Raw genomic sequence first — 144,179 nt, 5'->3', positions numbered from 1 at the left:
TTTTGGAGAATGTTGTTGGTGCCGTTTTTAAACTCTTCTACCAAGAAATTTGTTTTGCATGCAGACGAATAAAACCTGAGGTTTTGTTATCCAATGCCCCCGTAGGTTTATGGTTGCCTTCAATTTAGACTTGTATATACGTATACTGTGTTGTTATTTATCAATAAAATAACACGAAAACCCGAGCAGATAATTTTTTAGGTCAGCTGCAGACGATAAAAGGTTTCTTTCATCATATGTTCTTTCTCCTGAGTGTATAAAATATCTTTGATATGTTTTAAGAAATTTTTCGTTTCTCATTTTTGGTTATTCCATCTTGTCCTACACCACAAGGCTGAACAATGATGACTTCTACACTATAGACACCTGGGGGAGGCTACAACAGTAAATAATTCGCTAAAGGGGAACAACCTTATTCGGGAATACTTGATTGGTATAGGTCATTCATGATTCTTCGGTAGGCAAAGCTATTTGAGCCTGAAGTAGTTTATATTCAAATATAAACAACGAGAATGATATAAATGTAATGATCGCTGACAGGATTGTTACACCAAACGACCATCCAATAGAGTAACTTCCGGTTAAATCGATGCCTAACTGTTGATATGTTAAGATGCCATAGTGATCCTTTTGCAAATCTGCAACATAGTCTTTACCTTTAACAGCAACTACAATCAATGTCATCATACTAAAACAACCTGTAATAGAATTTACCTAATATACTACTATCAACGTCATCCGAGTAAAACCACCTATAATAGAAGGTACTAAATTTACTACGATCAACGTCATCCGAGTAAAACCAACTATAATAGAAGGTACTAAATATACTATAATCAACGTCATCAAAGTAAACAACCTGTAATAGTAGGTACTAAATATACTACAATCAACGTCATCAGAGTAAAACCATCTGTAGAAGGAGGAACTAAATGTACTTCAATAAACGTCATCGAAGTAAAACAACCTGTAATAGAATATACTAAATATACTACGATCAACGTCATCCGAGTAAAACCACCTATAATAGAATGTACTATATATACTTCAATCAACATCATCAGAGTAAAACAACCTGTAATAGAATGTACTAAATATACTTCAATCAACGTCGCCAGAGTAAAACAACCTGTAATAGTATGTACTAAATATACTACAATCAACGTCATCAAAGTAAAACAACCTGTAATAGAATGTACTAAATATACTTCAATCAACGTCGCCAGAGTAAAACAACCTGTTATAGAATGTACTAAATATACTACGATCAACGTCATCCGAGTAAAACCACCTATAATAGAATGTACTAAATATACTTCAATCAACGTCGCCAGAGTAAAAAAACCTGTAATAGTATGTACTAAATATACTACAATCAACGTCATCAAAGTAAAACAACCTGTAATAGAATGTACTAAATATACTTCAATCAACGTCGCCAGAGTAAAACAACCTGTAATAGAATATACTAAATATACTACGATCAACGTCATCAGAGTAAAACCACCTATAATAGAATGTACTAAATATACTTCAATCAACGTCGCCAGAGTAAAACAACCTATAATAGTATGTACTAAATATACTACAATCAACGTCATCAAAGTAAAACAACCTGTAATAGAATGTACTAAATATACTTCAATCAACGTCGCCAGAGTAAAACAACCTGTTATAGAATGTACTAAATATACTACAATCAACGTCATCAGAGTAAAACAACATGTAATACACGAACTAAATATACTACAATCAACGTCATCAGAGTAAAACCACCTGTAATACACGAACTAAATATATACTACAATCAACGTCATCAAAGTAAAACCATCTATAATAGAACTACAATCAAAGTCTTCAGACTTATAAATCTGTAATAGAAGGAACTAAAAAAACAATCAACCTCATCTGAGTAAAACAACCTGTAATAAAACGTACAAAATGTATTGATAATACAGATTTGATTTTAATTTAGCGTAAAACTATTTATATTCATTGCAACAAGCTAATATTGTGTTCCCTCCTTTGTGGAAGTTATTTAAAAAGATATTTTCAATGGTAGATGGTTTAAACATAGTAAAACAACCACTTAAGATACCTAAAAACGAACACCGATTATCCATACTTCTAGACGATTTACATTCTTCTTTTTCAATTTTGATTGGTTATTTGTTAAATGTACACTAGAACACACCCGCGAAATCGCGGGCATTCAGAGCGCAGTTTAAAGTATGTAAAGTGTTGTTGGAAGAATTTTATAAAATTTTGAATGACTGGAGAATTTCAGCAAAAGTATCATAAGTCATAGGTTATTGGGAAAAGGATTTTTTTTTTATCGCTCCTCCTTTATTTTCGAAATTCCCAATTTTTGGTTTTCTATCAATTTCAATATGAACATACATTTAGTATTTAGTATGTTATGAACATTTAAGTAAGGAGCCTGTAATTCAGTAGTTGTCGTTTGTTTATGTGTTACATATTTGTTTTTCGTTCATTTTTTGTACATAAATAAGGCCGCTAGTTTTCTGGTTTGAATTGTTTTGCATTGTCAGTTCGGGGCCTTTTAAAGCTGAGTACGGTATGTGCTTTGCTCGTTGTTGAAGGTCGTATGGTGACCTATAGTTGTTAATTTTTGTGTCATATTGGTCTCTTGTGGAGAGTTGTCTCAACATGGCAATCATACCACATCTTCTTTTTTTTTTTTTTGTAATCAATGAATTTTGTTAACAATGGTAAAAGATTTAATGACTGGAGAATTTCAGAAAAGGTATCAAAAGTTCACATGAATATTTTTAGCGCTTATCTGTAAATTATGAACATTCATTACAGTAACTATATAAATATAGTGTATTTACTTTCAATTCTAAGTTTACTAATCGATTCATGGTGGTCATTGATATAGTATACAGACTCTCTCTATTTAATAAACTCTGTGACCGCCTTAGATAGTAAATTCTAAGTTTACTAATCGATCCATGGTGGTCATTGATATAGTATACAGACTCTCTCTATTTAAGAAACTCTGTGACCGCCGTAGATAGTAAACTTGAAAATGATAGCAGATTGAAAATACACTTTATTCTTTGTATATGTATGTTCAAAGTATACAGAAAAACGCAAACCGGAAGTCTAATCTGACTTAAAATTTCGTCCAATGACGGGACAATATCCGGATGCCTTTTTTCTCGTTTTTCTCCCAAAATAACTCAATCTGAATAATCATATGAATGGATGACAAATGCGACTATGCACTGTACCTATAGGACACAGAGGCGTGTTGATTAATTTATTGTGGAAAGAAGAGAAGCGACACACAAAATGAGGTCTTCTCGTTTAATAGTATAGATACCTGCAGAAAATGTAACAAGAGATGAAACCAGTGATATGTTCTTAGGATTCCAATAGTCTCCAAAGCCAACATTCCTTAAAACCAATATTATTACTGTTACCATGACGACAAACTCCACAATGTAAAACAGTAACGTGATTATCGCCAAAGCTTGTACTGCAGGAATAAACTCTGAAATACATTGAAGCATAGTGAATTATCTAATAAGCTAAGTAAGAATCAAATCATTGTTATACTACATGTACTGCATAGATAAAATTTGTACTTATATTCATCAGCATTTGAAGGTAAATTGAAAATAACTTTGTATTAAAAATATCTAAGTTGTGTTTGGGATATGTAAATTATAAGAAAAATACTATCAAAATTAATATTAAGAGATATGCATTGAAACCGACAGTGTATAATTGTCGTTTGTCTGAGATGCATTGTTGGATTAACATTCACATACATGGTACACTCAAGCCAATGTATTTGAAAGCCATGGAGCCATAAATACGTATAAATGTTTAGATCTATTTGAAACAAACACATCTATAAAGATCAGCAAAATTCATTTAAGGTCAACTTTGTTTGAGAGAGTTAGAAACTTAGTCTTAAATTATTTATCAATAAGAAATTTTAGAAAAAATAGTTGTTAGTCATGTAAGTTCCGAAGCGGAACTGACAACGGAGAGGATGATACCCTCGGGAACTAAGTCCACCAAGATTTGTGATGACCTAGTGCTAGCAATACATATTTAAAAAAAAACATTCATCAAAACTTGCTTAAATGCCATTATTGTAAAATTATTTTTTTTCTATTTTCACACCATCGATTCACATTATAGAGTCATCATTAACCCGCCGGTAAAGTTTAAAAAACAAAAGTTTTTATTCGAGAAATTGATTAAAAATTCCAAGTTTTCAATTACATACTTTGTTAGACTGGGGTAAATTTGGTTGCCTTATTTGTAAGAGTTCTACTGATACCAGATTACAACAACGGGTGCCTATAATAATTACATCCACTTCATTTTAGCTGTGGTGGCTGGTTATCGTATTGGCTATCATACTTGAAGCATATATACGTTAATGAATGTGATGTCAAACCTGGCTGTGATTTATATTGATTGCAGGTCCAACCAACGTCTTGGACATAATAACAAGCACTCCAAAGCCCGCCTTGCATTCCCTGGTCGACATGAAGCCAGTTCGGTGTGGCCAATCCAATCAGAAAGCAGAGAAAACCAGACAGGTAAACCGCTAAGGCAACCCTGGCAGCTATACAGTTACGGTTGAATGGAATACTATCAATTGCCATCTGATAATAAAAGAACACATTATGATCAACATGTTTTATAATACTTTCATGCATTCAAATGTGCAAGTGTATGTGCGTTTTAAACATCACGTTGTATATTGTGAATATACTTATAATACAGCTTTTTTAGCGATTTTTTAATACTTTATTTCTGGCATTGAAAAGATCGTATCAAAGCAGATTTAATTCTAAATACAAAAATACAGGCTTTTTTTCTATTTTCTAATACAATACACAAAGAACTGTCTGTCTTCTCGAATTGCAACAAGGTGGTTCGCTACATTTATCTTATCATGAAACATAACATGACGTCAATACTACAAAAGGGTTACATTGATACTTAGTACAACACATTACCGTCGTTTCGCTCTGATGTTACTATAGATTTATATTTGGAAAAAAAATGCAAAATATTTACAACTTTATTTAGGAACCATGCAATTTCATGAAAGAGGATATAATTAGTTTAAAGATTTAATACGTACCGTATAAACTTCTTGGTTAATTAACCTTCCTTGTGAATTTTCATGATTAAATAGGCTATCTGATAAAGAATAAAGAAGGAAATAGATAAATTAATAATGTTATGAAATCTAAACCAAAGTCATTGTTCCACTAAACAAAGACAAAATAAGGAGACAACACAATTAAACGGTCTTAATAACTTTGAAAAGTTCAGCAAGTAAAACCTTTTTTTAGTTTACAAGATACATGTTTCAAGGAATAATTTCCAATATGCTTGTTATTGACAACCAACTTCGTGCCCAATGATGAACACAACGTGAAGGAAAATCAAAATAAGAACAGAAAAACCCAATCATTAAATTAACGTATATGTTCTTCGCAGAGTTTGACCGTTTAACAATTTAGTTAATACTTTAATTATAAGCTTTAGCAATTTTAAATTCTGTTTGAGAAACAGCCGTACCAAAATAAGACATTTCACTCGTATCAACATCTTCATATGAGTCATCTAATGGTAAAATACATTTTGTGAGCAAAGCTGCATGCTACCCGCCAAAAAATATAAAAGGAATAATATACAAATCAGACAATTGGACAATTTTTCTAGGTTTTTTTTTAAAGATCCAATCAAAGATGTTAGATAAAATTCGAATTATATATTAAATTTGATACTGATACCCAAAAGCCGATATTGTTTTAGTAAGCATTGAATGCTTTATGCTAAATTGCATTATCCTTTTCGATTACTGAGCTAGAGAACAAGGTTTTTTTCCCCAATACATACTCCTTAGTAGTAGAATTAACAGAGCATAACCACTGGTTATTGAGTGGATGATAGTCTATTATCCGTGGTACTAACCCAGTGATAGTAAACATACGATACTAAACCTGATCGATTGATTAGTGGCTGATTAACGCCTAACAGTAAATATGATATGCAAATTCAAGACAAAACAGTCTGTCTTAAGAGACATAGGAATAACAGGCGTTCATCAGTCTGTCCGCCAGGTCTAGTTAGTGCTCTCACATGTGAAATTCCAGAATTGTATGACATTTATATATAAAGGGTTTTGAAAAGCAATATATTGGACGAGCTCGAAAATATTTTTTGAAGGAGTAGTGCTCCTCGGGAATAAAATTACCGTCTACAATTGCATTATAAACTTTTTATCATTGTTATGAAAAGTATCTATAATACTAAAATTACGAGGTCCAATTTGTCAGCCGTCATCACGTAAAAACGACGAATCAAAGAATTCAACTTTATATACAACAAATATAGTACAAAGGTGTAGATTAAAAATTACACCACTCCAGGCCCTTTTGTTTTCCACGTAATTAATATTGCCAATAATTAGGGTCGAGTCCGATACCGATACCAATAGTATAATCACCTGTTAACTGGCCACCCGCTGATTGATACTTCGACACTTTTGTAGATAAGATTGAAACACCAGCAGGGGTCCAGTTTAAATCACCTGTTACCTATTACCTTATCTGTACGTTCCGCATCTGACAGGCGCACCACCAAACGGTGTATTCAGGATTAATATGCTATATACACGGTTCATAATCACAGGGTTGACACTACTTAATTGTCAAATTGCTACCTATTGTAGTATTTTAATCCGTAAGACTTTCTAAGATAACAATACGAATACTTAAAATCTGGAAAGTTTCGATTTGTTAGCGGGCATGACGTAAAACAGCGAATCAAAGAATTCAACTTTATTTATAACTAATATAGGACAATGCTGTTGATTAAAAAATACTCCATTCCAGGACCTTTTGTTTTCCAAATAATTAATATTACCAATAATTGATAAGTTCCAGTTCGACGGGTTCAAACAGAAAGATTTGAAAGCAGAGAAAATTGTGTATCTTATAATCGACATGACTTTATCAGATGACAGTACTAATACTAAAATAAGGCTTGCGCATAGTTATATACTTTAATTCAGTCACGGACCCGCGATATCACGGGTGTGTTCTAGTATCAATGATTAGTATCACCAATGCCTAGTAATGCCCAAGGCGCGTTCAGCGTTGATCATTTTTTTTAATGATTTATGTCCTTTTCCTATTAAAATTATATAGATCATTACAATGTGAGCACAATCAATTTCTGCCATATACTCTAAAAATTTTGCAACATGTTGAACGAACACTTTTATCCAGTACAACTTTACAGGATTATCTCAAAAGTTGGTCACAAACCTGACAGTTAGAAGTTGTAACATGTAATCGCTTTTCGGATCTGTTACCCAACTGCATGCCATTTTCAAATACTCATGTACTTTATTTGCGAGTTTGTACGTGCTTAGCAACGCATGCATTTTTGAAGGAATTAATGCCGTTGAATAGATAAAGCATGTGCATTGGCGGGGGACAATTAATATAATTATATTCATTAAGGTCCCCACTGTAAACTATAAAGGATCTTCTTTTAACATCAAGGATATTTTTGATTGGTCATGTGAAGATTTAAAATTAGGAAATTATGAAAATAATTATGAAACAAAACAGGAACAGTTAGTACTAAGAAAGGAACTATGAACATGATGTCACGTAACTCTTGTTAATACCTATCAGCAATATCAATTTGTCATGTAACTGGAATGATTTTCTAGCATGTTTTATTGTGGAATTTATTTAACAAGGCAAATACTGTTTATCAAAATCATAATGTTACATTGTGAATTTATTCCTATCTTACTGAATCGTGAATGATTACGTGAGTAAAGTAAAAGTTACAAGACATCTGTATTTCTTTTCCTCTTGTCACGTGATTACAATAACCTGTTGATTTACTGATGTAAACTATGTCTGTCAACATAACCTGATAATCAGGTGTGTTCAAGTGCTAACAGCATGAAATCGTATACAGGATGGAGGCGTCACTACAATCACGTTTTCATAAATTGAAGGATTGCATTACTGGAATCATTTACAATGCACGTACTTTTATTTGAAAATAAAGAAAATAGGAATATGTAAAAATCAAATGATTATGCATTTTATAAGGTTTTAATTTATATTGCGGGCTGACCAGGTACAGTAAACGACAAACAAAATATTTTCACCTGCATCTTCAGCAAAGGCCTTTTTTTAATGAACATCATCATGAAAGGGTTATTACGCTCTAAATAAAGAGTTAACTGCCAATTTAAGCCATGTTGACATATTTGTAGATCTTGTCCTTTTGGTATTTTTGCTAAATAAAGTTTCTTTAAGTATATGTCTATTATAGTTTTTAAAATGATAAGCAAAAATGGAAACAAATCGTCATTAAACATCAATAACTTCAGTCAAGAGTTGACTGATTTCGGCAATTTGGTATGTTTGTAGATCTTGAACTTATTTGTCTTGCAAAATTTCTTAATAGCTATTACACATTTTTCGGCCAGATGAGCTTATACTGTGAGGGCTATAAGTCAATAAGTTATCGACACAACGACCAAAAAGTCGATTGTTATCTAGAAGTAACTATGATACTCGGTGTTCAAAAATAAGAAATGTCTATATAGTATTAAGTATGGTAGTTAATAGTAAAAATGATCTTATACAGTAAAGGCCTATACACAGTTTCTCATAAAATTCAATAGATACGACGGTGAACAAAATAACTAAAAAAACATTATTTAAAGTATACATATTTCAGAAGAATTGGTGTTGTTTTTTGTTGGTTTTTTTGGCACTTGTAGCCGTTTTTTAGATTGTATAGCAAAAATGACTATTTACTGCGCAGAAACAGATTATTTGCATTTTTCGTTATTTAATTCTCTAGAAATTCCATGTAGTAAAAAGAAAAGTTATCTACTTGTGAAAAATACTTTTGTTGTATAATTTTACCATTCAGGTTTAATATTTATTATGTACATATACATATTCTTTTAAGTGATTATCGTCTCTCATAAATCTGTACAGATTGGCTTATGTATACAAAATGTATCTTTTATAAATGTATTGTGTAATTTTATACATAAGGTGAGACGTAAATAAAATATTGAATTGAATTGAATTGTGACCAAAACAACACTGATAATTTCGCGCATTCGTGAATTATTGTGTTGTTCGGTCACTCGTTCAATAATTACATGTATCAACTATTTTATTTATTTGCTTGTTTTGTACTTTTTTTTAATTTTTTTGTTGTTGTGAGGAGTGGATGGGGAGGAGCGGTGTAAATTATTATGCAAGTGAACCTTTCTTCTTTCAATTAAATTTTAGACGGATGGAAGATGATCATTACTACCTTCTACAGTTCGTTACTTGGGGTATAACTACAGTATGTTCTAAGATAATAATGATACACAGAAGTAATTGAAGCAGGTTTGTTAATGGTTATTGTGAACGTCTTATTGCTTTTTTATTTTAAACAAATAAAGTGGTGATTTCCTGACACATTACTCTTCAATACATTATAGAAGTGCACATGCTCATTTAATGTAATACTTAAGGCCGATAAATGGTTTGTCTCTAAATACAAAAATGCTTCACCTGGTTCTTTACGGCGGTGTTAGATTAAATAGCAGTAAAGTGATAAAGCTAAAGTAATGTCACAAACAGTCGTCCACTTCAGCAACAACAAATCAATACGAAGAGAAGAATAATTATAGAATGTATCAACAATGAAACTGTGGTCCTCATGCTTATAATGGACGTGTTTAGAAGAATTATCTGTATAAGATAAAGACATGCATTGATACAAACATTAAACGTCTAAAATGTACAAGCAATCACATGCACACATGCAACACAACACATAAATAATATACCTGGGTGTCTTTCTTTGATGGATTAATCAATGACTGATAATTTGTGTCTGTATTGATCTCACAAGAACGACAACTCCTGTATGTTAAAAAATCGCATTATATTTGTTATATTCTAGCAATCAGTGAGGGTTTTTAAACGCATTCCGATTCTGCACTGGTTTTAACGTGATAACTTAGACATAATTAAAATTATTGAATTTTAACTGAACCGTTTTAATCTTGACCTGCTCCTGTTCGCTACAAAAAGTCAGATAAATAGGATCTCAGGCTCAATTTTTCTTTTCAACGTTTTCATTCTTATGTTTGCCTTTTCTATGAATGAACAGCGGAGTTTTATCGGAAGTCCCGTAGCAATATCTCATTAATGCTTATTGCAATGATCAAAACGGATCATCTTTAGACCTTTTGCCAATTAATTTGAATATTTACACATATATCTCTCCATTTCGTTCGGATTAAGTATCTATTTTATATAAAAAGTGAAATTCTGTATAAAGAATCAAATTTAACTTGTATGTTTCAGGGTTGCCGTAAAAAAGATGAGTCAGCATCTTCAAAAATTTCTATTCAATGTGAATGAATATTATAAAAATTAGATATTTTGTCATTTGGTAATAACTTTAAAATATCTAAAAAAAAATAACATCGTTCTTTGCCGACGAAGCTAAAGGGAAAATGTATATCTACTTGACGACTTCGTCTTTCAAAAGACCCCTACTCTCTATATACTTTGCAGCAGTGTCTTAGAAAAAAAAGCAAAACGAAACCATGAAAATATTTGTAAATTTAAGAAACAAATAGAACATTAAGGTAATGAAAACTGTACTGAAATGCATCGTTATGAAAGATTTTTTTTTCAAATTCAACATTTGTATAATCTATCGTGAAATGAAGACCAACAGTTAAAATGTATTTAAAAATAAATCGCCGTCCAAATACCTTTTCTATTCCTAACATCACTAAAGAGACAATAATTGTCCAAATCCGGATATGGTGTACAATTTTTTGCACCTCATGTTTGCGGAATACCATCTTTTCCGAAAGTTTATTGTTTTCTGTTGGCATTAAACAAATAATTAAGATCCAATTTGTTAAATCTGGTGTCCGTTTAATTAGCAATCGCCATGGCAGTCAGCAGTGGTTAAAAACATCCGTTGTTTGACCTGCTAGTCAAATGCGTTTTGTAAAAACATATTTTCCCCATTTTTGGTCTTTTGAAAAATGTTGATTGTGCATGCACGCGTATAAAAAATGTGTTTTTTATCCAACAAAATCATAGGTTTTAACGTTGTTTTCAATTTAGTTTTAACGTTGTTTTCAATTTAGTTTTAACGTTGTTTTCAATTTAAACCTATTCAAAAATTTATATATAAAAGTGTTATTTTTCTTTTATTTGTACTATATTTTATTTTATGTTGTTATTTTATCGGTATTTTTAACGTTGCCATATAAGCGGGAGGTTTGGCTAGTCATTAAACTATAGGTTCAACCCACCGGTTTTTTACCCTTAAAATGTCCTGTACCAAGTCAGGAAAGTTGTAATCATTTGCCTGAAATATTGTTAACGAGTATATGTGGGAGACAAACTGACCTGTTAGTTAACAATACAATCACGGCGTACCTGGGTATTGTGTATCGGTATGCGCTTTATTTGGAGGTAAACAACATTGAATAGTTTAAGGGAACAAAAACTTGCTACCAATGATTAGTTTAATCAGATTACAAATCCATTGAAGCGAATTCGTAAAGCAATGAAACGTTTTTCACATTCATATAAATTATACATTTCCCAATTCATTAAGTATTCAAGAGCTTGTAGCTGCCTCTCAGACTTAATGAAATAAAACCTATGTCTGAGCCAAAATTTGATAAATCAGATAATGGAAAAGACAGACCTTGTTACTAAATATTTTGTATCAATAGTACATATAATAAATGATATGCCATTTTGTTTTTATCTGTTGTCAAATTGTTGACATAGTTATTTGTTTTTTAAGTGATTAATATTATAACACAATGTTGTCTGCTGCACCCAATTAATGGTATCTTTTACCTTTCATATTTGTTTGCTTTGCTCACACATTATTGCCAATGAAACTTCATGCGAGTGTCATACAAGTGAGAGGTTAAGTTAGCTATAACGGAGGTTTAATCTACCATTTCCTGCTTATGGAAAGACCTGTACATAGTCAGGAACATGATGACGACAGCTGTTTTCAATTCGTTTTGTTAGATTAAAAAAAAAAAAAGAAAAAGAGTATTTTTTCAACATAATCTGTAAGTAGCAGTTTAATGTTCTTTTACTATTTGGCTTTTAAACTATTTTGATCTGAGCGTCACTAACAAGTGTTATATAGACGAAACGCGCGTCTGGCGTATTACATTATAAGCCTGGTACCTTTGATAACTATTTAGCTTTCATTTCTTTATGAAAATTTCTGCTTTGATTTTTTCTTGGAGTTCGGTATGTTTGTTATTTTACTTTGTTCATCGATGACTTAATCATTCGAATAGTTATCGAAGGTACCAGGATTATAATTTGATACGCCAGACGCGCGTTCCGTCTACATAAGACTCATCAGTGACGCTCAGATCAAAATAGTTATAAAGCCAAACAAGTACAAAGTTGAAGAGCATTGAGGACCCATATTTCCAAAAAAGTAATCAGTAATTCTTGAATAAAAGGTTTAAAGGCAAACTAATACAAGACGATGAAGGGCATTGAGAACCAAAAAATCAGAAAGGTTATGCCAAATACAGAAAATGCTCTTTTGTGAGAACGGGAACTGATATACTATTAAGGAGCGATATGTTCAGAGAAACTTGCAAACTAAATCTTTGTATCTATGAGCAAGTATTAATTAGTAATTGGAAAAAGAGAGATCTTGCAGTAATTGACAACCATTTCAAAGCCAATAAAAATATGAGTAAGACTATAATAAACGATCCTTTTTTAATAGATGATTCACTTTGTTACATGATTTGGGATTAAGCATATGACACGCGTTACTTAATTCTACGGGAAACCACAATATACTTACCATAGGAGGTTCTAGCATTGCTAGATTGAAATGAAAAGTGATCATCTGTCCTTCTTCTTTTCATTCATGTATATTAAAACGTCTTTTACACTACCTATGTTTGTCGTGTAAAGTTACAGCGCAATGCGTATGAGCCTTTATAACAATCGTTTCAATCAAAAGGACAAGTTAATGATTATTAAAATAAATCGCTGTGAGGTCACGTTGTTTTCCTAGATGTTCCGTCTGATTAATACACACTTTGACTGCATCTCTATGTTAAAAATTCACGTTTTGAAAATTGAAATCGATCATTATCACTTATTTACACTGACTGGTTTAAACTTGTTTGTTTGTATTCAAAGATATAATATATTCTGTTTATATACCACAAATCGGTCAAATGAATATTTTATCAAATGATTCACATGTTCCCTCATAACAGAATGTCATGACTAACAGTGATTATCAGACAATTTCCTCCTTTGGGAAAAACAAAAGGACAAATACTGAATCTGAAACCCTCTGGAGATCCAATTGCCAAACCTTCAAATATGTAAATACAGATTAGATTTCCCAATTCATATATAAACTGATCATGTCTATTTCAACATTCCAGGTTTTCTTAACTAATATTTACGAGATGAATTATCATACTGATGGAACAAGTTCCTGTCTTTTTATTCCATCGACGTGAATGTTGGCACCTAAGGGTCACCGTATTGACTTCAGCCATGAGCTGAACCCATACTATAAATTAGGTTCCTGATTTTGGGACAGGCACACAAAGAATGGCACAGGATTGAAAATATATTTGAGAGGTTAACCCTCTCGATTTCATATGACAATAGTGTGCCAGCCTAATAAAAAAGCAGTTCTACTTATAAGCATATTTTGGAATTTCTTGTTAAAGCGAGTTCTGTCGACCTCTTTATCAATGCACCTATTTGCAATCCTTACTGTGGTAAGTTCTACTGACTGCTTTGTCTATATAAAATTTCTTATCATGGAGATTTATTCAGGTTTATCGTCGAAAACATATTTAAACAATGAAGATGTCTTCTTTTGAGTCGTAAAAACAAAACATACAAAATATTTAATTTTTATAATGGACAACACTAACTATGCAGTGCATTAACGGTACCAGCATGTTCGCATTTCGTCAATCAATGTGTCTTCGGTGATGCGCAAGGTGTAAATATGTTAAATTAAAAAAAAAGTACCAGTATACAGAAATTGGAGAGCTTATCAAGGAAAGGAATCAAGGTTTTGCAATAGAGAGTTACATTCTATATTTTTTGTGCCAGAACCGAAGTGCTTGTTACTGGGCTTGTGATATCCTCGAGGACTAAGGGTCTAGATCCAATGTTAGTAGTAACATTACCGGTACCAATTAAATTAAATAAAAAAGTTTGCTAGGAATTTTGAATGAACCACTTTACAATAAATGACAGGTCATATAACAGCTGACAACTAGGTTTTGTGAATGAAAAACAACTACAAAGTTAAAGTTAGCTAGCAACATTGCGTTTAATATATCAATATCCTATAAACCTTTACAGAAAAATGTACTTCCATGATATCTTAACATTACTGTTTATGCCTGTTACAAATTAAAACAAAGTTGATTGAAAAAGATATCTCAATCTTAAATGAATCTTTATATCTCAGCTTTTGATTTTGCCGTTTGATTAGGGACTCTCCGTTTTGAAGTTTCCTTGGAGTTCAATATTTTTGTGATTTTTTTTTTATTCATTATCGATATTTAAAGACGATATGTTCAATAAAGCAAGATTTTTACATGAAAGGAAATATCAATTTATAGTGGACTTGAGTTTTAAATAATGAGTTTGTAGCACTACTCCGTTTTATTTCATTTTTTCTATTACATGGATTCCGTATTTCGTGCCATCAAAATCACTGTTGAGAAAAAAATGTCAAAAAGTAAAACCAGACAAATATTAATTTAAACTAAATTTCAGTTGACTTAAGTGTAAAACACGGTAATTATTGTAGTATTATTGGCATGTAAAAACCATTATTACATCATATGTTCCTTTGGGTTAAAAAAAATCAGTTGTTATTCATATGATGTGCTACAACTTGTTGTGTTATGACAGATTATTTGAAGTATTTGGAATAAACAGTTTTCTTTTTATGATTTAACGTTTTTAATGAAATAAATGAATTGAAATTTATTTCTAGATTTTACAGGCAATAGTAGATTTACAAATGTGTTTCCTAATATAAATTAACAAATTATTTATGCATTTTAGTTAAGCAAATGAAACGTGTGCTAATTGAAATATATTTGAAAAGAAAACTGCAGATTTTCAATACCATTTGTTTTCTAAATAGCATTATATGGTAAATTCATTATCAGATTAGAAATATAGTGCACAACCTAATATCAAATATATAACCAAGAAAATCAAAACACAAAATAAAAAATACATTGTTGGTCGAAACTTGTATTTGAAATTATCAGTCCCCCTCTTAGTAGCAATACATCAACTTCACCTACACATGGGATATACATTTCCCAACTCAATTCGGTATTCAAGAGTTTGAAACTGATACCTAGACTTTACAAAACGTCACCAGGTCATGTGAAAGAAAGTCTCGTCCTTTTTTTATATAATTAAAACGTCATCGGAAGTTATCAAGACCTTGTTGATAAATATAATGTATCAACTTCCCAAATAAGACATGATGGTCTTGAAGTATAGATTTTAGGTACTGATGTTGTTAATCATCTTAATGACGTGTAATAATATTCTTTTATTTGTCTTTGCAAATTATTGACCTTTACTGTAAAGTCCAATTTTTGTAATATCCGTTTGGTGTGGCTCGGTTGTATGCATTTCGCCAATGTGGTGTTATGCTGTGGTCATATTTTGTACTTTTGTCTTTGATATTTGGCTATGTGTTTTGTCTATATGCCATTTTTTATATGTTTAAAATTGATAAAGATCATAACACAATGCTGTCTGTTGTATCCATATTTTTGACATATTTGCCTATTCGTCTGTTCGTTTCGTTATACACTGTTGTCAATATTTTTGAATTTTATACGACTGTCATACAAGTGAAAGGTTAAGTTGGCTATAAAAACAGGTTTAATATATAAAATAACAAAAATACCGAACTCCGAGGAGAATTCTAAACGGAACTTCCATAAGCAAATGGCAAAATCAAAAGACCAAAGACATCAAGCGAATGGATAAAAACTGTACTCTCACTTGTATGAAAGAGGAGCGAAAGATACCAGAGGGACAGTCAAACTCATAGATATAAAATAAAAACTGTCAACGTCATGGCTAAAAAAGAAAATTACAAACAGAAAAATGATAGTACGCAATACTAAACATAGAAAACTAAAGAATAAGCAACACGAACCCCACCAAAAACTGGGGGTGATCTCAGGTACTCCGGAAGGGTCAGCAGATCCTGCTCCACATCAGGCACCCGTGGTGTTGCTCATTTTATTACAAACCCGGTTAATAGTCTAATTCGGTAGGTCATATTCGTACAAGGGAAATTACGACATAAGGAACACATACGATATAATCTGTGAAACGGATGTTCCATAACGGTCAACCAACTTGTAATGGTGTCTGTAATTAGTTATCAAAGGTACCAGGATTATAATTTAGTACGCCAGACGCGCGTTTCGTCTACATAAGACTCATAAGTGACGCTCATATCAAAATATTTATAAAGTCAAATAGGTACAGAGTTGAAGAGCATTGATGATCCAAAATTCAAAAAAGTTGTGCCAAATACGGCTAACGTAATCTATGCCTGGAATAAGAAAATCCTTAGTTTTTCGAAAAATTCAAAGTTTTGTAAACAGGAAATTTATAAAAATGACCACATTATTGATATTCATGTCAACACCGAAGTGTTGACTACTGGGCTGGTGATACCCTCGAGACGAAGGGACGATTTTAACTTCACCATTTGGAATCCTTTGGTTCAATAGCTTTTTTGTGAGCAGCAACTCTCTATCAAGGAAATTATAATAGGAAAGACAGTCGCTTTTATAATCCACTATGTTCCATTTACGGAAATTGCTGTACCAAGTTAGGAATATGACAGTTTTTTTTAAATTAGTTTCATATGTTTTTGCTTTTGATTTTGCCATTTGATAAATGACTTTCCCATTTTGATTTTCCTTTGATTTTGGTGTTTCTGTTATTTTACTTTCTTCATTAATGTTAATCTTATTTACTAGTAATCAATAAATTGCCGTCTAGTTCACATAAGAGTTCGTTTCTCTGAGAACACACTTCTTCGCCAAAGCACAGTTATTAGTTAAAAATGGCTACAGATTTCAAATACAGGTACAAATGACGAAGGACTCTATCCACGTGCAATAGTATAATAACATTTGACTTATCCACCGTATGAATTGAGGCCTAACTTCATAGGTATCTTATGTAAAAAAGGACAAACAGGGCTAAGCTAATAAACTGTTGATACAAAACGATCTCTGAAAATAAAAACAACAATATGTTCGGTTGCTTGTTGACAACATATTTGTAACATTAGGTGGATGCTTTTTTAAGATACAGTCGAGTTACTTGACGGGACCTAACTGTTCGTCTTGCCGATTTGTTCATTTATTTGTATGATTTTGTCTAAGTATGACTAAGGTAAAATGCGTTAAGAATATGAAAACAAATTTTAAATAACGAAAAACTAACATGGCAACATTTCATGACAAAATAAGTATAATTGGTAAACTTTCTAAATTTTCTTTAATTTGCATCAACTTTTGAGTATAATTTGGACTTGGAAAGTATGGGCACATCATAACAAATAACTTTTTTTAATTTATTGTGTGAAAATGTATTAGAACACTTATCTAATACAAATGTGTTGTAATTTGGATGTAGCCGATATTCCAAAACACAGAAACCTGCATAACATTAGGATTTTTCTTCATTCTAACATTTTCTTGTGTTTTTATTGTACAAGCTTTTTTTTATCAAATCTAATAAAGAATTTGCATTGGGTCTTCATTAGACAAAAAACACTAAAATGAAGCACGTAATGCATTTACTGTCGGTACATAGTCCATAAAATTCTAGGAGTGTCATACACGTCTGTATAAAATATATAAATTACATTTTGTCTAGCTTTCTAATTTGCATTAAGGATCAGAATTACATTAAGTTTTCCCCAATCTCAACAAGAGTGCAAAATTGACTCTAGAAACCCTACAAAGTATCACATAAAACATACATTTAAACAGTAATGTATAAAGCATGTCAGATCATGCTAATACATCTTTTTCGTTGCCAATATTTCACAAAAAGCATGTATTCTAGTTACAAATCGACATGTGATAGGTTATCGCTTGTCTGATTTACATCAGAGGTCCTTGATTTTTGCTCAAAATAAAGATCCTCATTGTGCAACAAAATATAAATATTCTGACGTTTATAATTTGTTTCCCATCTTGTTGTTTTAGCCGTACTACGTGATTATTGAGATTATAGACTGTTTGCAATTTCTTCGTTCTTTTGAGATAGAGAAAATTACTTTTAATTTTACCAGAGTCCGTTGAAAATATTTTAAGCATGATCAAATGAAAAAAGGAACTCCTGCATATACATGAGTTTGTCCTTAATAATATTATCTGTTTATAAATATTATTATTTAAAATTTTGTAATTTGAATCTCAAATGTACGTGTTTACATAAATTTTGTCAGAGCCTAGCAAGAAATCAGAGCATTGCATTAAATAGATAAACTCCATAATTTTGAATGATTATCTAACAGCAAATTTCAATAACACAATGTCCATATTTTGGACTTGTTTCAAAATATTCATGCCAGTGCCGAATACCTGGCAAAATGGGCCCGTGATAACCTCGGAGACTTACAGTCTATCAACAGAGGTGCATGATTGTCTGAGTAAATGATTCAAGTTTTATTTTCGATTTTAACCATAAAGAATACAGTATTGGTGTGTTAAAAATTTTAAGAAGGAGTTACAAGTATGGAAAAGTATGAAGTCAAACATAAGGAATAAAACAAATGACGTTCATACGTGATAAAAAGTAAAATCACAAAAATAGTGAACTTCGAGGAAAATGATAACAACTGTCATATTCCTGATTTGGTACAGGTATTTTCAAATGTAGAAAATGGTAGATTAAACCTGGTTTATAGCGCTAAACCTCTCACTTTGTACGATTCTCATCAAATTCTGTTATATTTACAATGATGCATGAACTAAACAGACATATAATAAAATTGTCAAAATATGGGTACGGCAGTCATCATCGTGTTACAGTTCTGACGTCAGAAAATTTATACGTCACATATTTTTGTCGTTCAATGTTTATACAAACAATTTTAAAATTTCACATGGGCAATGTTAGCATACAGGGTTAAAAAATCAAAAGTATGTAAGAATTAATTTCAGAAATAGACCAGGATTTAAAATAGTCCAAAAGTTCTATAGAATTTATAAGAATCCACAAATTGTTCATTTCACTACGTGATTAAATAATTTTGACGTTTGTGGTTCCACGTATTTTCTAATTTATAATAGGAATATAACATATAATAGACCAATAACATACTGACAGGATCTTTTAAAATACAAAGTTACGTTATAAGAACCAACGAAACACAAAAAGTCGCATATAAAAAACACACCAGCAAAAATGAAAGATAATACAAACACATTGACGGGATGTATAAGTACCGAGCCACGTTAAATGGATATCACAGAAAACAATCCAACAGTAAAAGTTATATTAGTAATAGAACAAAGACAAATGAAAAAAAAATATAACACGTTGTTAAGATGATAAACAACATCAGTACGCAGAATCTATAAATCAAGACCATCATGTATTATTTGAAGTTAGTACGGAATATTTATCAACAAGGTCTTGGTACCTTCCGAAGAACTTTTTTTTAGAAAAAGGACGAGACGTTCTTTGACATACCCCTGGTTCATCAACTTTCTGCTCAGACACTGATGACGTTTTACCAAGTCTGAGTAGGAGCTGCAAGTTCTTGAATTTTGAATAAGTTGGGAAATGTATATCCCATATGAAGGTGAAGTTGGTATATTGCTACTAAGGTCGGGAAAATTTATAATTTCAAAATAAAAATAAAGATAAAATAAAGATAAAATAAAGATAAAGTTGGCCTAATGGGGGATGTAGTTGGGTAACTGTTTATTATCACAAGATACCACACTATGATATGTAAAATATATGTGCGTTTTGGAAATACATAACAAGTCCTAACCACAAGCAAAAGAAAGTTATGATATTGGTAACTATTATCAATTTGATTTAGTTAGTTAGTTCTATCAAAACCAACAGAAAAGGAGAAAGTTACTTATAAGGTTGAAATATTTATAAATACAACTTTTTAAATGTTATATCATATCATTATATATACCATAATCGATCAATAAAAGTGCTAGTACGCACTTAACAAGTCAGGAAATCTACAAATATTTAAAGAGTTGCAAAAGATACCAAAGCAGTATTTAAACTCGTAAGTCGAAAACGGACTGACATCGCTACATCAAAAACCGAAATATGACCAAACGTACACAAAACACAACAACTAAAGAACATGTAAAACGAATCTCAGCAAATACAATTGGTGATTTGATGTGCTTCATGTGGATTAGTAGATCATCATTTACATGTGGCTCCCGTCGTGTTGCTCATGAAAATACAAATGGGGATAAGTCTTATTCCGTAGATCATAGTTAAAGGAAGAGGACAGAATTGTTGTCACGACCATTGGAAAATATCCATATCTGTGAAAAAAATATTCCCTGACGATCAGGTTTTGTTTAATAATATGAACATGCCCTTTTTTATATTGGCTTATCTTTTTTTATTAAAGTTTCATATACCTCGATACAGTTGTTTTTGCCTCGTTAATTCCTTGCCGAAGAAATGATCTGCTAATTTGACGCATCGTTATCTGATGATTAATCTAACATACATACTACCATCTTCAAGGTAAGAAATACGATTCAATTTAGATTCATTCATTTATTTTATTATTTATATTTCATTATTAGTTTACCTTCTCTAATCTAATCAAAATCAAAGTTAATTACGAGTTTTACGAAGTTTTAAAAATCTTTATAACATAAACATTCATAAATAGATAACTATCCTCTTTCCCACTAATGAAATATGCACTATTCAACACTTTAATTCGTTTTTTATTGGAATATTAATCTGTCATTGAAACATTAAAGTTTGTATTCACATGGTCATCAAGCTTCAAATCCATCCCAGTTGTTTTAAAATCTTTCAAAGATCAAGCAAAATCGAAGAAAATCATGGAAGAACTACTTTATAGTAGACGAAGGCTTTCTAAGATCTAGGAATTTTAATGTTTCATTCAGACTATGTATAGCTAAAATCTGAATGTGACGATGTATATATTAGAAAAGGATAGCTTATATTTGAGTACGACAATGTACATATCAAGGATAGCTAAGATCTGAAAATGTTGAGGTTTTAATTCAAAACGATGTATAGCTCATATCTGAAGTGATGATATATTTATTGGACGATACTATATTAGACGAAAGATAGCTAGATCTGAGATTGTAAAGTAGGTATAAGACGAATGATAGCTAAGATCTTGGTGTGACGAAATTAGAATGGCGATGTATATAAAAGTTGAAGATAGCATAGAGCTGAATATGGCGATATTTATATCAGACGAATGATAGCTAAGTTCTTTGTTTGACGAAATTAGAAAGGCGATGTATGTAAGAGTTGAAGATAACATAGAACTGAATATGGCGATATTTACATCAGACGAAGGATAGCTCAGATCTGATATGACTTTTTTTTTTTATTTACGACGAATAAGAGCTAAAATATAAGTGTCCCGTTCAATAAATGACTTAGATTTGAATGTGACGATGAATTTATGGTGCGATGTATAGCCAAGATCTGGGTGTAACGATGTTTAAAACAGTTGAAGAATGGCTAAGATATGAGATGGAAATGTATATTACAAAACATCGGAAAGATCTGGGTTTGTTATTCTTTTTTTTTCCATTGTTTTCCTCATTTACACAATAAATTGAAACAGTTGTGCATAGTAGTCCTAAAATTTGCACGTATAATTATAGAAATGATAACGAAAAGGTATCATATGTTGTGTTAGGGTGTCAAAGCATTTGTTGACCATTGGTACGCTTCAGAATGTAATAAAATTTACAAACAAAAGTAAAATAAGTAGCTGAAAATGTGCGTGTTTGTATCTTATGACAGAAATCACATATCGATGTTGGAGGAAATTTGCATCCTTTTAACTTTTGAAAGTCCCAAATGGCCTAACATATAACCAATGGAAATGTGGCTATTTCATTCCATGGTGTTGTGTAAGCCTATCAAATTAATGCATTTTTGTATCACACTTCGATACAGGCACTAAAACTGAGTGAATGATGTGTTCTAGTTGAGAAAAGACAGAAGTAACTAAGTTTTCAATAGACAATTAGAACAAAAAGACGAACAGACAAACAGCAATAAGAAAACCTTAAACAGAAAACAATTATTAAGAAACAAGGACCCCACTTAAAAACTCAATTACTAAGGGTTAATTGTTCCCGCCCCATCCAGTCTAGTAACATGCGGTTAACTGATTGTCTTTGAATTGTTTTCGTTTCAAATACTTTCCCGGCATCCTATTCTCTGACAACATATTTCAATATTAAAGTCTTTGACCACAAGTCATAAAAATTATTGAAAAATCATAAAAGCTTTGTCTTAAACAAATCCAAGCATATGCAATAACACATATTAAACGACCTGCTTAAGAATAGGTACAAAAGTAGTAAAAATAGTCTACGTTTTAATAGATTTATGAGAACTGTGTAGACGATAAAATTTATCTGCGGTGCCATAAATTGTACATGTGTGGAAAGTTTAATCTTGATAACACTAAGAAGGCGTCAATAACTGTTAACTGCATTAGAAGGAGTTTTTGTCAAGTTGTCGTCCTCAAACATAATAACGAAAGAGACACAGAAACTCTATGTTTGCCATAAACATAAATGGCCAGTTGCCTTCTGTAATTGATAATCAGTGTAAGTCACGGCAAAAGTGTCGTTGTTTTGACAAAGCCGTTATGTACAGTAAGTTATTTTTGCATTTATTTGTATCTTGAAAATTATTTTGAATTTAAAATTTATTTACAGTAACCTATTTTCAATTTATATATTTGGAATATAAGGATCAGGACATATTGTATCAGTAAAACGATATGTATTTCACACAAACATACACACAAATGAAAAAGCAAACTCCACCTTATTAAGGCAGAAACATATGAATATTTTCTTTTTTACTTTTATATTGTATTTATTATTGATAACCTCATTTATACATACTTTTCGCTGTTACTTTTATATCAAATCTACAATTAATACGAATTTATTAATGTAGATGCAGGCTGCAATTAATGTTCTTGCTTACAAGCATACTGTTAGAAAACTGTTATAGATAAGGATGCAGTGGGTTTTATTTTTAACAAACTTAAATCTTATAATGTTCATTACCAGAAAGAAATTAATAAAAGTTCTGTATTCTGGCAATATATTTATTTCACCTAATAACATAAATGATGTGCATGGTCAGAAAATAAAAGTGTGTTTTCAATGGATACCATATGATTGAGTTTAACTTAATTCAAGCATAATATTGACCAAATTAAGATGATGAAGATATGTCTTGTCGGATTTTCTTCAACTGATCAAACTACATACCTTGAATTGTGTTTTTCATTTATTCTAATAAATGGGGAAAAAAGCAAAGAATAACATGAAACAGGAATATCATATTTACAATATACAAGTAAAAAGTCTACCTGATAATCTATCAAATGATAAGGTTATCACGTAAAGATGGCTTATTAGTTTGTTTTCTGCATTTTGAATTTGTTTTCACGTGTATTATTTGAATTGCAGCTTCGTTTAACAAACTTTAAAATCATTATCTTTTTGTTATCAAACATATGATTTCAATATCATATCCTATAATAGGGTGAGGCAGATTATATTCTGTCTGTTGATGAGGCTTTCAATGTAATGGATTGCTTTTTGCAACATGTTTATTGCGAAGTCACCTTTCAATTATCGTAATAAAAACCCGCGTAAATTTATTTGTAATACACCCTTTAAATCATATAAATACGTAAATAAAGGCAACAATAGTATACCACTGTTCGAAAGTCATCAATCGATTGAGAGAAAACAAAATCCAGGTTTTAAAATAATACTGAGGTAAACACATCAACTATAACAGGAAAACAACGGAACAACAGCAACACTGAAATGCAACAACAAAAAACGACAATGCAACACACCCAAAAACGAACTATAAGATAATAGCTGCCATTTTTCCGACTTGGTGCAGGACATTTTAATAAACAATAGTGGGATGTACCTGGTTTCGAGGCAAGCCAAACCTCTCGCTTTTATAGCATTATAAAATATAACACTAAAATGATAACATTCCGTGACAGGACTATAATACAAATAAATGTAAGAACATTACGGACAGAGAAAAACACAAATAAACATTACAATAGGACATTTCGACATGCTAACTGTTATCAAAGGTACCAGGCCTACAATCTAATGTACCATACGCGCGCTTCGTCTACATAAGACCCACACATAAAAACATACAAAAACAAGAAAATGTGTAATTGTAATGAACTGTGGACAATGAACTGAAATCTTACTTGTGTTAACAACCATACCTAACGTAATACTTTGAAGAAAATTTGGGCCTTTAATTTCATATATTGAAAGCAGTTATTCCCCAATGGTTCAAACCTTTTAAGAATTGTTTGTCCCTTCATCACAACCTCGTAAGAGGTGGTTTTGGTTTAAGTTTCAAACATCTGGGGAAGTCTGGTTCATTCCGAACCAAAATCATGCAAAAACAAAATATTCTTTGTGGGTTGGGGAGAGAGATAAAATAGGAATGTACAAACACCCCACTATACACAATATACAAAAATACAATTCTTATGCGACAAGAAGTTTCTAAATTGTGTCTTGATTCTGATTTCGTGTAACTTAAAACACGAAGATTTCCCAAACACGGCTGGTCAAGCTATTGCGTGATTATAGCAACTGTTGTTATGTTTTTACTTCTCAACCGGTAGTATGTATAGAGCTCACGAGGAGATCCCATTTGAATGAAATAGGAAAAGAGTTCTTAAAAAGATACATGGAGACTTCGCAGTATGCATTACCTATATAGTACACATATCGAGGGTACATAATGTCGTTCTGAAATATAATTGGAGACGTCGCAGTAAACAATATCCAGGTAGTACTCAGCTTGGACGTACCTAATAAGCACGTGTGGTTTTTAAAAATACACGGAGACGTCGTAGTAAGCAATACCCATATAGTACTCAGATTGAATGAACCTAATACGCGCGTATCGTTGTCAAAGATACACGGAGATGTCGTAGAATACATTTTCTATATAATGCTCAGTTAGAGCGTATTGATGTTTTTGAATATAAACATTAACCAAATATTCCTCAGCTCGAATGTACCTAATAAGCAAGTGTTGTTTTTATAGATACATGACGACGTCGCAGTATGCATTATCTATATAGAACTCAGCTCGAGCGTACCTAACGAGCACGTGTCACTAGCGCAGGAATATGCACCAGGCATTTATCTACATACCATCTTTTAAAAAGTCATTGAAATTGGAATAAAAAATCACTGCAACTCAGTTTGCATTTTAATCACTATGTAGTGTTGACAAATTGTTTTTAAATGAATAACTTCAGAACACATTAAAATGAAAGCCGATCTAGCTCAGCGTTCATGCCATGTTACTGTTTAGTAGCTGAAGAAACTTAGAATAATAATTTCATTCAAGTAAAATAAAAGTAACACAAAGTGATAATCTAACAACACAAAAAGATTTTTAAATAAATAATTACACTCTGACGAAAATGTAAAGCAGAGAAATAATTGAATCATAGTTAAAATAAACAATCTGTCGCTGAAAGATAAAAGATTTTTATCACTAGGGTAGCACGTGGAATTATTACAAAAATACTAAGAACCTCCTATGATTTATATCGAAAATTATGATAAAAGTCAGAAAATTCTCAAGAAAGGAGGAACACACAACGGATATAATTTAAAATTTAAAATTTTATTATCTTTATCAACAGAAATATCAGAATGACGACATCAAGATTAGCAGAAAAATAAGTTATAATTCATCTTTATATCAAAAATCTATAACAGAATATTTCTCCACCTATTTTTTGCAGATAATAATTACGATTTACAAACAATATATATTTCTGTACTGTACAGAAGCCGTACTATTGGTGAACGGTCGATATGCTTTCACATACATTAGCTTATCAGAGAAATGATTGTCACACGATAAGCTAGAACAGTAGTGGAAACTGGATGTTAACGAGCTGTCAAGGGCGGTGATGTGACCTCACTGATGACATCGCTGTAGGGGTCGGCCTTGATGTAACAAAGCTGCTCTGTGTTTGCAAGTTTTACTACTTCTGGAAATCTTATCTAAACTCTGAATGCTACTTTCTGTCAATTCAATTTTGAGAAAAAAAGTAAACAGTACATACATGCTCTGTCAAGATAAGTGATAATGAATTCGATGTCTCGAAACAAACTTAAAAGTAGATATTAAATTCTAATGTGATCTTACCGGGAGTTCTAGGATTGACAGATTTATAATGAGGGAACAAGTATATATTATGTAACACATACTTAGAAACTTCAGAAGACTTGGCACCATGGACAACTACGAAGACTATGATTATTATAACTATACGTTCTATAATTACACTTATGATTATGAAGAGGCAATAAGCCACTTACCATTGGAGGAGTTTATACCTGTAGTTACCTTCTATGTTATAACTGGACTTGTTGGTCTAATTGGAAACCTGTTGGTTGTTTTCGCCATCGCTAACTTTCCTCGGATGAGAAGTATTACCAACTGGTTCCTTTTAAGTTTGGCTTGTGCTGATCTGTTACTTGTGCTAGTATGTGTACCTGTCAAGGTAAGTTTATTTTGTTGTTACAGAAATATAAATAAAGGTAAATGTGGTATTGACATGAATAAAACAATAAACAAATAACTTAAATTCACAGTAAAACAAATAACAAACAAACATAATAGCAAAATAACAAAAATAACATTTTAAAATCCGCAATCACTGAAACTTATCAGAATGTACACTTCAAATACGCGTCATTCTACAGTTGTTTTTCACAGCTGTATAGAATTTTGATAATCTGAGCATACAATTTAGTAGACACATAATGAGATTAACATATCTCAAGTCCTCGTGGTGTTGCTGCTAGACAATAATACTGCACTGTTCGAACATTTGTACCCTGGGTTGACAGGTGTTTTGCTTTTATTTATGACATGAAACGAACTACTTGTCTAGTTCTAAAGTTGTAAAGTCAAAAAAGAATTGCAAACTACTAAAAAATTATATGTCATATTAGTATTAACATCGTTTCAATATTTACGAAAGCTAAAGGTGTAGATCCGGTAAGGGCCGAATTTGGCCTCAAATTTCTAGTTCATCTGACAAAAGATTTTGGACACTTTTAACACATTTAAAAGTGTCTATTTTAGTCGATTCATTTAGTTTACGTGAAAGATTTTAACTGATTTTAACATTAAATAAGCTCAATTTCAAGCTTAAATTAGAAAAATCTATCAAATATGCCATACTATGTCACTTTTCAGATGGTTTTTGGTAAAAATGAAAGTGGCCGCATCCGTGTTCATCCTCAACCGTTATATATGTTATTTAATATCACCAAATACAACTTACATTTAAATATTAAAAATTAACACAAATGCGGCCACTTCCATTGAAGACGGAAACCGTCTATAATTTAACTGAAATGCTAATATTGTGAAGATTTTAGTAATTTAGCATGACTTAATGATGCTTGTACCCGATATATGGGCATTGTATTGTGTAAAACCGCCCATATTTAAGAAGAAAAAGTATTCTACTTTCCAATAAATAAATAACAGTTTACATTTAAACAATTTTGTAAATCTGCTATATTTTAGGACCAAAAAGGGATTTTACTGGACCTACTCCTTTATCTTGTTTTTTTTAATAGAATTGATCAGGGATAACGCGAAATAATCTATTTTTTTTTTTATTTTTTATAAAATTTAATGATAATTCATTTAAAAAAAAGATAAGTTACTTTTGTTGATACGATAAAGATTTTAAGAATGAAAAAAAACCTAACATAGACTCAATTCCTCAACTCAAAGTTTGTCGTAATCATTCATTTTTCTCGAAAATACTTCATGTAAGGGCCATTTTTGAAATGCCTTTAATTGTCCAAATAACGAAAGTATGCAGCTTTACTTTGTGTATTTTGAATATTTTTTAGTAACTTATAAACATATAAAAGTACTCAATACTGCAATTTAGAATGTTTTTTAACAAAACATTTTTGTTTAAATAAATAAGGCGAAATGAATACAAAGTACATTCTTTACAAAATAAACATTCGATCGGCAGCTTAAGGAAGTGTCGGTGTTACAAACGTTTTCAGAAATCATGTAAAATGAACATCCCCCTTCTCCCCCCAAAAATGTCTTAAACATCATTGTTAATCTGAAATACTTTTTAGTTTGATTAGATTTATATATAATGCTGAAAATAACTTTAAGTTAAGATTAAAACTATGCTTCGTTTCGTAGTTTTCAAGTGTCGGTACATTTTAACAAAGTCTCGAGTTTGACCATGTGGGTTAAAGAAGCACAAGTTTAAATTGGCTCTTACAGGGGAAATTGGCTCTAATGCCTTTTCATGACTAGAACTGATTAACAATTAATATAATAGATAGAAGGGATGAACGTTGTTAAATTCAGACTGCCACTAGAAATAAGGGTTAGGATAATAGATAGGAACTGAAACATTGCCTTACAACAAGCCACATATAACCACTAAGAGGATTATTGCAAGAGTTCATGAACATTTACAGAGCATGGCATTATACCTTCTTAATACGAGGCATCAGGTATCGGATTTAAACGTCCCTAAACGACCCGACATGATTGAATACTTTATATACATCCCGCATATCAAATAAAAAGGGACGCCTTACTTTAGTAACGGTTTTATTGCCAAATATGAGAAGTCCAGGGGTGACCATATCTTCAGTCAATTCTTACCATTATATGTTTTGGTGATATTTTGCTTGAGAAAAACGTTTAAAACCTATAGTAGCAACATTTGATATTTCTTTGCTACTAATAATCAAAATTACAATCTTTGATCTAATTATACCCCACGCAACGAAGTTGCGGAGGGTATAATGTTTTTGACCCGTCCGTCCGTCCGTCCGTCCGTCCGTCAGTCCGTCCGTCAGTCCTGTTTCTTGTCATCGCAACTCCTCTCAAACCACACAACAGAATTTCACGAAACCTTTTCAGATAATAAGGACATACTATGTAGTTGTGCATATCGACGGGAAATTGCGATTCAATTTTTATTCTAGGAGTTACGACCCTTTGAACTTATTTACTTTAATGTACTACTGCAACAGTTTGTCATCGCAACTCCTCTCAAACCACACAACAGAATTTCACGAAACCTTTTCAGATAATAAGGACATACTATGTAGTTGTGCATATCGACGGGAAATTGCGATTCAATTTTTTTTTCTAGGAGTTACGCCCCTTTGAACTTATTTACTTTAATGTATTACTGCAACAGTTTGTCATCGTAACTCCTCTCAAACCACACAACAGAATTTCACGAAACCTTTTCAGATAATAAGGACATACTATGTAGTTGTGCATATCGACGGGAAATTGCGATTCAATTTATTTTCTAGGAGTTACGCCCCTTTGAACTTATTTACTTTAATGTATTACTGCAACAGTTTGTCATCGCAACTCCTCTCAAACCACACAACAGAATTTCATGAAACTTTGTAGATAATAAGGACATACTATGTAGATGTGCATATCAACAGGAAATTACGGTTCAATTTTTTTTCTAGGAGTTATGCCCCTTTGAACTTATTTGCTTCAAAGTACTTCTGCAACAGTTTGTCATCTCAACTCCTCTGAAAACACACAACAGAATTTCATGAAATTTTGTAGATAATAAGGACATACTATGTATATTGACAGGAAATTATTATTCAATATTTTTTCTTATACAATTTTTTTTTCTTATACTTATTTAATTTCTCCAATGACAATGTGGGGACGTGGGGTATGTGAACGTGCTCACTAAGGTTCTTTAATTCGAAATGTTTCGTTAAGTACTTTTCAACATATCGAAATTATAGGGAAATCATAAAAGGTCTATGTTACTAGGTGTTGTGGTTTATAATTGTTTCTCGTTTTTGATATAGATTATATCGTTTGTATTCCCGTTTGAATGTTGTTTTAGTCATTTTTAGGGCCATTTAAAGCTTGCTGTTGTGACTTGGATGGAGAGTTGTCTCCTTGGCACTCATAACACATCTTCTTATATATAATTAGTGCATTGCTACATGTAGGAGAAACGCCAGAAAATGTATCAAATTAAAATTGTCGATGCTGTACTCATGCTGCGGAATTTTTAGTAATCTTGACAATTTTTTGACTGCATGTTTTAGATTTAAGTACAGACAGCGTCAAATCTGATTATATGAACATGAGTATAAATTGTTGAAAACTGCATTTTTGACAGAATTAACTGAGCAAGACACAGATAAAAATAAGCATAACTGATATTAGACATTAAAACCAAAACTATATCCATAGTAGAACACTGTATTGTCTGATTGTCTTATCTCAAAATCATTTTTTAAAACCCATGCAAAAGAATAAAACATGATTACGATAGTCGTAACGTATCTGCGTCCAAAACGAGAATGGATATAATTCGTGAATCTAAGGTAAAGGGTCAAGGTATAGTAAATGGTCTATGTCACAAAAACTAGTAAACTTTTGCATACATTTTTTAAACGTCAAACTATAACTTAAAATATCATAACAAAATATTACATTTATTACTTAATTTTTTTGTTAAATATGATTGAAATAAATTCTTTCAAACTAAATGTATATTTGTATAGAACGCATTAAAAATAGCGATTTTTTTTCTTAAATTTGTTATAAAAAACAAGTTAAAGTTTTTAAAAACTTGATATGGCGATGATACATACATTTTCGTGTTAATGATCAAAACTAATAGTAGGGTCATAGACTCCGTTTTTATACATAAACACGGTATAAATGAATCAAAGTGGTTATGTGGCTGAATAAAGGCAACAGTAGTATACAGCTGTTCGAAATTCATAAATTGACTGACAAAAAAACAAATCCGGGTTACAAACTAAAACTGAGTGAAACACATCAAATATAAGAGGAGAACTACGACACAACAGAACACAACATTAAAATGTAACACACACAGAAACAAACTATAATATAACAATACCCATTTTCCTGAATTGGTACAGGACAAAAAAATCGAAATAAGTGTAAAAGTGGTCACCTATTTTGAAAGAATTCGTTCAGTAATATTCCAGAAACTTAAAAATATAAATGGATGTGTACATGAGGAACCTCAGTGGGAGTAGGATCAGCCTACCCTGTCGAAAATGTTCTCTTCAATTCTGATTTTTTGCGGGGTTCATGCTGCTCTTTGTTTTCAGAATCTCTGTGTAGTGTTTCTGGACTGTTGTCAATTCATCTGTTGATCATGCTATCTGTTGTGGATTCTTCTAAGAATAAGAGTTTGTGTTGGCCTCTTGGAGTTATCTTTTCTTCTTATCAATTAATTCTTTATCTATCTTTTTATTTATTTATTTACCTTTTTATCTATTTGTATCTTTTTATTAGTTTATTAATTCATAAATATTGTTTTCATGAGCAATATTTTAGCTAAAGCGGTTTTAAAGATATCTGTTAAAGTGATAAAAAGCTTGAATATGATACGTCCCTCTTATTTCAAACAAAAATCTTTTCCGTACATATATTGACTAAATCAGTGAAACAAACACATACAAGTGGTCATGAAGCCTCTCTTACTCTAAATAACACAATAAAAGTTTGTTCGAGATATACAGACCATTTTATCTCATGAAAGGCGTGTTCATGACGTAAGTGAAAAACAACTTAGATAAAATAGAACTTTATCGTCTGCGTGGTTGTTTTTTCTTCCGTTTTTCTGTCTTACATTTTCAAAGCTTCAAAGTAAAACGCGTTATAAGTTTAAGTGTTTAATGAAACTATTTTGACATTGTATTGTCCTTTGAACCATCTAATACATAGAGTTTGAATTCTTTTACAAATCGTACGAATCAATATTAATGTAAGCTTAATGGGAAATGGCCAACTGAATGATCCCCTAAACGTTTTTACGAATGAGATGTTTTCAATAAAAAGTAAATGTGGTTACGGAAATTGATTAAGAAAATTAATTGTCAATTTAAAAAAAAATTTAGACATTTTGCATTCAATAGTATTGGTCATAAGAGTTGTGGGATGTTTTGATCAAAGAAGTTGATCAAGTTAAGTCGCAGCAGATACATAAATATAAATATAAATATACATATGTATATGTAAATTCTATAAAACATTCGATAGTGAAAAATTATTTCCAGTAAAGCTATAACTGTGCTGTTCGATCACTATCTCATTAAGGTCTTCCCCCTTTCCAAATTTGTACAACTAGAATTCAAAATCTTCTAAGTAAGTTTTCATATCTACTTATCCTTATTCTTTGTCATTTTCAAAGATTTTAAAAGTAAGGATATTAATGAAATAAACCTATTTGTCAAAAATGTAATGTAAACATGTAGCGACTGATCATGTTATATTTTTGGAATTAGATTACTTTTCAATATCTGATTTGTTTCTATATGTAACAGTTTGATCTTTAAGCGTTTGTCCAGAGAAAACCAGTTTTTCTTCTGTTATTTGAAGTTTTCATACACGGACGGCCAAGTTAAATGGTTTGTAAGTTTTGTTTAAAGGTTAGATAAGAGAATATACAAATCTGCTACATGTACTTTGTGTCACAATCACCTGATATTTTCGAAATGGATTGTAGCGAAAGTATTACACGACGTATTTCACAAGTTTAGGAAGAGTAGGTAACCCTGGAGTTGGTATATTGTTCATGTTGCTTAAAAAGTTATGATTTAAGTGTAAAAGAAAATTAATCGTAGAATGTCGCAACTTGAAATTCGTTATACAATTTCAGAAGAACTCTTTATTACTAGTAAAAGTTTTGTTATTTTGTTTTTCATCACAAATGTTTCGTCATTAGCAAAACTAGTATCTGCAACTAGCATTCCAAAATTTTTAAATTACGGTTAAAGCGTTATGACAAGCTGGCCATTGAAACGCATGTTGAAACTAAAAATGATTTTCTTTTTGTTCTAAAAAATAAAATAACACAAATACCAAACAACGAGGAAAATTCAAAACGGAAAGTCCGTAATCAAAAGCTTTAACACATCAGTCGAATGGATAACAACTGTCATATTCCTCACTTGGTACAGGTATTTTCTCATGTAGAAAATGGTTGATTAAACCCGGTTTTATAGCTAGCAAAACATGTTGAAGGGCTTCAGTTAAATTGAGAAGGAACAGAAGAAAGTACTTCAGCGATCATTTTGTTTCGGTGTTTTCATTACAAAAAGTAAAATCACTGAACTTAGAGGAAAATTAATTCGGAAAGTCCATAATCACATGGAAAAATCAAATAACAAAACGCATCAAAAACGAAAGGACAAGAATTGTCATATTCCTGACTTCCTGACAGGCATTTTTCTTTAAAAAATATCGAATCGTGAATTTCATCATGTTGCTGCCAAATGTGAACTAATTAATATGGTCCAGCATTTTTTTCTAATGGGAATATGACATTCTTTACGAGGTTGTATCTACAATTACGAACTGCTTGATAATATTACAAGAACAGTTGCACAAATCAACACACCATAATTAGTTTTGAAACTTTCAAGCTCAATTCACACCAATAGATGGCATGTATTCAGTTTTCTTTTCTAATAGGACAACAGAAAAAATATCTTCCATCCTTTATTTGGATGTGAAATCTAGGTAACGAAAATCGTTCCTTTTTTGCTTTATTTTAACTTAACTTATATTTTCGAATCCTGTTGGTATTTACTAATATATGTGTTTCGATAACTTATTAACATTGCCAATCGGGGTTCGTGTTTGTATAATCAATTAAATAGTTGTAGTAGTCAATCTTATTCTCGAGTTTTTAGACTTGTTAATAAACTATTGAGCTACAATGATGTTTTAGAGATAACATTTATCATCTGCCGTAAAACGAGTATCAGTCAATATTGATAAAATTCTCAAATCTTATTATGTATCATATGATTATCAGTGTTAGACTGAATTTAATGCCTGTAGATATATTCCAGATATCCCAGTCCGAAAAATTAATTTAACGTTTCGGGTTGTCTTTAATCCCCTTCGGAATCAAATATCATAATTAACAAAATATCTATACAAATAGATTAGGGACAAGAGCGGTAAGTATTATGTATCATTTAATCGTTAATACAGTGATTGATTGCCTTTAATGAATGAAAACAGAGAAAATTTCAAATAGGGTATGCTTAAGGTCTGATTTTTCTCTTCTAAATAAGATATGGCGATATTTATCAGATTGTTCTTCTCATCCAATCAGAATTTTCTAAGTTTAATTTCAGGTTGATTAGCTATTCAATATGTCATTCGCTTTCTACCACGATTTTCTTTGGTATACTTTTCAACAAAGGTGAAATCGGTCACATTGTACCCTCCCCTCTCACAATAATTATGTTAGTGCCACAAGATCTTAGACTCTTTCTATCATGAAATCATGTAAACCATTCAAATCTAAACTACCTCCATTTTGATAATGAATATTACAAGTTGAAAATTGAAAACAGTTTAGATGAGGTTATAATATTCTTCTCTGAATGATTTCTTTGACAAATATCAAAGATTTGAAAATAAGCAAAAAAATTACACATTTTTTATATGCATTTAATTCGCACAATATCAATAAATCTTTCAATCTTTACTTAGATTTTTAAAGTATCACAGTCAAAGGTGTGTACTTTTGGTTTTAACAATATTATCATCAAATTATTTGTCACATTTACTTCGATAATCTTGAATTATTGTATTTATACCAAACTGAATAAGGACATCGTTAAATAAAACCAAAATAAAGTTTAAAGTTTAAGCTAAGTTCTTGTATTAAACAAAATTATAACACTTTCACATATACCTCTTTGTACACTAAAAGTACTAAGCAAAGAAATATCTAATGAGACATCTAAAGAACGATTCCAACGTCTATAATAATTAACTTTATTTTTAGAAGAAAAAAAATTTATTCAGAAAATTTTTGATGTAATTTTGGTATGCATATTATCCTAAAAATACTTGTTCACTAACGCATAGTCGAAAATAATCTTCAGAAGTGTAATTTTATGAAGTAGTTAATTTGGTAATTTCGTATTTTCTGAAAGTAAAGCAAACGAACAGTCTTCTTCCTCTTTCCTTTCAATAAGGCTTTAATACTGAGAAAAACATGTTTCATACTACAAGTCATGATATCTTATGAACTGACCATTTATAATTTCTTGCACAACAATTTCATTGACAAAAAATGGAAGAGAAAGAAGTTATTCACATGTATTTCGGTCTGTTAGTTTTACTTTGTATGACAGATGAATATTCATTTGTTATTGAAAACTTTCGAAAATATCACAAATTAATATGTTCTGAGCTAATAGTCTTCTCGAATTCACCAATTAAACATCAATTTCTATCAAACTTTTTATAATGAATACTAATTGAGTGTTAAAAAAGATATAAGTACGTTAATTGACTTCATATTTCCTAATTTGCTAAAATGTTTACATACGTCTTTGCCTCGAATATACAGGAATACGACATTTATTTTCCCTTCTTGAAAGTTGATTGTGAATTTACCTTCGAGCTCGGTATATTTGTAAATACACTTTTTTATTCTAATTTGACATTCTAACTTAGTAGTAACCGACATCTGGCTTCGTTTCAAACCTAAAGCACAGGTGTCAACTATATGTTCTCAAATTTGGTATTTACAAGACCTTTGTTGATAAAATTTGATTTAGGCAACAGAAGTTTAGAGATTTTCAAATCTCATAAATCTGTATAGAGATTTTCAAATCTCATAAAACAGTTTAGAGATTTTCAAATCTCATAAATCAGTTTAGAGATTTTCAAATCTCATAAATCAGTTACGAGATTTTCAAATCTCATAAATCAGTTGAGAATATACAAATCAAGGTAACGAACTGAATTAGAGAATTGCACACAGTACCGAAGGAGAGTGGCCGGGCTCTTCTCCTGATATGCAACCGCCATCTGAATCCATACGCAATCAAAAGTTCATAATCTGGAATAAGACATAATCGGTAAGAATGCTAGTACAGTTCATCCGACTATTCTGGTATCCAAATATATAAAACCCGAAGACATGTCCTAGTGATTTGAGACACTTGCACATAATATCGACCAATCAATTTTTGATGTATACTGTAAACCTTATATGTAGTGTCGATTTCAGTCCTTACTCCTCATAACTCTGGAAATTTTTTTCGGAACTTTGGGTCCTAAATGCTCTTCAACTTCGTACTTTATTTGAACTTTTACTCATTTGATTCCATTGTTATTTATGAGTCTTTGTGGACGAAACACTCATTTGGAGTACAAAATATTTATCCCTGTTTCTATGATGAGTTTAAGGAGCAGTTTTTGTTGTGAAGTTCACACCTCTGTAAACGATGTCTTTAAAGTGTGTGTTATTAATCATGATATGTAAATGCTATACGATGGGCAGAGATTATGATTATGATAAGAAATAGGAAGCATACTTTTAAAAAATTGAAATATTCACTTTTGTCATAAATTATAGTTTGTTGTCGGACATTTGTGTCACTAAATTATATGAAAAAGTTAAAAATATGGCGCAGACCTTCTTTTTACTGTACTATCCTTACTCTCCAGTTTACTGTGGTATATGAGAGCATTCTCTGAAATGAGTGTTATTGAGTGACAGAAGATCATCAATATAACTGAAAGTAAGATTGCAGAATACTTTTTCTTTATCTCGATGGGGAGGTTCTGTAATTATTCTACTTAATAAGATAACAATAGCAAGTTGTTTAGTAGGGTGCACAATTAGTTCCCATTAGATTACCTACTGTCTGTTGAAATATCAATCATAAAAGTCAACAAATGTATTCTGTATTAGAGAGCCCGTCAGTATTTTCACAACCTTAAACAGGGAATTTGTATCTACGATTCTAATTTGTTTTAAAAGCACCTGAGACCAACCCCAGTTTTAAGTTGGGATCGTGTAGCCTAGTCCCCCACAGTTTTTAGTTGGGATCGTGTAGCCTAGTCTGTAGTTTTAGAAGCACCTGAGACAACCCCAGTTTTTAGTTGGGATCGTGTAGCCTAGTCTTTTGTTTTAGAAGCACCTGAGACAACCCCAGTTTTTAGTTGGGATCGTGTAGCCTAGTCTTTTGTTTTAGAAGCACCTGAGACAACCCCAGTTTTTAGTTGGGATCGTGTAGCCTAGTCTTTTGTTTTAGAAGCACCTGAGACAACCCCAGTTTTTAGTTGGGATCGTGTAGCCTAGTTTTTTGTTTTAGAAGCACCTGAGACAACCCCAGTTTTTAGTTGGGATCGTGTAGCCTAGTCTTTTGTTTTCTATGTTGTGTTTTGTGCACTGTTGTTTGTGTTTTGTTCGCGTTCTTTATTTAATCACGGCGTTGTCAATTTTTTTTTTCGACTTTTTTTTATATCACTTTAGGATAGTTCGCCTCTTTTTAATAGTTCTGGGCTTAATAAAACAAAGAATTTTCAGATTTCGGCATGCGTTGAAGTTACATAACTGTTTAAAGACAATTAATATTTCTATATAAAGGAATAAACAAAAATGTTTCAAGCCAATAATACGTCTATTGTGTATAAACTCATTATAGATACTAGGACTAAATTTTGTATATACGCCAGACGTGCGTTTCGTCTTCAAAAGACACATCAGTGGCGCTCGAATCCAAAAAAGTTTAAAAGGCCAAATAAAGTACGAAGTTGAAGAGCATTGAGGTCCAAAATTCCTAAAAGTTTTGCCAAATCCAGCTAAAGTAATCTATGTCTGAGATAAAAAAAAAAAAAAAAGCCTTAGTATTTCAAAAATTCTTAATTTTGTAAAGAGTTAATTTATAAATATAACCATATCAATGATAATTCATTTCAGCACAAAAAGTGCTGACTACTGGGCTGGTGATACCCTCGGGGAAATTAATCTCCACCAGCAGTGGCATCGACCCAGTGGTTGTAAATAAACTCATCATAGATACTTATAATTGTGTTATTCATAATATCAATTTACTCTCTTTAAATCCAGCTTACCTATAGAGTTTATGTTCTCAGAGGATACATTAAACGAATTTCAAATATATCAGTCACGCTCAAACCAAATCACATTAGATAATATGTAGTTTTCAGTTTAGAATCATGGTTATAATTGTACTTTCATAATTCGTAAATTTTGTATATGCTAATTTTCCTACGTATTCAAGAAAAGTATAGTGCCAAAACACGATTGATATAATAACACATACACACAATAAAAGATATGACAAACCCCACCAGATATTTTTTTTTTAAAGCATTTGAGATGTTTTTACTCATTTGAAATGATAATTTGATGATAACAATTACCTGTTTTAGAATTGAAGGTGTTGGTGCTTTAATATTATACATTTGATCTTTATCGAAACTGTACATTAACAGCTATTCGAATAGTCTGCAGCATTAACTTAAAATCAAAATATATTATTTTGTTATCCAAGTTTTAACAAAAATAATCTAACTACGAGTACTTTTAGGTGCTTTTTTGAGTAAACACTTTTAGGTGTTTCGTACCGATCTGTTGATCTATATTGATATATTGTTCTGTTACACCACTTGGAAAGGGGAAGATTGAGTCCTCACAAACATATTTAACTCAGCAATATTATATATACCGGGTAGGTGCTTTCCCAAAGTCAGGAGCTTGTAATTCAGTGGTATTCGTTTGTTGTAGTCTATTATATTTGTTTTTCGTTTATTATTTTCTTATGAATCCGGACTTACGTTTTAACATTTGAATTTTTGTCACAGTTTTTCATGTCGATACGTTTTAATCGCTGGTATTGTGTGGGTTTTGTTTACTGTTTTATGTTGAACAATGACCTATTGTTGCTCACATCCATGTATTTTGAATTTTTGTGTATTGTTGTCTAATGGGCAATCATACCAGATCTAGTTTTATATTCTTGTTATTTTGAATTAATCAATTTCAATTAACCGACACAAGAAGCTAATACTTTTGCTGTAAATAAAATACATTAAGAGCAAGTTTGACTATATAACATCCGTCAGTAGTATAATTGAAGGATAATAGTATCAGTAATACCCACGAAAACATTTTATCGTCAATGCATAGCATCACATATATGAGCTGTTATAACACAAATTGAAGGTACTTCTTTTGATATTAATTGTATATCAACAAAAGTATCCTGTTTTTAGACATACAAGATACCATTGTTAAATCAAAATAAAAAAAAGTAATAAAAACTGTAAATTCCGCTTGTTTTATACTGACAAGGTCTTGATAGAGATCGTTTTTTTTTGACAACTAAATTGTCACATTTTAATGGTATATAGTTGCAATTCCAAAATTTGGTAGTCACTATGTCTAATTGAGTGTCATGGTGTTCAGAAGATATGTTGTAACTTAACAATAAAAAAATCCGAGGAAAATTTAAAACAGAAAGTAATCAAATGGCAATATCAAACGCTCAAAAACATCAAACGAATGGACAACAACTGTCATATTACTGACTTGGTACACTAATGTGTTCCTGACAGGGCTTCAAAATGTTTTGAAGAAATCAATTTGAAATGATAAGCTTTTAATAAGTTCATAGTGATTGTATTTGATTGTTCTTGCTTTCACTCGAATCATTTAGCCAAGCTGATTGTACTTTTAAATATTACGACGAACGCTTGTTCCTCGTCGACAAACTTTCTATGAATGTCAAAAGACTTTGATGACTTGGACATTTTGTCTTAAATTAAAATCTTTCTGAACATTCTGAAAAAAATCAACCCTGCAATCATGCTTTATGTCACACTTGGAATTACCTTGTTATAAAAATAAGCTTGTAGTAAACACAGTGAAAGTTAAAATTGGCATTTTTATACTTTTTAATACTCATAATCTTTTTAATGTATCTGTTCTCTGTTTCGGTAAGACGAACTTTTCGTAAAAATACATCATAAATTTGTATTTCATTTCATAACTGAGTAATTATTTTTGTGGTTTAAAAAAAATGCGCCTTACTATTCAGCCTAAAACAGTCAAACTTACGAAAGCGTAAACGGATCATACGAAAATCCTGATTCAATTCTTTAAGTTTCAAAAGCGCATTTTAAAATTTCATTTCTAAAATTCCGTATCAGAAAAAAAGAAGGAATTGAAAGCTATGAAAAATTCAATCTGGAAAAAAAATGCACAATGGCGCAAACTCAAAATCTCAATCCTGATATCTATGATGAGTTTATTTGCATATTTTACAACACTAATATATTTTCTTTGACAATCATTTGATATTAAAAGTACTGGTAACACATTATAAAGCGAAGCTGATGATAAATAGATAAAAACATTACATAATATTTGCATTGCTACGTTCTAAACGTTAACAGATTCCGTCACCAAAAGTCAAGAATAAATTAACAAGATCTGTCCATAAAAATTGTTAATAAAATTAACAGAACTGACTAACAAGATCTGTCAACAAAAACCTTTTTTCTCTATTATTCTTTTTCGAATATGAAGGCAAAGTATTCAAACTGCACCAGTTGCAGTTCTATTATCTATTAGATCTATGAATATAAACTATTTCTTATGACATAAACAAGGCACGTCTGATGTTTAGTTAGAGTTAAGCAAGTATCATATTTCTGTAATGGTAGTCTTGTCTTGTTAACACACCTGGAGCTATTACTAATCAACTTATCAACTACATCTTGGCATTCCAACATAAAATATTGTAAGTTGAAATCAAGATACATCCTATTAAAACACATGGTGATATGATATAAGATTGGTTTTAATAATTTAATGTGTTTTTAATATTTTTTGATAACTTTCCTTTACAATGGTCCTATTCTTTACATGTTACTGCAATTGAAGTATCTGATCATTACCATCTAAACTATTGATGCAAGCAAATGGATGTCGTTCTAATCATATAATTTAGGTTGACATTATAAATAATTATATTGGCTTGGAATATTCCACCGTCTTATGTTGCAATATTCATCCCTCTTATGTTGCAATATTCATCCCTCTTATGTTGCAATATTTATCCCTCTTATGTTGCAATATTTATCCCTCTTATGTTGCAATATTCACCCCTCTTATGTTGCAATATTTATCCCTCTTATGTTGCAATATTCATCCCTCTTATGTTGTACTATTTATCCCTCTTATGTTACAATATTTATCCCTCTTATATTGCAATATTCATCCCTCTAATGTTGCAATATTCATCCCTCTTATGTTGCAATATTTATCCCTCTTATGTTGCAATATTTATCCTTGTGGCTCGTCATTTTGCAATATTCGTCCCTCTTATTTTGAAATATGTATCCCTCTTATGTTGCAATATTTTTATAGCATGTATGGTGGATTTGGTCAGTAAATGATATGCCTACTTCTGCAATACTTCGTCTCTTAAAATGATTTTATCAGAAAAAATGACCGTTTTAAAATGTTCTTTATTCTTCGTACTGAAAATGATGATGTTTCCTGATTTTATGAATGAATGAGGAACTGAAAAATCCAATGTCAAGGTTGTAATTTACTTTTGGATACGAGCCTAGACTAGCTTGTGTGTTGGCAATGAGATGAATTCATGACGCCGCCTTCGTGTTTTACTTGGTAACAAAATCTTACACAGCTAAAGAAATTAATTTCGGATGATGTCAAGAACGAACGTAAAAGGGGGAATTCTATTAACTTAATGACCATTCTTATTATTTAAACCTTCTTCTTTTCTCGAAAATCTAGACCGTTAAGTTGTTGTTTGTAATAAGGTTGAAATGTAATATTCTGAATTAGTAGAAAAATTACTTTGGAGCAGTTTCCCTGATACATCAGTGGTACAAAGATTATTTATTTTACCAATAAAAACAATTGAAGAGGGATAGAAACATATCAAGTTATCATTGATTCTATCTGTTATATTAAACTTTCCTCGTTTCGGTTCATTTTGACTGCAAATCAGGCAAACTTCAAATAAATCACTGACAAATATGACGGAGAAAGGCAATGTTAATTGGTGAAAATTAGTAGCAAAAACTGGCACGGACCATATAGTCATTATCTAGAGGTCAGTGATCCTGAATTGCAATTTTATTAAGAACACTATAAATAATGCTATAACTCCATAAGTAATTCATTTCAACTTATTTATTTATAATACATTAAGAAAAGAACATTTTAAGCTTTATTGAATCACAAGAGAGATTTATCGTACCGAGGTGTTTATTTTTTGACATTTTGATATTGATCTTACTTATATGTTTAACTACTGAAAATTTGTAATAATTTGTAAATTTGTGGACCCTCTCCCCCCCTCCCCCTCCCTCTTTCGAATTCACTTTGGAGTTTGGTAGTTTTTATGGACCCCCCCCCCTCCCCCTTTCGAATTCACTAGGGAGTTTGGTAGTTTTTATGGACCCCCCTCCCCCTTTCGAATTCACTTTTGAGTTTGGTAGTTTTTATGGACCCCCTCCCCCTCCCCCTTTCGAATTCACTTTGGAGTCTGGCAGTTTTTGTTATCCATTTTGTATATCAATTTAAAAACAATTAAAGAAAGCTCAAAGTGGAACTGCTAATGTTAAATCTGATAAAATGATTTAATATTTTTTTTTCTTTCGTGCATTGTATGATCAGAGAAAAAGATTTAATCTGTCCACCTTGTCTTACCCATATTCTTAAAGATCGGTAATCGTTATCCAATGAATCGAAGAGGAAAAGTCAGTGCCTATCCAAAGTAATTACATGTTATTGATGTTTTAAAGGAAGAAACCCGTATGTTGCAAGATCATGTTAAAGCTATTATAGTGTGTAATCATTTTATCAAAATCTTGTTTTATAATTAATAATCAAGAAAAAATCAAATTTTCTGTCGAAATGTTTCGTTAGCAGGTATCTGAGTGATTCTGGGAAAAAAATTATGTCTATAGGTAAAGTGTTTAATTTAACATTAAGTAATGTAGGCGGTACCGCTGAATACGCATATCTACTTTAACAACATAAAACTTCATTATCAGTAATATATTGTTACACAATTTTGATAGCAGTAATTTATTCTTAAGTACTATATAAGTTAAGCTTTTCTTTATTTTAGACAATAATTCACTTTTTCGCATTTTCTTGTCATTATTATAAAATCGAGTTAAAAAATGCATTACTGCCGAATGCATGTTTTATTCAAATATCTTGATTATATCTTAATGTACATTTATTTATAATACAATAAGTCTTATTCACATGCAAGCTTGAAATTAAACCAGACATATTTAATTTTTCATTGACATCCAAAACGAACGCATGCAGCTTTGTGAAATTATATGAAAATTAAGAAGGTGTGGGATTGTTACAATGAGACAACCATACGTCAGAGACCTAACAACATGACACGTTTATATGTCATTGAACGGCCTTCACACATGAGAAAAACTCGACCAAAGAGCAGATAACAGCAGAGGGCCACCAATGGGTCTTCAACGCAGCTTTAAAATCCGACACCCAAACTGACCGGAGCTGGTCCTCAGCTGACCCCTAAATTAAAATTCGTAGTAGTTCAATGGACGTCATACAAAGCTCCTAAACATATGAATGAACTAAAATTATAAATCATAACAAAGGCATGAGGCTCCCGACTTGAGACTTGTGTAAAAATGCGGCAGGGTTAAACATGTTATATGAGATCTCAATATCTCAACCCTACACTATACCTCTAGCCAATGTAGAATAAAGAAACATATAACAATACGCACAGTAAAACTCAGTTTAAAGAAGTCCGAGTCCATTTTTCCTAACGAGTTATACTGCTTTTAACTGGAGTCACCAGGGAAATATACGAAAAGACATGTTGGTTGCGTAGAATGTCAATGAAATGATGTTATATATATTCGAGTTATATAAATGTACTAATTAACGACCCAAACAATTGTCTAGACTTTTTCTAATTGGTTTATATTTCAATGATATATATCTTGAGTCTCTAATGTGATGATTTGTTTTATTATAGGCTGCAGGATTGTACTCCTACACATGGAGAATGGGTGACTTTCTTTGCACCTTTGTGGCCTATATACAAAATGTTTCCATGATATGTTCTGTGATGACATTAACAGTGATGAGTATTGAGAGGTAACAGTTTAACTTACATGTAATTCAACGTAACATTTTCAGGCTTAGGGAGGTATGAACTCAATTTAAGGAAAACGTTAACTTTCAATGTTATTTGTATGGGGAAAGGCATTTCTACGATAAATTATGATTGTGTTTACGTAGTTAAAATAATAATTGCAGGGATCGCTAGTACTTATTGATTCATAAGCGAAATATTTTGTGTTAACAAAATATATGATATCTTCAATCATATTCAAAATAAAAGAATAATCAGTCACTCATCATAGTACGTAGGATACTTAAACTGGTTAACATGGCATTTTTTTCACGAAGAAACACATACAACTTTTTAATAATCATCTAAATTTAGTGACAGATATATACGTCCTAATACAGAATTAAAAATGCTATGGCGGGTCACAATTAGCTAAGATGGTCACATTTACAAAATCATCATATAGGCGTTGTTTAACTTTTGTTATATGTATAATGTAACATATTGTATCGTGAAACTTCATACATGTATTTCACTCTCAATATACCAAAAGTGGCAAGAAATAGTTTATGTTTTATTTCTTCAGTCTGAAGCATAGAAAATCTACTCCTTCAGTAAGTAAGTATCAAGTTTGCAGGGGTTGTATTCTTCATTCTATATACCGTTAACTTCAAAAGTTAATATCCAAGGATTAAAACATATATTGAAATGTTACCAAATTGAAATTACAAATATTCTTATCCCACTCGGTATAAGCTGCAGCATATTAATTCGTTGTCTTTGGGTTCGCTCATACTCGTGTGTTGAAGCTTCAACAGTTAGAATCATGAAACTAAACACAAAATATTTTCCTATTGGGTCTTAATAAACAAACAAAAATGCATATTTATGAACAGAAATAGAATTCAAATTGGTTTTCTCCTATTTTTAAGTCATATAGGTTAATATTCTTTGTACTGCTTAATTGTAAACTATCATTGAAGACCCATTGGTGGCTTTCGGCTGTTGTCTGCTCTATGATCGGGTTGTTGTCTCTTTGACACATTCCCCATTTCCATTCTCCCTTTGATTTCAAACAAAACTATTAGATTAAATTTCATTAAATACTGTTTGCAAACATTATCAATCGTTTCCTAAACAAAAGAATTAGAATATTTGCTGTCGATCATATATATTGGATAAAGCCTTTGAACGAAGGAAAGAATGTTTATGTTCAATTTTCTAACAAGTATGACACTTTTGTGAGATTTTTTTTTTGTAGTTACGCAAAGAACCCAATTAATTTTTATAACATAGTTTCAGCTTTTATCAGTGAATTAGTGAATTACCTAAATCATTAGATGTTCCTTTAATAAGACGAAGTATTTGATCATCCGACTAAACGTTCAAAATTAAACATTGGAAATAGTTTGGTGTAATATAAATCCTATACCTGTCGTGCTAATAAGTTCATTTCATTACGTAAATCACATCAGTAATATCCGTTCTGCTATGATCACAGTGGTCACCCAACAATAAAAATAAGTACACTATCTTGTACTACACGTGAAATAACTGATAATTTGCATTAAAACAGTTATAATCAAGCACATGTTAGATTTTCTTCTGATTTATTTGAAATTTTCACTTGACACATAAAGCATTTAATGGTGATTAGTATCTGTGGTATGGTAAAACTGTCTATTGATAAAACCTGTAGAAATCAACATGCTTTACTATCAAAACCAGTCTTTAACTCACAGGAGGTTTTAATAGCTACAATTATATTGCATGGAACGGATGTTTTTAACATTCCTATGAATGGAACAAATTCCTATCCCACCACTTAAAATAATTTATTGTATTTGTCTTTTAAACAGTCTGAGAGGAAATATGCAACTTGATTTGAAACGTATATTATATACAAAATGAAATAACGAACCCAAATTGAAGCAACACGAGTATCTTTAAATTGAAAAGGAGACAAGTGTTAAAGTCAATAATCCGCAATCAATAAGTTCGACGAAAATAACACAGTGCAAACATTTGATACCTTTCATCAACATCATTACACAGTATCTAATCATATAAATAAATGACTTTTTGAAGCGCGCTAAAGTATAGGACATTTCAGCAATGGAAATTTAGGACATTTAGCGAAAATGAAAATAAGCATAGGACATTTGAGCAAAACAAAAAATCGTCAGATATCATCTATTACCCACAACGGAACGAAGGAATTATATATGGATTCAAGTATGATATAGCTATAAAAAGTTGCAGAGTTTATATATAGAGTATAAAGTTTACAGCATCTTTTAATTGTAAAAAAGCACCATTTAGACATAAGAGATCTAAATACCACACACTTCTTTCAGCCGTTTACTGATATCCGATTTTATCTCTATGTATTTTTGACTTATTCCAACTTTCTGAATTACTCGGATTTAAGAATAATTTATTTCAAAACCGTTTTTAAATTTTTTTTAATACTTATAAAAGTATCACAGAAAATCGCTTTCAAACGTCCAGTATTTGAAAATCATTTTTTGTTTATATTCCGGTGCTCTGATGTCCTATTAGGTCGGCTCTAAAATGACCCTATGTGCATTTTTTTCCGCTGAAATGTTCTATAACAAAGAGTGATCACTACACCAACAATGTGATATTACTTAACATCATACAGTTAGAACTAAAAACAGTTATACTTCCTACAAATCCATGAAATCGAATCCTTATATCCGGAACTTAATTTTAAATTGGCATTAATTGTCATTCTGGTCAATGGAGCTATTTCAATAAAAGTATTTTCACAATGTACTCAATTGTCGTGTTGTTTCTTAATTATTTTTTATAACTGTTGATGTAAATGTTCTTCGGTTTTGTGAGTCTTTGTTTACTCCTTGGTTTTGATTATTATTGTCTTCGTACAGTTAAGTTTAGTTATCAGCTTTTCTTATCTTTGAATCTACGGTCAACTCTTTTCATCAGTCGTTGTTTTGAAAATGACCTAGATATTACGTATTACTAAGGTTACGTTTTCCCAGAGATAAATGACCGATTTATTACCCAGAATTAAAAAAAAATGTTTGTCTCTACATTAGCTTTTTATTACTTTGGAAACCAAATTCTCTAACTCATGTAACTCCCCCGTACACTCTCTAGCTGACTGCTCTTGTAAGGATCTTTTGTGTTCATACAGAACCAATGTACACGGAGTGAAAGCTGCATAGTTACATTTGTTAAGCAATGCTACATTTCTTTTCTAAGTTATATTATACTTTTTTTTTAGTTAAGGGTTTATTTTGTCAGTAACAATTAGTGTTACGAGATGTAACTTCGAATTAAAGGACAGTAAAGTCACACATTGACTAACTAACGGATTTCTTTTTCAGACTTGTCGGCAATATTACTTACATTAAAACAGAAACAAACGACTATATTTTATGTTCTAGCAACATTTTACCCATTAACGAGTAACAAAATAATTAGTTCTTTATTCATTGTAGGTTTCTTGCGATATTGTTCCCGTTAAAGGCCAGATACATTTGTACTATGAATCACACAAGGGTAGTCATTGTGGCCATTTGGCTTATGTCTTTTGTGATGGCAATACCCATAATATTTGGAAAGGTTTGTATAATTTTAAACAATAAATAAGAAAAATCTGTCTCTGAACTTGCAACAACGAATACCACAGATACAAATAAGTCTGCTTCATATCTTGACTATACATTTATAAATTGACAACGATGGCAGGTTGAGGAATCAATTTTACGCAAAAGATATTATATCAGTTATCCAATTGAGAACTTTTCATTTTTGAGTAGCAAAATTCTATCAGCGCGTGCATATATGAAGTATATATATCCTAGTTGATATGATATGCAGAACTTTCGTTTTCTATTGTGATTTCAATAATAGAGGGTACCTGCTTACGAAGAAACGTTTTCATCGAGGGCTACGAATGGTAAAGCTGAAGTCATATAGATCTTCGAATGATACGGACGCCATCATGGTTTGGTTGATCATAATATTATACCCTTGGTTGTAGTTATACTTTTCGTAACTACAACCACATCATCTATTCATTGATAGTGACATTACCAGATGTGACTTATAACGGAGTGTTTTCCTATATTGTCTAACGAGAACCACAAGAAAACCATGAATTGTTGACCATTCAGGAGTACCTGACCACCCCTAGTTTAGGGTCTAAGGGATTCGTGCTGCTTTTGCCTTTTCTTAAGTTTTGATATTCAATGTATCCACTTAAGTCTCGTTTAGTCTAGTCCTTGAAATCTTTTTTTTTTCAAATTTTCACTTTCAGTGGAGTCATTTACATATAACGATGAAATGTTTTAATGTAGCCTACTGACAGAAGACGTGTATCAATCTGGTGCTGTGAGACAGTCTTAATTATACACGGTCCGCTAGGGTACAGATACTCTGTCAATTAAGTCATCATAGCAACCATTAAAAAAAATTAGAAGCAATGAATTTAATTTGCCCCAATATCATCTTTGATCAACATACGTACCACAATTAATTACAGAAAACTTTAAAACGATGTTAAAAAAGGAAATATGGTATGAATACAATTAAACATTACTATCATTTAAACCCAACGCATGTGCAAGTCAATGCAATACAGTCCTTAACTTTTAACAAACCCATACTGCAAAGCGAACTATAAAAAGTCTGGAATGAGAAAATGAGAACCAATATGAAAGTGAAAAAAACATAGTCTAATTCATTCTATAGAGCAATAAACGAAATAACTAGAAATATGACAAATATCAAGGAAAACCAGTAGATTAAAGATTCCCGGATGACTAGGGATTGACATATGAAGAATATAGAGGGGTTAAGATGTGGTATGTTTGCTAATGAAACAACTCTCCACAAGAGTCTAAATGACACAGACATTAACAACTATAGGTCACCTTACGGCCTTCAACAATGAACAAAGCCCATACGGCATAGTCAGCTATAAAAGGCCTCGAAATGACACACGTAAAACAATTCAAACGAGAAATCTAACGGCATAATTTATGTACAAAAATGAACGAAAAACCAATATGTAACACATGAACGAATGACAATCACTGAATTACAGGCTACACGTTTGTGAATGCTTAGTCCCTCTCTCAAACTTGAATTTTATAAATCATGTAATGGTCTCAGGTTTTTTTTTATACATTATACTCTTATTTATTGTTTTCCTAGATTGCGGAATCATATGATATTCTTATATATTTGTAGTATATACTAGTAGTTAAAGGAATAAATCGGACAGCATTATGGTGTAAAATCCAGTTTTCACCGCTTTACTTCAAATTATACGAACTATATATGCTGGTGATTATGTTTATCACACCAGTAATGGTGATGGCGATCTGTTATACCATGATCTCTATAGAAATATGGCATATAGTCTCAAACAGAGCTATGATGCGTTCTGGCAGGTATGTATATATTTTCCTCTATACCTGGCTTTGAAATGCTTTGAGCGTTCCTGATGAAGGTTGATCCTTAAAAGAGCTTCGGGCGCATTAACTTTGTATCCTGTTACGTTCTGTGACAATTAGAAATGCCTCCTAATATAATAAAACAGATGTTGTTTAGCAATTGGGGTACTCTCGATTTATTTTCTTTATTTCATAGGGATAGAGGGGTTCCAGTTTGTTGTTGCTTGCCTCTTTTTTTTTTAAAGTTTTTCGGAAATTATAAATATTTCTATGTTGTCCTGTCATCTTAGTTCCATTTGTAATTACCTTTTAAATTGTATTACATAAAAAGGAATGTAAGAAACATAGATTTCCCCACTGCAACAAGTGTGTTACGATATTTCTGAACTCGAGACAGTTAAATTTCGACAAAACAATTGACGAGAACAGATATTTCACTAGTGAGGAGAAATATATTTTCTCGCAACAATCACGAAATGTGAAAATAACACAAAAATTAGAGAAATCATATCAACTTAGCTTTTTTACTTTACTTTTTTGTTATCTTATTTGAACAAAAAGCAAGACAAAAGGTAAAACATAAAAACTGAAGATCTATTTAAAAAATGCCTAAGAGATCGTACAAGGAAGGAGGAATTTATACGGTTTTTATATTCTTTTCCAAAATTTTTGTTTGGAAGTACTTCTTTGCTGTTTTTCCTTGACTTTATCTAAATTGAGGTCAGATAAGTAACGAGTATATAAATTTCCAATTAATGGTGGGAATATCAGTCTGAAGTCAAAATATTTAGTTTACATCTGTCAAAATGTTTGTATAAAAGGTTTGTTATACTAACAAAAAGTACAGCGTGATTAATTAGCCACGGATCAGACATAAGACGTATGTTTGTTGTCCCATCATTATACAGTAGATTAGGTCAATATGACTAGTAGCACCAAAGTTGAACTAGTTAATTGAATTGCACACTATTTTTGAATAGGACAAGTTGATTTCTTAAAAAAAAAGAAATCCAATCGTGAACCTAAATGCCAGTTAGACATGAAATAACAGGTAATTGTTAAATAATAAAGCATGGTTTTTACCTATTTTTTGTTGTATACAAGATATAAAGTCTGTCATGTAACTACTGTTCAATGTGCGGAAAAAAATCGTGTTAAAGAATATATATTTTATCTCCGCCCCTTCATTTATTATGCTCATTTGACAGCATGTTTTTGATAGCCAAGACATCGTTACAACAAAGTCATGCTAAATCAAAGTCACCCCCTAGATGTTCAGTTCTGAGGGTTGTTTTTGAAATAAGAGTGCCAGGTTTTTTTTTACGGAAGTTTAAATGCAAATGTGAAGAAATTTTATGAAATAAATCATGATTATTTGTTTTTGTAGCCAGTTTGAAAATGCATGTAGTTTAAAATTCTAAGCCGTCTCATTCTTATTTCATAATCCCAAACTAAAACCGATTTCTTTTGTAAAACAATCAAACTGTTTTATATATATATTTATGTGAAACCTCTATACATACTCCTCAAATAAATCAGATTTAATCATAATGGGACGAGTTGCTTGGCTGTTATCTAGAATATCGGTTTCACAGAAGATGACGGATATGTTCCAATCGTGGTAACTACAATCCCGTCCCCCCCCCGAATGTGACTACCGAATAAGACTTTTCGCCGGGTTTGTATTAATATTAGTAAACTGACGAGTGCCACATGTGGAGCATGATATGGTTACACTTTCAGACTACCTGAGATTATCCCCGTTTTTTTAGTCGGCCGGGTTCGTGTTGCTCATGAGATCAGTCGTTACTTTTCTTTTTTGTTGCTGTGAATACTGTTGTTTATCATTGGTCTTTTTTTTTACGTTGTCAGTTTATTTTCGACTTTTGAATGCCTCTTTGGTACCTATACCGACACATTTGGAATATTACTTAGGTTTACTTAGGTTCTTTTACTGATACAGGAACTAAAGTTCCTCTTCATCAGTCTCTATATCTAAATCTTCTCCACTTCCGGTGATTTTTTATTTATAGTCTTCGTACACCATTGTTTGGTTCTTCCAGTATTTGCCTAGTCTATTCTTAAATATATTTGTGGTTGGTGATGTCACTATAATTTCGGGTAGTGTATTCCATGTTTTCACCACTCGTAGAGCAAAGGCATTCCTCCTTAATTCTGTTCTGGCTCTCAGTGGAAATATTTTCAGACTGTTGCCGCGTACACCTGTCCGTGTAGTCATGTCCTTCCATAATTTAACAAATTGTGCCGCCTCTTTATAATATTTTTCGTTCAGTATTTAATATAATTCAATCATGTCACCTCGGACCCGTCTAAAATTTAGAGATGCAGTTTTAATATGTGCAGTCTTTCCGAGTATGTTCAATTCTTTAATCCTGGTAGTTGTTTAGCTGCCCGGCGCTGCACATTCTCAATCAAGTCAATATATTTTATTTTATATGGGTGCCATACTGAGCTTGCAAACTCTAAATGTGTTCTTACGAGTGTCTTGTATTGTGGTACAAAGGTATCTGTATCTAAATATTGGAAAGTCGTTCTCAGTAGTGCAAACATGGAATTTTCTTTATTATCTTTCTCACTTATATGTTTTTCGAAATTTAATTTAGAGTCAATAAGTACTCCAATGTCTTTTTCTTCAGTATCTTTTTGTAGTATTGTCGATTTTAGTGTATATTTTGAGTCTGGTTTCGGTCCCGGTTTACCTATGTGCATATGTTTACACTTATCGGGGATGAAACTTTAATAGCCAGGTATCACTCCATTGTGATAGTTTATTTAAGTCACTTTGTAATTGAGTTTTATCCTCTTTCTGACTAATTGTGTTAAAAATTTTAGTATCATCTGCAAAGACTATACGTCGGAATCAATCATGTTTGGAAGGTCATTTATGAAAATTACAAAAAGTAGAGGCCCAAGCACAGATCCTTGAGGTATACCTGAAGTTACTTTTGACCATGATGGTGTTTTATTGTTTATTGAAACGTGTTGTACCCTGTCACTTAGAAAACTATAGACCCAATTCAGAACTGAAAGTTCTGTGCCATATGCTCTGAGTTTGTTCATTAGTCTTTTGTGCGGAACATTGTCGAATGCTTTCATATATTCCATGTAAATAACATCGATAGATTTCCCATTATCAAGGGCTTCTAGCCGCTTGTCCAATACATTTAAAAGTTGAAGAGATGTAGATCTGCCTGATATAAATCCATATTGACGATCAGTAAAGAATTTGTTGCTTTTCATATGTTTGACAATATGTTCACGTACCAATTTTTCCATTACTTTGCACACCACTGAGGTTAGGCTGACAGGGGTATAAGTACCAGCAGTACATTTTTGTCCTTTCTGTAAAAAAAGCGCTAGTTTGTGCTTCTTTCCATCTACTTGGAACAGTACTGTTTGTTATTGATTGGTTGAATATTATGCATAATGGTGTTGATATTGATTCTGCTAACTCTAAGAGTATTCTTGGGTGTATCCTATCTGGTTCCCGAGATTTTTTAACCTTCAGTCCCTTAAAAGTATCTTAGCTATTTCTTCCTTATTTATATTCATTTGTAGTATTTTATTTTTAGTGTTTTTTTATTGGTAAGGTAGGTACTTCTCCTTCGGGTTCTTTTGTGAAGACACTGTTGAAAAAGTTGCTAAAATTTCAGCCTTTTTTTTTGTATTCGTCGGTATTTCTAGATGTTTCTTCGTTTTGGTCTGTTAATAGTTCACCTATTCCTGATCTTGTTTTAGACTTGGACTTTATGTATTTCCATATCGCTTTTAGATTTTTCTTAGCATTTGTTGACAGTTTCTTTTCATGTTCCCTTTTCAGTTTATTTGTCATCGTCTTTACCTGATTTCGTACTTTATTGTATTCCAATCTTATACTTGGGTCTTTAGTAGCAATTGATTTCCTACATAGAGAGTTTTATTCTTTATTTTCTCTTTAATTTTGTTGTCTATATAAAATTCACTCTTTCTTTTAGTCGAGGTTTTATTTTATCTCTAATAATTTCTCATGAAATTTTTCTTAATTTTTATCTATATGATCATCTTTGATATTGAGTAGAAGGTTATATGCAATATAATTTGTTTCTGATACATGGTTGACCACACGTATTTTAAATGACTGTTATCGATGAAAAATTGACTAGCTTACCGGTTTTTATTTATAAAAAATCAGCATTTAAACATTATTTTTTTTTGAATTATTTCTTAATCTTGAAACTATTGAAACAATTCATTGTAATGCTCCAATGTTTACAATTGTAAAGTAATATGTAATTCTTTTTATGTTTACAGCGAATGTCAATATTCATGTTCTGAACGCTTAAAGTCTTCTTCAAATGGAGATAGTAACGGGAAAATGAAAGTTTCGACCAAAAAACCACCTGCAGCCAACGATGATGATGCAAGAACTAGAAAACAGGTGAGCATATGGGTGAGCACATTAGGATAACAGTACACGTCATCATATAGGAGATTTCACAGTGAGAAGATGACGCTATCATAATAGTCAATTTTAAACTTTCAATTTATACATTATATTAATACAACTTTATAGGAGCCTTAGTTTAACCAATAAATTAATACATTAAACGGGTGAAAAGAATAACCAAAAAATGCTGAATGAACAGGCGAACAAGGACAAACAACTAGGAAGAACAAAATCGTACCGATAGCTTGACACAATACACCCACACGATGTAATGGAATTAAACTATTTTCACGACTCCCCCACCCTCTCTTTGTCTATCTTTCAATATAGACCATATGTCATAAAAAAAAAAAACATACAATAAAACATGCACTGTGTTCCTCAACGTTTAGACTGCAATACACACGATGCGCTGATACATATTATCGAGCCCATGCATTGTTAATTTTTAATTTTATACTTTTTATAATTTGGATATATGTTTTAAGTATGTTATAACTCAAATATGAGAATTAAAGTCAATTCGTGAACATGAAATTGACAGCTAATGCCCATTTAAACACAAAAAATAATTGAACAAAAACTTAGTATACATAAAACTTTAAAAAAAAACAATGACATCATTTGTATTTGTCAGGTTTTGTGAACCGTTTTTTAACTCTACCTTTAAGCTTGATTATTTTGTTAGAATGCTTTTTTGATGAATCAATAATATCCCTGTGAACTCTAAGAAGCAAGCCTTATCATCCCTTCGTTGGGAAAACGCTAAAGTCTCAGATGAATTAGATGTCAAAAATGTGTTCTCTCCCAAATTTAAAGTTCGTTTCCTTTATCGCTTGAACAAACTTATTGTTGTCCTTAGTATGTTCTTATCATATATCTTGACGTTCTACCGCTTTTTTCAATATAATTTATATAAGGTTCATAGGACCCTTCCTCATAAAATGTAAGTGTTCTTTTAATGATTGTCAACGCCGTTCCGCTAAACTATTTTCTTATTTACGAAATTGGACAATCGGACATTCTGGAGTACAGACAAATCCTTATCTAATTTTCTTTGATTGCGAAATATATTATTAAAATACTTTAAAATTAAAGTACAAATTTACCAACAAACAATAAAATGAGCTATAATGACTTATGTCCCCTTCTTGCCCCTGTCTCTTACGTCATTGAGTTAAGTCTTGAATCGACAACTAGTTATTTCAGAAACATTTCTTTTTTGTTTCAGGTCATCATGATGTTGATCGTGGTAGTGTTTCTCTTTGCTGTTTGCTGGGGTCCAATACTGATTAATAATGTACTTGTAGCTTTTGGTATCCTCAGTGACATTCACGACAAGGCATACTTGAAGCATATGAGGACTGCGTTCTCATTAATGTCGTATGCAAACAGTTGTATAAATCCAATTGTTTATGGGTTTATGTCGAAAAACTTCAGAGACACCTTCAAACATGCAATAAATAACTGTCTTAAGAGAGGATCCTCTATGGCAAGGCTTCCATATGTTACAGATATCACTAGAGGGTCCATTCTAAAGTCCAGTAATAGCGCCGGAAGTGACGAAAAAGATACAGGATTCGTCCGCGTTGACAATAACAAAGGAAATCATACTGCAGTTGAGATGAAACCTATTCGATATGAATAGAGATGACAAAAGATTTACATATCTCGCGTTGGTAGTTAGGTTATCATTATGCTCTGAGATGTATATAAACTCTGTATACATGTTTAGCGTAAATTGTGATGCTATGTGTCAATTCAAAAGATGTATAATAAATTGTTTAGTTTTTTATAAGGTTTATGTCGGCATTGCATTTCAAGAAATACTCAACAGAAGAAGATCAAGCAGTATTCAAATTTATCATTGAATGTGTAGAAATATTCATCGTAAGCACGAATATTAAGGACACTGTGGATACATATAAATGAATATAGCGTACCAGGACATTATCTGTTGAGATAATTTTGGTGATAGTTGATAAATTCGCGACCGTGATTTGAATATACCTTTAACGATGCAACCTGTACACAATTTTTAAAGGTAACTATGTAAAAATGGACAAAGGCGAGAAGTCTATTGATGTTTAACGAAGAAAAAAGTAATTACCAACCTATGTATTAACAACATGACTTTTTGTATGACTGAAGATGAAATTAATGAATTATACTCTCAGGTATTTTTTTTTCGAAAAAGGAAGTATAAATATTCCAGATTGTTTGGGAAAAGAAGAGCAAGGAAAGTGTTACACACATATTAAGAAAAAAAAATTGAAACCTGCATTCTGCCATCAGTTCGAATGTGTGTCCTTGCTTTCCATTAGTAGGCGTGCAAACTATTCAAAATTGATGTATGCAGTCAAAATTCAGGTTTTGTAATGTGAACAAGGGCAAGGGACGCGACTATTTTTTTAACTACATGACGACATTGTATCAATGAATTAATCAACAATAGACCATTTCCATTATACCGACAACACAGTTTATATTTTTTGACAGGTTACCTTCTCTGTGGTTAGAAATCCTGGTACTCGGTCAAGCAAGAGCAACGTAATTAAGTAAACTGAATATTTAACCGATACAATTTTGAGGGAGGGTTAACTGTTCAATGCTTTCTATACATGACTAAATCATCAGAAACCAGTAAACTCCCCCCCCCCCCCCCCCCCCCAAAAAAAAATAATAAAAGAATTGCACCGTTTTTATATTTCATTTTACTTCCTTTGGTTGCTCGGAATTGACCGAGTACCAGAATGTCTTACCACAGAGTAGGTATCCTGTCGAAAAATATAGAACCCGGAGTCAAGAGTCGGTATTATGAAAATAGACTATCAAAAATAGTATAATACGTTCGTAATATTAACATTTCTATGGATTTTATTACTTGTATTGTTAATTTCAAACACGACGAATTACAAGATGTAAGAAAACTTTTATAAGAGGATCTAAGTACAATATTTATTGGATATCAAACTTAAGCTGTCTGCAAAAATAATAAATATAAAATTATTCATAGCACTTTCGTTTTGTATCTTATAAAATCTTTTAAAAGTGCACATGCAAACAAGAGACAAACTTTACCTATAATGGTTTAGTTTTACACACATTGTGACTTGGATGGAGAGTTGTCTCAATGGCACTCATACCACATCTTTCTATATCTATATTATGTAACGTACCTATGCATTTGATGTTAATTTAAAAGTCAGAATAGTTTAGAGGTAATGAATTAATGAAAATAAAACAATGCCATTCTTTTACAGTTTTGCCTTAATCTTACGTGCAATTCAGTGTACTTAACATATAGTGACGAAGATATGATTTCTGAATTAGAATGGCAGGATATCGCATAAGATTGTTCACCTAGGGTTTCTGCATATCAAATATTATCTTACCTCCTATACATTTCCAGGAATATGATTGGTTAAATGCGTCCGCGTGCAAGCCGTGTATATTTGATATTAGGTTAGTAGGGAGGAGGGGCTTATCTCACACACGGTTAGTAGTGGAGTTACGTCCCTTTATATTCCATATTAGGCAAAAAGGGGTCGGGGCTTATTTCATACACGGTTAGTAATGGTGTTATGTCCCTTTATAAAAACAAAACGGTACTGAGAAAAAATCTTAAAAGTTCCAACAGACGAAGAAATTGATGATTAAGATTGAAATAAATTCATGAAACACATTTAAACCTTACAAGTCGTTATTGTTGGCATCTGTTTTTTGTAGGATCAATGGAAGTATTTTCTTAATGCTAACAGTATTGAAGACTTGCTCATTTTGAGAATCACTAGTCTTAATTTCACACGTTCAGATAGTCGGTAAGATAAATTCGTTACATAGTGTGCTAGTGACGTAAAACGGTATATATGGGGTCAGTAAATTCCATAAATTCCATGTGGAATTTACTGACCCCATATATACCGTATTAGGTCACTAGCACACTATGTAACTAATAATACAATATAAATATGACGTTTGAAATGAGTGATGAGTGGCTGATTATCGTTCATCGTTAAATATAACATACATATTCAGTACATAGCAAATACCTTTCAAGATTGAAAGTGTCCAACTTTGTTCTAGTCTGCATGATTATTATTACACTAACCAGACACTTTACTAGGACTTTGACGTTAGTGGTTTTTGCTGCCACTATTCTTGTGCGTGCTTATTTGTAAAACAGGAAATATAATGACTAATTCGAGAATCGAAACAACGGCTTCCGGACACACTCAAGGTGAGAAAACTAATGTTTGGGAAAATACAAAACTTAGATATTGGTTTCAAAATCAAAATTCAGCCAGGAGTTGTAATGTGGTCACGGGCGTTGTATTGCTTTCTTGTTGTAGTAGAGTAACACTGAAAAGTGAATGTTTTAACTAAAACGGTGGATTACGTGACAGCATTGTATCAATGAATTAATTAACAATAAAAAACAGTTTTAAGTTCTTAATGTTCACTTTCTATGGATTTCAATGCTGGTATAGTTAAATCCATACATGACGAATTACAAGATGTAAGAATAATTTATTTAGGAAGATTTAAGGGCAAAATTGATTGGCTACTCGATATCAAAAATAAGCTGCTCACTCATGTAACGCTCTAATATTTTAGAGGTGATGAAAACAAAATAATGCCATTCTTTAACAGTTAAGTCTAAAGTGCGGTGCAATGTATCAAATTTCAGTACAAGCTTCCTTCAGCCGCTTTTTCAACAAGTGGCTGCATTTTTAAATATGGGCTTTAACCCCGCCACATTATTTATGTATGTGCCTGTCCCAAGTCAGGAGCCTGTAATTTAGTGGTTGTCGTTTGTTTATGTGTTACATATTTGTTTTTCGTTATTTTTTTTACATAAATAAGGCCGTTAGTTTTCTCGTTTGAATTGTTTTACATTGTCTTATCGGGGCCTATTATAGCCGACTATACGGTATGGGCTTTGCTCATTGTTGAAGGCCGTACGGTGACCTATAGTTGTTAATGTCTGTGTCATTTTGGTCTTTTGTGGATAGTTGTCTCATCGGCAATCATACCACATCTTCTTTTTTATATTTGCAGTAGCGCCCCCATATCCATAAAAGTATCATGTGAAAAGTAAAATCTCAAAAATACTGAACTCTGAGGAAAATTCAAACCGGAAAGTCCCTAATCAAAGGCAAAATCAAAAGCTAAAAAAAAAATCAAACGAATGGATAACAATTGTCATATTCCTGACTTGGTACAGATATACACTTTTGTACAAAACTGTTTTCTACCTTTTCCTAAAATTTACAAACATGATTTCAAAAGAAACAAAAGTTAAAACATTTCATTGTACTATAATTTTAAGTCACTTATGCTGCACATAAGTTTATTTTTAAAATATAATATCAATGTTTATTGCATGGAAGAATCATTTCATTCTGATTAAATAATTACAGAAACCTGTAGCTTTTGCTGATAAATGATAAATCTTTTATATAAACAAGTATTTTTTTCATGAATATTTCTTACAAAAGTATCATTTGTCAACACATTGGAATCCGCAAACAAAAGCTGTTCTATTCAATTCAGATTATTGATTGCAATAATTCGTGTATAATGAATATCTATCAGAAACATTTTTAGATAGTAATCGCTGCATTCAGTTTTTCTTTTAAAACAAAAAAAGAAAAGAAACTTTTACATTACTTATACATGTAATGTCTTTCTCATGTAAAATTTTTATTTAATATGTTTTATTAAATGTATTCATTTTTTCTAAATTACAGAAAGCGTTTATTAAAGCTAGAACACCACGGTAAAAAATGTAGGACATAATTTCATTGGTTTTTAAACACGATAAAGACCACAAAACGGTTGGGAGCATGATACTAAAGGATCAGTAAAGTAGGAATCGTATATATTATTAAGTATTGTAAAATATAAAAAATACGAAATAAGTAAGTTGCAAAAATATTCATAATGTAGGACACCGGTAAAATAGGAAGAAGGTTAGAATAATTCAGCATGTTTTCTACGGAAGAAAAAAATCGAGGCAGAGTAAGAAAGATTAAAAAGAAAGTGGTTTTTTTTTTAATTTTATTTATTATTTACCTACACCTTGACGTGGTTCAATATATATCAAGAGAAACCCCTTATCTGTTTGTTATTTAACTTTATTTCAAATGTTTGCGATGGTTTTTATTATTGAGAAAAATACGACAAAACAGGGGTATATAGGTTAATAGTTGAAGGCCGTACGGTGACCTATAGTTGTTAATGTCTGTCATTTTGGTCTTTTGTGGATAGTTGTCTAATTGGCAATCATACCACATCTTCTTTTTTATAATAGTTTTATTTGTCTACACCAAATTTTGGGTCACCAATGATCTTCAACTATTTACTTGTTTGGTTTTGCCTGGTACCTTTGATACATATTAACATGTCAAAATGTCCTATTGTACTTTTTAATTGTGTATTTCCATGTCCTGAAGATTTTTGCATTTATTTGTACTGTAGTCCTGTCATGTAATGTTGTCGCTTAAATGTTATATTTAACATTGCCATAAGCGCGAGATGTTTGGCTATCCGCAAAACCAGCCATTATTTTCTTAAAATGTCCTGTACCAAGTCAGGAAAATGGCCATTGTTATTTTATAGTTCGTTTCTGTGTTTGTTACATTTTAGTGTTGTGTTTATGTGATTACCTTAGCTGTATTTGGCAAAACTTTTTAGGAATGTTTGGTCCTCAATGCTTTTCAACTTATTTGGCCCTTTAAATATTTTTTTATTCGAGCCTTTTGAGTCTATGATGAGTCTTTTAGAGACGAAACGCGCGCCTGGCGTAATTATAAAAAGGACAAGGTATGATAAGGGGCATTTTTGGCCCCCTCTTCAAATGACTTCATATTCAATCCATCATTAGTCTATGCATAGTGACTTAAAAAAATGTTGAACATTTTGTGTTTATGTGATTATTTAGTTGCCTAGCAACGGGTTTGATGAAACCAACTATAATATCCATCTTTATTGCAATTGCCCAAGGAAAAGACTTCTGAATCTATTAAAATGAATGGTAATGTGTTACCAAACACTTGAATATTTACCATTGTTGGGTCTATCATTTTAAAAAGTTCTTAATAGTAACCTAGCAACCACAATGTTGCCAAGTGACCACAAATAAGTACCTTTTTATCCAATGTTATCCATAAAAAAAAATGAAAAAATCAAATGTTTTCATACAACTCATATTAAGTCGACTCCTATATTGATATATTAAGAAACAATGTTTGCATGAAAAAACAATTTGATTTTGTATCTATATAATCCGTCAAATCAACCCGAGTTTTCCTTAGCAACGCATAGTTAGTTTTAAGTTAACAGTTGAAGAACATTTAAAAAGATGTTTAGTATCACTGAGTGTAATTTTTAAGTTTGAAACGTGGAACTAAAGGATATTTATGAGTACCTTTAGTGCAGATGTGCAATTCTAATATAATTCTTAATTCAGTGTTTCCATGGTTACACAGGAACGTATCCATGATATAATATCTTGCTTAGCAACCATCGCAAATCAGATAAAATAATTTTTATGCATATCTAAGTATGTATTTTCATGTAAAAGAGAGACAGCAGATACATATTTTTTTAGTTTTGCATACTGTATAATAATCTAAGATTCTTTGCTGCTAACAACAGCCTTATGACATGTATCAATTTTATTTATTATTTACCTACACCTTGACGTGGTTCAATATATATCAAGAGAAACCCCTTATCTGTTTGTTATTTAACTTTATTTCAAATGTTTGCGATGGTTTTTATTATTGAGAAAAATACGACAAAACAGGGGTATATAGGTTAATAGTTGAAGGCCGTACGGTGACCTATAGTTGTTAATGTCTGTCATTTTGGTCTTTTGTGGATAGTTGTCTAATTGTCAATCATACCACATCTTCTTTTTTATAATAGTTTTATTTGTCTACACCAAATTTTGGGTCACCAATGATCTTCAACTATTTACTTGTTTGGCTTTGCCTGGTACCTTTGATACATATTAACATGTCAAAATGTCCTATTGTACTTTTTAATTGTGTATTTCCATGTCCTGAAGATTTTTGCATTTATTTGTACTGTAGTCCTGTCATGTAATGTTGTCGCTTAAATGTTATATTTAACATTGCCATAAACGCGGGATGTTTGGCTATCCGCAAAACCAGCCATTATTTTCTTAAAATGTCCTGTACCAAGTCAGGAAAATGGCCATTGTTATTTTATAGTTCGCTTCTGTGTTTGTTACATTTTAGTGTTGTGTTTATGTGATTACCTTAGCTGTATTTGGCAAAACTTTTTAGGAATGTTTGGTCCTCAATGCTTTTCAACTTATTTGGCCCTTTAAACATTTTTTTATTCGAGCCTTTTGAGTCTATGATGAGTCTTTTAGAGACGAAACGCGCGCCTGGCGTAATTATAATCCTGGTATCTATGATGAGTTTATTTATGTCGTAGTTCTCCTCTTAAATTTGATGTGTTTCCCTCAGTTTTAGTTTGTTACCCGGTTTTGTTTTTTTTTCTCAATCGATTTATGAATTTTGTTATATTGACTTTGTTTAATTGTTAAACCCCTTTATGCGCATAAGGTACCATACCACGTATGTTTTTCTCATTTTGAAGATATGTATATCTGTATTTGTCTTTTAAGGTTTTATCGTCTATAAGATAAGATAAGATAATATATATTTTAACCGGAAAACATCTTACATCAGTTGGTCATAGAACGCCTTGTGTTACTAACACATGTTATATGGGCTTTTCTGGCATTTTAACAAATCGGCCCTTCGTTGTGATACAGATGCAATAGCCTCTTGATGCTTTACCTACAATCACGATTTGTAGTGTAATTGCTTTGTTCTGTGGTGTTGTTTTTTTTTTCTGAGGTACCGATGCAGGAATGGTGGTAAACATGTCATTACTAGTATCTACACAGTTAGTGAATTTGCGATAAAACTGCTGTTGACTGCAGTTGTTACACATAATACCATGTTCAAAAAAGGTTTCGAAAAATTGTTTGTGTTGTTTTGAAACTTGTATACAATGGCCTCGTTTTAAGTTATGTGTATATTACACACGCAGCATTTGGGCTTCATTGCTATATAACAAATTTTCGTGTTATGGGTTATGTACAGGCACCTACATCAGTTTGACGGCAGTTGTTCCTTGCATATAAAATGCAATATGTCTAAGCGAGATTCGAACCTTATCTTCAAAACAGTCTTTGATTAGTAGTTTTCTGCTCTTTTTTTTTTTTTTTATCTTTATTATATTCACAATTCATATATACATATCACAGTTTGAATTACACAAAAATAAAAACATTGCCATTAGTTATTGTTTTTTCTCTGAAATGAATCATATTTGAAACATTAATTATATATTGTGTGAAATATTTGTCTCGAACATGATTGCCTGATTATCAACTTTTGTATACTCATATTTATATATATATATATATATATATATATATATATATATATATATATATATATATATATATATATATATATATCAATTCATATATCATATTCAATCTCTATCTAATCTAACATTCAGCTCATACATTCAAAATTATAAAAAGCTTACACAAAATTGATGGAGCCACGGCGACGCTGGGTTATACTGTCTTATTTAGAAGCTATATCAGTACAATTTAGCGATGTTACAATTTTTTTTTTATTAAAAAGTTCTTTTTTATGTAATAAGGACACACCAAACCAATTTCATTTTTGAGGGGGAAAGTAGTATAAATACAACGGTCACAAAAAAACATAACTTTTTTTTTGGTTTGAAATGTCCTTCTTAGGGAATTCCCTTTTTTTTCACCTAAAATCACCATAAATTCCGCATATTGGACTTTCATCCTTTTTGAGGGTTAAATTGACTATTTATCACACATATTATAATATATGTAAATCGAGATATTGATAAAAAAAACATTTTTATTTTTTGTTTTTATAGTAAATTCTATTTTGAAATTGGCCCTTCTGTGAAAAAAAATCACGACAAATTGGCCCTACCTCTTTATTGAAAATCTTGTCAAAATGCTAATCTGGTGTAGCAAAATTTATACCAGTAAAGTTATTTTTAAAACATGCCGTTTTTTTTTAAATACAGTTCGTTGTAAATCATTCATTACTTTATTGATATATGTATCAATATATGTAAATATATGATCTCAGGCTATCCTTATTCTTACAAAATTGTGTGTATGTCATTATCATCTAACATAGATAATTTGCATCTTTAGTTTTGTTTAGTTAAGTATACAGACGCTTATAGTTTAAGGTTGTTTAAAATGTTTACTCGTGTTGTTTCCAAATTTCCATGGGACCGCCATTGTTGTGACTTGTCATTTCTAAACGCTGATCTTCTTTCGATGATGACATCAAGGAAAGCACCTTTCATTATTTGCTTTTCGAATACATAAATTAAAATGGAATATTATTAAAAAAAAAATAAGAAAATGTGCTATGGTTGCCAATCAGACATCTCCATGTACCAGAACGATCACACACATACATTTTAATCTTAAATATGATATTATAAAAATATACTGCTATTCATAAGATATGCATTATAAATTAGTGCATTTCTCAAAAATGCAAAAATATTGTGGTAAAGTTTCAACCTGTTAAATGTTCAAAATAGGTCTCGTAGATCAGTGGTTCCTATAATGTAAATTCTTGAGCACCAATCGTACTTATTTTTATCAACATCCTTTTTAAAAACTTTCTTAACATAGCAAATGCTTTGTTTTTTAGTGTTTTAAAGTTTACTAATAAAGATAAATAATGGCCTGTAAATATATCCCTTCACCTCCTCCTCTTTTAATATAAGAACTATATTTTACTACCGTGTGACACGGGTGTTCCGTTGCGGAGGAATTTACGAAGAAAAGAAAGAAAAGTTTACATATACATGTAATTAAAAGTGGGCAAACCAGGATGACACCTTATTTTTATGAACAACTTTCGCCTCTAATCTAAAATTAATTAACGTATCCTCAACGTGAAGAGCAAAACAAAGTATTTCTAAGAATCAATACAAATTACTCGATTTATTTTTTTCCTGTATCAACATACTCCTTTTTCTCCTATCTTTTGTCAATTGACAAAACTTCGACATGATTATCTTTTGTCTCATTATTATCATTTCGATGCATTAGTTGAACATTACTTTTAACTGTTTCTGCTTTCGTGACGCGTTTATATTTTACTGTGTTGTCTCTTTCAATATTGATTGTAAAACCGTCGTCCAATTCCTCTCGAATATCTTGAGAGTCAGATCTCAGTTTTATATTATTAAAATGTTCTGATTGTTTGTTTTCCACATCATCCTCCAACAATTCCAAAGGTGGTGTATAAGATTTGTTAGCATCTTGATATCCCTGGTTTTCCTAAAAGAAAATGTAAGCGTTATCAATTTCAAATCTTTTTTTTGTCACTGTGAAATACTTCGAATATTGAAAAATCTAAACCCCGGCCAACTTATCCAAATTTGATTTGAATTATATGTATTGCCATATCTTGAAAGAGAATGCACCATGAGGAAAATCTATATGAAGTTATATATTAGATAGAATAACAATCTCCAATTTAACGGTAAATGTCATACTGGAGAGTTTCAACATTTTGGATCGCATATAACCGATCACTGCAAATGGTGCCGACACTTTGTAAACATGCGTCCGAAGTGGGTTTTTTTCCTCTCAATTTCCCTTCAATAAGAACGCTCAAAGCTGAATATTTGAAAGTAAATGATGTAAAAGAACCGAAACAATTAAAGTAATGGGAGGTTGATAAATGCATAGTGATTTTTACATTATGCTAATTTTAAAATACACATGTATATTGACGTAAAGTTTTATCTGCTTCATATATATAAAAAAAAAAGATGTAGTATGATAGCCAATGAGACAACTCTCCACGTGAGACCAAAAATACAATCTAACAACGAACTATAAAAATCACTTGAAAAAGGCTAAACTCATCAGATGGATACAAATAAAAATACATGTCAAATAACATAGATTGGACGTGGCCGGGTACTTGCAGCTGGTTTGAAGCCACTAACAACACATTTTAAAACACAAACATGCATCTAAGACTAAATTATCAATCAGTACACATCCAACACCTAATGGATTTAGTGTAAAGACGTCAAAAGCAGTCAGAGAAAAACAAGACCTTGTGCAATGCCAAGATATCGACAGATTGTAGATCTATGAATGTATATATGTATATAACAATAATATTTGCTTTTAATTTACTGATAACAAAATCATAATTAATTATAATAAAAACAATATTCAATGATCGAATTACAGTGTTGAATTGGTTACCTTTTAGAATAAGTTTATTTAAAGGATCGATAAGTTCACCAGGATCGTTTCTGATTTTCAAGGCTTGGTAAACAACATCTCCGTAAAAATAAGGATATATACTATCCCGTTTGAAATAAGTTTTCTACGTGTACAACCAAACTTCAAAACCAAATCTATATATCTATTAAAGAATTTAATAAATGTTTTAGGTAATTTGTTGTAACGAATCACTGACTTAGTAATGTAAAAGTATTACAAAGATTTCGTTCATTTTATCCAAAACGTCACAACAAACACACGCATAGCGAGCGAACGAGTTGTGATATATAAACAACACGGTAAGATGGTGCCAAACGACCATCATCATCCAAAACAGGAAAATTTACAATCTAAAACGTCCTTTATGTTGTAAATTTTAGTGTACAGTGCAATGTGTAAACCTGAAATATCTAAATCTCAGAAAGGACAGTTATTACCGTTTATATTTGATTTATTAAAAGTAAGTTTCTTTGGGAAAGAATATTCTTGATTATTTAACGAAAAAAAATCATTAAGATAACGGTAAGTGTTGTGGAATTTATCGATAAAATGCAATTACTTAAGTCCGGTCTTTATTGAGTTTGATTAAATTTGCGCCCACAAGAATAACCGCAACCTGTCGATAAACGTACATAAATGACGGGGGGCCGGGGGGGGGGGGGGGGGGGGGGCAAGGGGTTTAACTGTAATGCTGTTAATGGGTAATTTTATTCTTTGTTATCTGTTTTTTTCTGAAAATATATTTACTGTTAGATGTTATTGTCTTATTCTTTGTTACTTGTTATAGGACTTTTATTTTTATTGTCATCTGTTATTGTGAGATTGTATTTGCTGTTAACTGTTATTGAAATTTGGAATGTTACCATTTTGACAGCCAATCTTAAGTAGAAATTGAAGAAAATTGAACATTGTGATTTGGATAGAGAGTTGTCTCATTGACACACATACCACATCTTCTTATTATCACTATTTGGGTCTTTCCACTAGTGATATAGAGGTCACGTATTTGCAGAAGGATTCCAGTAACATACATAACATAAACATATTTAAAAACAGACGTGTCCAGGACGATTACGGTATACATTATTATTATTCTTTGTAATAAATTCCATTTGTGAACATGTTTTTAGATGTATAATGTTGTACGAATTAAATTTGTACAGAAAAAGGTACAAACTATAATAGTTTGTATTTTGACTTTGTACACATTTTTTGTACAAATTATAATTTGTATTTTAACTTTGTACACATTTTTTGTACTGTTACACCACTGCCCAAGGTTAAGGAAGGGTTTGGCACCAACTAACATGTTTAACCCCGCCACATTCTATATGTGGCTGTCCCAAGTCAGGAGCCTGTAATTCAGTGGTTGTTTTCGTTCATTATTTTGTAGATAAATAAGGCTGTTAAATTTCTCGTTTGAATTGTTTTTCGTTTGTCATTTCAAGGCCTTTTATATCTGACTATGCAGTATCGGTTTGCTCATAGTCGAAGGCGGTATGATGAGCTATAGTTGTTAAATTATGTGTCTTTTTGTCTCTTTTGGAGAGTTGTCTCATTGGCAATCATACCACACCTCCTTTTATACTTGTTTACAAAATACAAAAATAGTATATTTGTATCATTTGTTTGAGCTGTGAGTGAAATATTGCCTTTGGGAATTACACAACATCGTTTGCTTTAAGCATTCACATTTAGAAGTGCAACTCCTCCTCTATGTATTTACATGAAAGAGAACCCTGTCTATCATTTTTTTAAAGCTTTTTAAATGGTTCACATTGTGAAAAGTGAAGCTCAGAAACTGTTGCTGCAAATAATAACGTGTCTTGAACAGCTTCAATTTAATTTCTCGACAAACTATCCTGTAAATAAGTGAATATTTATGTCTCTGTTTAGTTAAGGCCTAGCTAGATCCATACAACCAGTTATATAATAAGATCTACTGTATTGGTCCTGGGCCGGACTGATTTTAAGATTTCATTTACTGTTATCTGTTATTGTCCCTTTTCAATTCCTTGTTATCTGTTTTAAGCAAAATCAATTTACTGTTTTGCTGTTATTTTACCCCCCACCCCACCCCCTTTTTACCCCCCCCCCCCCCTCATAAATATTATCAAGAAGAAAATAAAACAGATCCAATCATCTCATCACACCTCTTGTGAGTATAAAAATAGCATATTTACCTTTCTCATTAAAGAAGAAGACTTTAAATGAGTAGCACCTAATATATTTATTTGCATTCGGATTTACCAAACGACCATTTAATTAAATAAATCATTTGTTTGATAAGAATTTGTGGAATGTGTAGTGTAAAGAGTATAGAAAAATCAAAACTGTCAACAGAAACAAAAGCACGTTATTTATCTAAATCATCCGAAGAATTTCTTACACTAAAAAAATAATTAATTCCACTATTTTCTTTTTTTTTCTATTACAAAAGTTAATGATAGAAGTTAAGGAAGTAGTTAAAACCAATGAAATATACGTTGGATAACACTTACAAGAGGTCGAGATGAAAGGATTAAAATATCTATTTATAACCAATACATCGTAAGGACTTTCAAATGTTTAGAAGAAGCCTGAAGCTGTGATGTGGTTATAATATGTTTGTTTACTATAGGGCATGGACTTGAATGAAGATGAATTTAAAATTTCACTCTTAAGAACGTCAATGTATTATTTACGGCATACCACCACCATATTATTGGCTGCTTTGTCGGACGGCACAAACACAAACTGCTTTGAAATTTCGTAAATATAAAAAAGAAGATGTGGTATGATCTGTCGGAAAGCTGACCCCGGTTTGATTGCATATGAAATAACTCTCCACAAGAGACCAAAATGACACAGAAATTAACAACTATGGGTCACCGTACGGCCTTCAACAATGAACAAAGCCCATACCGCATAGTCAGCTATAAAGGGTCCCGAAATGACAATGTAAAACAATCCGAACGAGAAACTAACGGCATTATTTATGTACAAAAAATGAACGAAACACAAATATGTAACACATAAACAAACGACAACCACTGAATTACAGGTTCCTGACTTGGGACAGGCACATGCATACATATTGTGGCGGGGTTGAACATGTTAGCGGGATCCCAACCCTTCCCTAACCTGGGACATTGGTAAAGTTTGTTTCTTATTCTAGAATTAGGCGTAATATTCTTTTTTTTATATATATCTGAATTATTTTCAAAATGTGATATTCGAGTATCCACAACATTTATACATTCATTTAAATAAAAATCAAGAGATTTTTCATCTGATTTCCCCCGTTCACACCAATTACAATACGGTCAAAATCGTCTTCTTATGATCTGACAACACTATTTCCAATCTATTTTAGATAATTTGGTACTTTTTTCAAAAAAATTCTAAGCTCTCGATCTTAAACGAAATTGAGGGCCCCATAATAACATTGCCATTGGGATCATGTCTAAAATTCGACGATTCCGAGTTGTGAGCTAAAAGAATATTATTAGTGCGGTGACAGAAGTGTAAAAAGTCGTCTAGATTTCGAGTTTAATCTCCCCAAATAACACACGGCTAAAAATGGTCTTATCTTAAAGACAAATATGTCTTCTTTAGTTTTTGCCCTGTCGTCAGAATTTCGTACGGTCACTTTTTTCTAAAAAGTCGTTTTAATGACTGGTAGTATATTGGAGAGTTTCAACCCCCCTTTTTCAAAATGAAAAAATGTGTATGCTTGCTTACATTTAATTGAAATAGTTTTTCCTGAAGCTATTTTTATATGTCAAAATATTCTATTCATTGTTTTATTTTCTTCTAATCTATAAAATTTGTAAAGTTTAGACTATTTAAAATTGAGGTAATTTTAATTGCAAATTCAGACTCAAACTTTAGTTTCTTCTTCATAGTAGTAATAAAAAGTATCCCATAATATTTTAAGCATTTAGTATTTAATAAAACTAATTAGTGATAAAAATTTCGGAACCAAAATATGAACAAAAACTTAAGAAATCAATGGAAAAAGAATGGAGTAAAAATCTTCAATTTCAACACGGAACTCAATCACTTACCTTCCGTCACATTTTGTGTATTTATTTAGTCAATAATTTGCTCTCAAATGATATATGAACTATTTGAATGAATGCTTGTTGGTGAGAAACTCATTATTAAAAGGTACTTGATTTTTGTAATAATGTATATGCTTCTCATTTATTTTTTATATATTTCTCTCATAATTATCCACTGTCACTCCTTCATTGTATATATGTTATTGTAGTTAGTCTTTAATTTGTTGCCATAACCATTTACTGTCAATGTGTTAGTGCTAATAAAGTTATCTTATCTTATGAAATTACTACCTTTTTCGCTATTATATACACATATTTTCAATTAAAGTGCATTGATATATGCCACATACTTTGTTTGCATATGTTTATATTCTATGTTTTTTCGTTGTAAAACATCAAATATACTTTGTCAGAAAAGTCTTATTGTAAAATCAAAACAATTGACGGATAGTTTCAGTAAATAGTCCGTGATATGTCAAGTCCCTTGCAACTTGCTTCAAAGAAAAGACAAAAGTCGTTACATTTTATGCAGTGCATAATAGGCCAAAAAAAAACTCGATTGAAATTTTGAGTCAATTTACCAGTTTAGGGAAGTCGATTTATCTGCATTGCATAAAAGATTGGATGAGGTGAACATCAAGATGTTTCATGCGATACCTGTTAATTTCAAGTTGAAGAACTCGAGGCAGTTTATCATCGTTCATGCTACAAAACCTACACAAGTAAACATATTTGTTCCCCCTTTTAGAGCGAGGAAGCTTCTAGTCTGATATTTAAAGACGACAAACAATTATCTGACTGTTGTCCCTCAGTTTCGGGTATTTGTACACGTTCTAGAATGCAGTCGTTCAACTGGAGCGCTTGATTATTCTGTTGCAACAAAACATTTTAGAAAGATAAGAAATTACTCAAGTTTGAATCAGATGAGCGTATTAAAATTGTTTTATCCGTGTCAGATAAAGTTAAAGTTGAAATAGTTTCCCATCCATCTTTTAAACTTCAAGCACTCTGTCATTTTGGTTGCATTACAAATTATTTGCTTGAAACGAACAAAAAAATCTAATCCCTTCGAAGCAGATATCTCAAGACACGATACTGCTTTTATTAATTTTATTTTGGCTATTGACAACGATTAAATGGTCATTCCTCATGACACCGTTACTTGATAAATATAGATTATTTCTTCCGCCTGATTCTAATTTAAAATATTCTACATGTAAAATGCAGTCTAAACTCATTTATTTCTATAGAAATTCAGTTGTCAAACAACTTCAACAAGTTCAAGGCAAATATAACATAATATTTAGTAGCAAAATAACTATTTAAGATGCCATATAAGCTTCTAGTCAATTGAAAATTGACATCAAAATCTCAATGTCAACGGTAATAGACACAAACAACGGACTGCTGCAAGTTTACTTAGAAAAGACATCGAAACTCTTAGAAGACTACCCAACTTTGGATGAATTGTCCCTTCCTTCTTAATTCAGTCAATGCATTCGTATTTATTGCAATTCATTCTATGGTTACTCAATGAAACTGCATACAGCCAAGACTATTCTCAGGAAATGGCACCAGAGAAATTGTGGAAACTCTAAGCAATTGTTGAGGCAATCGTTTTTGTTTTACTCCTTTTCATTTAGGATCGGCTTTAATTACAAATGTACCATGAGTTTGGTTCAAACCACCTTGTTGAAACATTGAATGCCAATGGATTTTATGCTTCTTAAAGTAAAGTGCGACGCTATCTAATGTGTTGCCAACCATGAAATTGAGCGAATTCAAGATAGTGTGTACGTCTCGTATAATGTTTCCCCAGCATCTTTGCAGACAAGTCATCACACCTTCCTAAACCCCCTTTTAGATCTCTGTTAAATCTTGGATGAATTGATAGGGATGGTTTGAAGCTGATTTATTTTTAGGAACAAATGTCTTCGGACTTCCTACAATACCTTGTCTGTATTTGTAAAGAAAAACTCAAAATAACGTGTTTGCTTTGAGCAGAACCTTTCATGTGCAGACCTGTGGCCATGAGTGAAATGTGTAGAAATATTAAAACATGTCTTGTGACGGTTGATGAAAATGAAGATGATGGCGATAACGGTTGATTTGGTATAAAGCTTGTTGCACTGGTACACACGGTTCCAGCCCCGAGGTTAGGGGAGTGTTGGCGTGCCCTTACAAAAGTTAAACCCCGCCACTATCTGTATGTGTCTGTTTCAAGTCACGAGACGGTAATGCAGTGTTTGTCGTTTGTTTCTATATACTATATTTGTTTCTTTCTTATTTATTTTGTACATCAATCAGGCCGTTAGATTTTTTGTTTGTTTTACATTATTCATTTCGAGAATTGAAGACTATGTGCAGTATGAGTTTTACTCATTGTTGTAGCCCGTACGGGATCTATAATTGTTTTATGACTCATTTGGTCTCATTTGGAGAGTTGTCTCATTTGCAATCATATCACATCTTCTTTTTTTATATGGAATACTTTAAAGGTTTGTGGTACGTTGCAAGGGGGAAAAGGGGGGAATATAGTTACAAAACCTATAATGTAATAGATATTATCCAGAGTAAAATACACAACAAACGATAATACTATGGTAGCAGTAATAATTGTGAAAAAAAACCCAAATGCAACGAGTAGTCTATAAAAAACCTGAAGTATCCGCAAATTCAATTTGAGGTCATATTTGACTGGAGTGTTCTATGGCTTTGGTTTGATGACTCATTCGCTGTGATAGTTTAAAAAATAGTTTTAAAGTATTGTCCTGCATGACACTTGATTTTTACCTGAAATTGATATTTTTTATAAGGTTAAGGTGCTCTAAACATTTTATAGGTTGAAAACTTGATTTTTGAAGTTTTGTTTATAAAACGTCGGTTTAGGATTTTTTTTGATAAAAAAAATCTCAATGATTAAGGTTTATGTATAAAAACAAACATTTCTAAAGCCAAAACAGTATCATTTGTATTTAGGTAGAGTTTAGAAACAGAAAAAAATGTCAAAATTGAAACCCTCCCAAATTTTCACAGATTTTTACATATGACCTTTGACCTCAATTTAAAAAAAAATGTGACCATATCAAGTCCTGACGACAGGCATATTATCATAGTACACGATTTCCTCTTTCCAATGATATATTATGTAGGTGTGTGTTCGGTGGGGAGATTAAATTCAAAAAAATCTGCCTTCAGTCACCGCACTATATCTTCTACTTTGACATCTGATGTTATTGACGTATAATTAAAGATTTAACTTCTGCTTAGTTTGTTTTATGTTGATGCATTAATAGGAAGTTCTGTATTATCAAAAAAGGAGGTAAATGTATTCAATACCTCTGTTAGTATATTTAATTAATGAAGACTAAAATCTTTTCTTTTGTGAACATTCCTTGGAAGCCTCTGATAATTTCAGAAATTTCATAACGAGCTATATATATATTACATAGAATTCATAAGAATCTCACGTGAAGTTTTTAAATGAATTTCAAGTGAACTTTATCAAGAAAAATGATATTATTCATTATTCAGATTTAATTTGAAATTTTAGATGTTATTTGATTTTAAAAAAATATTTATAAACATCTGTAAATTTCACGAAACAAGAAATCAAGTATATTCACTTAAGTTCACGTGCCACTCACATGAACTGACCTCACGTGAGTTGCACGTATTAGCTCTTATGAAACGAACTTCACGTGAATATCACTTCAGATTCATATGCATTTAAATTCACGTGAAAAGTAAAATCACAAAAATACTGAACTCAGAGAAAAATCAAATCGGAAAGTCCCTAATCACATGGCAAAATCGAATGACAAAACACATCAAAAACGAATGGACAAGAACTGTCATATTCCTGACTTGGTACAGGCATTTTCAAATGTAGAAAATGATGGATTAAACCTGGTTTTATAGCGCTAAATCTCTCACTTTGTTGACAGTCTCATCAAATTCCGTTATATTTACAATGATGCGTGAACTAAATAGACATAATAAACTACCATTTTGCCATTTTTTAATATTATTATTTTGTATCCTTATTGGTTATACAGCTCCCATATTTTCTTATTGACTCCTGTTAAAACTATATTAAGGAATAATCAATAGGTATAATCAATCAGCGTACAATAAATATCTATACAGCAAAGAAACTTGTTGAAAATCACATCTTTTTATATCTTTATCTACTATGTATATTAACCTCGTGAACGCCCAATATCATTTACGGATTATATAAAAAAGACGATGTGGTATGATTGCCAATGAGAAAACTCTCCACAAGAGACCAAAACTATAGTGGCATTTACTACTTTCTATACACTCGGCTCCGTTTGCAACATATCCAGAAGGACATATTCCATAACAATGAACACGCGGTTTTGAACTGTAATCCTTAATTATGACTTAGTGGAAAAAAAATCGGGGACAATCGTCTAAACAGTTTATTACAGCTATTACTTTATATAATAGCTGGTTGGTTTCTAAATAAGCAATATAAACATTTTCATCTGAAAGTGATATTTATTCTAAAATCTTACCTGCTTATGAGTTAATGTGCATTTCTTTCTTCTGGATGACCATCCATTAAAGCAGGTAGCAATATATACGAAAGTTAGTAATATAACTATAAACAGAATGCATACAACTAGAAATGTAATGAATATGTTCATCGACATACATGACTTATTGCCGTACTCAATTGTCAGATCTGGACATTTGTCATAACATCTATTATTGTAAGTAAAGTGGTTTTTATCGTGGCATTTACTACTTTCTATACATTCGGTTCCGTTTGCAACATATCCAGAAGGACATATTCCATAACAATGAACACGCGGTTTTGAACTGAAATCCTTATGACTAAGTGGAAAAGATAGAGGACACTCGTCTAAACAGTTCATTCCAGCTATTACTTTTTGTTGTGGACATTCTTTTATGCAATCTGATCCGTCTAAATAAAACGTTGATGAGCATTTGTTTGTACATCTTTTGCCAATTTCCAACTGTTCTTGATAAATATGATAGGGACATTTTTTTGTATTTTTACAAGAGCTTTCGATAATCAATCTATTGGTCGGGCATTTTTCCACACAAATGTCATCCATTAATAATAAATGATTCGGACATGTATCATAACACTTCTTGCCTTGATTTGTAATTTCGTAAACAGCGCTTGGGTTATGACAAACTTTCACACATTGATTCTTTTCAAGATAAGGCATGTCAGTTGGACATTGTTTATCACAAAAATACTCATTTATTACTGTTCCGTTTGGGCACATTTTCAGGCATTTTATTATATTTGCTTTCTGCAGCAGCTCTTTATCTAATGGTTGAATGTTGCCGTAAGGATATGAAGTAGGACATTTTTCAATGCAAGTAAATAAGTGGGTTTTTAGTTTGCCAGGGCATTTGTCGTAACACGTTTCATTGTAAATGTATGAATTGTTTGGACAACTTTCCACACATTGATATATCCCATATCCTTTACCGTTTTTTGTGTAATTTATTGGATGCGTACCAGGACATTCATATACACAAGACGTATTAAATATGAAATTTGCTTCCGTTGGACAGGACGTAACACATTTCGTATTATTATAAATAAATGTATCACCAGGACACGATTGCTTGCAAATATATTTCACATGTTTCTTATAAGGGTAAAATTCATCTGTTGTTGTATTTTTGTAGACGTATGGAAGATTTCCATAACACGAAGGTACGCATGTAGAATTAAATTCATATTTTGCTCCTGTAGGGCAGATGTTGATACACTCTTTGCTTAACGTTGATAGTTTCGGACACGACTCCAAACAAATATTCACATGCTGCTCTTCGTATGGCTTACGGTGATCCCAAAACACTGTTCTGGAGGTAAACGGAAGATCGCCGTCACATTTACTAACACATGTCTTATTGTGCTGGTATTTCACCTCGTCAGGGCATTTGTCGAAACAAGTTTCATTATAAACATAAGTAGTGTTTGGACAACTTTTTACACAATAATAAATTCCATGTCTGTTACCATTTTTAGTGTAATTTACCGGGTTTGTAAATGGACATTCACGTACACAAGATGAATTGAATATTAAATTTGCATCCGATGGACAACTGGAAACACATTCGTTATCTTTGTAAATAAATGTATCTCGAGGACATAATTGTTTGCACATATATTTTATATGTTTCAAATGAGGATATACTTCATCACTAGTAGTTTGCTTGTATGTGTATGGCAGAAGTCCAGAACATAAAGGTACACAAGAAGAATTAAATTCATATTTTTCTTCATTTGGACAGACATCAACACACTCTCTGTTTAAAGTCTGTAGATTCGGACACACGTGAAGACAGATATTTTTATGAGTAAACGGAAGGCCACCGCCACATTTACTTTTACATGTACTATTGTGCTGGTATTTTGCCTGAGCTGAGCACATCGAGACACATTTTGTGCCATAATATAATGTTTCGCATCTACCGACACACGAGTAATCGAAAGTATTCCTTTGCATAAACCTATAATCAGTTGGGCATGATTTGTAACATGTTTTATTGAACCTATAGTGTGCATCAAAAGGACAATAGTCTATACAAGTATTATTGTAAATTACATTAGAACAATTGTTGACACATGTCATCGTTGTTCCAAAATTTGTAATTGGTTGTAAGAAAGAATTTTTGTCTGGACATTCTTCCACGCATGTTCCATTAGAATTAATTCTGGCATTGGTTGGACATTGAATCTTACAAATATTTTTATAAAGCAGTGTGGCAGGTTTTTCATAACGATAATACGTGTTCTTATATTTCCCTAAAATCCAAGGAATACTTAGCTCGACATCACATGAATTTACACATATATATGACGCACGTCCTAAACGGTTGATATCTCGTCGTACAAAATCTTCGTTTCTTGGATACAGATATGGATGCGATTTTGGACATTTTTCTACGCAGGTCTTGTTGAATAAGTGTTTACCGCTTGGACAAAACTCTACACAAACGTTTACATTGACAACTGTTTGATCTGGGCATGATTGCCTGCACATTGGAATGATGCTGTATTTCGAAATCTTAGTTGCAATAAACCCGTGGGTTTTGGGGCAGAAATTATAACATGTATTGTTCAATAAATATGGGGAAGTTCGAGGACATTTAGTGTTACATGTTGATTTATCTGACACATATGTAAAAACTGGGCAACTGTGTAGACAATAGTTAAACGATTTCGAACGAAAAACGAACGGATGGGTATCCGGACACTTATTATAACAAACTTTTTTTCCAGTTAGACAAATTCCTGTACAGTTATCAGCGATAACATATGGAGCTTCTTCAGGGCATGTAAGCACGCACGTATCATTATATGTTACTGTATATTCTGGACATGCTTTTACACAATTTGTTTGATAGCAGTATGGAAAATTACCACCACAAAGCATTCCTAGACAGCTAAATTCGTTATCGATCAAACAGTATCTAGCAAGGTCAGTCTCAAACTTCCTGGAATGTGAAGGACATGTACTTATACAGGTCTGCTGATAAATTGCTTCATCTGAAGGACATGCACTTGTGCAGATATTGACATCTGTTCGTTTTACTTCTGTTGGTAAGCACATTATACATATAACCTAAAACAAAATGTTTAAAAAAAAGTATTTTAAAGTAAATTTAGTTAATTCGATTTTTTTTCTATAAATGAACTTTATCATATACTTAATAGAACAATGAAATAAGGTAACGGAGTGCCTGTTCATTTAAGATCACAATCTGCCTTCAAAAGAAGCATGCATTTTTGTTAAGGTTCTTTTTTTCTGTGGAACTAATAGAAGAAATAGACGTAATATCGAAATACAATAAGAACTGAATTACAGAAATCGCAAAATTTTACAATTGTTTAGTTTAAGGTGGTATGGTAGTCTCAATTAAAAATGATAGAATTTGTTCATACTTTGCCAAAACATTAGTATCTATTGATATATGTTAAAAAATATCATAAAATTGATAGGTCACCGCGCATTTTCTCAAGCTACAAGTCGTGACAAAATGACATATTTTGTATGGATTATACAGGAAAAAGCACCATTATGTGATTAGAAACTACACTAAATGATAGAATTGAAAAAATAATATACGAGAAAAATTTTTCTTAAATGCTTTGAGAATATCAAAAGAAAAGATAGGGTCACCGTGCGTTTTTCCGGCTAAAATACAAAATAGCAAAATTCCATGTAGATTCCTTCAGAAAATGCACTATTTCAAAGTTACCTCCCTATAAAACATATGAACATTTGAACATTTTAAAATTCAAGCAGAACTAATCAACACTTGTTCAGATATTAATATTTATAAGTTATAATCTTATAAATTTGTTCTTTTAAATGCAAATTCACATTAGTTATCTGCATTCTGCATCAAATTTTGCTATTTTTATTGAACATCCGGACCTTAGATTCTCTTTTTTTTTTTAAATCCAAGATAGCGAAAGACACCCATACCCCCTTAAGTAGAGTTTATTTGAGGGGGAAAATAGGTCACTGATGAGTTAAAAAAGCCATTTTAACTGTTATTCCAAAAACGGCATTTTTGCATCCAAGGGAGGTAATTTGGAGCTTTTTCAATGATATAAACATTTTCAAAGTCATCTGGGGCCAAAAAGAATCGATTTTTTTTTTGTTTGATTTTTGTACTATTTCATAACGTAACAACTAATAGTGTAATAAATAAAAATTGTGAAGAAAAACAAAATGTTATAAAAATTTTTTGAAATTTTATAACCGCGAGACTCCTTGTAAACTATTGAATAGTGAACATAATGGCATGATCATTTCTTTTTAAAGTACATAAGAAGAGCGATCTAATACCAAAATTATGTCATTACTACTGAGACATATAAATCGCAATTATACATATTGAGTAACCAAAGAATGCAAAATATTTAGTTAAACGGCTAAAATCATAAATTGTTTGCAAGATTTGCTTCATGACATATTCATTTGTAAAAAGTTTTATAGACTTTAGACGTGCCTCGATGACTGCCGAATATCCTAAGAAGTTCATCCCTGTATTTACGTTCGTCTTCAATCTTAATTAACTAAGATAGTCAGTTTTCCGACCAAGGTCGGTGGTTCTCTCCGTGCAATTTTGTCCCCTCCACCAATTAAACTTGTCAGCAACGAAAGAGACGTTACACTGCATTGTGTCTTCTAGTTTCGGATCTAGGCACATATCACGTGTTTGACATACTCAACCTTTACTTTGCCCGAAGATTTATTCGGTTGTAAGGTTCATAGTATTTGGTTCCTTAAAATGGAACATTTATTTAAGTGTCGGAAAGCTATATCAAACCTCAAGTAACGATCGAACGAGAACGATAATGGATTAGAATATTTTTTCGTGAAACGTTTTACCTAATCATCCGAAAATATAACTTTGTTCGAAGTAAAACGTTAAAACAATTTTTTTTAGAACTTAAAACAAATGTTTTAAACCCCTTTATCTCTTTTTCAGGTATTTCCGCAGAATCCGTATAACAAGTAGATAAAATAAAAATAAAATTATATTGCAATAATTTCTATCATTCGATTCTAATTATTTTCTTTGAATACCCTAAAATTGATAAACATATTTTAATGCATAGTAATCTCTTATTTGGATATGATAGCCTTGCATAGGCAAACAATAAGTATTGACATTGATGTCATGACAAGTAATTAAACAGAATGTTGAGTGATTGATATATTTCAATTTTTGACATTTTACTTATTTTGTCAGTTTTCTTTTGCTCAAACGTGGTTGTCAATAAAATGGAGTTATATGCGACCGTCATACAAGGGAGAGTTTTGGCTAGCTATAAATCCAGGTGGTTTAATACACCATTTTCTACATGAGGAAATGTCTGTTCCAAATCAGGAATATGACAGTTGTGTCCCTTACGTTTGTTGTGTTTGAGCTTTTCATTTGGACATTTGATAAAGAACTTCCAGTTTTGGTGTCAGACTAAGAATTCAAATTTCTATGAATTAATTAAAATTTTGCAATTTGCAATTTTCACAGCTTTCTTATTTTTTTAACCTTAGGTTTATGACTTCATAGAAACCAGGTAATTCCTGAATTTGCACATGCATCACCGAATCCAATTTTCAACCCATATTAAGAGTCTTATAGGAAGTAAGGAACTACTTAAAATAACATCTGCTTTCTGGAAATCTTAAATAAGTACTAGAACACACCCGTGATATCACGGGTCCGTGACTGAATTAAAGTACATAACTATGCGCAAGCCTTATTTTAGTATTAGTATTGTCATCTGATAAAGTCATGCCGATTATAAGATAAACAGTTTTTCTCTGCTTTCAAGTCTTTCTGTTTGAACCCGTCGAACTGAAACAATAATATTAATTATTTGGAAAACAAAAGGTCCTGGAATGGAGTATTTTTTAATCAACAGCATTGTCCTATATAAGTTATAAATAAAGTTGAATTCTTTGCTTCGCTGTTTTACGTCATGCCCACTAACAAATTGAAAACTGTACCTATACGCCTTATTTTTAGTCCAGATTTTTAGTATTCGTATTGTTAAGTCTTACTGATTAAAATACTACAATAGGTAACAATTTGACAATTTAGTAGTGTCAACCCCGTGGTTATGACCCGTGTATATAGCACATTAATCCTGAATACAACGTTTGGTGGTGCGCCTGTCAGATGGGGAACGTACAGATAAGGTAATAGGTAACAGGTGAATATACTATTGGTATCGGTAGCGGACTCGACCCGGAACTTCTTAATTATTGGCAATATTAATTACGTGGAAAACAAAAGGGCCTGGAGTGGTGTAATTTTTAATCTACACCTTTGTACTATATTAGTTATATATAAAGTTGAATTCTGTGATTCGTCGTTTTTACGTGATGACGGCTGACAAATTGGACCTCGTAATTTTAGTATTATAGATACTATGGAGCTCATGATTCATAACTTTGCAATGCGAACGCATAGATAATAAAAAGTTTGGCAGAAAATGGGCTAATATATTTCACTATAATAACTAATAATACTTTCATAAAATCTTCATGACAAGAACATATTTTGGAAGTAAAGAACCGATGTTTTAATGTTTATTACCACAGAAAGACTTTACTGTGCATTCATAACAATTTAAGGAGGATCGCGGGTATAAAAATTTCAGAAAAAAATTAAACAGTTTTTTTCATTTCAATTTTTTTTTATTACTTTATTAGTTGTTACTTTATCATATGGAACAAAATCATTCAATAAAATCAATTCGTTTTGACTTTTCATATTTATCATTGAAAAAGTTCCAAATTATCTCCCTTTGGTGAAAAAAATGCCATTTTTTGGCATTAAGATTGAAATACCTTTTTTTAACTTATCGGTGACCTATATGTTTTATCATTATTTTTTAATAAACTGTACTTAAACTAAACTGTTGCAAAATTTGGGTGATTTCTGTAATTTAGTTCTTTTTTTTATTTTCATATTACCTTATCTTCTCCTATTAGTTCAACAGAAAAAAAAGTAATTTTACAAAAAAAATGTATGCTTCTTTCGAAGGCAGATTGTGAGCTTAAATGAACGGTGACCCCACTTTTTTATTTTATTTTTCTATTACGTATAAGATAAGTTCATTTATAGAAAAATATAGGGAAATCCGATATTAGAAGAAAAATTTTGTTTATACCCGCGAGCACCCTTAAGATATTCTTTTTATATGAATACATATTGTAAAGGTGGAAAAAGCTGAAATAGCATCAATTCAGGTTTAAAGCTATATTTTTTCAATATGTGAAAATTTTATACAAAAAAAGGATGTTTCGACTGTGCAATGTCTACGACTTAAATTACCATCAAGACATCACGCACCCGCGATACATATATTATCAAAACAAATTACAATAACAAAACGTTAGGTCTACTGATCTATCAACTCATACATCATTGACCCATAGAAAATATGATAGAAACTTTAAGACAGTTTTATCCCGTAATACTGCGAGACGCTGAAATATATATGAACTCTTCGGTAAATATGGTGTTCAAAATTTATGCCTTTAAATGTTTTTTTCTGTTGACGTTTCCATGGCATTTCAGTATATGGGGAAAATTTATTGCGTAAATATTTCTTCCATTATAATCTATATTTCAGACACATCAGTTTCGTCTTTACCTGTTAAATATCGACTGATCAACAACAATAAAACAGTAAAAAAATAAGAATATTGTTATCAAAGGTATGAACATACTCACCAAAGATACCAGGAGTAATCGGTTCCATAAAAGTGAAACACGTTCAAATAAGATTAATTTTAGATACACTAAATTGTTTATGAATAACGATCAACCCTACTCTGTTTTTTTTTTTTTTTTTTTTAATTTTTTTTTTTTTATTATTCATTTTTTATGCAATCTAAATGCATATTTAATATGTCCAAGTCTCATCCGTAGCTCCAAATCATAACAAACGGAAGGTTAACTTAAATAAGAAGAATAGGAAAAAGTTATCAAAAGTACCAGGATTATACCTCATGGTATTTTTAATTGATAACATTTGATGAGTATGGAAATTGCATGATTTTTTTATAAAATAAATTATAAAATACATAAAACTGTCAATTATTTATTTCATATATCAAGTTTTAATTCCTGCAATGATTTTTAAAGACTCAATTATTTATTTATTTTTTTTATTCATTTTTTATGCACTCTAAATGCATATTTAATATGTCCAAGTCTCATCCGTAGCTCCAAATCATAACAAACGGAAGGTTAACTTAAATAAGAAGAATAGGAAATAGTTATCAAAAGTACCAGGATTATACTTCATGGTATTTTTAATTGATAACATTTGATGAGTATGGAAATTGCATGATTTTTTTATAAAATAAATGATAAAATACATAACACTGTCAATTATTTATTTCACATATCAAGTTTTAATTCCTGCAATGATTTTTAAAGACTCAATTATGAATAAAAAAAGGTTGATATTTTGTCAGCTATTTTGGTGTATGAAATTGTTGCAAGATACACATGTCTGTCTGGTGGGGTAAATCTGACATTGGCCTCATTATGACAGTTCATAAGTCAGTGTTAAGTTTTCATGGTAAGGTCTGTTTCTTAGTCAGTATAACCAATTTCTCAAATATATTTGATGATTGGAAAAAAGTAAAATGACAAATGAACTAAAATCCTAGGAAAACTTTGAACGAAATGTCCTTAATCAACAGCTCAAAGACATCAATCGAACGGATAACAACTGTGTTATTCCTGACTTGGTATAGACATTTTCTAATGCAGAAAATTGAAGTTAAATCCTGCTTTTGTAGCTAGCTTTGTATTACATCCACAAACATTCCACCATATGGATAACATTGTGTAAACAAACACATACAGACACAATAGGAAAAAATGTCACAAAAGGGAAAAAACCTAATTATTATGATAACAACAAACAAAAGAATCAACAAAAAAACAAAGAGGGATAAAGACAAAGCATATTAGCAAAACAAAAGACAATTAAATTCACACAACAACATATTTACGGTTATATAAGTACCGAGGCACGTCAAGTGGATATTACCAAAAACAGACTAAACAGTAAAGGTAAAAATTGACAAATACAAATAAACAGTGGCTGCTCTGTTAAATTGTTCCTTCTAAAATTGTTACACGATGATGACTGCTGTACCCATATTTTGACTATTTTATTTATTGTGTCTGTTTAGTTAACGCATCATTGTAAATGTAACGACATTTGATGAGACTGTCATCAAAGTGAGAGGGTTAGCGCTATAAACCAGGTTGAATCGACCATTTTCTACATTTGAAAATGCCTGTACCAAGTCAGGAATATGACAGTTCTTGTCCATTCGTTTTTTATGTGTTTTGTTATTTGATTTTGCCATGTGATTATGGACTTCCCAAATTGATTTTCCTCTGAGTTCAGTATTTTTGTGATTTTACTTTTAATGCAGGAAATATAGATGTTCGATTAGGAAAAGTTGTTTGTTTGTTTAGGTTTTAAAAAAAGGAAATTAAAAGGAAAGTATTGAAAAAAATGTATGAATTTTTACTACACTCTTTAGAAGAACTTACAAGAAACGACGTATATATCAACGAAAACACAACAAAAACCTGAAACACGTACACTTTAATTTTGGTTAGAATTCAAAAGTTTTTTGGAACATAATTTATTTAAGTTAAAAATTTCAAAGAAACAAATACGAATAAAGTTGATTATGCATACAGTTGTTTAAAAGAGAACATAACTCTATGTATTGAATTTAAATCTATAGTTGACATCACGACCTATTTATAGAAAGAAATGCCTGAACAGAGTTCCATAGAACAAATGTAGTGTTAGAATATTAATACCGAAAGTTGGCATTCCGAATGTGGTAAGATGCTTTTCTTTCTTTTACATTTTCCTTTGGTTTAAAAAAAAATAAAAACATACTCTTGCGTTGTAAATAATAAGTAATGGTTGTAATTAGCATTTATAACAGTTAGTGACTTCAAATGAAAATTTTATTATTTCAACTTACCGTAGTAAATGTAAACATGCATAGTATGATAACTACTAAAGATGTACTCATTTTGTTTTAATTTTCATCCCATATACTTCAATTATTTGTTTTTAATTTATTTCTGTTGCACAGAACGTCCTATGTATCTGCCTACACTTGTTTTAAATAACGATAACTCTTGGACACGAAGGTCACGCGAAAACAAGCCATATTTATGTTATGTAATAGGAAAAGAAAAAGACTGAGAAAAACAAAGTGCAAGGTCACAATTGATTTTGCATGGTTCATTAAAACCATTATTGGAAATTTAAATTTAGGGTTTTGCTTTTAGAAATAAACCCATCATAGATACCAGGATCAATATTTTATATTTAAGCCAGACGCACGTTTCGTCTACAAAAGACTCATCACCACATATCAAGTACTGATCATACCATTACATGTAATAGTTATCCCATGAGGACGCGGTGTGTCAGTGTAAGATCACCCCGAATTCCGGAGGTCTAACACTGACACACCAAGTCCGAATGGGATAATTATTTTACATCCCAGCTGTTTTAGATTAGACGAAAAACCATATACAATTCATAAAATTTAGTTTAGAACGCCACACATCCATTATAATATATTTGATATATTACTATATAATGTATACCCTTTATGGGCCCCGAACACGATGATTAAATATGAAACAATGTCAACTCGCCCCACTGGCCAATCGGCTCACATTAGATCGCCACTTTATAAAACATTATCCCATTCTTGATTACGGACTCGCCCCACTTTTGAAAAGTGTAAAATCAAATAGAACAATCAGTCTGACAACGCACTTTTTTTACGAAAAGGGTTAAAATCCCATTGAATGAATTTCTGCCAACTCGCCCCACTTATATACAAATATCTTGCTTCCTTTAAGTATGTTGAATAACTAATAATTGGTATCCAGTCGTTCTCTTGTAGTGGTAAGCGTCGTGGGTTGATATGCTCAAGGTCTTGAGTTCAAATTCCGGCACAGACACTGGATTTGTCTACGTAAATTTTGATAAATAGTCTTTTCCGTATAATTAATTTTAAGTTTTATAGTGGATTTGACATTCCCGCCAAAATGTTACAGAACAAAGGAAAGCATGCAAAATAAAGAAACTAAAGCGGGGGTGATCTGGTAGGGATGATCCGGCTCAGACCACCTCTGGTAGAACAAAGGAGCTGGGATGAATCATAAATATCACATGAATCTCACATGAAATTCTCGTGACATTTATCTCAAACCAGCTCATACATGTAACTCATATGAAAAATGTCCATGTAAATTTCACGTGAATTAAGTTTCACATGATATCAAGTGAATTGTACAGAAAACAAAATTGGTAAATTTCATGATTTTAAATAAATTTCTAAATTTTTATTTTATTTGAATAACTTTATTTCTAGAATTCACGTGATTTCAGTGAGATTTACGTGAATTAAAATTCACATATGATTGATATGAGTGAGATTTTCCCCGTGTACTGAAAACAATTTAGATCCTTTGTATAAGAAAAATGTAACAATATCAAAGTTTCAATTCTCCAATAAATTATGACTGTTAAATAATAGGAATAAAAAGAGACGTATATATGTTTTTAGTTTTTGTTAATGATAATTAACATCTTCATCACATTATTTTGATTTAGACTCTGATTAAATGATAAAAACAATACTTGGTAGATTCGACCTGAAGAAGACAAAAAGCATGTTTACAAAGCACGATGGGTTTTTGTATCCTACGAGATTTGGTACTGATATGTACTGGTTATTGCAAATTTGTAAACAAATGATACTTTTTGCTGTTTTGGAACCAGGACATATATGTAGGCGCACAGAACTAGCGTTTTGTTCTAATTAACCAGCACTGTACCGGGAAAATTTTCATTTTGTTAATTTGAACGGAATTTGTAGTAACAAAAAATTGTTGAATAATACCTAGCATGGTATGCATGATGTAATATGAGGCAGACATTACCTGTGAATGGGGACGAAGTCTGTATGAATTATTTTTTTTCAAACATGTAAAAAAGAAACGGAAATACCGTAACGTTTACGATTTTGGTTCTGTTGTTAGGGACTTAGTTGTGACGTTATTTAAGTTATGACGTCATATTCAATGTAAACAAAGAAACGCTTTCATCAGGTAATGTTGGTTTTTTTTTTCAGATCAACAATTATTAGAAATGAATTGGTATTGAGTTCCAATCCTATATTTTACTAGACTGATAAATATATATTTTATTCAAAGTCTCATGCAAACAAGACCGGAAAAGGAAGTAGATTTTTGCGTAAATGCGGGGATTTAAAAAAGTCTGATAAAAAAGTTTACGATTTTAAGTTCATTAGTATATTTTTTTTTTGATTGATTTTTCTTATGTAATTGGGGACTTCGTCCCCATAACAATTATGCAATGTTCCATTTGTTTTGCTGTGATCCTGATACAACGAAAACAAGCCCAACAGCATATAGAACCAGGACCGACCAGCACAAATCAGGACCAAATCACCAACACAAAACATTTTCTCGCAGGACAATCTTACCCTTCGTGAGATCTGGACTAAAATACATTTTATATCAAAAATTCAAACGCATACATTAACCATGTTCTTTAAGTCTAAAATGACAATCGATACACATGCAATGGATTTCAAACCATTTGAAAAGTTCACGCAAATGTGATTGAACACCCGGCTACCATTCATAAATTTGCGTTTCAAAAAACCTATGCGCTCCATTGAATCTACATTGTTCAACTGGCTTATAATAAACGGCAAATAGAATGAAACCGTGTAAGTCAACATCTTATATTGCTTACCAAGCTTTTGTATATCCATAAGAGTTTAGATGATAAAAAGCTGCAAATAAAGGAAGGAAAAACCGTGTTAGAACTGTGATTAAGGGCCAACAATTTTTTATTTTGCTAATCATATTTTCTATTACATTTTCTCTCTATCGATACTAGTTTCCGCAGACATCACATTAAAACGTTGACAATCATACTGCTTGATCATTCTGAATATGTTTTTTATCTAAATTTCCATATAACGTAAACATTTATTAGGTTGAATAGAAAGAAAAAGATCTAGAGTACACCACGACTAGACATTCCCCCCCCCCCCCCCCCCAAAAAAAAAAAAAACAAGATAAAAAATACTCAACCAGCATTCAATTGATTGTCTAACGCTTTGAACTCGGTAAAGCAAAATTAAAATCGTATTAAAAAGTTTACCAGGTGCACAGGTTTGTCTGAACTCAGTAACTTTGTGGTGTAAAAACGGTTATAGTTTTAATTCCTTTTGATAAAACACAATCCATATAGTACAATACAATTGTTATTTGTCAATGCCATATCATCATATCAATCAATACATTCAATACATATTAATTGTTACCTATCAAAATTACTAGTGGGTATCATAGCGCACCAATAAATCCGTTTACCTGTTTCTTTAAGTTTAGAGAACACATACCGAGTTTTAACTAAATAGTTATATAAAATGGCTGATGTGGTATGATTGCAAATAATACAACGATTCACCAGATACCAATTACAACTATGGATCATCATAGAGCCTTCACAAATGAGTAAAACCAATTTCTTATTGTCAGTTACAAATGACACTAATAAAATGTGAAACAATTAAAAAAAACGGCCTCATTTATGACAACCGAAGGATCCTGGAAAATGAATATGACAGACAGAAACTAAATTGCAGGCTCCTGACTTGTGACCAGCACATACAAATGTGACGGACTAAACATGCTGGCAAGCGCTCAACTTCCTTCATACATAGATCATGAATCTAATAGAGTAGCAAAACGGAAGAACAAAAAGTAAAAAAAAATGACTTATGGAATTGATTAAGGACTTTCCGTTTTGAATTTTCCTCGGGGTTTGTTATTTTTGTGATTTTACTCTTTTCAAACAAATCACAAAACAACTTATAAAAAGAAGAAAAAACCAATCATTTCCTATATATTAAGAGTATCAACAGTCAATTATAACTAATTTTCTCAGATTAAAATATCAAAAACGTACATATCCAACAGATTTTGTCTTTTTTTAATAGACGTCATAAACCACGAAAACAACACATTATACATTGTATTCGTCCGAAGCACAAAGCTTTGCAAGGATTACTCAAGGTGAAATGTATATTACCCCCCAACAAAAGATATTATTATTTTCAACCATAAAGGTGACAAACAAAAACAAATGAAAAATTCGCGTTCAATTGTTCTTTATAAAATTATTTATTGCATTTTCAATGTGCGTGATTAATATACAACTACATATTTGTTTTGTTTCGTTCCTTCGCAGGAATAATATAAACAACAAACAATTGACATTTTAAAGTTAATATTCAAAATATATGAATTGGGTAGATTTAACATATCTAACTCAAAACGATATATTAACGGATAAAACATAACTTCGAAAAGAAGAATCAAACTAATAAATATTGTTGGTTACTGACTTGTATATGTGACAATGTTTTAAAATATAAAAAAAAAATATGTTTACTGAAAAAGTGGTCCTTAATCCTTAATCGGCATAGAATATATGTTATGTTCCTTTTACTATATTTCTACATAAGCAAACATTCTTAGTCATACAGGATCACTCACAAAAGTTGTTAACAAATGAAGATAAAAGCGTTTATATATCGTTAAATGATCACCACTGAGACTGATAGAAAATCCATCTTGATCCTTTAGATATTATGTGCTTTTTGAATGATTTTGGATGATTTTCATACCAAGTGATACATTTTGGAAGAAACTGTTGGAACTGTTTTCGATTTTAAGAAAGTTTACAATATTTCCACCTTCTATATGACTGTCTGTAGCCCTGTTGCATGTGTAGATTCTTTTCCCATATCAAACCTTAGTTAATGCTGTTGACGTGTACATTTAAGTCTACTCGATAATGTTTTCTCAAGTCAGTTTCTTTGCACAGAACTACTATTGGCACCGATGAAGATGTTCATATATGTTATTGAATTTCATTGCTGCATGGTTTGATATTGTAAGATCGATTTTATTGAAATGATAAGCCAACTCGCACCTTCGTCCTGACATTAATAATTTGGGGTTAAATTTCCCTAATAAATGTTTGGGGAAGAGTAGAAAGTCTCCAGAGTTACTAAAGCCATCTAATAACTTTTCTAGTTTTTTAGCTCACCTGGCCCGAAGGGCCAAGTGAGCTTTTCCCATCACTTGGCGTCCGTCGTCCGTCGTCGTCCGTCGTCCGTCGTCGTTAACTTTTACAAAAATCTTCTCCTCTGAAACTACTGGGCCAAATTAAACCAAACTCGGCCACAATCATCATTGGGGTATCTAGTTTAAAAAATGTGTGGCGTGACCCGGCCAACCAACCAAGATGGCCGCCATGGCTAAAAATAGAACATAGGGGTAAAATGCAGTTTTTGGCTTATAACTCAAAAACCAAAGCATTTAGAGCAAATCTGACATGGGGTAAAATTGTTTATCAGGTCAAGATCTATCTGCCCTCAAATTTTCAGATGAATCCGACAACCTGTTATTGGGTTGCTGCCCCTGAACTGGTAATTTTAGGTAATTTTTGCTGTTTTTGGCTATTATCTTGAATATTATTATAGATAAAGATAAACTGTAAACTGCAATAATGTTCAGCAAAGTAAGATTTACAAATAAGTCAACATGACCAAAATGGTCAGTTGACCCCTTTAGGAGTTATTGACCTTTATAGTCAATTTTTAACCATTTTTCCTAAATCTTAGTAATCTTTTACAAAAATCTTCTCCTCTGAAACTACTGGGCCAAATTAATCCAAACTTGGCCACAATCATATTTGGGATATCTAGTTTAAAAAATGTGTGGCGTGACCCGGTCAACCAACCAAGATGGCCGCCATGGCTAAAAATAGAACATAGGGGTAAAATGCAGTTTTTGGCTTATAACTCAAAATCCAAAGCACATTTAGAGCAAATCTGACAGTGGTAAAAGTGTTTATCAGGTCAAGATCTATCTGTCCTGAAATTTTCAGATGAATCGGACAACCTGTTGTTGGGTCGCTGCCCCTGAATTGGTAATTTTAAGGAAATTTTGCTGTTTTTGGTTATTATCTTGAATATTATTATAGATAGAGATAAACTGTAAACAGCAATAATGTTCAGCAAAGTAAGATTTACAAATAAGTCAGCATGACCAAAATGGTCAGTTGACCCCTGAAGGAGTTATTGCCCTTTATAGTCAATTTTTAACCATATTTTCGTAAATCTTAGTAATCTTTTACAAAAATCTTCTTCTCTGAAACTACTGGGCCAAATTAAACTAAACTTGACCACAGTCATCATTGGGGTAACTTGTTTAAAAAATGTGTGACGTGACCTGGCCAATCAACCAAAATGGCTGCCACGGCTATTAATAGAACATAGGGGTAAAATGCAGTTTTTGGCTTATAACTCAAAAACCGAAGCATTAAGAGAAAATCTGACAGGGTTTAATTGTTTATCAGGTCAAGATCTATCTGCCCTGATGTTTTCACATGGATAGGATAACCCGTTGTTAGGTTACTGTCCTGAATTGGTAATTTTAAGGAAATTTTGCCGTTTTTTGTTATTATCTTGAATATTATTATAGATAGAGATAAACTGTATACAGCAATAACGTTCAGCAAAATAAGATCTACAAATAAGTTTTCATGACCAAAATAGTCAATTGACCCCTTAAGGAGTTATTGCCCTTTATAGTTAATTTTTAACATTTTTCATAAATTTTTGTTAATTTTTAGAAAATATTTTCCACTGTAATTACTGGGCCAAGTTCATTATAGATAGAGATAATTGTAGCAACAAGAATGTTCAGTAAAGTAAGATCTACAAACACATCACTATCACCAAAACACAATTATGTCATGAATTTATCCGTGTCCATTGTTTAATATGCACAAGACCAAGGTGAGCGACACAGGCTCTTTAGAGCCTCTAGTTTTTAAATGATGTAATGAATTGAAACCAGCATAGAGTTAACCATCGTTTCGTAACACACTAATAAGATATCCTTGTTTACGAATTGTATTCTCAACAATTTGCTATAATCAATTTTCTTCCATTTATTTATTTTAAAACACGACGTTAATTTCTTTCCATCAAATTAAATTGTACAACTCTGTCAGAGATCACAAATGCAAATTCTTGGTTGTCACCCGAACAGTGCGCCCACGTTCCCATTTGAATGGAATACCAAACACGGATTCAACAACTATGAAACTGATTTCTTACCTCAATAAAATAATATAGTGTTATTAACTGGCCGTTTCTGATTTGGCCATGTTATATGTTAGAGGTTAGCTGTATTGGACCCGAAACTTGAAGACAATATGTGGATCTGTTATGCTGTTTTTCTGTGCTGCCCTAGGCTGTTTTGCATGTTTGATTTTATTATGTGGTTAATCTGCACTTCGGTGATGACATGAATAACAATTTTGTGGTAATTTTTATTTATAGATTTACTGTCTCTAAAAATATGAAATATCCTAAATATTAAAGATTTTCTTTCCCCAGGCATATATGACCTTAGCCGTTTTTGGCACGACTTTTGGGAATTTTTGGTCATCGATGCCTTTTAGCTTTATACTTGTTTAACTCTCTGGCTGTTATGGGCTGAGCGTCACTGATGGGCCTTGTGTGAATGGGACACGCGTCTCAATTATAGGCCTGGTACCATGTCGCAATATACTATTTTTTTGTTTATTTGTGTATTTCTCTGTCTTGAATGTTCTTGCATTTGTTTTTACTTTAGTCCTGTCATGTAATGTTGTCATTTTAGCCTTATATTTAACATTGCCATAAAAGCGCGAAATTTGGCTAGCCACAAAACCAGGTTCAACCCATCATTTTTTTCTTAAAATGTTCAAGTCAGGAGTATGGCAGTTGTTATCTTTTAGTTAGGTTATGTGTGTTACATTGTCGTTTGATTTTTTTGTTGCACTTTAGTGTTTTGGTTCTTTCGTTGTTTTCCTCTTATAGTTGACGTGTTTCCCTCGGTTTTAGTTTGTAACCCGGATTTGTTTTCCCTCAACCGATTTATGACCTTCGAACAGCGGTAAACTACTGTTGCCTTTATCAATCAAACTTCCACATTTCAACTATTTCTATGGATTTTCTCCATATTTGTCGAGGATATTCTCAATTAGTTTCTGTAGACTTGCGTTCATTAATTTTAAGCTCTCAAAAAAACGTAATTCCTGGTTAAAAAATTTCATCATTCTTATTGTTCCTTTGTACGTTCTTAAAGCCGCACCTTTTGTCAACGAACTTTTTTATATTTTTTTTTTCATTGTCAGGTATGCACTTGCTCCAAAGTTTTTCAATAGAGAGATAGCAGTCGTATCCAGTTTTGAAAAAAAAAAACATTGGAATAAATGCTCTTTGTATTTTAAGTTGCACTTGTTGTGAGGTGCGCCTTTTAAAATCCTCAGTATATTGAGAGTAATCTCTCACTTTGTCATGCTACAGTGCTTTCTAACAAATCCAACTCAAACAATTGTAAATTTTTTTCTGACTGTTTTTATATGACAATTAAATTTGTTATACAGCATTCGAATAGTTTCCGCAAGCGTAGTTATACAATATTTGGCCACATCTTTTTTTTTCATTGTGAAACAAACGGATTCGCTTGTACGTAGACTGTCATTGACGTATTGATGGTGTGTTTTTCTTGCGGGAATTGATAGGTGTTTACAGTTTGCCCATCCGATGTTTGCCTTACTGGCCTTATTTAGTCTTTAAAATCACTCAAAAACTACAACTGATACAAAAGAAAACTTTTTGTTGATCTCGCATAGTTTTTTAAATGCTAGTAGGTCCCAGGTATCCAGTAACGTTATATGTTCTGCTTTCATTTAATCACAATACTTTTGAGATGAGACCGAGTCTGCTCGCTTTGGAAATTTTTCATTTTGCTCAGTTATCTGTGATGATGTCAATCTTGATCTTGATTTAATCTAACTCTATAGTGGCAATCCGGTTTTTTTTAATAATTAAACATTCCTCATCCCATTCTCTAATCTACAGAATCCTTAAAAATGTGTTTCTTAAAAGCATTTTAATAATCTCATTGTTTTCCTAGAAAAAACTGTTTATTAATGTCACCCAATAAGCACTTAAATATACTTGGATGATTACTCTCTTGCATATCAGTCATTAAGATACGGCATTTTTTTTAATATCCGGCAATTGTTCCTCATGTATCATATATTTACATTCATTTCAACTACATTTTTCAATGGCCAACAGATTAAATCTGTCCAAAAAGCTAAATGTTCGTCCATTCTTTTTACTTTAATGCTGATTGCCTCTGTAGTTCTATTTAATCGGCAAATCTCAAAATTGCAATCTCTTTCAAATTTTCCATCACTTACTATCTTTTTATAAAAACAATGCAAAATAATAGTGACTTTTTGTCCTTTTTGAAGCACCCTATCAATAATTTTCAGACTCTTGAACAGGAAAATGACAAAAATATCAAACTCCGTGGAAATTCATAATTTAGTAACTACTCAATCGAATGCTTTATTGAAATGGACAACCCCAATTCTCTCTTCATTGTTTTTAAGGATTTTCTCTTTACCATTTTTTACAATTCCTTCTTATTCTCTTCTTACAGTTTCTGGACTCAAGTTTGAAGTTCCTATATCATACTGCAGCCCATTGGGGACCTAAAAAAATATTATACCGTTTTCTCAATATACATATTGTTGTCTCGATAGAATCATATCTTCCTCCTACAAATCCGAATTTTCTTTCAAATTGGACTGAAATGTTTACGGGTACAATTTAAGAGGAATAAAAAAATATATTCGTTTTTTCCTTAGAAGAATGATATTTTTATGGATAAAGTAAGACAACGAAAAATAATGTGTTTCACTCTCGATGCTGATATTTGTTTCCTATTAATAATCGAACAAGACCAGAACATGCATAACCCATCTTCAGCTAAGGGATTTAATTGACATATGAAAACGGATTTGCATGAAATCGAACTATTTACTTGCAAGTTAATTTTACACCTTAATTTGACAAATTTTGATTAAACTAACTGCTTCTAACGAAATATTATTTCAAAATTCCGCTTTTATCAATACTTGAAACTAAGATTTTCATAATTTTTGCCTAATCATAACTGTCGATAATCGATCCAATACTAATCATGATCATATGTTTACAGTTAGGTATGTACGATTATTTATCCTCTGTCAGTAAGAGCAAATACTGTATGGTGTAAACAAATTTCTTGAACCATGAATGACGAAGACGAGTATACGGCCTTACTTTCAGAAGGAGAGAATGAATGTAGAGACAAAACGTCACAGTTTGAAGAAACAGCTTTGTTACATGAAGATATGGTTCCCGGATATGTTCGTACACTTCAGTATACTGATAATATTCATCATACTTCTACACCTTGTATCACTAATTCTCCTGATACGATTGATGAAACATGTGTTAAGAATTTAATAACAGAGCAATCAAACTCGGGTACAAATGAAACAGAAGAAATAAATCCTCTTGGGACTGATTATTTTAAACAGCAGCTTTTTGAACTTCCTTCAGGCAAAAAGTATCATCTCTTCATTTCACATTCGTCTGAGGATGGTTCCGAGGTCAAGGATCTCTGTAATGATTTAGAAAAACGTTTCCACTTGAAATGCATGAACTATGAACGAGATTTTATTCCAGGAAAGTTGTTAGACGATAACGTTCACGATGAAATGAAAAAAAGCTCAAAGATATTGATTGTTATGAGTCCAAGTTATCTAGATAGTTTTATATGTGTACAAGAAGCTCGTCAAGCATTTGAAATGGCACATGCAGACGGAGAACACATGAAAGTCATACCTATCCTTCTCCGTCCTGTGAAAAAGGATTTACCACCGTTTCTAAAATCCTATCGCTACATAGATGCTCTTAAAGAAAAAAATATTGCATTGAATATTATGGAGACATTTTGGCTCTCAGGTAACATTCTCAGTTTCTAATAATTTTCCTATGACAACGATAACGATAGTAATTTAAATGAGTAAGACTTTTAAATCTTAATAACTATCTTTGACAAAATGTAATGTGTTCATATACGAAACTGCAACATTCGATAGCCCTGCAATTTTTACGAATAATTTCTATAATCATTTTTAAACTTGATGAATGTTTTCCCGTCCAAGTTGAATCAATTAAGTCGCATTACCAAGTTAAGTTAGGGAAACACGTACCTTCTGCACTAAAATCATCCGTTTATCCTTTGTAATTTTTTTTATGTCTCTTCTTATTCTAACGTTTTTAGTGCATTTCACATATGTCTAATTTGTAAGTATAGTCGAATTACTAGTGGTTTGTCTACAGTGTTTTTGTTTCCAAGTGTGTTTACTTTTTATTCTTTTTTTCTATATGTATGTAAAAGATACGATAATAAATTATCTTTTTCATTGATATGATTTTAAGTTTAAAGCAACTGTATGCTTTTGTTTTTACACATTTTAATTAAGAATTGAATGCTTCTTTTTGTAAAATCATAGCTAAAAAAATGTAATTTCAAGTATTGAATGCTTCTTTTTGTAACTTCATTGCGGTGTAAAAGCGTTGACCGCAGTACATTTTGTATGAAGCGCGGAACTCCGAGGAAAATTCAAAACGGAAAGTCCCTAATCAAATGGCAAAATCAAATGATAAATCAAATCAAACGAATGGACACCTGTGATAATATAAAAGACACAAAAATATGTCACATTTCATGTCACGCAAATTTTATACTTCGTTTGTGGTTTCTTGATGTACTGTCTTATTCGTGAGAGGTGCCAACCTAATTTAAAGGTTTACATGTATGTACTATTATATCATATATTTCTGTACTTATCTGTCCTGAGTATTCTTTTTTATACATATATTTGTACTTAAAGTTGTCAATTCAGGGGTATTTCTAGAATTGCCATATAATTAGGAGGTTTGGCTAGCCATAAAACCAAGATAAGCCAACGATTTGTTTTTAAAATGTCATGCACAAAGTCAGGAATGTGACAGTGGTTTTCAAATAGTCCTTTTCTTCGTATGTTGGCATTTATTTTTGTTGCAGATCAGTGTATCTGTTGTTTTTCTCTAATAGTTGATGTGTTGCCCTTAGTTTAGTTTGTAATCATGATTTGATATTTTGCGGAATCGATTAATGACTTGGACAGCGGTATACTACTGTTTGTTTATTTTTAACACACAAATTTATAAATATCTTTTTCTTTTTCTTTTTTAGCTGAATTAGACCAACTCGTTCATGAGGGAAAAGGTGGGTGTGTGTTTGGGAATTAGGCATAGTGCATGCACGAATATCTAGGGAGGGGGTGTCCTTCACTTCTGTAATTATTTTTGTTTGGGGTAAAACAAAATAACAATTATTTTTTTCAAAATTTTAAGAATATATAAATAATATATGGTATGCTTGCCCATGAGACAACTGTCCACCTAAGTTTTAAAAAGTGTATGTAAGCAATTAAAGGCTACCGTACGGTCGTCAACAATTATACTACATATGCTATATTGTCGGCTATAAAAGGCGTCTTCGTGAATAATATGAAACAATTCAATTGAGAAAACTGACGGCAAAATAAAAAAAAAACAATATACGAAAAACGAATATGACCAACGACAACTATTAAATAAACTCATCATAGATACCAGGACTAAATTTAGTATATACGTCAGACTCGCGTTTCGTCTTCAAAAAATTTATCAGTGACGCTCAAATACAAAAAAGTACGAAGTTGAAGAGGATTGAGGACCAAAATTCCTAAAAGTTTTGACAAATACAGCTAAGGTAATCTATGCCTGAGGTAGAAAAGCCTTAGTATTTCAAAAAATTCAAAAATTTGTAAAACAGTAAATTTATAAATATAACCATATCAATGACAATTCATGTCAGCACAAAAAGTGCTGACTACTGGGCTTGTGATACCCTCGGGGAAATAAATCTCCACCAGCAGTGGCATCGATCCAGTGGTTGTAAATAAATGCAGGCTCCTGCCTTGGGACAGGCGCATACAAAAAATGTGTTGGGGGAGGTGGGTATCATAAATAATAAGATGTGGTATGAGTTCCAATGACATAACTCTCCATCCAAGTCACAATGTTTAAAAGCTAACAATCATATGTCAAAGCACTGCATTTAACACATATCCTTGGCTCACACAGAGCAACAACCTATAAAGGGCTTCCAAATGACTAGTGTTGAACAGTTCTAACAGAAAAACCAACTGTTATATCTATATAAAGAAGAAAACACGATAACCACCTATGAACCACACCAACAAAAGACAACCATTCAAGAACCTACTCCTGACTTAAGACCGGTGAATAAAAATGCAGTTGGTTGTAACGTTTATCAAACACCACTATGTAACATTACAATATAAAGACATACTATAAAATAGCAATTGAAATGACGTAATTCGATCAAAAGGAAATTTAAAACCAAGTAAACATACATTGGAAGAAAAAGTTTGATCTATTAAACAATATAAATACAATATAAAAACTAAGTAGGTGCCTCATATTACATAGACGTAACAGGTAGTAATACAAAGATGTAGAAAGAGTGTCAACCAAACCATTCTTACGTGGGACAAAACAGCGTTAAACATTACAACGTGCAAAGGTTAATTTGAATATAATACTTTGTTGTTAGGAGAACAGAGGTAAACATTTTTTGCAAATTTAATAAATTTGTTACAGAAGTACAGAAGTGGAAATTCGTCGTCACACTAATTATGTAACATATTTAAAATAGTGATACACTATATTACAAACGTTGGTGATTGCAAAGAGTCTTATCCAATATAACGCGACCATTATTTTGTAACACGCGATTAATTATCGTTGTAACGAATGAGTAACAGTAGTTTAGTAATGCGATTGTTTCGTGAAACATAATACATCGGATTGTGATTGCAACTAATAGTATATAGAATAGCTTTCCAATTTGTTGATTCAAGATTCAAGATTCAAGATTCAAAGTTTTATTTAGAGTCGATATTCAATAAACTACATAACCCAAGCTCTTAAGTGAGCTTTTCAAATCGACCTAATAACAAAATACTATACACACACACAATACAATACACACACACAATACAATACACACATACAAACGTCATGAAAACAACACAATTTTAAACCTATAATGCATAGTAAGATACTTTAAATGACACATAAAAGTTAAAAGCATATTATAGTACACTTAAAACATAGCACAAGTTAATAATAAGATTGCACAAATCATATAGTCACTCAAAAATAATCGGTGGACTCGTGTAAGAGTGTATAAACCTCCATGAAATTGTATCACACGATTCCAAACCTTATAAGGAATAGGTTTGATTATGGGGGCTATGGCCTAAACTGTTTTGAATTCTGATTTCCAGACAATAACTTGATTATAAGTCTACTAGATTTGTTTAGCATTATAATACTTTATACCACAAGAAACAAATTTCAAATAAATTCAGAGGGAAACATTGATAGTTCATCTTCAAGTACAAATGTAGTTACTTTTATATAATTAACAAGTTTTGTGAATTTATTGTGATATACTAAGTTTAGTAATGTGTTTCTTATTTGATCTTTTTTACACCTACAGTTGAGCACGACTACGACAGGTAATTTTATGAGGGGTCGTCTCAAAAATATAAATTAAAAATAAAACTAGTGATTACTATTGGATCTATTGCCTAAAACTTATCTGATTGGCAATGATGGCAGAGTCCAAAATGACATGGATTATCTTTAAATTTAGAATAAAGAAAAGGATAATTTTTACGGTAAAAAAAGACGAGCCCACCCCCCCCCCCCCCCCCCCCCCAAAAAAAAATAAATGAAAAATACCCCACAAAAACACGATCTCTGATCGACTGAAAAGGAGAGCGAAGCATAATGTCAAAATGTCACATTATAAAATATCAACCGTGAGAAAGCCGTACAAATAACATGTTCAGAACTTGGTTAAGGCGCACAAAACTTGCGATGGGGTTTTACTATACTTATTGGATAAAAAAAAACTCCCTTATTGTCATAGACGAAATTAAGAAAGATGATAAGTACGAATAAATTAAACCGGCAAAAGCTTTGTCAAGGAAAAGAGAAACAGAAACAATTTCTGACCCGTTTCCAAAAAAATATAGCAGTGACAGTCTAACATATAAAACCAACTATACTTCAACACGGACCCAATTAAACTCCTTTGCTAAATAAAGGCAACAGTAGTATACCGCTGTTCAAAACTCATAAATCCATGGACAAAAAACAAAATCGGGGTAACAAACTAAAACTGAGGGAAACGCATTAAATATAAGAGGAGAACAACGACACAAGATTAAAATGTAACACACACAGAAACGGACAAAGCATTAGACAAAATCCTATGAGAATAACAAATATAACATCAAAACCAAATACATCAATTTGGGATAGATAAGTACCGTGACACGTCATATAGTAATGTGAATTCACACTCAAAAATAAGAGAAAACAAACGACACAACGAAAACACAACGTTAAAATATAACACACGCAGAAACGAACTATAATATAACAATGGCCATATTCCTGACTTGGTATAGGACATTTTTAAAGGAAAAAATGGTGGGTTGAACCTGGTTTTGTGGCATGCCGAACCTCCCTCTTTTATGGCTATGTGAAATATAACATTAAAATGACAACACATCATTTACAGGACATAAAAAGGAGAACATAATTGACAAAGAAACACACGAATAATAACTAACAAAAGGCAACAAGTTTAAAATTTAAATACGCCAGAAGTCATTTTATCCACACAAGACTTACTAGTGACCCCCAGATACAAAAGCAATTCCCGCTTCTTGTAAAAAATCCAGTGGTCGTAATTTCGAAAACTGAAAAATCGTGGATCTACGATACGTATGTTGTTTTCAGAACACGGGCAATTATATTGGTTAATCAGTTCGTGAGGACTACCATATAATTAAATGAGGGATAACCTAAATCTTGGACTCCCAACCACTGATTAGCACTGTCAAAAAAGAATTTGCAATAACAAAGCTCTATAGTAACTAGTGTGTTGAATTATACATTCCATACGCAGTTATGTACTTCTTAAGTGATGATACATTGAATAGAGAAGTCAATAAGCACCCCCCCCCCCCCCTGATTCATGAAGAAATAAACTAACTTTGTCATGGTATCTTGAAGCGGCATAGTACCTCGTTGAAAAAAATGGCGATATGGTCTTTTCCCTCAAACTTTAAAATCGATATGTTTTATCCCTCCCGAAATTAAATATGTACATCGGGTAAGGTTTTGATCGTTTGAAAATCACAAACTCGACCGTTTTTACAAGTGTGTAACACACTTACAGGTTGCACTTTGTAAATTCAGCAGTTCAGTTCAGTTTCTTGTATAGTCCTCTATTAATTGTGGAGCACTACCCAAAGGGTATAGTTTTAGCAACTATGTACACCTTAAAACATAAGGATACAGTTAATTATATACAGATGACTGAATTTGGTTATAATAATCACTAAATAATAAATATCATAATTAATTCATAGGGTTGTCATCATAAAGTTTTAAAAAATATATAAAAATGTATATGTGCTGGGGTGTAAGAAAACGTTAAGTAACAACTGCATATATTTACAAATAAGAATTAAAATGGTCTCAAATTAAACTTACTTATAATTATTAGTTAAGAGTGCTAAACATACATCAGGATCTATAATGAAAATGTTATTTTATAAGATTTATGTAAAATGGTTGGTGTTTGGAAAAAATTTAAGCTATAATGTATACATAAATTTTCTTCATAATTTAATTTACTATATGGAGATCTTGTCATTATTCTTTAAATTATAACTGATATCTTACAATTTTTAAAAAGAGGAGATTTATTTTTAAATACGTATAAGTCATAAAATAGTAAGATGATATACTATTAGTAAGGAACTATTTTATTTTAAAAAGTTTACTTATACTGTACTTGTGATCAATTTTTTTTAATCCTTTTTTTGGGCAGCAAGTGCATCTCATAACACATATTTCTAGCCAGAGTTTCAATGTTTTCATACACAGTTGAGTAACAGTTTATGTCCTTGCTAGTACAGTCCATTATGAGCTGAAGTAAATTCCCTTGTTGTATGATCTTCTTGTATGTTGAGGTATCAATTTCATCCATTGTCTGTTCGATTTTTTAGCAGTATTTAGATCTGATTTGCTCTAGTTCTTTGCAGTGTAGAATAAAATGTTCTAGATCTTCATTTCCCTGTTCACAGATTGTACACATCGGGTTAACTTTCGGATCAAACTTAGCTCTTTTGGCTTGGAATATGTACGTTTGAGTACTTATTCTTGCTTTTATTTCTCCTGCCTTTACATCTTTACCATTGTTTTTTTTACACTTTTCCATATATTGTGAGCTTCATTAAATGGATTGTTCTGTATCTCTATGTATTTAAGTGATGTGTTTTCCATTTTTTCATTATGACATTCATTTTTCCAGTATTCCTTGATCTTTATTCCTACTAGTCTTTCCCATTCGATTTTATTCAGTGGATTTTCTATGTAGTAGCTACTTGATTTCAAATTGTATTTTGATAGAGTTTTTTCTACTTTGTTGATAAAGTCTTTTCCTCTTTGATCTGAAAATACTATTTGTCGGCGCAGAATTTCACATTCTATGGTTCCTGAATTTTGAACAATATTCATGAAGAAAGTAAGCACATTTTTGTCTAATGTGATGGCAATAGGTTCTGCTTCTACCAGAGTATAGACAGCCATATTTGCTGTATTATTTAGTTTAAACATATTTTATTGTTCCAAAAAGAGACAAATGGATTAGACACAAGTTTTTCAACTTAGTAACGTCTTCTCCAACATTCCATGTATTATTTGGAAGCCCTTGAATTTGTCGGAGGATTTTTCTCTCTGCCAGTTATAGCATATCCTTTTCTTTTGCAAGTAAATTCATCACCTCAAGTCCGTATATGCTTCTTGGTACTGCATATGTTCTCCATAGCTTGTATGCGACCATGGATGAGAATCCCCTTCTGACATGTAACCCAGCTCCAAGAAGGCTGTATATTGTTGCCCTACCGGTTCGTATTCTTTCTGAGATATTTGCAATTTTTTTTTTCGTTTCTTTTTATACCTAGATGTTTGGTTTCATTGGTTGTATTGATGTCATTATCTTCAAATTGCAATGTTGATATGTTTGAGCCTTTTGCATTGTATAGAACAGCTTCAGATTTAGTTGGATTGATTTTGACTAGATCTCTGCTTGTATGGTGTTCTACTATGTCTAATATTCCTTGTGCATCTGCAGTACTATTTGCCAGGACAGCAATGTCATCGGCACATGTTGGTACAGGGACTTGTATATCACCAATACATGCTCCAAGTCCACTTTTTAATATGCTATCCATTATGACGTTGTTGTAGCATTTGTATAGCGTTGTAGATAGTTTTTCACCTTGTTGAATTCCTTGTAGCACCATTATATCTTCTGTACATTGACCTTCCCATTTAACCTTAATGATCATTCCTTTATACAAGTTTCTCAGTAATATCCAGAGTTTTCCTTTTATTCCATAATGGTAGGATTTCATGGTTTAGCTTGTCAAATGCCTTTTCTGCATCAAGAATTATTAAGATCAGCAATATTTTTAATTTCTTACTTTCTTCGATTGCTTCTGATGTGAGGAATGCTGCACATAGTGATGATACTCCTTCTGTCAAGCCTCTTCGCAGGGAGTTTTGTATGTTGTTAAATACAGAGTCAACTCTATCCTTCAATATACTTTGTAATATTTTTGCAACGGTTTTAGTTACAGTTATTCCTCTATAGCTAGATTGTAATGTTTTGTCTTTTTCTTTCTTTGAGATTGGTGTTAGAATCCCTGTCTTTAGGAAGATTGGTACATCCAAATATGTTAAAATTAAATTTAGCAAATGTACTATAAAGGGAGTTATCTCTTCCATCCCATGTTTGTAGTGTTCTGCCGAAATTCCATCTTCATCGGGTGCTTTTCCTGCTTTAAGTTTTTCTATAGCTTTATTTACTTCCTTTACATTAACAGGATATATGCCTTGACCTTTTTCCCTTTCTATAAATTCTATTATTTTGTTTTGTATTTCTACTAGTTATAGCTTTTCAGTGTCAAAATTTTCCTCTAATGTTGGTGTAGCTAGTTGTTGGAAATGTTCTTGCCAGATGTTCATTATGCTTGGTCCATTTTCGGCAGTCTTTTTATTTAGTTTCAGTATCTTGGTGTTAGTAAGTGGTGTTTTTCTTTGCATGTTGATAAGCTTGTAAAAAAGTTTTGTATCTGCATTTAAGCTTTCATAATTTTTCCTGCTGTTGATTCTCACTGCGAGGCATAGGCTTGTCTTTGTGCTTTTCGAAGTATTCTCTTTGCAGCTGTCATTTTGATTTTGAGCTCATTACTTCTTTCTTGAGGTGCTCCATGTTGCCTCCATACTTTATATGCATTTTTTGATTGCTTTAATGCCTTATCTATTTGTTCATTCCATATCGCCTTTCCCTTTGATTTGATTTTGATTTTTCTTCTATACTTTGGGATTGCCGCTTCTCCGGCTTTATGTAGCAATTTTTCTAGATTTCTTATATCTTGCTCAATGATTCCTTTTGATTTTTGCATGAGTTTTGGTACATCTTTATTGATGACTTCTTTATAAGTTTGATGGTCGCAGTCAGTCCATTTAGGTTTCGCTATGATAGTTTTTGCTTTTTCCCTGACTTTTTTCAGTTGACTATTCAGTGTCAAGATAACAGGTACATTCTCTGGGTCAGTATCGAAGATATCAATTTGTCTGATTTTGTTAATGATTTCTGCGTTACTTTTGAAGAGGAAGTAATCAATTTGTCCTTTCGATTTACCGTTCTGGTGATAAAATGTTTCTTTTACTGGGCATTTCTCAGTATTTCCTATACATTTTTCCTTGCAGAACGTCTTTAGGATTTTTTCACGAGGTGTCGAGCTTCTATCAAGTGACCCGTTCATGTCTTTGCATACTATAATTTCGTGTGTGTCTTAATATTTCTCTATCATTTCATCAATTTGAGCCAATGTGTCTTTGTATTCGATGTCTGCATTTTTGCTATCTGATGGCATATATACATTTATAAGACATATTGGTTTGTCTCCTTGTTGAATATGTATGGCTTGTATTCTGTTTCCACCGTCTATCAGTTCCTTTATATTTTCATTAATTTCATTTTTCCAGATTATGGCTACTCCACCATATCCCCTTTTCATTGATACGTTGAAATCAGGGTCATTATCATCAACACTTTTAGCTATGTATCCGCTATTTTCAGTAATTTCAGCTATGATTTTCTTTTCCGCATTGAAAAGCCAGTGTTCTTGAATGCATAACACATTTACATCCCTTAACAAGTTTTTGATATAGAGGGCGTTTGATTTTACATTTTGTACATTGAGTGTACCTATAATGATATCCTGCCTTTTATCTTGCTTGATTGGCCGCTGCCTAAAAAATGATTTGGTTTCTTTCTATTCCAATCTTCTTTTGCTTCTAGATTGTCATCCTGAACTAGTCCCTTTAGATGCTTAGGACCACCAACATTGGCCCCCCCTTTGAGAGGGGAACTTCTGATGGCGTCCCCACTAGAAGCAGTTGTTATAAGACCAGTTCTGGGCGTGACATCTACTTGATGGCTTACTTCTGTATGTGCTTTGACTTCATCATTTTTTTGCGACAGCTGAATTTGTCAGATTGATGGTCGGTCTAGCTTCTTCTGTTGGTTCTTTGTCTATTAGGTTAATATTATCAGCCGTATTTATTAGCTGTTGCAATTGTTTTTGTCTTTCAATTTCTTCTGCATGACTTTGTTTAGCTATTACTGGAATGCTTGTTCTTTGGTCTTAAAATCTTTTATTGACGTTTCTTTGACTTTGTTCCTTTCTGTTGTTGACTTTATCCTTGGTGGTAATTTATATTTTGTGGTTTAGGTTGTGGAGTCATCCTATATTGCTGTCTGTATAAATGTGCAGTTTGTATCATGTTAGTGTTGATACTGCCAGTTGGTATATGCATACTTCTATAGCCAGGGTAATGTTGGCTACTTTGGCTATTTACAGGTATAGCCTGTATTTTGCTATTGTGATACATTGGCGCTTGGATATGGCCATGATTTATTCTGCTCTGCTCTGTTGGTATTTGGCTATAGTGTGGAGGTGCCATATGTTTCATGAATAGTTGATTGTCTTGGTTAGGAATCCTGGATTGCCGATTTATAAGCTGTACACCAGTATGCTGGTCACTCATTTGGTGTTGGTTTGAGTTCCTAGTATTGACCATATTCTGATTATAAAGATAATATTCATGACTTGCTGGTCTTTGCCACATTCTTACTTCTTTCTGTAATTCCATTATTTGAAGTTTGTTTCTTAATTTATTCATCTCCATTTGATGTTTTATTCTTATGTCTCTATTTTCCATTTCTAGTCTGAAGTTGTTCAGCATCATATCGACTTTGTTGATAGTCTGTTCCTGCGAATTGTTGCTACAGCCACAGTTTGGCTAGTAGGTTTTTAAGTTACTTTTGTCAATAGTGCTTTCTTCTGATTGCATCCTAAGTAGATTGATTGTATTTTATAGTCTTTATTGGTAACTTCCATTATGACTAGTCTTGCTCTGCATTGTGCTAATTGATCTTCAAGCTGTTGAATAGTTTCATTTATATTTTTGCACTTATATTGCCCTTTCGGTTTTTCCTTGATGTTTTTTGGTTCATCTGCATTTTCTATTTGTTCATTTCTGCTGTTCTGTACCATTTGGTTATGCTGTTTGTATGCAGCCGTTTTGATCATTTCTAGCATGTCTAGTACTTCTGTGTAAAAATTTCCTGTTTCTTCCTTCGTGATCTGTATTCTAGTTGGACTGTGTTTAGATGTATTGTCTGTCATATTTTTAACTATATGTTCTATTTCGCTATAATCCTCTAGCGAGCCTTGTTCTTCTAGAATTACTTTTGGTATTGTTTCTTCTGTATCTATAATTGAGTTATCTGCCCCTTTGGATACTAGTATTCTATTTATGTGGCTGATTTTAGGTTGATTATTTGTTGTAAGTGATTCATTCTGTTTTCCTCTTATTTCTATATCAGCTTCATTTCTCTTGATTATGTTTATCTGTTCCTCGATCTGTTTGTTGTAAATCTGATAGTTCCCTCTTGGTTTCATTCTTTCTTTTATATCTTCAATGTGGGTCAGGAAGAGTTCCATACCTTGTCCATTAACCTCTACCTTTGATGTAGTATGGAATAAATTGATACGATAGAGTTGTCTGTTATTACTTCTATTTCTGACCAAATGTGAGGTTCTGATGCATAGCCCTTGATTATCATGCTTGTATTTGGACAAGAGCTTGTATGTAGAGTGTTGTTCAAAGTATATGTCTATTTCTCCCTTTAAAACTTCATAAGCAGCTGCTGATAGCTCTAGGATTTAGTTTTGATGTTTCTGCTAAATTTTTATGTCCATTGCTCTATTACATGCTTCTGGTTTTTTGTCCAAGGCCCTGGTTTTATTGATACTAACGTTTTCATATTTAGCTGGTGTATAGGGCTAAGGTTTGCTCTTGGTTCTTGCTGATGTTCTAGTCTGGATACTCATTTTTCCCTTTAGATATTGTTGCCTTCTTTTAGCAAGGAAGTTATATGTAGGTTAATGTGCAATCAGCGGGGCGTCCCCACTGAAAGCTAGCTTAGATTAGAATTTTCCAGTTAACTTTTATATCTTCCGATATCAGGGTTTAATGAGTATGTAGATATATAACTCTATATTTGCAGGTTATACAATATAGACTGGTGTAATATAAAAGCTGCTAGTATTTCTTTATATGAATGTAATTGTATGTAATTGTATATGGAATGGATAAATATGGTTGGTATAAAGTTTATATATGTATATTATTCTATTCTACTAACCAGTTGTTGGCATGACACGGGTTATGTTCTTCTCATATATGTTATGATGGTATGATACTAAACCCCTAACGGGAAGGATTGTGCCTGATGTTCATATTATGAAATCATAATCTTTCAGTCAGTTTAATTGAAGTTTGGAGCTGGCATGTCAGTTAACTGCTAGTAGTCTGTTGTTATTTATGTATTATTGTCATTTTGTTTATTTTCTTTGGTTACATCTTCTGACATCAGACTCTCTCTTGAACTGAATTTTAATGTGCGTATTGTTATGCGTTTACTTTTCTACATTGGCTAGAGGTATAGGGGGAGGGTTGAGATCTCACAAACATGTTTAACCCCGCCGCATTTTTTGCGCCTGTCCAAAGTCAGGAGCCTCTGGCCTTTGTTAGTCTTGTATTATTTTAATTTTAGTTTCTTGTGTACAATTTGGAAATTAGTATGGGGTTCATTATCACTGAACTAGTATATATTTGTTTAGGGGCCAGCTGAAGGACGCCTCCGGGTGCGGGAATTCCTCGCTACATTGGAGACCTGTTGGTGACCTTCTGCTGTTGTTTTTTTTTTTTTTTTTTTTCTATGGTCGGGTTGTTGTCTCTTAGGCACATTCCCCATTTCCATTCTCAATTTTATCTATCTATAACATTGATGGAGAATTTTGGTTGCTATTCTTCTCATCCAGAGCTTTGCTAGTAATACATTTGGATGTACGCCGTCAGTTCTGTATAGATTAAAGTTGTAGTATTCGTCAGTACCGCCTTTTCTTTTAGATGTTTTTCGAATGTGTAGATCAAATTTGATTGATTTATTTCTTGGATGAAGGTATTTAAAAGGTATAACTGGTTTTGAATTGTTTGGTCGTCTTCACTAAAAATGTCCGGGTTTTCGTGGCCTTGAGATCTGTTCCAACGCTGAATAGAGTATGGCGGTATTTCTAAGAAGGTGATTTTTGATTTTGGTTTTATTTTGGTGATGAGTTCCTTAAGTTCGATGAATTTTCTTCTTATATATCTGACGTTTTAGTCGTTTTTGGTTCACAAGAGAGATGTATCTGGTAGTTCTGTTAAGTTCGGTTAAATTACAAGTTCCTAGCCAAATATAAAATGTGATGTTTTTGTGTTGATGACAGATTGATGGTAATTCTTTTTCGCCCCAATCAATAGCTTGCTGTACTTTTTGTCCTTTTTTTTGTGATGAATTTTATGTTTAAGAAATCTTCAGTTTTTATAGCTCTCTTTATGTAGTTTTCTTTACCATCAGATATAATAATGGGTTGGCTTTGGGCTGTTTTATCCTGAATATCTCTCTTATTTACTCTGAAGTATCTGCTTGACTTTATAATTTTATTCTCAGACATGTATCAATCTTTTGAGGAACAGAATACTAGGTTTTCTATCAGTCCAACACTATATTAGTTGAATCACAAGTACAGTGTGTTTAAAAAAATTATTTAACTATTTAACTATGCAATAAAAAAATTATTTAGAAAATAAAAAGAGAAGGGTCTAAACAAAAGTCTTTATGGTCAAAATTTTTAACTCAACTAGTGGAATAGAAAAGTTTATTTAATTTATCGAATTGATTATCAAAAAGTATGAATTTATTTATTCTAATTATTTATAAGTCACGGAAATTCTTTGACTTACTGTATGAAAAAATAAAATTTATTTATCAAAATTCAAAAATGGCGCTGAAAATTTTGATGGCCGTCCAGCAAGGCCAGCAAAATAAATTAGTTCAAATTACCGTGCAATATACAAAAATGCCTGAAATAATTATCTAAACAAGGTATAGTGACCTGTAAAATTAAATTGTGAGGAAACAAGTGCAAATAAAGACTTAGAAACTCTCCGTATTTGGATCTGTGATTTGTTTTTTTTTTTTTTTTTATTTTTTATTTTTAAAATTCCTTTATTTCCATCAGTTGCTTGTTACATTGTCTTCAACAAGTCCAAGCACCTTGTGAAGAATACATATAAATTTCAATTCTATTATATATTAATAAATAAAACATCAATCTAATAAATGTTTCTTAACATTAACTAAAAAATTATCTTCTTTTAACTTCTTTGAATAATACATTCGTTTTGTAAATTCTCTAATGAATAGACAAAAAACATCAAGTCTTTTCATTTTCTGATCAGATCCATAGTAGGATTTATAAATTGAAAACCCAATAATAGTTATAAGAAAGTTAAAGCCAAAGTAATATTTATCAGATATTTTATAGCCAAAAACAATATCTTTCAATGTGACATCTTTTTCTATATTTACTTTTTGCAATAAATTATGAATTTTTCTCCAAAAATCGTGCAAAAAAGAACATGACATAAAGTAATGTTGATAATCTTCTTCAGTAAAGCATTTATTACATAAATCATTGTTTGTTACCTTCCATCTAAATAATAACTTTTTGGTTGGTAAAATGCTTTGTAAAAGTTTCCATCGATACATCTTTAATTTATTTTCTTCTAAATAGTAAAAAATAAAGTTGTACAATGGTTTCAAATGAAATTCTGTCTGTAATGGTAATACATTTAACCATACATTTATACCAATAGGTTTCACAATTTTTTTCTTTACTAATCTGTTATATAATAACTTATTTGTCAAAAAAGAAATGTCAATATATTTACCATTTATTGACAAACATTGTCTTTTTACATTGACTATACTTCTTGTTGAATTCTCTGATCTAAGACATTGTAGCCAATCTTTTGGAATTGCTTTTTTTAGGGATGTTAACTCAGCTATCCAGTTGGATTTATTTTCAATTTTTTGCAAAATTACATCTTGTGAAATTTCGCCAACTTCATTTAAAATATCATTTATATAAATTAAATTACCTTTTATCCAATTTTTGAAAAAAAGACATTTGTTATTAAATTTAATGTATTTATTCCCCCAAATAATTTGTTTTCTGATTTCGTAAAAGGTTTTTGGTATATCTGTCTGTCCTCCTCCTAATTTCATCCAGCTTTTTAACACATTTTTATAAAATATTGGAATATTAGGTAGATATTGATCAACTTTATTATAATCCATATTCAAATAAACTGCTAGGCAATTTTTTCCTGAGCATTGTAAATAATTTAAAGGTATAAGTTGCCATCTGGCCATATCTGTATGTAAGATTCTACCTATCCATGATGCTTTTAGTGATTCAAAGTGACTTTCAATGTCAATCATATTTAAACCCCCGATTTCATAACTACCTATCATCGTATTTCTTTTAACTTTATCTGGTTTGTCATTCCAGATAAATTTGAAACATTTTCTTTTTATTTCTTTTTTATATTTTTCTGGACATACGCATGAGCTAGCTAAAAAGGTAAAGAGTGGAATAATTAATGATTTAATTATTAAGATTTTACCTAAAATAGTCAGATTTCTCTTTTTCCAAAGAATAAATAGTTTATCCATTTTATCTATTTTAGTTTCAAAATTTAATTTCTCACATTCTTCATTATTATGTCCAAAATAAATCCCTAAAGCTTTTACAGGTTTATCTGTCCAGTTAATATTTGCTATTTTGTCTTTACTATTTTTGAGTTTTCCTATCCATATCCCTTCTGTTTTATTTTTATTTATAATTAATCCGGAATAAGATCCGAAGATTTCAATTTCATTCAATGCTAGTTCGATATCATTTTTATCATTAAAAAATAAAGTTGTGTCATCAGCTAATTGGCTTATTTTAATACAATGTGTTTTTCTATCAAATTTTATCTGAAATCCTTTTATATCTTCGTTATTTCGAAGTCTTAGTGCCAATATTTCAACGGATATGACAAAAAGTAAAGCAGATAAAGGACACCCCTGTCTAATCCCTCTTGAATTCTTAAACATTTCTGAAATCCACCCATTATTAATTATACATGTTTGAATATCAGTATACAAAGTTTTAACCCAATTTTTGAATGATTCATTGAATCCAAAGTGATCTAAAGTGTCTAACATAAATTTCCATTCAAGCGTGTCAAATGCTTTTTTAAAATCGACAAAAACAATAGCCCCTTCTATATTATATATATCTGCATAATCTATAATGTCCTGTATTTGCCTTAAATTAAACCCAATAAATCTATTTTTTATGTATCCAGACTGATCAGTGTTTATGAGTTTTGGTAAAACTTTTTGTAGTCGTTGAGCTAGAACATGGGACAATATTTTAAGATCGACGTTTAATAATGAAATTGGTCTATAATTTTCTAATTTTAATGGGTCCCCCTTTTTGAATATTAACGACAAAACACTAGAACGCTGAGAGTAAGTCAATAAACTATCTTCATGACCCTTATTATAAACTTTAACAAGTAGATATTTAAGCTTCTCCCAAAACGTTTTGTAAAATTCTACGGTTAGACCGTCAAGTCCAGGAGACTTGTTTAATTTCATATTGTTTATCGCTTCAGAACATTCCTCAAGCGTTACTGAACCATCACACAATAGTTTTTCTTCATCATTTAATTTATATTCTAATTTTGTATTTTTAATGTATTCTTGGGATAATGTATCATTAGGATTTTGTGATGAAAATAATTTTTCATAGTAGTTTTTAATCTCAAGTAAAATCTTACTTTGATCTTTTAAGACATTGTTTTTTTCATCTAATAACTTATTTATCGATTTTTTAATTTGCCTTTGCTTTTCAAGTCCCAAAAAATATGCATTATTTTTTTCTCCTAATTCAATCCATTTTTCTCTGGCTCTGATTTGTGCACCAATGGCTTTCTCATCATAAATCTTATTCAGTTCTGATTCCAAATTTTTAATACGATCATCCAAATTAGAGTTTAATAAATCTAATTGGTCTCTCTCAACCATCTTTTCCTGTAATTCTTTTTCTAACGTGTGTGTGACTTCTCTCTTGGCTTTAGCTTTTGATTTACAATATTTTACAGTAGCTTCTTTAATTTCAAGTTTTAATATATCCCAAAAAATACGACAGTCTGTATCTCTATTTTGGTATTGATTTAAACAGTTAGTTATCAAATTGTTAATTAAGCTTTGATAATCTTTATTTTCTAAGACAGAGTTATTTAGTTTCCAGAACCCACGTCCTTTTTCTGACGCCCCCGTTTTAAATGTTAAACAAACGCTCAGATGATCAGTATACTGAATTGTTGCCGGTTTAATTTTACATGTATCTATCTGAGGTCTTAAATTGCTATCAATCAGTATTAGATCTATTCTACTCGCCTGAGATTTATCTTTTCTCCTCCAAGTAAACTGTTGTATATTTTCATTCATAACTCGCCAAATATCAATAAGATTGTTATCTTTTAACAACGATTTCAAGCTTGATACTGGTTTATTGTTTTTATGATTGTTACTTGCACTTATTCTATCAATATTTTTTAATGTTTCATTAAAGTCTCCCCCAATTATTGGGATTCCAATACCATTTTCTTTCACAAAGAGATCTACCTTTTTAAAAAATGACTTTCTTGCAGTTGTGTTGTTTGGTCCATATAAACAAACTATTGAAAAAATTGTGTCATTTATTTGGATATTTAATAAAACAATCCTTCCATCTTTATCTGTAAATTGATTTATAATCTCATACTTCAATAAATTGTTTATAAATATCGAGACCCCCCTGCTTGCAGATGTACCATTACTGCAAAAAACATCAAAGTTAGTTTGATTTTTTATTTCATTTTCAATATCTAAGTCTATATGAGTTTCTTGTATTAAAGCTATTGATATTTTTTGAGATTTTAACCATGTCAAAACCCTGTTACGTTTCTCTCTTGCGTGCATGCCATTTACATTAAGGCTGCACAATTTAACTGTGTTATCAAATAACATATTAAAAAGTTTACAGTTCTATCCACAACATTGAATAAATCTTGTATTTTCTCCATACACATATTATATAATTTGGTATACACACATATTGTAAATAAATAACGATAATTATAAACATCACATTGCGGGATTGCATACTTATTTTTTCTTAACTGTACATACACATGATACATGCTGTTTTCATTTGATATCCATGGATTATTATTCTGAACGCTTTTGGTGTAATTGTATTCTATATTTCTCCAACAAAGATATTCATAATGTTCTCTTGTAATATAAATTGTTTGATTGGATATACAAATTTCATTTATACACACTGAATCTGTGAAACTGATATAAATATGTGTGTAAACATTTGCACGGAAATCATGGAAATTAAAATTGTTGAATGGATGTTTTTGCACATCAGGTAAGGAATTATTTATACCTTTTATTATCAATATTGAACACAGAAAAGTATTTTTAAAAACTATATATAGTATGTCTGTCTTAACGAGTTCACTGTTTGGAATAAATACCGGTTTGGCTATATTATTGTGAACTTTAAATGTTTGAATTAGACTTTTCGTTTCTATAAATAGTACAGGGAAAAACCTACATAACATGTAAACATAAACCAGCTGTTTATACATTGAGTTCACACTTTTTCTATCTTCATATATTAATATCATCAAACAACTATTTGTTACTACACTTTGTATTACTTCATTTCCACAACTAGCACATAATATAACATACAGCAAAAAAATACATTGTTTCAAGAATCGTGAATACACGTATGTCGATTTTGAAAAATGTTGTACATATGTTAACTCATTCAGTTTGAGCTTATTGTTTTTCATATTTTTATTTTTTTTATATTTTGGATAAGATAAAATTATATACATTGACATGATTGTTGTCATTTATTATACATCAGAAAATATTCGTATTAGGTTTTCCCTGTGTTTTGTTTCTTTTGCATTCTGTTGTGACTGTTTTTGTCATGAAGTCTTTCTGGTGGTGTTGGTGGTGTTCTTGCTTTTGGATCTGGCCTAGTCTGCCCTGAAGGTGTTTTGACAAATTTGTCAATGGATTGTTGAGATTTAGCTGTTTTTTCTTGAACATGTTGAACATCACTATCAGCAATTTTTACAGTTTTTGTTGTGCTTTTCATAGTTTGTCCATCTTTGTCTGATTTACTGGTGTTTTTTGTTTTGACAGCTTTATCACTAACATCACTAGGTATAGGTACCTGTGTTGATGGTACTTTGCTATGTGTGTGTTCATCATTTACTTCATTTTCTTGTACTACAATCTCATTCTCAGAGAAGCCTTTTGTACATTCCATCATTCTATGACCACTTTCATTACAAGACTTGCACACCCAGTCATTAGGGCAATGTTGCATAATATGCCCTTTTATCAGACATTTATGGCATATTTTCTCATCTAAACTTGTTGAATTTGGGTTGTTATTGAAATGGCTAAATTCTGGTTGCCCAGGATGAAATATTTTAGCATAATATTTACCAATTGTTAGGTCTCTTGGTATGGGGTTATCTAATAATTTACTGATTACTAATCTGTCCCCAGTTTGACAGTTTGTGACTTTACCATCTACTCTCAGTCTTTCTCTAGAGAGATCCTGGATGTTGCATCCTGCTAGTGTAAGAGCTCTGTGTATTTGCTCGTCGTCCGCTGACAAGGGAACATTTTTAACTTTTATTCGTATGGTATCTGGTTGGAGATTAGAGGGATTACGGGGATTTTGCGGATGCAAGGAAATCTGCCTGCCACGCAGATTTAAACCTTGAATCAACAATGACAGTCTGTCTTCCTCATTATCCATATATATTCTCCACATGCTTCTGATTCTTTGGATACCTTTTATACACCCAGCATGGACTTTGAGAGAAATGGCCTTATAAATTTCGACGTTCGTGAGCCATAAAGATCGGGCAGGTTTGGCTTTGCCGTGAACATCTTCTTCTGAAGGGTTTCACTCGATCGCTAGATTGAGAATTATTTGGTGAATTTGTTTGGTCTTGACTATTGTAGTCATTGTAACTGTAGTTTTTATCATTGTTATCATCTGTTTGACTATTTTTTCCCGTGAGCGCATTAGAATAAGACGCCATATTTGCTTTGTTCACATTGTTTACATCGTGAGTTTCAACTTGACCTTCAATTTCTGTCGATTTCATACAAACTAAACTTTGAATTAACTGCTGAATCTGCTCTTGATTGAGTTCTTTACACAACTGTTCAATTGTTTGCGACATTATTGTTAACTTTTAAATATAATTTTCAACTTTTACGGAGCTCGCTCTTGGACAGCCTTAACATACCAAGGGACGTAATCCATTTTCCATCTGTGATTTGTGCAAAATTTTCGTGCTGCTATACAATGTCCGTTCGGAACTTGTTCAGCTGTTTCTCAAAACACGCCTCTTTTGGGGAGATCTTGAATATTCATAGAAAATTAATTTTGTTTACATACTGGTTCCCAGTTATGCTCTCTGTGTTCCATCTCACAGAGACATAACTAGGGAATGTTACCAGTAAATAAACATGTGCATATTGTTTACATTGAAATCTGTGGTAACCTTTCATTCGAGGAACGGGTAGTTAAGAAAATTAGTGCTAGTTTAAACTCTGAGAAGTTCAGGGCATATAAACGTTGAAAATATGCCGCACAGCCCTATATTTTGACCTTTGAAAAAAATTGTGGTGCATATGAACTTTCAATACTAGGATAAGATTTTTTTTCAAAACTTCATAGTAAAAGTGGTACAGTTTTAGCCGTATAAAGAGTTCCTATGGGAAATTGAATTATCAATATTTACAGAACTGCAACCTATAGACTGTCCAGTAATTATGTGTCATAAATTCTCATAAATTTTCAGAAAACTTTTGCAGATACACAGTTGTCGTTATTGACATGCGGCATAATCATTAAGTTGAAGAGGAAGCTGATTAGGATGCGGAATGAATGCAGTAATTTGTAAATCAATTTAACGTGAAATGTCGTGTAAATACAGATATACATTCCCCCCCTTTATTATATATTTTCGGTAGCTATATACATGTATAACCGTCACATCGAATTTATATACGTAGTAATAGTCAGACGTTTTTGTCTTTGAGACGATACCTCCTTTTTACATGTGAACTGTAGGTGTAATAAGTCGGTGTCGAGAGTTGTTGAAAAGGTCTGATAGTACTCTTTAATCAAATCAAATCAAATCAAATATTTTATTGTCATATAAACTTTACAGTTTGTGACCAACATATATTAACACAATAAACACAATAAACATACATATTAAACATATACAATAATAACAGCTTCAAATTTTTTTTAACAACAAACAAGTTGTTAAGAGTCCCCTGCCCTCAGTTCTAATGACTTTTTCAAGAAGGATCTTAACTTATTTGTTTGTAAAGGCGATGATGGATTTAGTGAATATTGAATTTTTTCTTCTTCATTTAAATTATTAAAGTTATTATTTTCAGTACATATGTGATGAAAAAAATCATTTCTTAGAGTTTTATTATACTCACAATAGAGTAAAAAATGTTTCTCATCCTCTAGTATTTTACATTTATGACACAGTCGTTCCTCTCTTGGGATTTTAAAATATCTCCCCTTTTCAATCAAAAGAGAGTGATCACTTATTCTAAATTTAGTGATTAATCTCCTTATCTGAAAATTAGATGTATTAAGATAAGATTCTAGTTTGTAATCTTTTTTAATTTTTTTATGAAGAAAAAATTTATTTTTATCATCAATGTTTTGAAATTTATTTTGAATTAAATCTTCATATCTATTTTTCATTTTTAACTTTATATCGTTTTTTATTTTATTTACATCTTTTATGTCCTTACAAGTAGAAAGAATATTAAGGTCAACATTAGTCTCTTTAACAATATTTTTTGCATATGTATACCATGAGTAAGTTCCTGTCCAATCTAGAGACTGTGCTAGAGAAAAAGCTTCCTTTATCAATGGATTAATATTATTATTATATAGTCTAGCTAAATATAAAAGGGTTTGTGTTTTAATAAAACATTTGATAGGCAATCTAATGTTAATAGCTAACTTGTAACATAATACTTTATTTTAGAATGTTCCAATATAAGACTTGAATATCTATAACTGTTTAATCCGTATTTTGGTAGTATCAAAGTAAAGACAATGCGCATGTCTACGTAATAAGTTTGACATGCTTTTGTTATATCTGTTATTTTTAAAGTTAAATCATAATAGTGCACCATAAGCCTATTTGGCTGGCTGAATCATTATGTTAATACTCAATGTACATTATATTGTATATATGCATGTTGCACTCCAATAAACTATTTATTCAATCATTCATATATTGCTATTTTCTAGAGTACTCTTTAGAAGAACAAAATGGAGCACGCCTGCTCACAAAAGAAGCTGTGAAATTAAAACCGTTTTGTTTATATGGATATGTGTATGCATTTGGCATGATTACAAAAAAAGAAAGTGAAATACTGAAATCCATACAGGATAATGATGTAAGTTCTGGATACATGATTGTATGATAAAAACAGAAACATATAACTGTACTATATAGATATGATTAGATGTGGTATGAGTGCTAATTGGACAAATCTCCATACGAGTCACAATTTGTAAATGTAAACCAGTATTGGTCAAGATTACGGTCTTTAACACGTTGCCTTGGATAACACCGCACAGCAATCTTTAAATGGCCCCCCAAAAAATAAGTAGTTTAAAACCATTCAAACGGGAATATATGTCTATGATAAAAGTAAATATATATGACATGGCAGAAGATGCAAACCAATTGTTAACAGGAACAGATAGAAACAATTAAACATTGAATTCTTCTAATTGTATAAACAAATGGCGTAGCCGAAGGGTGTACAGGGTACAGAAGGGTGTTAAAATATCCGTATCTACGGATATAAACGTAGATAACGAATTTATCCCCGGTCTTAGTCCGAATTGGGCGAGTTTTATGGAAATTCGGGTACAAAGTGTAGCGTGAAAACAACGTATTTTTCATTATCTAAAAAAGTTTTATTGAAATTTGGAAATTTTACATATTTTTTACGGGGTGTAGAATCCTACAGGTAGTCAAATGAAAGACGTTTTCAACACGGAGACAGAGAAACTGGATTGAGTCAAATTTGGCGCTCAATGTTGTGAGAGTTACGTCATATATGGTGTGACGTCAACGTGGGTCATTTGCATAGCTATGTCAGTAGACCAATTCCTGGAAAATCTGGCAGTCAAGTGATGCATTTAATGAAATGAGTGTAAATGATTGGCATAATAGGACAAAATCGTTAATGAAAAACATCATGGATAATCTACAGAATTCAATATTTCACAAGGAGCAATCATAGAACGAAGGAAAACTTGCGTAAAGTTCCCCGGGATTGTGGTTAGCAACGTCCGGGGATATGGGTTAGCAACACCCACGGGCTATGGGTTTTGTAACGACGTGCGTTAACCAATCAAAATCCTAGATATATACTAAGCCGGGGATAAGAAATTTTGTCGTCATATTAAATTCAGACTAATAATTTGAAGAGAACAGATATTTCACTAGTGAAGAGAAATAGTTTCCTTACACCGCTCAAGAAATGTTAAAATAGCACAAAAATCAAAGAAAACTATTGATTTGAAAGTATTTGAATCTCCTGGAGATCGAAAGAATATATCTTTGAGTGAAAAAATTATTCCACTTTCTCTACTTATTGAAACAAATATCTGATACATTATAAAATTGAGAATGGAATGGGGAGTATGTCAAAGAGACAACAACCCGACCATAGAATGTACAACAGAAGAAGGCCACCAATAGGTTTTCAATGCCGCGAGAAATTCCAGCACCCGGAGGCGTCCTTCAGCTGGCCCCTAAACAAATATATATATTAGTTCAGTGATAATGAACGCCATACTTAACTCCAAATTATACACAAGAAACTAATTTAAAAATAATACAAGACTAACAAAGGCCAGAGACTCCTGACTTGGGTCAGGCGCAAAAATGCGGCCGGGTTAAACATTTTTATGGGATCTCAACCCTCCCCTATACATCTAGCCAATGTAGAAAAGTAAACGCATAACAATATTTTTCGATTACAGGTATTGCGTCTAGGTATGCAAGGACATTAAATTTGATATATTATAAGCTTTTGAATTTATTAATAGTAATACATTCCAAACTTAAAACAACATGTCATAAATCAGCTAGACACCTTTTCTTATTTATAGTCTTCCGCATATTACATGCATCACTTTGGGATTTATTTTAATATATTTTGTTCATATATTACAGATCCTACTGGACCAATTTCAATTGGGTTTAATTCAAGATTTTGATTTTTGGTCATTTAAGATAAGTCCACATCGACGTCTAAATGGTCCAAAATAAAAAATAAAATTATTTTATTTCATAAACAAATGAATATTTAGGGTTCTCTGATATGTCGAATCTAAGTATATAGTTTGGACCCCGTTTTTCAAATTGGTCCACTTTACGGTCCAAAATTAAACCTTTGTTTGATTTCAACAAAAAGTTAAATTTTGGAATTCTTCGATATATTAAATCTTTACATGAACTTAGATTTTTGACTTTGGACCCAGTTCGACAGTTGTCCAAATTATACTCTTTTTTTTAATTCAAACAACAAATTAATTTATGGGGTTCCTTTAAATGCTGAACCGTGTATTCAGATTTTGGACTTTTGGCCTGTTATAAATTTGATCGACGTTAAGATTAAAGGGTCCACGACATTTTGAAGATGAACATTTATCCTTAGCTCATATCTGATATATGTTTGATATATTCAAATTCTTTATAGAAAAAAACACCATTACATCAGGTCAGCTTTCCAACGATCTGTTCAAAATGCAATGGGATCCCGTGGTCATTTTTAGGGGCTTGTAAATTACAAACTATACCGGTATAGTTCTAGGGGATAGCTAGAACATAGTGATCGGTTAATTGATTACCTCATTATTTGCCGTATATGTTTACATTCAAGTTAGTTTGTACTTCTTTTTTTTAAATTACAGAAGTATTGTATGTACTTTTATACTGCACTCGTTCTATTTGAGCAGTCAAAATGCGTTGACTGTATATTTCTATGCCATATACGGTCACTGACCTGATATCACTTTTCCTCATGAATATTTAAATAGAAATTGTCGAAATTATATTTAATTATTCATACCACCTCTTCAACCTGTTCTTGTTTCCAATGTAAACAACGATGCGTTTAACGACTCAAACTTGTTTCTTTTGCAATTTTGGGGAAAACATATTTCACTTATTGATATTTTTTTGTTTGCAACCTGTAAATCATTATGTTTTATGTTTATTGTTGATATTTTAGTCTGCAACGAATTCGTTCATCATTGATTGCGGTAATGATGTACATTTCATCGTGTTTTATATTTCTCTGTCTGTGTGATATGAGGCCTTTTTAAAGGGAGATTTTTCCCAATACTTAAATCAAATAAATAACATTAACACAATAAACAACAATTGAAAATGTTTTTTTAGATTGCAGTATAAAGACAATAATAGTGCATTGACTTGACATATCAACGATATAAGGATTCGGCCCGAAACGGGGAAAATGCTCGGGACAGCCTCGCATTTCCCCGTTTCTAAGCCTCATCCGTATATTGTTGATAAGTCAAGTCAATGCACTATTATTGTCTATTTCTAAGTGTAAACATAAGTATAAGGGTTTTACCCAAAGGAAAATTCAAAAAAGGAAAGTCCATACTCAAATGGCAAAATAAGAAGCTCAAACACATCAAACGGATGGATACCAACTGTCATATTCCTAACTTGGTGCAGGCATTTTCTTATGACAAAATGGTGGCTTAACCCTGGTTTTATAGCTAACGTAACCTCTCATTTATATGACAGTCGCATAAAATTCCATTACATTGAAAACAATGTGTGAACAAAACAAACAAACATGTCAAAAATATGGGTACAGTAGTAACCATTTTGTTATAATCTTAATCACTGTAAAAACAAACAAATATGTAACAAAGAAGCACAAAAAGGCATATATACATAGCACATTTAGCAAATGTTAGGCTAATTCAAAGCTCCAAACAAGACTAAACTAAATTTTAGATAAGGGATACCTGTGTGTTAACCAAAAACCTAAAACTTTGCAAGTCCTGCTGGATTACGGCAGAAAGATATGTTAGAATAATAGTTTTGTTATAAACAATCAAATCAGTTTTGGCCCTTTAGAAATATCAGCATAAAAAATAAAATTTTGAGTTCCAACCAGAGCAAGTTAACTTGACTTGTCGTTTTCTTTGTATGTTTTAATTCATTTCTTATATTTCAGTGTGAGGAACAGTTTGCTGATGTTATAAATCTCGTAAATTCTCATGCTTTGATGAGATATTACCGTGTATTTAATGAAATGAAATTTAGCTGTAGTGCAGCAATATTATTGGGATTTGCATCAGTGGCCTTGGTGTTTGTATTTTACTTTCTAAGTATTATAATTGAGAAGAAATTCATAGACAATTTGGGCATGATGTTTGCAATCGCCATCGGAATTGGACTTGCTGTGTGGATATTTTCAAACGTTTCATTCTGCATCGCAGAACGTAAGGTAATTTTTTAAATGCTAAATTATTTCCTGATTATAGATAAAACAGTATATTTTCAGTATTAATCCACTGCATGTTGATTTTGATAACGAATTTTTTTCAGATAGTATAGTAATTTCGTTTTTAAAAATTATTTCAGATCTAAAAACAAAAGAAAAGAAATGAATAAATAATTTAACCTTTAATCGGTACTGATTATCATTGTGTATGTTTTGTTAAGTTATATTTTTTTTTAATTATTATCTTATGTTCACAGAATAAACAAGTATTTCCCTTGGATTAGGAAGATATACATATTGCTTTACTCTCAAAAAGTCTTATTTACCTCGAGTGATGTCCTTGTCAAATGTAATATTTCTTAGGTGAATAAATCCTCATATCTCCATCAGGCGCGGGAAATAAATGTAAAACATTCAAAACCGAAAAAGGTACCGTACATGATGTTTTATCCAGAATATAACTTTATGTGTTTGGTTTTTTTTTATCTTCGACGTATATAATGATACTTACATTACCCTGAGATCACCCCTAGTTTTTTGGTGGGGTTCGTGTTGTTTATTCTTTAGTTTTCTATGTTGTGTCGTGTGTGCTGTTGTTTGTTTGTCTGTTTCATTTTTAGCCATGGCGTTGTCAGTTTGTTTTAGATTTATGAGTTGAACTGTCCCTTTGGTATCTTTCGTCCCTCTTTTACACTTATCCTTAACAGTATTGGTGGACATCAATTTCTAGATGTAACTCATGATATGAGTCTGACTTAACTGTATCTATTGTGTCCTTTATATTTGTTATATTTGTTATTATCATCGGATTTTGTCTAATGCTTAGTTCGTTTCTTTGTGTAACATTTTAATGTTGTGTTGTCATTCTCCTCTTATATTTCATGCGTTTCCCTCGGTTTTGGTTTATGACCCGGATTTGTTTTTTTCTATCGATTTATGAGTTTTGAACATCGGTATATTACTGTTGCCTTTATTTATATCAAGATTAGTGCAATAGATGCATTCAACATAGTCATCAAATTTGAAATATTTAAAGAGATAATATCATCAAACTAGCGGAAAGTAAAGATAAAGGATACTGCAAACGTATTTTCTTGCGTTCTACGAAGTTCCTATATGAAGTCAGCCTCAATTATGTGGTCATTTTTATAAATTTCCTGTTTACAAAACTTTTTTTTAATTTTTCGAAAAACTAAGGATTTTCTCATCCCAGGCATAGATTACCTTAGCCGTATTTAGCACAACTTTTTGGAATTTTGGATCCTCAATACTCTTCAACTTTGTACTTGTTTGGCTTTATAAATATTTTGATATGAGCGTCTTATGATGAGTCTTATGTTGACGAAACGCGCGTCTGGCGTATTAAATTATAATCCTGGTACCTTTGATAAAATTGAGAAAGGAAATAGGGAATATGTCAAAGCGACAACAACCCGACCATAGAGCAGGCAACAGATGAAACTATCAAAAGAATAAAGGAACAAGTCGGCAAGAAGAGGGACATATTTTGTTCCCTTTGGAATGCCGATTGCTTGTTGAAAAACACGTCTCCCAACGTAATTAAAAGCAACAGTAGTATACCACTGTTCAAAAGTCATACATCGATTATGAAAAAACAATCTAGGTTAAAAACTTAAACCAAGGTAAACACAACAACTATAAGATGAAAACAAAGGCACAACAGAAACACTGAAGTGCAACAAAAATAAACGCCAATGCAACAAACATTGAATTTTTTTTTATAACAACTGCCATATTCCTGACTTGATACCAGGCTCTTTTAGGAGAAACAATGTGGGTTCAACCTGGTTTTATGGCTAGCAAGACCTCGCACATGACAATGTTTAAAATACTGCTACAATAACAATATTTCATAACAGGAATACATCACAAATAATGCAAAAACTCTTAGGACAGAGAAATACATAAATAAGTAATATAATAGTACATTTCGACATGTTAACCACAGAATAATAACTAATAAATAATTTAAATATACGACAGTATCCAAATACAGCATACTAGAATTACGAACTGTGCGTCACAAGAATGTATCACAAAATTTTTTAAGTTTGTATATTAATCGAGATTAAGTGTGCAAAGGTGTGTTTTATGTATTATATAACAATAACAGGAGTATTTATATAGAATTAATTGTATCATCTAACTACGTCGGTTTTCCTTTTAAATCAAACTGCGTAAAGCAAATAAATCCTGTAAATAAAAATGCTTTAAACTAAAATAAATCATAAAAATGAACTAGGTGATTAATTATCTTTACTTTTACATACGAATAGAAAATGAAAAATAGAACTACAAACGATAAGACATACAACAATATCCAATATCAAAATTACAAATACAACATCATAACTTAATACATGACGTACAAATGCAGAGACACGTCTTATTTCAATGCAAATTCACACTCCAGAAAACATTCGGGAATAGGATACGCGCGGTAATTTAAAGACCAGACGACATCGATGTAAGACCACAATCTATGACATGGTAAAAAGTAAAATCACAAAAATACTGAACTTAGATGAAAATCAATTCGGAAAGTCCATAATCACATGGCAAAATCAAATAACAGAAACAATGTCTTTAGTTATTTAATAATCAGATCGTATACATCATCAAATTCGTGATGGTGTCCATAAATTTACGGAATGTCATTTTTAATCTTTCCTGCACATAACTTTGTGGCGCAGTTTTTGTGTAGGGAGAAAACTCCTGTATATATATTGTGAACATTCATGTAACAAATACTTTGTCAATCAAGAACTCAAGCAGCTTTATTATGTTAGTTTCAGGAATCAGAATGATTTTTTACAAAGTAGGATGTATCCCTCTCTAAGACAAGATACTTGTAACTACGTTGAAAATTCTTTGAAACAATGTTTTTAATTTTTGATAAAATTCATGTTAATTATTTAGAGTTTTGGTGGAGCTCTTGACCGACCCAACCATTGTTTGTCAGGATACTTATGTAGTTTAGGTATACAGTGAAGGAAAATCCAGTTCTTCCTCTTTGATCGAAATTATAAAGGAACATAGAACAGACCTATAATCATCCAGGGTTTCTTCTTTAGTAAGTGTCGTTGGGAAAAACGTTGAGTTTCCAAGTCGATAAATCGGTTAATGTAATGTGTTGTTTAGGAATTTGTATGCGGGAACAGAGTAATTATGAATATGATATGTGTTTTGAGCCATCTTCATTGGTGATCCAATAAATGTATCTGTCGTAGATTTGTCACTTATTTAGACGTACTTTATACATATTTACTCTAAATATCAGCACGTTAATGTTAAATCTTTTTTAGAAAAATCACGAAAAAAAATCAAAAGTAATCATTTGATATGCAGCAAAGATACACAAATTTTGAAATCAGAATTCCAAGAAATTCAAGCGGACATTTTTCCAATATTAACATTGAATGTTAATAGATTAGTCCGGCGGCTACAAGCATATTTCAGACGAATTGTGCACATCCTGCTACAAGCATGAAATTTGGCATAGATCTTCCTCAACTATTGCTCTTTCATTTTAGATAGGGAGGCATTTGAAATAAATGTCTCACTTCCGGTAAATCCAAAATGGCGGACATCATACTTAAATCAGCCCTATATCGAAGGCTATTAAGTGAAAAGGTGTTATTATCATGCTACTAACATAATATTTGGTATCAACCTTAGTTTTGTACTACTTTTGGATATATGATATAGATAAGATGTCTTCAAAAACCCTACTTCCGGTAAAATCCAACATGGCGGATATAGTACTAGAATAAGTTTTTTTTAGGGAGGGTAATTGAAATGTGTTTTAATGTATTGCTATTATCATTACACTCGGCAGGAACCTTTCTTTTGTGCCTCTCATGGATACAATGTATAAGACATATCTCTTTAAAAACCTTACTTCCGGCAAAATTTAGAATGGCGGACATAGAAATATCAACTTTCTATTTTAATATTCAACTTTTTTCAAAATGAAAAGAAAATGTTTTTTGTTGGTTTCTTTTTGCTTGTCATTAAACTATTGGCTTCTAGTTATCCTCAAAACCACTAAATTTTTACTAATGTAAATTTTTAAATCACACTTCCGGTATTAAAAAAAACTCAATATGATGGAAATTTCAAAAATGAGTCCTCAATACATATCTTTGATTTAGAGTTTTAGATAGATTGGTTAAAACAAAATAAAATTATTGAAGTACTAAAACATTTTTCAAATTATTACTATTTGGCTGAAAATACATGTTTATTCACAATCACCACCACATGTAAACAAAACGGTGCGCGGGAGACCCGATTTTCGACATTAACAACGACCGCGATATCCTCTGTATCTGTATCTGTATGAATGCGTTGTCAGTACCAATTCTGAATTTAATATAACGGTTTGAGAGAGCGCCGCCGATTTATTGACGAGGAGTATGAGCAGATTTGACGCTCTATACGCTTGATATGCGCACTGCAGTGTGATTCTTTACTTGCTTTTCCACATTATTTGTTGCGTGGTATTATTCGAACTTCTTTGCAGTTATGTTTCTCTTAGGACGTGCTTTTGGGAGAAATTCGTCTGGTTCAATAGCGGGAATCAGCCCCTAAACCACTTTGTACATAAATATCAACTTCTAGCTTGTTCGGTTTGCAATTGTCTGGAGGTATTGTAGTTCCAGTTTGGCAAGCATATTGGAGACACACCCGTCCTCTCTTGACTTGTAACCTATGGTGATAAATCTTGCCGCTTGACGTTGTATCCTTTCTAGCTTATTAATGTTTGTTACCATGTTGAGGTCCCATACTATGGCTCAACGAATGTTGATCAACGAGCGAGATGTAAGCTGTTTTTTGCAATCTTGTGGGCAGTATTTCCAGGTTCTTCTTCGAAATCCTAGTGTTGAATTTACTTTCTTTGCCACGTTTAATATGTGGGTGGTCCATTTGAGGTCTTCCGAAATTTGTAGGCATAGGTACGGGTTATGCTTGACTTGTTGTAGTATGTGTCCATTTAATCTGTAGATTTTATGGCTTTTGTTTCTAATGCTTAGGATCTAGCATGTTTTGGCATTGAACCGCATTCCCAGGTACATCCACAATGTACAAGCTTCTGACAAAATGATGAGGCCTTAGAAAGAGTTATTTAAAAGTTATCCTCTCTGTCCCTTCGTCATTCATAAGCGTTTGAACTGGGTATCATAAGAGTCAATTCCAAGCTCGTCCCCCTAAACACCTGCCTTAGTATATTGCACGTTTTACCCTCAATTAGTCTTTTCTTTTGCGCAAATAGTTATTATCTTGATTCGTTAACCATGTTAGCCCCATCTGATAAGTTTGTGTGATCTTACAGTTAAGCCTCGGTGGTTTAGGCTGATCAATCATCATTCTTTATGTCAAAGTCACATCTTCAAATGCCATCAATGTCTCCCACGGAGTCTTATTTTCCTTTTCAAGCAACCAGAGAACCATATCACAACTGGTAAAGACATGGAGCACAATAAGTGTGTGTAATCACTCATTGCCAGGTGCATTTGTAAATATATTTATCTAAAGCTTTTTGCCCTCCCAAACACAATCCATAGTTCGTCTACCCCTGTCACGGAATAGCGAAACAATAACGACTATTCGAATCATCACTGGTGCAAGTTCGTGGTTCATTGCATCAAACACATGCACCATGATTATATTGTCAGCTCCTTAATGTGAACATGGTGATAAACTTGAAATACATCTCGAGGTAGATAAGATAGAATATCCTGAGCATTTGTTATAAGAAGCAAGAGCTACATTTAGGGGAAAGGGAATACACTGACGAATCAAGAGTCAAAACAAGATTACGACAATAAGAAAGAACTTTTAAGTTTTCATTCGCAACAGCTTGCTCGATAGATTTTGAGGGAAAAGTAGTTGTAGCAACAATTACTCTGTGCTATCCATCACATGGTGATGTTTCAAGCTTAGCCTCATGTTCACGTTAAGAGGCTGACACTTGAATCAAGATGCATGTGTCTGATGCAGTGAAACACACTTAACTGAGTCATGACTCAAACATTTGATACTGATGTTGCTGTCATTGCGGTTTCGCTTTTCAGTGACCTAGGGGAAGACAAACTTTGGCTTGCATTTGTAAGTGGGAAAAGCTTCAGATATATACCTATCCATGACTTTTCAAATACACTAGGCATTGAGATATTACACGTTTGCTGGAAAAGGAACTGCGTTGGTGACATGGATGGCGTTTAAAGATGTGACTCTATCATTTAGAATGATGATTGATAAGCCAAGATCACCAGATATGGATTTGACAATGTCATTGATAGAACGATACGTGGTTTTGTTGTACGATCGAACAAACTTATCAGATGGGGTTAACGAAGCAAGAAAAAATGTGTTTTTGGAAGAGGAAATACTTATTGAGGCTATTCCCACGATTCGGTCTAGTCTTTTTCAGCAAGTAAAACGTGCAATATACCATGGCGGATGTGAATGAGTAACAAGCTTGGTATTGGTTCCTTTTCTAACTAGTCCATCCCTACGAATGGCGAAGGAGAAAATATTATCCATGGCACCCTTTTCAACAACTCTTTTGTGAGGCCTCTTAATCTTATCAGGAGCTTGTAAATTATAGATCCAATTGTGAGTATACATGTATATGCGGCCATAAATAAGTCATTCTAAAGATGTTTAACAACTTTAGTGATTTTATTTTGTTTTAATCAATCTTTCCAAAACTCTACATCGAATATATGGATTGAGGACTCATCTTTGTAATTTTCGCCATATTGATTTTTTACCGGAAGTGTTAATTTTGTATTGAAACATATGCAGCTGAATAGAATTAGTGGTTTTGAGGATGACTAAAAGCCAAAAGTTTAATGACAACCCCACAAAATTCATTTTATTTACAGTTTGAAAAAAGTTGAATATAAAAATGAAAAATTATCAATATTTCTATGTCCGCCATATTGGATATTACCGGAAGTAAGGGTTTTAAAGACATATGTCTTATACATTGTATCCATGAGAAGCACCAAAGAAAGGTTCCTGCACAATATAATGATAGTAGCAATACTTAAAAACACATTTCAATTATCCTCCCTAAAAATAAGTTTATTGTAGTACTATATCCGCCATGTTTGATTTTACCGGAAGTAGGGGTCTTGAACACATCTTATCTATATCATATATCCAAAAGTAGTACAAAACAAAGGTTTGTACCAAATATTATGATAGTACCATGTTAATAACACCTTTTCACATACTAGCCTTCGATATTGGGCTAATTTAAGTATGATGTCCGCCATTTTGGATTTTACCGGAAGTGAGGCATTTTTTTCAAATGCCTTCCTATCTGAAATGAAAGAGAAATAGTTGAGGAAGGTCTATGCCAAATTTCATGCTTGTAGCAGGATGTGCACAATTTTTCACAAAGCCGCCGTACTAGATCTAGAAGATCGCAAATACATGTAAAAAACTTGAGATTGCCTTTACTTAAAATAGTCTTTAAAAAAATAGCAGAAAGATACATACTTTATAAATCGTGAAATTGTGGAAATTGTAACATGGTAAGAATTTGTTGGACACGGAACACTACAAAAATATGATTTTTTCCAATGCAGAAACAATTATGTTTTTGTAAATTTTCCTTTCACAAGCTGTTAATGCATTAATGAATACTAAACAAAATATTCGTGTATTTGCGTGTATACTTCTGAGAACATAGTTTAACAAATAATTGCTTTAAAACGTGCAATTATTATTTAGAAATATTTTTTATCAGTTTCATATCTTATTCATTCTCCTAGCTTGGCCAAGGTCAAACATATGATTTACTTTCGCAAAATGAATTTACCTACAGAATGGATATTTTGATATTTCAATATTGATGTACAAAAAGTTTAATATACAATACGGCTATCTTTAGTCTAATGCAACATTTCCATAACGTTCTAATTTAATTATCATTTTAGTTTAATTCTGAAAAAAGCTTTGTTCTCGTTGTTGCCATCTTAACAATAATACACTCTGGAAATGAAAGTCCACAACCAGTGGTATCAACCCAGTGCTTTACAAATTGAATGCATTAATTAGGAATGCTGTCAAAGGCGAATATTTTGAAGCCAATAATGTGTTGTAAAAAGTTAAATCACATAAATACTGAACTCCGAGGAAAATTCAAAACGGAAAGTCCCCAACCAAATGGCAAAATCAAAAGCACAAACACATCAAACAAATGGACAACAACTGTCACATTCCTGACTTGGTACAGGCATTTTCTTATGTATAAAATGGTGGATTGTACCTGGATTTATAGCGCTAAACCTCTCACTTGTATGACAGTCGCATCAAATTCCATTATATTGACGACCATGCGTGAACAAAACAAACAGACACAATAATCAAAATGACAAACAGGGGAACAGGGGAACAGCAGTCAACACCATGTCACAATCTTAATAACAATAAAAACAAACGAATATTTAGCAAAGATGCACAAAAACATATCTATCACATTTAACAAGCTCGTTCATTGCTTACTTATTTTGGTATTTTATTCATGTTTGCCAAATCAACCCATAGAGGATCGAGAGTTTTTAAGCACTTGCATCGAATCGTAATTTTAACATTTAACTCTGGCGTAAAATTGCGTGTTTGACGTCAGAATGTAAATAAACTCATCATAGATACCAGGACTAAATTATGTATATACGCCAGACGCGCGTTTCGTCTACAAAAGACTCATCAGTGACGCTCGAATCCAAAAAAGTTAAAAGGCCAAATAAACTACGAAGTTGAAGAGCATTGAGGACCAAAATTCCTAAAAGTTTTGCCAAATACAGCTAAGGTAATCTATGCCTGAGGTAGAAAAAACGTCACACAGGTAGAGATATAAAATAATTTTATCGTTCAAAGTATACAAAACTTTATAATAGAACAAGAACACAAGGGCGGGATATTTAAAGTACAGAGACACGTTATATGCTTTAATGAAACATGAAAAGTCACACGGACAACACACACACAAGTAAAAATTAAAAAAATACAAAAAACACATAGACGGGATGTATAAGTACAGAGCCACGTCAAATGTATATCACCAAAAACAGACCTCACAGTAAAAGTAATATTAATAAAACAAAACAAAAAAACACTTTAACACGTTATCAAGATGATAAACGGCTTCAGTACGCAGAATCTATTCTTCAAGACCATCATGTATTATTTGTAAAGTTGATACGGAAGTCTAAATGCGTAATATCGTCAAACGTAAATACTAGCATTTTTGGACTTGTGTGCGCTTCAGAATGACATAAATGGGTTCTTTAACAATATTATGACTGCCACTATTTAAAGATTAAAGCACGGCAGATGGGATAGCTGATATGGTAGCTTGTTAACCTTCCTTTCGATGTTATCACGTAGTTTGTCAATCTGATTGTCTATGAACATATTTTTACACATTGAAAATGCTACATAATTTACATTATTTTAGTTTTAGTTTTTTGGGATGTTATAAAAACAAAATTAGGAGGCTCCTCTGCTGCTAAGTAAATGCAAAAAAATATGTTTCAGGCTACGTATGATTAACTGATTGTATCAAGTCAGGAATATGGCAGTTGTTATCCATTTGTTTAAAGTGTTTGAGCTTTTGATTTTTGCCATTTGATTAGGAACTTTCCTTTTGAATTTTCCTCGGAGTTCAGTATTTTTGTGATTTTACTTTTAATGTATGGCTTTTTGTTAAACTTTTACATAACTTTACATACTTATTGCAAGTAATACAGGCTTTAGTTGAGTGAAATGAATCAAAAAGGGGAAGATTATAAACCAGTCAGCATACTTTGCCAATCTGGTTTTGCATATTAGCTGTAGTATTGGTTGAAGTTGTTAGAAATAGGTGCATGCTGTTTCATTGTTAAAAGAACAACAATACATATAAATAATATCTTCAGCTTAAACGGGGTTATTGTTATACGATTTGCATATCCACAAATACTTTAATTGGATTGGTTCGTTAGAATTTTTCCCTTAGTTTAAACTTCGATAAACCATATTGTCGAAAAAAATTCGTAACTATCATTGTGATCTATTCATGCACGGTACATATTCATAGGATCAAGGAGTTCAAGCAAATTGAGATTTTTTTAAAAAAATACATAACTGTTATTTCTATTCTAATAAATAATAATGCATTATTAAAAGCTTAGAAAATGTATAAATTTACAATAAAAGAAAATTCCTCGAGTTACCTCAAGAAAAAAATGGTTTATTCCTATAATAAAACATATTCAGCTTGGCCTGAACGTACGTCAGACTAGTGTCACGTCAAACACAAGTGAATGGAAATGCGCAACGGCTCTATATTTCTTTGCAACAATTTTCTAATCGCGGGGAATTTGCTGTAAGCACAATAATTGCAAAAATTGCTTATGTGATCTATTTACGCTTATATAGGGGTATATGTATTATGAAAATGATATTTGTTTATTAACAGTTGGAAACAATGCTTCAAAGAGCTATATGGACAGTGAACAGCCAATATTTTGAAGAAAATAAATGTATTATTGTTTTTGACAGAGAATCAAGTAATCCATCTGTATCCTTTAACTGTGATTGCAGAAAAATAATATATTATTAATTTAGTTTTGCACATAAGTGATTTATTGGTACCATCATTTGCAAAAGAGTCGTAAGCATTCCATTACAGTTTTGTCTGGATGGTTTGTGACAAATAACATAGTAATTAGAAAAAAACAGTACGTATAGTCATAACTCTGAATGATATTCATTTTATGTGTTTTAGTTAAAGTTATTCTTTTGTAATTTCCTTTACATTTACTAGCTTTATATAGTTCGATATGACACATCGGCATGCAAGGTAGGTGACTATCAAAGTTTGCATGTAAAGATTTTTTTTCAAATGTTTAACAATTAAGAGAAGAAAAATAAGATGACAATTTCAAGTGATTAAATCGTGCACTAAAAGTTAACCGCAAAATCGCCTACGTCTTTATCGATTAAAAAAACATTCCAATTAAAAAACGTGCTTTTCTGTTGCATCTATAACGGTTTATAATGTCTGTCTTTTTTATGAGTTATTCAATTCTGAAAATTTTCAATTATTTATTAGGTAAAAAATGTCATCATAAATGCTATGCTTATTTATGTAAAATGTTATATGCAGATCATTAATCTATTTGCCCTTAAAGGAAGTTTTCATAGTTTCATATAGGTAAATAAATCCGAATGTATCTTATAATTATGATAAATTAAAATTTGAAGTATGCAAAAGTTTAACAGTGAAAAAGATATGGTTTACAACATATGCTACTCATTATATATCTATATATACAGGATTACGTTGTCATACTGTTGAAGATTAAACATGGCTGTACTTACAATGAAGATAAAATAAAAGTAAGTATGATATGTACAATATCCACTGCAGAAAATTCCTCAGTTTGTCATCTTAATTTTTAATATATTAAGACAACCTGAACAAGATTCTTGAATTTTAAAGTTTTGTCAAGATTAATAACATAAGACTGCGGTTCAACATAAAACAAGAACAAACTGCAAACATCAGTTGAAAAGGAATTTACTTATTAGATCGACACGATGCACTCAAAATATAAAAGTCAAAATTACAATATAAAAGTACCAACATAACAATACTCATAGCTATTAACATAATACTTAAACTAAAGATAAGTTAGTAAAATAAGCCCAGCCCTTCCATGAGAAGCAATACCGAACCATTTATTAAAACAGGATAAGTAAAAAAATTCTATTGTGTAATGATCATAGTACATTATAAAATGATTTATATATCTTTTTGATGTTTGGCTAGTTCACAATTGTTAACATAATAAAACTATTATCGTATATCATTTTATATTGCAAATTAAGCGGACCTTAAACTGTTTTTATAAACCTTCTATTACAAACGTAAGTAGGCATAAATGCTTCATCCCTTGCATTCACATACTTTATATTACGTCTATCTAGTCTTCTTTGGCATTGACTTAATTTGTATTGTTCGGTGACTGCCTCAATACTTTCTATTGTAAATGTCACACATATTATGACAGATAGGATGAATTTGATATATGGAGTCCATGTAAGTTCTACATGTACTTGTCCCTCAGACAAGTTCACATTACCATGACCTCATTTTATGGGTCAGTGATCAAGGTATACTTTTCGTGGTCAAGTCCGTATCTCTGCTTAAGTAAGTATTAGGTCAATTATAGTTTGTGTCTGTTACAACTGTCTTTCTGGCAATGGTCCAATAATCATGGTGCATTTGTCATTGTGAAGGTGATATTGTTGGTAGCAAAATGTTCAGTTTTGTGCTGCTTTTCATAAATATTGGTTGCAAATCGAAACAAAATCGGATAATTTATAAAGACAAAACCGGGTCATTCTATTTTTTATATTACCAATTTCCATGAATAGACATACAGCTATACAGGCCACCGTTTCACAAAGCCTTCTTAACTTACGATCATCGTATCAGTTTAAGATCGGTTAACGTGTGGTTCTACGTTCCCGTTACGTGTGTTTCACAAATGCATCGTAAAGAACTACTAAGTTGATCTAAAGTTACGTCGTGTTTATCATCGTAAGTGTATCGTAAACCGAGAAGAGTGCTTTCTTTCACGTCCGCACTTTTATCGAGTATGACATGCCAAATAAACATATTTATTATGGAAGGCGAATTATGGTGATATTTTTATATCAATATTAATACAACTAAAGAATTTTAGTTCGTTTTCAATATTAATTCAAGATATATGACGCTTACACTCAAATTACAGTCATAGGTCAAAAGTGAGTTCCCACTAAAAAAATGTCCTATCATTTCAACTAAAATCGGTATTTTTCAAAAAAATATTATCAAGTAAGTCTATGATTGATTTTTATAAAATAGATACCATAAGATGCAGAAATGTCTGAAGTTTGATTGTGTATTTGGCCATATTTTTAGTGAGATTCTTTTTCATTATTTAATAGGTTAAACACAAATGCAATTATTACGATTTTAATTTGGTTAGAATACATAGCAAACTTTGCCGTGAGTCAAGCAATATATTTCTTTGTGTTCACCTCGTTAGTAATTTAAAGTACATATATTAACAACACTTTGTACCAATATTCTTTTTGGAGACAAAAACAGTCAAATATATTAAACGAAACTATCCGACACAGAAAGGGTCTAGATTAGTGGCAACGAGGGGTGCATTTATTTGTTCTGTAATTCTTTTAGCCATTCTTATCTTTACAGCATTAAAAAATATGCTTATACTTTAAATTATGTGCCCCTTTAAAATTTGCACTTCACAAATGAAACCATTTATCTATTTTGTTAAATGTCTGATTGAAACGAAAGACAGAAAAATATAAATATTTTAACTTAGCTTATTTGTAATAATTTGGATATATGGGATAACAATTTAAGAGGTAGATAAGATGAAATTAGTTATATTTGATCTTATCTAGTTTGTGATATATGAGGAAATAGTACCGAGAAGCTAGCGCTGAGCATAAAGTTTTATAACATATACAGCAGCATTAGTTATCCGACATTAAGAGTAATCTGGAATCTGACAAAGTAAAAATTTTATCACCAGAACAGGTTAGATTTTATTATTGATAGCCCAATATCGAAAAAAATGCTTTTCAATAAAGTCGTTTTGGAAGATTTTAAAATGTATTTAATTTTTATTCGTAGTGAAAGAAAAATAGGTTTTCCCTAACCCCCAAAAAATCAAAAAAAATGTCATCCGTCTTCGAGCATTCGTCTTCTAGATCTATAAAATATATTGTTTTTTTTGTTGTTGTTTTTTTAAAAATCGGAATGAATTATGGATCTCTCAAATATGAAACTGAAGACGTCGGAATCATTCCTGCGAAAGAGACGTTTGGATTCTACAACTCCCTTAAAATTATCAATAAATTTTGAAATTATACAGAAACTAAAGTTTCAAATCATGAGACAAAGTTGATCTTCGTCTGCATGATTTGGCTATTTTTTAGGTTCAATTTTGTCTGATAGCTCTTCAACTGTTTCTGTTTTTTTGTGCATGCTTCGTTCCAAAAATCGAGAATTATAGCTCTTTGATTGTATGACTTAAAGCACATGCATATAAAGCTCTTGTCCGACCAAAATTAGAGTACTGCTCAACAATCTGGGATCCACATCAAAAACAGCAAATTACACAAATCGAAAAAGTTCAGAGAAGAGCAGCACGCTTCTCATGCAATCGCTTCCATAACACCAGCTCAGTTACTGAAATGATGACAGACCTAAATTGGTACCCACTCGAAATTAGGCGCTTACGTTACAGACTTGTTTTCTTCTACAAAATTATTCATGAAATTGTTGCAGTCCCTACACATAACCTTTTGATACCACTAGACAATAGAACCAGACATAGCAATCCGCACTCATTTAGGCAAATACAAACATCTAAAGACAGTTATAAATATTCTTTTTATCCACGAACAATAATAAATTGGAACTATCTGCCACAACAAATAGTATCATGCAGTACAGTAGAGGGATTTAAGAGTATGATCACAGAATCTGCTCTCATCCCCATATTCTATCCCTAACTATTCTGTTATCAAATGTATATAGTTTTATCAAAATCTATTTTTTTGAATGTACATACGTTATTTTGTTTTTACTTGATATTGTTATTTTTGATTTTTTCCTGCTAAAATGTAAATTATAAATTTTATAGTCGACGCCCGGCGAATAATCTTCAATAATTGAAGGATCGCTAGAAACCTAAAGAAGAAGAAGAAGACTAGTTGTTGTATGGTTTTTTTTTTCAGCTGTACAGAGGTTTTTGTTGTCAATGGTTATTTTTGTCGGAACTCTTTCACGAAATTTCATTGTTGTAATACTTATTGACACAATGTAGGAGAAGGATGTTAGGTTAACTAAGTCTGTAATAGTGGACGAACATACCGATGCTTATTAATGAACATAATTTGCATGGCTAATAGTTATCAAAGGTACCAGGATTATAATTTAATACGCCAGACGCGCGTTTCGCCTACATAAGACTCATCAGTGACGCTCGAAGCCGTAGAAATACAAAGTTGAAGAGCATTGAGGACCCAAAATTCCAAAACGTTGTGCCAAATACGGCTAAGGTAATCTATTCCTGGGATAAGAAAATCATTAAAATCATTGAACCAGTTCTGATAAGGACCAGTTCAACATTTCATTCCAAATGATATACGTATATTAATATTTAATTTGGTATGCAGAAAACGCAGAGATTAGTTATTTTGTTAATCAACTTTACTTTATATTCTCTCTTTTCTTTTTTTTTTTTTTGCATTATTCTCTTTTTTGTAAACCTCATTCACAACCTCATATATCTTGGGTTATTTCAAATAAATATCTGATATGCAAGCGCCTATATTAGCGGGATAGGATGCTTAATACTATAAGAATATCCACAAGGAGAGTTTTGGTGGTCTCTTTTAAAAGTCGGTGCATGAGAATATTATGCTACAACCAACCAACAAAAAGGGTTGCATACTAAGTCATGCATTGTAAGAATATAAAAGCTAAAGAATATGCAAAGCATGTAATTTTTACGACGCAGGAGTTCGGAGTTCGGGTTAAAGGGGTTCCCAACCGTGAATATTAAATAATATATACCGATTTGATTGGCCAATAACTGTTCTAACACACGACGCCATCAATTTACGTGAATATTTTGGAAATATACAGACGATATTCTGCAATCCACGGCTCCTAGGAAAGTTTCTTGTAATGTAACGAAAAGCGGGAAATACGCGTTTATGTAGTTAAAATTGGTAATTTAAATTATTAACTTTTCTTACATATAGGCTTCTTTCTTTTTTTCCTAAATTGTTACATTATTTGGAGAATTGCGATTTAATGTTATTTTTTTGTATCGTTTCTATCAAATTTTGTTTATATATTAAAACAAGAAATTGGCCTGTTGTCTCACAAGGAAACAGCTGTTTTGACGTTTTTTTTCTAAAAAAAAAGTTTCTAAATATTCTAAAAACTTTTCACCCACATTATGTCTTCAATTCAGTGAGCAATATTGAATTTCATGCTAAATACAGGAGCTTACCAGATTAAATTAACGCGACCTATTAGAATAGTCAAAGTTTTTATTCCAATTACATTGGAACCTTTTATATCAATTCGAGATTTATGTCATGTTGCCCTGTAATATATCTATTTGTATCAAAACTTGACCAACTTCTTAAAATCTGACAGACCGTACGCGAACAGTCCGACGTATGCGTATTTCGAAAAAGTACGCATACGGTGTGGACCGTACGCGTACGGTCAAATACTCATATGGTCTGGAACATTGACATCTATCTATATTATTGAAAACTATACTATACTATGTTGCCTTCTGGATGTCCTTAGTTTGTCTTTGTCATTTGATTGCTGTCTTATTAACGTATAACCTACATTTCCAACAATTTTGTATAGCTAAAACGGTTATTGTGTATAGAATAATTGTCTTTCTTTCCCTAAATAATATGCTTAAAAGAAGATGGACCGAGGAGAGATATGCACAGGCACTAGTTTCGATCTATAAATGGGAAGGTCGGCTATCCATATATATTACATATTGATAGTCTACCTTCCCATTGATAGAAACAGGTGCCTGTGGCGATGTCCTAAATAAAAATAATAAAGTAAACAGAAAAAAATGCTTCACTTTCCAATCTTTAACTTCCCCTCCCCCTTCCAATTTTTTTTTTCTACTGTATAAATTTTTGAAGACATGTCGCATCTACACAAAGTCTTATTGATCTGCAGCTTACCGTGACCCCCCCCCCCCCCTATTAGTTTTGGTATATATGATCTACATTAAATTCGATCTAAAAAAGTCACTAGAAAGGCATACATATCTAAATAGATAAAATAAATTCCATTTACCACGAAACTAATTACAGTCAGATATTTCTTTCGATATTCTTATGAAAATACATTTCTTTTTGTGACCGAAATTACAAAAAAATAATTATAATTATCTGGTTTGACTGCGAAACACTGATTTCAGATTTATATTGTACACATAACTTTAAAAATGGGAACAAAACAACCTTCTTTAAACGTTTTATCGATTACCACTGTGCCTGTAGTGATATAACGTAACGGTACCCAAATTGCAACGAGTACCCAAATTGCACCTATTTAGCAAAAATAGCAGCGGAAATCTTACAAGATCTCCTAGAGACTAAACAATTTGTATTTTTATGTTTTGATACTATACATGTTTTTCAAAATAGGTAAATATATTTAGATATACACAAAACGTTCACAGTATTTATCAACAGATGAAAGCTCAAACCCATCAAACAAATGGAAACAACTGTTATATTCCTGACAAGGTACAAGCACTACCTTATGTAGATTTAAAAGGTACATGACTTAAGACAGACAAAAATATGCTGTTCCAACAATGCCCAAGATAAGAGAGGGGATGTGGAGGGATTAAACATGCGTGCGGGTGCTCACCCTCCGCATCCCCTCTCTCACCTATGGCATTGTTGGAACAGCAAATTTAAAGTAAAATCTATAAAAATCAGTTGAAGGTGATCCCTCGGCGGATTGATACAAAGCACGAAAACAAGTAACAAAAATACTAATAAAACAACGTACAGATCTGAGAGTATTAGAATAATTTACCGGACACTAATAAAAATCATTTCTTTAAGACTAAGTTTATTTTTAAATTTGCTGTTATATTAATTTTAGGAATGGGCATGCACTTTGATAAAACAACGGTTAGCAGATTTACAGCAGAATGGTTACTTTTGTCAGTGGTCTATCCTTGACTCCTATGACAATAACAGACACAACACATTTAAGGGGAAAAAATGTCTTTGCCAACTAATTGAAAATGATATCATTTATCTGAAAGAAGTCATAACAGTTTAAATACAGAAAACAACAAGACATCAAATGTTTTTGTTATTTTAAGTAGAGTGGGCATTAGAACATACTGCTTGATATCTTCAAAATTATATATCTTTTCGATATATTAATAATCGTACCCGTTCACGATTTTACTTCGAAAAACTCATTTCATGTTTTAGATTGATTGTTTGAATGTCGGTTGCTTAATCATGTTAATTTATATTGGCAAACACTACACACATGTTCAAGACAATTATACTTTTTGATATTTACTTTCAAACATAAAAATAAATTATAATGAACAATTTATGACAAAAATAAGCAAAGACCCATCGAAACAACATCTGATAAACAAATTTAATAATACTTTTAGATATTTGGATGATATTTTGGCTCTAAATAATGACGACTTCAGTATGTATATTAAAGAAATTTATCCTGTTGAACTTACTTTAAATAAAACTAATACTAACAATGACTACTGTCCTTTCCTCGATCTTGATATCTATATCACTAACAGAAAGCTGAATACTAAAATTTATGATAAAAGAGATGATTTTTCATTTCCTATCGTTAATTATCCATTTTTAGATGGTGACGTACCCTTGTCACCATCTTACAGTGTTTATATGTCTCAACTTGTACGATTCGCTCGTGTATGTAACAATGTTTTAGATTTTAACGAGAGAAATTTTTGTATTACTGAAAAATTATTACACCAGGGTTTTCGATATCACAAACTAGTCAAAACATTTACTAAATTTTTATCATCGGTATAAGGACATCATTCGTAAATATAGCTCAACATGCAGACTTCTTATACGTTCAGGTATTTCACATCTAATTTTTTATGGAAATATTCTTTATAAAGCACAAAGGTGTCAGTATTCACCTCAAAAACTAACAAAACCTTTGAATAGACTTATTAAGAAGGGATATAGTTACGATACTGTTGTCAGGTCATTAAAGATTGCATATATTAGCGTTAATATTGATTAACTTATAGGGTCTTTGCATCGGAACTAAACACATTTATTCAAAAACCAGTTGTTGGCATGACACGGGTTATGTTCTTCTCATATATGTTATGATGGTATGATACTAAACCCCTAACGGGAAGTATTGTGCCTGATGTTCATATGATGAAATCTTAATCTTTCAGTCAGTTTAATTGAAGTCTGGAGCTGGCATGTCAGTTAACTGCTAGTAGTCTGTTGTTATTTATGTATTATTGTCATTTTGTTTATTTTCTTTGGTTACATCTTCTGACATCAGACTCGGACTTCTCTTGGACTGAATTTTAATGTGCGTATTGTTATACATTTACTTTTCTTTATTGGCTAGAGGTATAGGGGGAGGGTTGAGATCTCACAAACATGTTTAACCCCGCCGCATTTTTGCGCCTGTCCCAAGTCAGAAGCATCTGGCCTTTGTTAGTCTTGTATTATTTTAATTTTAGTTTCTTGTGTACAATTTGGAAATTAGTATGGCATTCATTATCACTGAACTAGTATATATTTGTTTAGGGGCCAGCTGAAGGACGCCTCCGGGTGCGGGAATTTCTCGCTACATTGAAGACCTGTTGGTGACCTTCTGTTGTTGTTTTTTTCTATGGTCGGGTTGTTGTCTCTTTGGCACATTCCCCATTTCCATTCTCAGTTTTATTTTTTACAGAGTTTGTCTTTAGTGCCGTGTGGAGGCAGAAGAGTGCCTCCCCGTGCTTCAGGTTTATGCTCTTATAATATACTAGATTATTGAGTGTGTGTCCGAGCGAGAACTGTTCTAGTTCATTACTTTGGGAATATTTATCTAAAAGTAGTATTTCAATATTCAGCCCCATTCTACTATTTAGTCAGCCATCAGTCCTACCCTGATATTCCCAATCTTTTTTCGGGTAATTAATACTGATAGCGTTTGACATTTTTAGCCGAACAGATTTATCAATTTTACATAACTCAAATTGTTGTATGCTGGTTCATATTCTGGACGCCAGTCTTTGCTCCTTTATAATATAATTCACTACCAAAAAACAATTATGAAGCTTAGAAATGGAAAAATATTAAATACTAAACTTGTTCAAAGGGTATCTACATGTCTCAATCTATAAAATCGGTTATCTAAAAATACTACCATCGCTAACATTTTTAACAATAGAAATCGTGGTTACCCTTCTATCGATAAGTGTCATGCCAAAAAATGACTTACATTTCCCCGTCTTTCCACCAACAATACGGTAAGGTCCACGTTTAATGGTCGCACATTTACTTTGAATTTTGAAACTGATATAACTTGAAAAACAAACAGTATTGTTTATTTACTCACATGAAACAAACCGGGATGTGGTATTCAGTACGTAGGAGAAACTGGACGATATTTATCTAAACGCACTCAAGAACATCTGTATCATTTTAAAAGACCCAATAAATTCAAAAGTATCATTTACCAACACCTTAAGAAACACAACCATCCTTTTAAATATTTAGCAGTTCAACCTTTTCAAAGTTTGTACGATCACGGAAAATAATTGAATTCAATTGGATTAAAAAATTACAAACAGTCTACCCTCTCGGTCTTAATGATAATATCATGGGAATTGGTAATATATCTAGAACCGATTCCGTTAACATTTTGGATATAGTTTCTAAAACTGTTCGTAAAAACCGTTCTCACGGCCGTAGAACAAATTGCAATCAAAGAAAATTTCGGACTAATCATACCAATATTTCGGACCTAATTTCTATTTCAAAAAACAACGGAAGACATCATCTGTTAACAAAACTCTGTTCATTACCGGTTAATAAGTTAAATAAAATTTTGGAGGATTGCAACACAATTTCATATAGCAGTCCTAAGTATGAAAATGTTCAAATTATTATGGCATATTGTTATTCTAAACTATTTCCCAAAATTGATCGCCCTGAAGATCATAAAAAACATTTTATTAAAATAAAGTATGTCAATAAAGGTTTTGATTTTGTAAATATTGCCGGTATATTTAACGACCATTCCGTTAAAGAACAAATTCCTGGATATTTTGACAATACTGAACTACCTTTTATTTGTTATATTTACAAGAAATCTACCCGAAAATTTGTGTTTAATTATAGTCAACTGTGTAAAGATGTTAATATCAGTGAAAATACACCTACTTCATGTAATTGTAATACCTCCGAATATATTTATGGACCCATTTCCCATGTTATAACAGGAGATCTTAACATCGTTCAAGACCGAGAGTTAAAATCATTCCTCAGTAAAGGACCTAAATATCGCCCCCGTCAATTAATAATTGGAATGAGTGTCGTAATATCATCCACGACTCACTCC

General features: G+C 31.8%; 3 protein-coding genes and 1 long non-coding RNA gene across 4 annotated transcripts in view; 2 read left to right on the top strand and 2 right to left on the bottom strand.

Annotated features, from left to right (window-relative positions):
* The window catches only part of LOC143057915 (uncharacterized), a 10,288-nt gene extending 338 nt beyond the window's left edge, over nt 1-9,950 (bottom strand). The window contains exons 1-5 of the long non-coding RNA XR_012972864.1: nt 9,896-9,950; nt 5,138-5,196; nt 4,442-4,652; nt 3,350-3,520; nt 1-698 (exon numbers count right to left, since the gene is read on the bottom strand). The exon at nt 1-698 is cut by the window's left edge and continues 338 nt beyond it. This is a non-coding gene — a long non-coding RNA (uncharacterized LOC143057915). The remainder of the gene's footprint in view (nt 699-3,349; nt 3,521-4,441; nt 4,653-5,137; nt 5,197-9,895) is intronic.
* A 16,367-nt stretch (nt 9,951-26,317) lies between these two features.
* On the top strand, nt 26,318-57,076 carry LOC143057897 (orexin receptor type 2-like). The gene is made up of 6 exons (XM_076231359.1): nt 26,318-27,018; nt 44,417-44,538; nt 48,004-48,127; nt 49,760-49,962; nt 54,277-54,403; nt 55,644-57,076. The coding sequence occupies exons 1-6, from the start codon at nt 26,749-26,751 to the stop codon at nt 56,058-56,060; spliced, it is 1,263 nt and encodes a 420-aa protein (XP_076087474.1). The 5' UTR covers nt 26,318-26,748; the 3' UTR covers nt 56,061-57,076.
* Nucleotides 57,077-65,052: 7,976 nt separating this feature from the next.
* LOC143066447 (uncharacterized) lies at nt 65,053-77,490 on the bottom strand. Its single transcript, XM_076239397.1, has 3 exons — nt 77,464-77,490; nt 75,385-76,476; nt 65,053-65,828 (listed from the first exon to the last, which is right to left on the bottom strand). Exons 1-3 carry the CDS (start codon nt 77,488-77,490, stop codon nt 65,526-65,528), a joined length of 1,422 nt encoding a protein of 473 aa, XP_076095512.1. The 3' UTR covers nt 65,053-65,525.
* A 7,702-nt stretch (nt 77,491-85,192) lies between these two features.
* Nucleotides 85,193-141,319, top strand: LOC143057888 (uncharacterized). The gene is made up of 9 exons (XM_076231348.1): nt 85,193-85,272; nt 95,642-96,432; nt 97,712-97,744; nt 118,647-118,795; nt 122,636-122,908; nt 133,407-133,508; nt 133,755-133,790; nt 134,267-134,329; nt 140,691-141,319. Exons 2-9 carry the CDS (start codon nt 95,715-95,717, stop codon nt 140,871-140,873), a joined length of 1,557 nt encoding a protein of 518 aa, XP_076087463.1. The 5' UTR covers nt 85,193-85,272; nt 95,642-95,714; the 3' UTR covers nt 140,874-141,319.
* Nucleotides 141,320-144,179: the final 2,860 nt, after the last annotated feature.

The sequence above is a fragment of the Mytilus galloprovincialis genome, chromosome 1 (assembly GCF_965363235.1).
Source record: "Mytilus galloprovincialis chromosome 1, xbMytGall1.hap1.1, whole genome shotgun sequence".
Taxonomy (NCBI): domain Eukaryota; kingdom Metazoa; phylum Mollusca; class Bivalvia; order Mytilida; family Mytilidae; genus Mytilus; species Mytilus galloprovincialis.
Note: the sequence above shows the minus strand (reverse complement) of the source record. Positions and strands in the feature narration are given on the sequence as shown.

Excerpts from the sequence above, each read along its gene's own strand:
- LOC143057897 (XM_076231359.1), top strand. The coding sequence starts at position 26,749 with ATGGACAACTACGAAGACTATGATTATTATAACTATACGTTCTATAAT. Across the intron at positions 27,019-44,416 it reads TAGTATGTGTACCTGTCAAG|GCTGCAGGATTGTACTCCTA; the intron begins GTAAGTTTATTT and ends GTTTTATTATAG. Across the intron at positions 48,128-49,759 it reads TACCCATAATATTTGGAAAG|TATATACTAGTAGTTAAAGG; the intron begins GTTTGTATAATT and ends ATATATTTGTAG.
- LOC143057888 (XM_076231348.1), top strand. The coding sequence starts at position 95,715 with ATGAATGACGAAGACGAGTATACGGCCTTACTTTCAGAAGGAGAGAAT. Across the intron at positions 133,509-133,754 it reads GAGAATCAAGTAATCCATCT|CTTTATATAGTTCGATATGA; the intron begins GTATCCTTTAAC and ends TACATTTACTAG. Across the intron at positions 133,791-134,266 it reads ATGACACATCGGCATGCAAG|GATTACGTTGTCATACTGTT; the intron begins GTAGGTGACTAT and ends CTATATATACAG.
- LOC143066447 (XM_076239397.1), bottom strand. The coding sequence starts at position 77,490 with ATGACATGTGTCAACAATTGTTCTAAT. Across the intron at positions 76,477-77,463 it reads GTGTCAACAATTGTTCTAAT|CAATCGTGTCCTGGTGATAC; the intron begins GTAATTTACAAT and ends TATATTTGCAAG. Across the intron at positions 65,829-75,384 it reads GCACATTAACTCATAAGCAG|GAAAACCAGGGATATCAAGA; the intron begins GTAAGATTTTAG and ends ATTTTCTTTTAG.